Genomic DNA, 142,166 nt, shown 5'->3' with positions numbered 1-142,166 from the left:
AGAGTCAGATTTCTGCACTGATATTTTACCACCCATCCTTCTTTTGAACAGTTCAGCCCATGGGACGGTGGCATAGAATGGAACAAACACAACCCAGCTCTGGCAGTTGCATTTTCCTTCCTCCACCCCCTCAGATGTTGAAAAGCAAGTCAGACAATGCACCAGCAGATTAGTCTGCAGCACCCCACGCACCTCTGGTCTACAAACTAATCAAGGCAAAAAGCAGTGGAGACAAGGGCAGAGTTCATAGGGTGATATATTCATAGGGTGTTATCCCACAGTTTGCCTAGAGCCATCGCAGTGGAGCTAGGAATAGAAGCCAAGCATGCCGGCCTCTGTCCTGAATACTAGATAGGATCCCCCTTAGAGAGAAGAAGCTCAAGATTTTTTTATTTTTTTTTTTTAACCCTTACTCATTAGATGTATAGAAGAACAGAATCCATTTTTAAATGCTAGGGCTTGCCCCACTGCTGTGCAGCAGAAGCACAGCTGAGACTGGACTGATATTTGCAGTTAAGATCAGACTCTCATAATTCCTAGAAAATTCATTCACTTTTCATCTTGCAAGCTCAATGAACTCAGCTCATTGTCCATGTCTTCTCCCAGTGATTCACAAGCTGTGTTGTCTTCCCCGCTGGGTATATAGACATGGATCTCTGCTCTGGATTTTCTGATCGGGGGCAGCAAAGGTAGATCCCCCCAGGATGAGGTCAGGCAGGTGGCCCCACACTCCAGGACACTCTGCACCATAGCACCAGTAAAGTGTTTCAGTGGCGTTGGCTGCATATTCCTCTGGGGCACTGCTCTTGCTGGGAGTGTGTTCCCTTCAGGCCTCAACTTGCTGGGAGATATCTTGACAGCTGGTTGGATGGGGCTGGAGAAGTGCAGGTAGGCATGTCGAGGTGCTCCTAGCTTCTCCCTCAGGCTGGAAATGCTGCTGTCTTGGGCTCGGTTACCTGTGGGGTAGGTTAGCCCTGGAGGCGGCTGTCGGCAGGGCAAGTTGTTCTTTAGGAGGCCTTGCAGAGCAGAGCGTTTGCTTTTGGTAAGGAAAGTTTTGCACCTGCTTTGAAGACAAGAGCACAGTCAGCAGGGTGCAGCCGAGGGAGCAGACAAGACCAAAAGTTCAAGCCCCAAACCAGTGACCCGGTCCCACGCCCACTGGAGTCCTTTGAAAGACTCCATCAGGGCCAAGCAGCCGAGCCCTCCAGAAGACTGGGGCCCATTTTCCCTTCACCCTTTCCCTGCAAAGGCCGAAGCTGCAAACCCTTTGCCCTCTCTGCTGCTAGCACTCAATGAGCAGGTCAGGGATTGCTCCCACTGCCGGGCTGGCTGTGCTGGCACGTGCTTCCTGTCACGTCACCACCACATTTTAAATGCCAGGGTCATTGCATGAGCTGCCTTCAGCTGGGGCCAGGTTCCAGTAGCTGCTGTACCTCTCATATGCTCTGCCCAGCAATGGCAGCACAGGGTAGAAGTTGGATGCGGATATCCTGTTTCTGCCACACTAAGGCAGTTTACATCAGGTCCCGTTGGAGTCTTCATGGTGGGCCAAGTGCAGCCCTGAGGGGAGTTTATTGCTTACACCAGATTCAAATGCCTCCTTCCTGCTTTGAGAGTGGGGCTCAGCCAGCCATACCATGTACCACTAGCGGAGCATGGGCCAAAATCAGGCTGGCAGCACAAGAATTTGTTCGGACTACACGGATTTCAACCACGAAGGTGACATGCCAAGTACTCGTACAGCAGAGATGTGGGACACGAGATCCTAAAGTCTGAGAAGGGGGACGCAAAGCGGTGCTTCCATCCCACAAGCCCAGGCTATAATGCAGGGTCATTTGGGAAGCCCTCTAGTATAGAGAGAGGAGTCCTGCACCCTAGGGAGCACTGAGGCTGACAAGCCATTGCTTTGGAGAGCCTCCACAATCCACATGCCAGAGGAGCTGGGCAGTTTGCTACCAGTGAGCTGAGCTTTGTTACAAGCAGGTTAATCCATTCACCTGCATAAAAGGACTTTGGCATACAAAGAATTCATTCCATTAAAAGCTTCTGGGATGGGGAGGCAGGAGTGATATTTACAGAGTCACCAGTCTTCACTCCCTTTAAAGTACTTAAGGAAGCTGTAACCCATAGGGCTGGAGCGATTGGCCATGACTGTTGCTGATGCTATAGAATTTACAGCTTGCAGGGGCAGCGCTGTATTTGAACTCGACTATTTCTTACCTGCTCCCCTCTACCTCAACAGCTGCTCTTCTCTTCTAAGCACTGCCTAAGCCCCTAGGCTCCTTCTCTGCAGCTACTCAACTGTCCCCCTTTCCATCCAGCTGCACTCTTGCCCTCAGTACAACCCATACCTTTTCCCCACCCCACCGTATTCTCCCAGCATTACTTGCACTCTGGCTGTTTGAGCTGGTTTTTTGGTGCTCTTGGCAGTTCCACTTCCACCTCCCCCATTACACCCCCTCCTCCACACAATTTGTAGCCCCATTTCAGATCCCCCCCATACGTAAGAAAGGCCGCACTGGGTCAAACCAATGGTCCGTCTAGCCCAATAGCCTGTCTCCGACAGTGGTCAGTGCCAGGTGCTTCAGAGGGAATGAACAGAACAGGGCAATCATTGAGTGATCCATCCCATCATCCAGTCCCAACTTTTAGCATACAACCACATGCTCTGGGTATTCCTGACCATCTTGGCCAATAGCCACTGATGGACCTATTCTCCCCGAAGTCGTCAGTATTTCTGAACCCATTTATATTTTTGGCACTCAACAGCCCCTGGCAACGAATTCCACAGGTTGACTAATGCCTTGTGTGGCAACTAAAACCACATGCAGCATTCAAGGTGCCAGCATACCCAGGATTTATACAGTGGCATTATATTTTCTGTTTTATTATTAATCCCTTTTCTAATGGTTGGTAGAAGCCGCAACGCTAGTGACAAAGCTAAGACAAACCATTGTAGAACAGAGTACTTGGCAGGAGGAGAACCACACAATCCTGTATTAACCAATGAGACTGACAAGGCAAATCTGTTCTCCCCCTACCCCATCCCTAATTCCGATGATTTAATCAGGCACAGTAAAGGATTTAATAAGTCTCAAGTATTTAATAAAACATTGCACACCAACGAACACTGAAGGTAGTAGGGGACTCACCAGCTCTCAAAGGGCAACTTCCAACTGCACTGCTGCTGATGGCTAGGGCATTTCTTTAGTTGGGGCAACAAAGCCACACACTCAGCATCTGGAAGAGCAGGATTCATGCGGGAACAGTCTAGTGAGCAGGGGTGCCTCTCTTTGCTTACAAGTCCAGAACAAGTGGACTGCTCAGCCCCCAGGACATTTTCAGCACTGCTAAGTAACATTCTGCTGCATTCATTCATTCTGCAGCATAACTTCCCAAAGGCAGTGGTGAGAGCTTGTCCCAGCAGAGTGCTAACCTTCTTTCCCTGCGCTTCTGCCACTTTCCTCTTTAGCTAAGGTCTAAACGAAGATGAATAATTCAGTTGTTGAACTCTATGTAATATTCATGAGTGATGAGTAAAATGAGACCTAATTACCACTCAAACCTAAAGGGAAGTCATCTTGTCGAGTATGTAACATGAGGACTTGCCTACAATCTTGCCAGACAAATGGCTGCATTATCACACAATGAAAATGCAACATTAGACATCCCTCTGCATCTGAAGCCCTCATATTTTGAGCTTGCTTAAAAGAAACCAAGCAATGGCTTTTACCGGATGCCAGATGACTGACAAACCCTTTTTCCTGGACAGATTGTCCTGTATCTGAACAAACATTTACCTGATGGTCTGGATAACTAGAAATCAGCACAGTACAAGCTTGTTATAAGGCAGAACAAAAGCCTCCTGACATTACTACTTTGGGCCTGAGCTCCCCCTGCTGCTTTGCCTCAAAACTGGACCACAGCACATCCCCACCCTCCCCACCACTCCAGCTTTGGGCCTGTTTTGAGCAAATACTGCTAATCATCTGAAATAATGGTTGGTTAAGGATGACTGAGCCCACAAGAGACTGCAGCTCAAGGCCAGGTGACAGATACACTACTTACTGTTCCAACTGCTGGAGCAGTCAGTACTTGAGGGAGGTTAGGAAACAAAAAGCCAAACCAGAAGTCACTAGCATTATACTTCAAGCACCTGTAATGTATATGGGGTTGATGTTTGTTCACTTAGAAGTCTGGGTACACTCCCCACAATTATGTATACGCTCCAATCCAGTGCCACTCTCCCCTCAAGTAACACCCAAAGGAGCGACGAGAATTTTCCCAGGGCATCTAAGATGCTAAGTCCATTTTAAAAACTTGGACCTTTACTGGCCTGAAAGCAGGTTTCCTACTCAAATTTCCATGGCTTGTGAAGCTGCTACAGGGAGAGTTCAATTAGACCCATCCAGCAACAAAGCAAAGGCTGCTTTCTCCCACTCTTCAACTTTAACCCATTAATCAGGCTGTTTTTAAGAAACTTCTACAGGGCTGTAGAAACTTAAGGGTAACTATTTTCCTTTTGATCCTCTACTTGAAGGTTGGTTACACATATGGGAAAAAATTTAGCTGGTATTACGTTACTGTGGTATGCACAGCCAGTATCTATCCAACAGACTTCAGTTGCAGAATGGTGGTGTGGGTTTAGATATACAAGACTCATGTCTGCTTACAGTGGTTTCTCAAAACATACCTAATTATTTTTGCAATGTGCAATACCCACTCAAACATTTGCATTAGGACCAGGCAAGTCAAAAACTGAATTAATGTAATTACATTTGATTGCAGTAATCGGCAGTAATAAATCAGTTTACTCCCAAGCATTGGCTAACGAAGGAACATGCTACAATAATGGCTATTCATGGTTTCATCAGATGCTCCATATTAAGTGGCAGGAGCAGAGCAGAAATATGGATATTCAAAGCTGAACCCAGCAACCACTTCCATCAGCACTGGTTTGGTTTTGGCTGCTTTCTTGGTAGGGACATGTTAGAATGAAAGACCAGCAAATTTCAAAGTGTGTTCACCTAGGACTGCTGCTACACTCAGCAATGACATGGGCACCAAAAGCTTTGATGGCACAAAGGACTGCCAGTGATACACAAACTGAATACCCAGCCAAATCACCGTAAGGACCTAGTCAGATCAATCCAGGTGATGCTTCATCTGCAAGGAAGCCACATTGCTATGATTTGATGGTAAGAGCATAAATTTAGCTGCTGTCTTGACTTTGAGGAAAGTCAAGACATGATGGGCCGCCTTTGCTAGATTTAAAAATCCTTACTCACACTGAAGAAATAAAGCATTACATGTTCAATGGCTTATAACAGGATTGAACAGCTGCAGGATTCATGCGTGCTACACAACCATCCTCATTTTGCAGTAGGTTAATGACTAACTGCAGTTTTGAGATTTACTAGTGCTGGAGAAGCCACTGGTCTGACTAAGAAACTGATCTCTAAGGGAGCACTTTGGAATAAGACATTGTCTATTAAGAGCTTTCAGGATCAGGCTTCTATTTTATAAGCATGAAAGGCAAGCTCCCCCCTCAGCTCCTGCCGCTGCCTATTGCTGTCTATGCTTCATCAGGGTCCTGGGTTCACCTTGTTCAGTACAGATGCTCCGTACTAGAAGACACCAACCATGAAAATGCTTACACAAGCTTAAAAAGGAGTCTTCAGTACTCCCCACAATATGGTGTTTGGATGCTTAGGGGAGGTTCACAGACTATCTGATTATACTACATTTGAGTCTTCCCCCCACCCCCTCTTCATTTTTAGCAGTGATATCCAAGTACATAAATATGTTCAACTAAATGAACTTCTGGAGTAACAAACTTAAGAGAACCGAAATGTCATCTGTACAGAAAGAGTATTTTATTGAAACAAAAAGATTGCCGCTTAGTCCTTGGCTCCTCTATCCACTGGATTCTGGACTTCAAACACTGCTTCTTTCCTGTGAATGCAAAACAAAGTTAGCCCCAAAAATCTAGAGATGTTATCAGCCATCTTAATACATAAATCACTTTAAAACCAAAATACTGAATGATAAAGTAACACAAAACAATAATGCACCTGGCCACCAAACATGTTCTCTTGCAATGTATATAAGCTTTCAGGATACACCTGGGATTAAGTGAATAGTATCATTTTTACAACACAGAAAAGGGAACATAGCAGCAGTTCTAAATTGGACTAGTTCTCATTAGGAATCAACTCATCCGGATCCTTACATCACTGGTTTCAAAGTTTAAGTGTTCATTTCTTGAGACATCTGCCTAATGGATATACGACCATCAGTAGTGCATAAATTAAGAAAAGATTTAAGTTTCCCTCATACATGTGCTTTTAAATACTAGCTTAATATTCAAATGTTTTAGACTGAAGTCTGGTCAAATGGTGGGAGAAAAGAATTACTTTAATTTCAACTCTACAGATTCCTCCTTATGGTCCCTGCATCCTAGCTATTGTCTGCTTGCTTCCCCCACATGTAAAACAGGTATAATACTGATTCACCTACCTTGTTGGGTGCTCTGAAGTTCAACTGTTTGTAAAACGTTTTGAAGATGAAAAGTGGAACCAGTATTTTTGTATCAAGTTTATTTTAGTTGTTTTACTCAAATGTTAAGCTATCTGCCCTAAACCTCTCTCCTAATACACCACACATTTCTTATTGTGCTTAAAACTAACATGTTAGTTCCTTGTTTGTGTCTGAGTATCTGTAGAGTTCAGTGGGCAGGGTTTATTGATGCTGCAGAGCCGAAAAGCCTCAAACAATGCTTATCCTGGGTTCTACAAAAGAAAGATTAAAAGGTTTTATATAAAAACCATTAAAGAATGACTTCTGATCTTAAGACTGTAGATCAGGTCAAATTTTGAGAAGAAACTGCTAAGTACTTAGGGTCATTTTCTCTTTCAGATTCAATATCTGAAGATTAATCTGCTACTCACCCATTCACTTTGCAGTTTGGCTACTCCACATCACCTGACATCACATCACATTCTGGATTGTGCTCAGGCTCTACTGTGGGATCAGGAGAAAATACGTAGAGTTAACGTTTCCCATAAAATAACTGTATACCCCAAATATAAAAGACTATTATTTCATGACTTTCAGTTTGGCCATTCCCGGTATGAGGCACAGCATCCCTAGGCAAAGCAGAGGCCGTAGAATTAAAAGGAAGTTGCAATCTACTTTAAAGTAGAATATGGCCAATCAAAAATGACAACTTGCACAACCATAACTACTTAACATGCTCTTTACACCCCGATATTTTATAGTAGAGGTTCCCAAAAACATCCAGAGGGTGAACCATAGCAAGATTTTTATTTTATTTATTGAAAACCACTTACTCTCCCCTATTCACTATCACAATGGACTGCCTGTGGCAACTACAGCAGTTGTTTCCTGTAGCTACATTGCATTAAAAAGATCAGCTTACATTTCCATGTAAACAAGAACCACCACCAGCACTCCACAGTCCTTCCGACCAGAGTTTTTAAACTTTTTTTTAAAAGACTAACATATGCTTACTTCACATGGATGAGCACGCTAGTTTCACTCAGCTTGCACAGTCTTCACCTAAAGAAGAACAACTAAAGTTATTATAAAAATATACACAATAGAAAGTTTCTGAAAAACAAAAAGTTAACCAATTACAAAATTCTAACCTTTAAAGTAAAAATATACATGGACTGATTAGTTATGAGGGAATTTACAAATTATTCCAAAATACTAGGTGGAAGTAGTGTAAGGGGCAGAAGTAGGCTAGTCTAAACACTTGTAAGAAAGTAAAAGAATATGGAGATGACTGAGTGTGAAGAACTTCACCTAGTCTGAACACCAAGCCATAAACGGCTAGCTTCACCAGTCTGAGTACAATGAAGTTTGATTGCAGGCAGAGGTATACTATCCCTTATGTGAAGGTATGTAACAACTGTTAAACTATACTACTTTATTTTACCATAGTTTGGCATGTCTGTAGTAATAATCTACACTCCATATGGGTGAAGCAAAAAGTGTCCCTAATACTAGCTGCACCCAGCCCAAGAATCCTACAAATGCATTGCAAGCCAAAAGGAGAACACTAGAGTTTGTCATGAGCTTTTTATTGCCTTTGTTCTATGTCACAGCTTCTTTCCCCACAGCTACGTTGAGGGCAAACTGCAAGAGGCTGAAGGTCATCTACTCATCAGCAACTAGGGACAAGTCTGTACAAAGTTCTGCGCACTCCCTTAGTTGGAGGCAAAGCACACTGCCTTCGCAATGCTATTTAGCCAGCCAAGTGGATGAGAAACCCAAATTTAATCTCAAGCCCATCTCTTGGTACAGTGTTGACCCTGAATTATAAATTGACAATAGAAAAAATGTAATATGCACATTGTTTTCTATGCTGTAGCACGAGACACCCTGCATAAGGGATACTATATCTTTGTGCATCTGTTCAACACTCCAGATTATGCACTTGTAGCCACCCCTCTTTTCCCCAGTTAGCTCTTCAGTACTGGTGTTCAAAAGCAACATTCATAGATAGGGTATTCACAGCCCACTGAGTGATTGCACAATCAAAGTCCTAACTTGTCAATCATTATCTAGCAGCAATGACAGACATGGGAGAAGGCCAATCCTCCCATTTTTTTCTTTTCCCGTAGGCAGCTATTTAAAAACCCCACTAGCTGGTATGAAGAGAAATCAGAAGCTGATCAGCTGATTCCAGCCTTGCTAGTAGTGGAAGAAGCCCAGTAACAGTCCAAAACAGCACACTTTATGCAATTTCTCCAACATGCTTAGCCTCATTTACCATAACGTTACAAAGCACAGGCCTTCCTGATCATGTCACTGCAGCTGGCAATGATTAACAGAGACATGCAACCCCAATACCGCTCAAGTCCTAAAACTACTCACAGACCTCAATATTTATCTTAGTGTTTTGCTATTGGGGAAACTGCAAGCAATAGACACTTGGTATACTTAATGTTACAGTAAAAGCCCCCCATACGCTACATTGTGCTGTGCTCTCCCCCTGACAGCACCAGTATCTGATCTAACAGGTACGCATATGTATTCTGGCACCACACTTCTGAGCTTCAGATAAACTTTTGGGAAAAGTATAATTCACAGAGAAAAAGAGAAAACCAAGATGAAACACAATGCAAGCACTTCAGTGTATTATTTCTCATACCCACTTATTACAAGTTATTTGGTTAAAATAGACATGACTTTTTAAGACACCTATTGCACTAAGTTTCATTACTGCAGACAAATCAAAGCTAGTATGAAACCCATGCCTTAGTCACAAATTGCTTACTCCAAGAGTGTCAAAAACCTATTCGCATTCCAAGTATGCGGAACAAGGTAGATGTGTCCATATAACCCCTCTATATTCCTGAAGGCAAGTCATGTGTCTAGTAAATACTCAGCACACTGACAAAATTGAATAGACCTGGCCATTGGTTTAGAGATACCTACAAACATACTCCCATCCATTACTGAATTTTATTCACAGAAAGATTCAAAGCCATTGGCAACCGCCAAAAACTGGTTTAGTGACAAATGGGTGTCACAGATTGAATAGCTGAAGTTCAGCTACACATATTCAACGTAATTAAAGAGCTGTTACTGTCTGAGTTATGAAGTGCAGAAACTACTTTGATTTTTCAAAAGAACATGAATACGAACAGCAGAGGGCAAGCTTGTCTAGTTTATAGATAAATTGTTTATCAATGAGTAAGATTCTTTCCTGGAAGATACCATACAGAAGTACAATGCCCAAATTTGACAAAAACGTACACCAGAAACAGGTATGCAAAGTAAAACTTTGCATCTCAAGTAGAAAACCCTTACCACCACCTCTAGAAAAGGTTTCTTATGCATTGCCAAGAACCAGATCAGGGGATGAAATAAGGAAACGTATGATATTCAGACTCTGTAGTTACAGCTAACTAGCACAACAAAGCAAATAGGAGCTGACAGTCAACATTTTTGGAAGTTTAGAAACATTTAGGTATTTAACCTTTTGTAGCACTGTAGCTGGTCCTTCTAGCAGTGAAGAATTTAGAATAAGCACACCCTTTAAAGATATTTTGATGAAAATTAAGCTACTTTGATCAGTACATTCACTACCAAGATGATTATTTAAAGACAGGAATCCATGGATTCCCAGCATATTCAGTTGCCTTTAATTGAACGTGTCATGACCACTGTCACCTAGAAATTAACACAAATGTATCTGATAAACCCTGAAAACTATTAATGGAGATATTAATTTGAACACAATTTATGACCTGAGAAGTACTTATACCCAGTCTTAAAGCTCACTACAGTGAGCTTTACATTTTTATTGTCTAGTTCATTCAAGGCTAGAATGACTACCAGTATGTTTCCTAAATAGCCAAGACTCTACAAGGGGATGCACTGCAGATGGGTCATTTTGTTACTACAGAAAATAAATACAAATGAGTTTTGCTAGGTGCAAATAGCACCTACTTGACTAATCAAATGATTCTAAGATCACATTCCCTCTTCCCCACAGAGCTCACCCTAAGAATATCTTCATTACAACATACTTAAAATCCACACAAGGCAAGTCATATGTACAAAGGAATCGGGTCTGAGATACTTATCTAAGAACTGCAATAAGTTGCTTATTGCTGCTGAAAGATATAGCTTAAAACCGAAAGCCACGCAGCTTTGAACCAAGCTAAACATTATGCAAGTATGAAGAGTGCTGCACTGTAATTTCATAGTCAGAAGTGTGATGTCAGAATACCCACAGAATAAGGTTACACAGAAAGTCACCAAGTTATATTATATTGCTTGTTACCTACCTGTACGCAGTCGGCAATGAGAATCTCGAAGCAAGCAGGAATACTACATCCGGGTCCTAATGTCCATTGCCATTTGTGGTACTACGTTCCTCACAGTTATGCACTGCAGAAATGCTGGCTAAGTGCAGTTATGTAGCAGGCCACTACTTTTAAGTGTGTAAAATTGCAGTCTCAAAAACTCCAGCAAAAACTTGCTGCCACAGTAAGTGGTTGCCAAGGAGAAACCAAGAATTTTTCTACCATAAAAATACCACAAAATCTCACAAAAGCAGTTTCAATTTCTCATAAGCTGTATTTCTAGTAGGTGGTGTGAGGTGTCTACACAGTACTGTAGATATGCTCTGTATTCATTTTTAAGGAAGTGTGAAAACATGCAAAAGGATACCCATATCTATATGCTGCAGAACTTTGACATAGCTGATTAGAAGTTTAAATGGGCTCAATTTAATTAAAGCAGGCTAAATTGCAAAAGCCAGTATTTTCTCTAAACCCAAAAAAAAGGATGATGTACATGGTCTAGACCATCTGGAAATGGTCTGCTAAACCAAGGGCTTTTCTTAATGGATCTGAAACCCCTTTACTTCAGTTATGTAAATCACCTAACTTTGTGAAGACTCCAAAACCACAGCAGCATAGGGAAAGACCAAAGAAACATGACAACTTCCTTAATACCTCCCACCAACTTAACTGGGTATCAAATTTTAAAATTCTGACATTTGTCTGTCAGCTTTTAAGACTGTACCATTAAAAAGGTTTTGAAATCCAATCGGCCAGGAGTGACCGTATGCCTGTTTAACACATGCAACTCAAAGCAGGACTTGATTTTGTTTTAAAAATCTGCTTATGAAGCTACAACACTGGTTACACTGTTTAACAAAGCTATTTCAGATGTTGTAGAAACTGCTGAATCTTTCAGTATATTTGCTAAACACAGTTTAGCAAACAGTCTATTTTTAAGACTTCGCAACAGCTTACATACAAATAGGTGTACCAAAAAGAAAACCTCTGGAAGTTAAGGATTAGGACATCAGCAACCTTCACTCTTCAAAGTTACAGTACTACAAAAGAAAGCGTTTTAGGATATGTGCCAGCATCTCTTTAATAAAGAATGACATGTAATCTGAAAAATAAACTGAAAAAAATTAATTTAATGTTTATGTTCAGAGTTCCCAATCTCAGACACTTTCACACTCTGTGGGTGTCCACAAACACCCTTTTGAAAGTATTCGCATTGAATCCCTACTAAAAAAATTCATACAAGTTGTAACTGAACTGCTTCTTTTAAACTAAGAATCTTATACAAATGATCCTTGATCTCCAGTTTATGAACAGCTGGTTCAAGATTTCCTACATTTCAATTCAAGGTAGTAAAGTGTCATCTATCCTCTGTAAAAGTTCTAGGAAAATAGGAACAGACTTGCCAAACTGGCTGAGTCTCTATTTAGAGACTTAATATTTAGACAATGACAGCTGGTATTAACATTTCACAGCTTGCCAGTATTTTTACATTTAAAGTTTAACAGTCAGCATTTAAACCGTGCTCACTTCTGAAGAGGGACTGTTTTCATTCCAAGGTAATGAAATCCGAACACTAAAGTTTTATCCATAGACACAGAATTTATGATTAGCCAATGCTTAGCACCAACAGTGGAAAAACCTTGAAACAATTAAAAGCTATTTACAGAATGCTCAGTATTTTGGGAGTCAGGTAAAAATACAGCCAAACCACGTTTACCTACTTTGCACAAGCAGGTTGATGTATTCTGCCTTAACATGAAAGGCATTTTACACTGGGAAGCCATGCTCCCAGCTTGTCAGATACAGTTATGGTAATAAAGTAACTACATTAGTATCAGAGTCCAGAATACCTTGAATTCTTAAGGGGCTTAATGAATTTAGTTTGCTATCAACTTCATCAAACCCTCTCCTCTGTCAGAATCTTAAAGGGAGTTTATTTGTACTGTGCAGCATTAGCTATTGAACTCCAGGTTTAGTCCTACTCTTGCCTTCCAAACTCCAATATTAAGGTATGACAATTCTATAGTGCAGGGGTTCTCAACCAGGAGGCGCAGTGAGCTGAGCCAAACAGAGAGTGGTGCTGTGACCTGGTATATGGACAGTGGGGGATCCAAGTAAAAAGAAATGCTACAGTGGACATGATCCAAAAAAGGCGGAGAACCCCTGCTACAATGCAAGAAGCTATTTATCTGAATTTAACATGCTGCATTTTAAGATTTACACGCTACAAGGTCTATGAAAGACTACTTCGCTTTTAACAGATCCCTGAAATTTACACTAGTTGATTTCTGAGCTATAGAAGTTAGCCCACTCAATTAGGATAAGGACATAAGCAAATTACAGAGTACAAATTAAAAGTCTCCTTGTTTTACTCAATACTCCCTCGTCTTCTTGCCAAGTGATATCAATTACATATTAATACTGAACCAGGCCAAATCCTGCATTCTCAAGCAGACAGCTTACGTATAAAACAAACAGTCACATTAACAGTCTTTTAATGAGGAAGTCAGTCAATCCGAGCCATTCTGTGGATTTATTTTAAAGTGACTTTTTCAACTTTTCTGCTTAAAGTCTTTAAAAGATTTCAAGCAGTGGATGCCAAAGAGGTAAGTCTCTGCCACCATCCCACCAACCATACTCCACTGTTAAAATCTAAAATTCATTACATGACTGCATCATTTGCAGTTTAAGCTTCCACTACTGCATGATATAATACTTGCAAAATTTCCTTTTATTTCCTTATTGCAGTATAATGAATGCTCTGAAAATCTGTATCCATTGGAAGATCAAGCATTAGGCTACAACTATTTGATCCAAACAAAGCTAGAGGCATAATGGGAGGAGGCTCACCATTAGCTAGTTTTCCACATCCTGGACTAAACAGACCTCTACTCCAAGACTCATCTGTTTGATGTTGAAAGGTGTCGCATTTAGCCTCATATTTAGAACCATGAATGGCAAGTTTAAGATCAGAATAGTTACTACATTTAGTTTTCTATTTATTTGAAGCACAGTAAAAAAAAGTTGGTACACTGCCATCAAGTTAGGGATGTTATACATCAAAAACAGCTAAATTTTTTTGAAACACTGCATTACATAATTAAATTTTACTCGGCCAAACAGACCACTTACAAATATTAGGTCAATAGTTTCTAACATCCATAAAAATGTAGCTTTCTTACTAAAATGCAAGAATTAAAAAGTTGGTGTCTAAACAAGGCAGACAAAAACAAACTGGAATGAATCTCTACAAGTCACATCTAAAATCGGGGCTTTTTGTTTGGGCCTTCATATTCTTCTCTCCCTCTACCATATCCTGCTGGTGTTCCAGGCCCCATTCCTCTAGGACCCTGGCCACCCACAGGCCCCGCACCTCCCTGCCCAAAGCGTTCAGCACGCTATTGGAACAGTATTAACAGTTCATTATATGTAGTTGATGTCCATGTGTGTTAAGTATATATTTTTAGAAGGTTCCGTAGTCAAGGTTCGTCGATACAATCACCATTGAGCCGATCCACAGGTACCGGGAACATAGAAAGGAAAAAAGGGTAATTTAAAAATTAGTTTATTGTAATACATGCCTTGAGGTATGTTCCCAACTTGATGCATTCTCATACATCTGTTACAAAGAACAGATACTCCCTGCAGTGCTAGAAATGTAAGCATTAGTGCAGATGTGAATTAACCTTTTCCAAAATTAGCTCTAGCAATTTTCAACCAAGTTTACGCAAATAGTTTGCAAACTCTCACCTTTAGTTCAGTACAAGTTTCGTTTACATCAATAAGTTACTTCCAAATAAGCCTAGCCAGTAAAGGCAGATTCAGTTCACTGCAGTATGAGCTGACATTAATAAAATGTCATTGTAAAGAGGATGCCTACTCACCAGTTAATGGCATGTGCTGCATTAGAGACCATGTGCTTTTCAAGATGGGTTTAAGACTATATCTGCTGACTAAACTGCAGAGGCCTTAAGTAGTAAAAACAAACAACTGTAATACAGTGCTACTGGATTACAAGAATGAAAAATGTGAAAGGCTAATAACAAGTGATTTACCTAACCAACACAATTGCTTGATCAAAAGACCTTAATTTATTCTCAATTTCAGTTCTACTGCTGTATAACCAAATGTAAAAACATTCACAGAACTACATTTTAATCAGTGTTGCAAGTTTGCCCTTTGTGCATTTCACTAGGTGCACCCATTAAAGCCCCACACCCCAGCTTCACCACAAGCTCTTGGAAAGTCCACTAAGACTTTACAATTATTGAAAGACTTCATGGACCATCTCCCATAGAGTTGTAAACACTGAATTGGACTGCAATAAAGCAGAGACTCCAAATATCCTTACTAATACATCATTTAGCTGCACATGTTTCTACCGAGCTACCGGATAAGTAAGTAGACGTGGCTGGCAGCAGATCTCTAAAAGTTACATCAGTATTGTGAAGTCAAAGATAACTTTTATTTGAAATGGAAGTTGAAAGCTTTCTCCTACCCCATAAAAGAGCAATAGTAAATTCAATTTACTAAACTGAGTCTGTAAGTACAGAAATTCAGACTTTTCTCCAGTTATTGTTATAGAATTATTTGAAGGTTAGCTTCAGTCCTTCTGAGGAAGGAATTTTCAGAAAATAGGCGTTTCTAGCTTTTCCATAATTCATGTCTTCTTTACAAAGTTTATACACCAGCTAACATCTAATTGCAACTCTTGAGTTTAGTAACTGGGACAGCACTGTGTGGCATAGAGAGCCATGTTCTAGGGAACTTAAGTAGTTAAACCATCTTAACGTCAACATGTTTTGATGGTATCAACTTGTTCTAAAGTATTACATAAGTTCAACATGCACCTGTACCAAGACTTTTAGAATAAGGAGAAAAAGTGTACACAGCATTCACCACCAACTACCTAAATGTTCACTAGATGCTCATGAATTGCTTAAAAATGTTATCAGTAGATTATAGATGCATTAAGGCCACCAGCATCTTCTACTGAATCAATGCTTTGCAAAGTTAGAGTCCAGAGATATGGTTTCCATAGAAACAGAAGATACCTGGTATCTACTATGACAGCGCACCATATGAAGCCAGAGGCCTGAGTACAGTCTAACCTTAAACCCACCCAGAAAAATATTTTCTGCATTTTGTGCCACGGATGGTGTACACCCTCGATAGGGAGGGTGGAAGCACACTACTATCAACTACTTGACCCAGAACCGACTTCCATCCTAACTATTATAGCATTTCTGTAAGCTGTCAGCACTGTTCCAGTGGGATAGCACCAAGCAGACTCCAAGCCCATGCACACATTTAGTGTGCCAAAAAATAGTATTGTTTGGAAACATACCTCGAAACATAAGGTATGCAATAGTTTAAGAACCTGTATCTACAGTCATGTCCAACAAGTGGGAAAACAAGTTAGAACAGGCTATCATTATTCCTTTGTCAGATAGGAGGAACAAAATGACTAAGGTTGAGGAGTAATGGGAATATTTAAACATGCCTAAAGCTAACAACTGCATATCTGCTCTTCTCATGTTATGGCAAACATTAGCACACAGAATATGGTATACTGTTTGCCATTTGATTACTCACAAGTAGATAGTGAGGAGTAATCTGTTGCATAAACATACGGGAGTACAGATTTGCGTTTTGCAGTGTATCAATGCAAGGGTGCACTGATTTTGTAATTAGGCTTGGAAGGACCAGATTTTAATTGCACTTCAGAGAACAAGAGTAGAACCGTGTTGCACTTGTGAATGCTTGAGACAGTCACAAAAGTTAAGACAGAACTGACAAATTGCAAGCTTTCTTATCAATTTTTGAAAATTAATTATATATTGATAAATGAGCCTTAATTTTATTATAGCAAAAAACTGTTGGAAATCAATCCTGTATTCTGAAACAAAAAACTCATGAAAAAGTCCTTCCAAGCTTAACTATAATGCAGGAACTCAAAACCCAACCAGTAACAGGGATAACAGCAAATGTGCTTAATAGCACATTTGATTTAGTTTACAGACTTCCAACGGTCTAAACGACCATACATGAGAACAAAACTATTACTGTGCATACTGCCAGACTAGTCCTCAATATTGCTATTACATACACTGAAAGAAAAAAGCAGTCAGTAATTAAGAATGAGATTTAAACCATCTACCATTCAAATTTTGGCAGAGTTCAGAATTTCCTGCCTTCATTTCCCATGTACTAAAGTAAAGCCACCACAGGATACATTACCATGTCACTTCCCATCATAGAACCACTCATAGCTGGTTGGCCAACTCCAGGACTGGCTTCATAACCTATGCCGCCGCCACCACCACCACCACCACCCATAGGTGGGAATTTCTGGGCTGCTGCACCATAGGGATCTAAGAAAGAAAAAATACATCATCATATTCTGACAAGTTATATGTTCACTACATAAAGATATTTAGCAATTTTTTACCTCCCATGTTCATTGTGCTGGCACCACCCATTCTCATGTCTCTCTCTCTCTGCAAAGGCAAAAAATAGGACTTTAGAAAGAGTACGCAGTTCTTCCCCCCCCCCCTTTGAAGGTCTGCATATCATGAAGCAGATACACCACTTAACAGTATCCATTCACCTACCAAAAATATTTTAGCATTAGTTATTTTGAACTTTTTTTTAAACAAAAGACTATGGCCTGGTCTACACTAGAGAGTTTTGTCAACAAAACAGTGCTGGTGTACACACTACAGTCACCTCCCTGCCAACAAATCTGCCCTGTGTTTTTGACAAAATAAAGCCACCTCCACAAGAGGCGTAGGGCTTTTGTCAGAGCTAGGGCAACAGTGTCAATGTAGACACTGTCCCTGTACAGTAGTGGAGGGCCTCAGTTGTCAATTTCACTCCTCAGCTAGAACAGTGAAATTGAACAGTAAAGCACTGTGGGACAGCTGGGGGGGGAAGTGTGTGTGTGTTTGTGGTGGGGAGAGGCAGCAGCAAACCCACCAGCTCCTAGTGAGGATGCACTCCATTGATCTAAGGAAAGCAATGTGTACATCAGCCACTGCTGTAATTATAGTGGTGGCTGAAAGTCAACATTTTATGTCGACTTACTTTCCAAGTCAAGAGAAGGCCTAAGAAAATCCCAGTATCTTAGGAAATGAGTTTAATTATCTAAGCCACAAAAAAGTTTTTTTTAAAAGCTTACTGGATCCATGTAACCCATTCTACTATAATTCTCTTCCCTCTGTCTTCTCATCTGTTCTTCCATCTCACGCTGGCGAATCATCATTTCCTCTTCCCGTCTACGACGTTCTTCCTCCTGCCTGATAATTTAGATGTGTTATTAAACCTTGAAAAGCACAATTACTTACACCCTTATTATGTATATAATCAACATAAAGAGCAGCATCATAGTGTGTGTTGGTGATCGGTCAATTAAAGTGATAACCGATTCAACTTCCTTGAGAGCTATAGGATTAACCATGTGATGCTAGTCATCACTGAGAAAAATTACACAATTCAAAATTTTACTTGTATATCTTGTGAAATTATGATAGTATTTTTACAAAGATAAGCAAGCTTTAACATGCAAACCTCAACTTGAGAATTGTATCAGCATGTGTACAACTCATTTGCACACAGAAAAGGCTGCTGTGGTACAGTTAATTTTGTTTTTAGTGAAAAATCTTGTTTTATCAAACTCAGACCTACCTCAGCTGAATTTCCTTACGTTTCTGCATTTCTTGATTATGAAGTTCCTCCATACGCCTCAGTTCTTCCTGACGCCTCATAAGGTCTGTAAAAATAATTTGTCAATATCCTCTTTGTACCTCATACTCTTTCCTTTTAAGAAGTTTTTATTCACAACCTGCAAATCAGTGTTAACCTGATTTCAACCACCACTTATGCATTCTATATGGCACACAACTGACATTGACAAATCTCTGCTTTTGTGAGCAATTATAGTCATTGATAAACTATGACCTTTTTCAATTACAGCTGGCCAAATCGAATTTGAGCTACACTTACAAAAAACTGAACTTTTCCCAGGGAAACTTTCTCCTCACAGCATCCTACTGAGCAACCAAAGTTGTAGCTCTGTAAGACTGGGAACAACTATATAAATCCAGTACATACAAAGCCAATTTTATAGGCTCCCATATTTTTATGCAAAAAAATTTACAGGGAGCATAAAACGAGACTAATGTAAGTTGCAAACTACTTTTTAAAAACAATTCTCAAGGTCCACACCTGGCTGTTTACTACAGATCAGTTCATGAAAACTGAAGATGCAAACATTCATATATTATGGTGTGTGTAGATATAGCATACACAACCAGAAAACAAATGGCAACAGAATTAGTATCAATCACCTTGACGCAGGAGATTTGCCTGATGTTCATGATAGGCATCTTCCATTTCACTTTCAAGTTTGTCCTTGGCATCTTTCATGTTTTTCTCAACCTGATCTCTTTGCTGTTTTTCCATTTCATCTAAGGATTTCCACCTCTGGGAATATTCAAATTCAAAACTGCCATGCTGAGCAAAGCGGGGTGGAGTTTCTCTTTCCCTACAAATGGAATAGGAAATACTCACTAATAATGAATTTAAAACAAAGAAGAGTTGAGGAACATAGTCACTTTAATACTGCCCAAAAATCAATCAGCTAAGTAAGTTATAATTAAAGTCACAGCATCTTCAAGAAATACTCTTAATTATGTTTAATGATAAAATTTTAAAGACTTATAAAGCTTGGCTGCTGACACTACAACCATCTCAACGTTCTGCCACATGCCAGATGATCAGAACAAAGAATCTAGCGAATTCTAGCTGTAGTAGGAATCATTTCTTTCAGGAAATTAATGAACAAAGAGGACCACATTGTTAGCTGGGTCCAGAATATTCCTCATATTAGCAATTAAAAAAAATTACATCGGACAGCTGATGAACCAAGGCAACTGCCCGTGAGAAGTGACTGAGTAGCTTCACTGAAAATGGGTATTTACACCCACAACTCCTTGAAGTCAAACAACATCCACACCTTCACTGCAAGTCTCTGAAAGTTCATTTTTGTTTAAACTTCATTCTGAATATGTTGGTTTCAGATCATTAGTATTAAAACATTTCATTAAAGTGGCATCAACTTGAAATCTGGTCATTTAAAATTAACTTTCAGAAGTACCTCAGAAGTCCCATTTTCAATCCTCACTTGGGGACATCTGAACATTTTACCCAGCATCAAATGCTACAACTGCCCCTCCAGTGTTTTGTGCTTTACTATCATTCAATTTTCTCAATTTCTTTCTTCCTTGTTGCTGCGTGAAAACTGCTAAGTGCTGCTAAGTGCACAAAGCAAACAAACAAATTTTATTTTTTACTTATAAAAATAGTAGAATAAACCATTTTTATACAGAAGAGTGATTTTTAAGTTAACATCCTTTTAATGGATTGAAAGAAAAATAAGATCTATAAGAAAATAATTTAGAATTTTTCAGGGTACACCACCTATGAGAGACTGTCAAATTAAATGTTGATTTCACAGCAAATACTAAACTCTTATCACAGGGGTTTCCAAAAGGCAGTACGCGGGCCACCTCCCAATGGTGGGTGTCTAAGCTGCCTGACAGTTGCCAAGCTGTGTGCCAAGCGGAGTGTCAGCAGCAGCTTAACCCAAAGTTCTGCTGCCGACACTCCGCTTAACCTACCCGGTTAACCTACCACTTAACCTACTGGAACACCAGGCAGCTTAGTTCCTCTGCCAGTCGCTTTCCTCAACTTCCGACCACGTGACCAGAATTGGTGGTAGTACTACAGATGGTGGCATTTTATGTAGATGGTTCACAATGTGGTAGTTTGGGAACCACTGTATTGTAGATCTATCATGTATTGTAGATAGCATGTACTGTAATATATTTGAGATCAATATGCCTTAGCTTTATGTAACAAAAGACAAAGAATGCCCTTACTTCTGATACATTGGATTCTTCTGAGCAAGCTTTTCTGGAAGACCATCTTCATCATCCAGTTGTTCAAGTGGTTCTACAATAACTGGCCTAGGGGTACTAAACAAAAACAAAAGTCAGATTTTTACAGTTTGAATGCTGGTTTTAGCTTTTAGAAGAAAACTAATTTGTTTGTAACTATTACCACTTAATCTAGCTTGTGAGAAAATGACAATAAGAAACTAAAGATTACTCAGAACTGTCATGTTTAAATAATATATTTCTATACAGTCAAAGAGCTTACGTGGTCAACAAGAATACTCCTTCGGTGCACCGTTCAAATGCTTTTCTTGCAGCTGGCTTAGACGCAAATTCAACAATGCCTTTTCCTGTTGATCTGCCACGATCATCTACAATCACAACAGCTCTTTCAACGGGACCAAACTGAGAAAAAGCTTCTTCCAGTAACTCATTGGACACATAGGGTGAAAGATTACGCACAGAGAGAGCAGCAGCATGTGTAGCAAAACGAACTCTAAGCTGTCGGCCTCTCATAGGAATATCATCAAGTTCAGCCTTTGCAATTTCAGCCAGGGCTCTGGATTCCTGAGAAAGGTCAATAAAAGACTCAGTTTCAACAAAACAATAGTATTGTTTTAACTTAGCTGAATAATAACTGATTTAAATGGCATGAGAACCCACCAATTTAATGAATCCAAAACCTTTCCCCTTGTTGATAAAAACCTCTCCAGGCTCCCCATATTTAGCAAATAATCTTTTGAATTCTTCATCTGTAATATCAGCAGGCAAGTTCCCCACAAACAGACGGCAACGTTGGGTGTAAGTCTTCTCCCCAGGTCGCCTCAGAAGAGACAAATTTGCTTTAAAGCCCTAAAAAACAAAAAGACAGCCACGTTCAAAGATCCACTGCTTGTATAAGAGTTTCAAGCCATAAACCAACAATGCTCAAACAATAGTGCCACCCTCCTGACCATGCAACATCATGGTACATGCTCCGCCCACCAAAAATCACACATCACAGAGCCCCAGCGAGCCCCTACATCTGACTGCATGGAGTTAGTTACCAACGTGCACACTGTGCACACACCCACGCGGGGCTACATTCCCTATTGGGACCCGCCCCACAACCAGGCAAGGCACTCTGGGCAGGGACCATCTCTCACCTCTCCCCCCATGAGCCCCCCATTCACGCCCCTCCTCGCAGCGCCGCACCGTCAGGCCACGCCGACAGGCCCCTCAACACATCCCGTCCCTCCCCGCCCTGCAGGAAACCTCACCCCCCCCCCCGGCCCACTTCAAGATGGCGTCGGGCGCGCGGAGAGCCCCAGCGCAGCCGCCGCCATCTTGTAGCTATGGGGGAGGGGTGAGGACTCACCTCGTCCGTGGCCTTCTCGCCGCTGCCTCCGGCCGGACCCTGCTGCAAGGACGGACCCTGCACTTGGTGCTGCTGGCCGCGCCCGCGCTGCTCGCCGCCCGGGCCGCCGCGGTGCCCCGGCCCGCCTTTGGGGTGCTGCCCGCCGGGGCCCTGCTGGGGGCCACCCGGGCCCTTGGGCCCACCGCCACCCGGAGACTGGCCCTGCACTTTCTTAGGGCCACCGGCAGGGCTGGGGCTCGGCTTCGGCGGCTGCTGTTGCCCTTGTCCCCCGGGGCCGGACGCGGTGGAAGGAGGGGCGGCAGCGGCGGTCTGGGCCTGCGGCTGTTGCTGTCCCGAGGCCGGCGTAGGCCCCGCCGGAGCCCCGGAGCCGGCTTGGCTACCGGAGGGGCCCGAGGTAGTGGCAGTGGCGGAAGAGGATGAGGCGGGCGGCGTAGAGGTCGAGACGGGCGGCTTCGGGGGTTCGGGCTTAGGGCCCCCGCCCGGCGGGCCGCCCACGCCCGGTGGGCCACCCCCTAAGGGGCCGCGGTTCTGGCCAAGACCCATGCCGGGCGGTGGAGATCGGAAATCATGGTTGGGGCCTCCCCGGCCACCGCCGCCTCCACCGCGCCTGTGGAAACCGCCGCCGCCTCGGCTACGGAACCGATCCCGCGACATGGTGGTGCCGCCGCTGCTGCCTGCTTCTCCTCAGGCTCCGAGCCCTGCGCACAAAATGGCGGCCACGCCAAACGGCCTCGCCGCCGCCTTTGTCCACCTTTTATATACCTTCCCCGCCTCCGGAAATCACCCTCCAGCCCCGAGTAACCAATAGAGAGCCGAGCTTGCAAAGACTGATAGCACTCACAGCCAATAGTCCGCACCCATTTCGCCACATCTTTTCTCCCATTGGTTAGAAATTTGCTCCCCGCTGATTGGATCGTTTGATCTCCGATGGCCGGGCGGAACCAGCCGTTAAACGCTTGTGTGCTGATTGGACAATTTGACCGGCAGGCGGGTCGGACAATAACGAACGTGTATTGTGATTGGATGGCCGCTGAATCACTCATGCTGCCAAGGTACCAGCTCCGCAGGGAGGACGAGAGCCTGTCAGCGGTAACCCAGCCTGCTTCCGCTCTCCGCCATGATGCAGCCTCAGCAGCTGCGCCACGTGGTGCGCATAGCCGTGAGCGGAGCTGCTGCAGGCTCGCCCACCCTGCAGGGTCTGTCCGCTGCTCTGCGGCTGTGTCAGCGGGTCGCACCACGCAAAGAGACGGGCGGTCACTGATGGCTACCAGGGGTCCTGTGATAACAGCGGGAGCCTGTTCTTGTGGCGACAGGGCGCGGGTCTGGGACCCACAATGGCCGGCTTCTCTTTATTCTGGGACAGTCACTGCGACCATCGATAGCGACTTCGGAGCTGGGGTCTTCTGCTTTTTGGTTCCCAGCTGAGGCTGATTTTCAGAGGGGCTGTGTACCCCCCGCTCCACATGAAGCCAGTGGTGGTGGGGCACCCAGCAATCAGACCGCTGCTGAATATGTTAAACCGGATCACGGGCCCGTCTGTAAAATACTGTTTCAATGGGGAATTCTGATGTATGAAGCGCTCAGAAACTACAGTTACGGGTGAGGCAGAAGAGGCTATAAACAAACGAAAACAAATAAATGGTGAAATAATCTTAGGCAGGATATATTAAAAAAAATCAGAATTTAATCACATTTTAGTTAAAACAATGCGAGTCCTATAGCACTTGAAAGACTAACACATGTAATTTCTGCAGGCATAAGCTTTCGTGGGCTGTAACATCTGACAAAATGGGTTACAGCCCAGGAAAGCTTATGCCTGCAGAAATTACATGTGTTAGTCTTTAAAGTACTACAAGACTCTCCTTGTTTTTGCTGTATACAGACTAACACGGCTACCCCTCTGGAACTTTTCACATTTTAGTTAGACAGTTTTATGTACGTTGTAGTGCTATTGAAGGTGTCTGGTTTGGAAGTCCTTCATTTATCAACTGAACAGTTGATTGGGAAAAACATAGGTGTTTGCAATCATTAACATTTTTATGAAATTTAGCCTGATCTACAGCTCAGGGAAGCATCACAAGCAAAGCCAGGCAAATAACAGATTATTGGCTTCTTGGCAATTTTGAGATGTTGAAAAATCATTTCAGATTGGAAAATTTCCAGCAAATCAAAAAGTAAAATAATTCATTTTAGGTCAAATGAAATATTTCTTGTGACCATTTTAAAACATTTTAAAATTATTTTAAATAAAAGGAAAGGAAATGGTTTGTGGGCATCCAAAATCAGAAGTCACATTTGAACATGTTAGGCAAGATCTTTTTGTACTAAAATAGGTCCTTCTGTAACATACTTCATTATCTCAGTAGGGAAAACTGAAATGTTTCCTTTAAAAAATGAAACAAAATATTTTGATTTTTTTTTGGATTTTTGTTTTTGTTTTTTCCTAAATGACCTATTTGGCAAAATCAACACATATTCAAAAAACATTTTGGTGTCACCAAATCTGCATTTTTCACACCCCCCAAAAAAGTTTAGTGTGAAAAATTTCACCCAGTTTTAATCACAAGTTAAAATTTTCCAGTTAGAAAAATAAAACCATCTAATAAGCCCCTGCTATTACACAGAACAAGTCAATAAATTTAAGCTCTGGCCTTGAACTTCGTGGTAACATTTTATCCCATTGCTAAATTTTACTACCACCCCAAGATGAGTGCATAGTAAAAACTCATGTCAACTAGCTGGTGGAAAAAGCAGATTTGGAACCCAAAAAAAGTTGTTACAGGGGAGCCCCACTAGAGAACTACTCTTAAATGTAATTTTACACAATCAAAACACTACTCCATAATACTGCTGTCACAATATTCCACAGATCAATATAGATAGTAGGCCAAATATATCCCAGCACCATTGACTACAATGAAGTTACACCATGGACTCATTTAGTTTGCTATTATTAGAGCCATGTGACATTTAATAGTTTCAGTTTTCAGGGTTTCAGTCCATGCAGGTTTGCAACTTCTCCCCCCGTTTCACATTCAATTTTAGGTTGGAAGGAGACCCAAAACTCAAAGCAAAACTCAATCAAAACCAAACGTTTTGTTTGATTTCACACTGAAACCAAAACATTAATGTGGTTTTGGTGTGAAATTCTAAATCAGACCCAAGTTTTTTAAAATTATTTGTTAACGCTTTGGATGAGGATGATCCAAAGCAGAGCATGGAATATGCATATGAAACAAAGTTTCATGGTTTCCACTATAACTTCATGTTTTTTAAAGAAACATTTCTTACAACTCTAATTATTTTTCAAAACATTACATACATAAAGGGCATGATTTCTTAATCGACAATTGCAGCAGGATGGAACCCAAAATAATGTTTTAAAATGGATACTTTACTGAGATGTAAGTTCCAATTGCCAAGAGCAGTAAGTATGTCCACCGCTAGGTGTCTCAGTGGTTGTATTACAGGAGCAAGGATTTTTTTAACTCAGTCTAACCAAAATACAAATAACTGGCATTTTCTCCATCACACTGGGTTATTTCCATTCAGTAGGCAACGAAACCACAGAACATTATATACAGTCTATATTTCTGCCTTTGCTGTGTCCTAAATGAAAATGATTTGTAGTTTAGGAAGTTCCTATTTGACAACATTCTTTGGATTAGGATACAAGGAATGAAAGAAACAAATACGATCATTTGCTACAGACCCACAAACAGGAGGAGAGTAAAAACGAGGAGCAATTCTTGGGATCAACTCTCAATGTACTCTTAGTATCAGAATGCTATGTTCATGGAGGATGTAAACAAGATACCTGATGATTAACAAAGACAGCCAAATAGGCAACATCCAGGAGGTCCTTGAGTTTTATAAAAGACAATTTTATAACTCCAGAAAGCAGAGATTCCAATGCGGGGAAACTTCAACCAGGCTCTATTGGGAGGAAGTTCCTGGGAATACAAGAATAACTGGGAACACACACAGTACTTGTATTGAGCATAGTAAAGAATGAATTCATAGAATGCTGTAGTACAGAGCATTAGACTTCAAGAACATTCATTTTAGGCAATTACTAAATCTCTTCATTCTGAAAACTGACCATTTATTCCTACCTTTTGTTTCTTATCTTTTAACCAGTTATTGATCCAAGAGAGGATCCTCTTATCCCATGATAGCTTACTTCATTTAAAAGTCTTTGGTCAGGGACCTTGTCAAAGGCTGTCTGAAAATCTAAGTACACTACATCGACTGGATCACTCTTGTCCACATGCTTGTTGACACCCCCTTCCCCCTTCCCCCCCCCCAAAGAATTCTAGTAGATTGGTGAGTAGAGATAGGGAATTATACAAAGCACTGGTGAGACCTCATCTGAAACAGTGTGCGCAATTCGGGTCTCCCACATTTTAGAAAGATAAATTCAAACTGGAACAGATGCAGAGAAGGGCTACTAGTGTGATTAGAGGAATGGAATAGCTACCTTATGAGAGGAGACTTGTCTTGTTTAGCCTAACCAAACAAAGGGTGAGGGGAGATATGATTGCTCTCTATAAATACATCAGAGGGATAAATACCAGGGACTGGGAGGGAAAGGAGTTATTTAAGTTAAGCACCAGAGTTGACACAAGAACAAATGGATATAAACTGGCCATGAACAAGTTTAGGCTTGAAATTAAATGAAGGTTTCTAACCATCAGAAGAATGAAATTCTGTTCATTCCTTCTGAAGCACCTGGCATGGCCATTGTCAGAAGACACTATACAGAAGACACTGAGCTATATGGACCATTGGACTGACCCAGTGTGGCTGTTCTTATGTACTAGAACTACCTCGCCTAATGCATCCTATGATTACGTTACCCTTTTTTTTTACGGTCACATCATACTGGCGGCCCATGGTCATCCTGTGATTGACCAATACACCCAGGTCCTTTGCCTCCTCTGTCGCTTCCAATTGATATGTCCCCAGCTTATAGCAAAAATTCTTCTTGTTAGTCCCTAAGTACATGACCTTGCACTTTGCACTATTAAATTTAATCTAATTTCTATCACTCCAGTTTTCAAGGTCCTCCAGATCTTCTTTTATGATATTCCGCTCCTCCCTTGTATTGGCAATACCTCCCAATTTTGTGTCATCTGCAAATGTTATTAGCATTCTCCCACTTTTTGTCCCAAGGTCATGAATAAAAACATTAAATAAGATTGGTGCCAAGACCTATCCCTGAGGAACTCCACTAGTAACCTCCCTCCAGCCTGACAGTTCACCTTTCTGTATGACTTTAGTTCCTTATCCACCTTTCAATTCTCAGATTAATCCCCATCTTTTCCAATTTGACTAATAATTTCCGATGTGGAACTGTATCAAATGCCTTACTAAAATCCAGGTAGATTAGATCTACTGCTTTTCCTTTGTCTAAAAAATCAGTTATCTTCTCAAAGAAAGAGATCAGATTGGTCTGACACCATTTATCTTTTGTAAAACTATGTTGTATTTTATCCCAATTACCGTTTACCTCTATGCGTGGGAAGTTCAGAGAACAAGCCAAATTGAAGAAGTGGCCAACTAATTGTATGCAGATTTATCAAGAAATCTTTGCAGAGAATAGTGCTTAGGAAAATGCTCATGCATTTGGGGAGAAACAGAATGATTGTGTATAAGTGCAATGGTCCACATTTACCCTGGATGTAACTCCACTAAATTCACTGGAGTTACACCAGAAATTAATTTGATTCATTATGTTTCTTCTATATATTTGACGGTTTTCTTTTGGCAATAATTTGTGTAATCTTAGAAAGACTACCTAAAAGGGTTAAACACTTACATAAACAAGAAAAGCATCTGCAGTGACACTAGCATTGATGAATATTATAAAGCGCTCAGTTGCCATCTAGGTCAGGAAGAAACTCCTTCTTTCTTCTGGCACCTTTCCCCACTTCCTCACACACATGACATAGGACATCAGCCTTCAGAGACTTACACATGTGCTTAAGGTAAAGCATGTTTGTAAGTCTTGGCAGAACTGGGGCCATAGTGCATAGCACAAGTGGTCAGTGACACAAATTAATTCCATTCCAGCCTCAAGAACTCATGAGCCAATTACCACATTACAGTCAATTACCATGATTTTCCATGGAGTTAATTCTGCTCTCAGTTAGACCTATATAAACCTAGACTAACTTAATTGAAGTCTATGGAGTAACTTTGGATTCATGCAGATCTAACAGAGAGAAGGATATGACGAAATGTTTCATGACATTATAAATGCATTGTGAACATTTTTGAGGGGTATGAAATCAAAGAGACATTGGCATAGCAGTTGGGAATTTTTAAAAAATAGTCTCTCTTGACAATTGCCTCATTTTGTAACTATGCACAATAGGGTTTCCTGCTAAAACACAAAAACAACAAGAAAAAAACCTTGAGACATTCTCCAGGATTTAGTGTGTGTTCCTTTGTGAATAAACAGGTTCCTGGGAATGAAAATTCTTCAGGGAAGGATCAGCGATGGATTTGGAGCTGCTTTATAATAATGTATGAATACTGGATATTGACATGGTTACTGGGATGATTACTGTCTGAACAACTGTCTGAATATATTAGTTTAATTTAATAGGGGCTGTCAGGAAAAACAAGCAGGAATGAGAAAGAATGGCTCAAAATAAGCCACCTTTCAGCAAACCCTTAAGGTTTGTTAAGAGACATTGCCAGGACTATTAACTTTGAAGATTTTGCCTCTGCAGCCAACCTACAAAAGTGGTTTCAACCAGGACAGAAAGAGGTTGGCTAACACAAGAGATCAAATGAACTGTCACGGGTTTAAAAAGGAGCACTGTCAAGAGAGGAGGGTAATTGTTCCAGGTAACTAGGCTGAGACACAGTCATCCAGGGATGGTAAGCTTTTAGGTAAGATAGATGTGCATGTACATTGTTATTTTAAAATCCCTTTTCACTAAATGCTTTCTTCCGACTGGTAAAATAAACAATACTTTGGTTTTAAGAAGACTATTTTGTCACTATATACCACTGCTCAAAGACTCCTGAAGGGAAGAACCGCAGGTGTTCAAAGACAGTCAGCGCTGCTGAGTCACAGCGGTTGATGCAGAGGGTTCTGTAGCACACTGTCTGGTCTAGGAGTAGGAGAATAGCCTAATTCCATCCTGGGATAGGCACAGGCCTCAGATCTGAGGGGTGCACTCAGAGACCACAAAGCGCACAAAGATGCACCTAGTCCTGTGACTGTAACAGGGGCTCTATTTTTCTGTAGTTTACAGGCACAATACAGGCCAAATATTTAATAACTAAATAATCAATGGCATATTGAAAGGAGATGATGTATATGCAACCATGGGTTAACAATCCCATGCTTGGTCATTACCAATACCAGGCTGACCTGCAGTGCAGAATGGTTAAGTGGCTGCAGTCACAACGCCGACTGAAGTCAAGGGAAGCTGTGGACGCTCAGCAACTTTGAAAACCAGGCCACAGGAAACTAGAGTGGACCAATAGGGAGAGCCGAGCTATGAAAAACCTTGAAGGTGAGGGCAAGAAGCTTGCAGTTGCTGTGGTGTAGAGGAGGAATTGGCTACGAATTGGTTAGGTGATGCGCAGATGATACTGTTGATCAGAACTGAGGTGCATTCTGCAGGAACTAGTGCAGGGGGGCATGTCTGGAATAGCAGGGAAGCTGCAAATCAGGAGTGTACACAGGGAAGCTTGCATAATGTTTATTCATTATTACACCAGGGGTCAAGCCCAGTTTCATGAATACCAAACTGACCCTTTTATTAAATAAAAAGAATGAGTGAGGGGAAAAACCCATACAGCAATGTCCAGCACACAGAAAGAAGAGACAGCAGTGGCTAGTCACTGTTCTGGAGGCCCTTACGATCAACTCAACGGAGCTATCAGCAACTTTCCTAGGTCAAAAGTTCCAGAGGGGTAGCTGTGTTAGTCGGTATACAGCAAAAATGAGAGTCCTATAGCACCTTAAAGACTAACAGATTTCTGCAGGCATAAGCTTTCGTGGGCTGCAACCCACTTCGTCAGATGCATGAAGTGGAAATCACAGATAGGAGGTATATATATATATATATATATATGCATCCAAGGGTAAGAAACAACAATGGGGAGGGTAAGTGCTAACAAAGTCTATTTAGTTAGAGTAGATGAGGCCTATTCACAACTGTTGACGTGCACAAGCTGATATTGTAGACAAGCAACATCACTTGCCCCATAACCTCGGCTGTGCAGAATGCAATGCCATCCACAGCCTCAATAACAACTCTGACATTATAATCAAAGAGGCTGACAAAGGAGGTGCCATAGTCATCATGAATAGGTTGGATTACGAACAGGAGGCTACCAGACAACCCTCCAACACCACATTCTACAAGCCACTACTGTCCAATCCCACTGAGAAATACCAAAAGAAACTACAACATCTACTTAAGAAACTCCCTAAAGAAACACAGGAACAAATCTACACGGACACATCCCCTGAGCCCCGACCAGAGTTATTCTACCTGCTACCCAAGATCCACAAACCTGGGAATCCTGGACGTCCCATCATCTCAGGCATTGGCACTCTCACAGCGGGATTATCAGGCTATGTGGACTCTCTCCTCAGGCTCTATACCACCAGCACTCCTAGCTATCTTCGTGATACCACTGACTTCCTGAGAAAACTACAATCCATCGGTGATCTCCCAGAAAACATCATCCTAGCCACTATGGATGTAGAAGCTTTCTACACCAACATTCCACTCAAAGATGTACTACAAGCCCTCAGGAACATTTTGCCTGATGATGATATGACACACCTGGTAGCTGAACTTTGTGACTTTGTCCTGACCCACAACTACTTCAGATTTGGAGACAATCTATACCTTCAAGTCAGTGGCACAGCTATGGGCACCCGCTTGGCCCCACAGTATGCCAACATTTTTATGGCTGACCTAGAACATCGCTTCCTCGAAACTCATCCCCAAGCACCTCTTCTTTACCTACACTACACTGATGACATTTTCATCATCTGGGCCCATGGGAAAGAGTCCCTCGAAGAATTCCACTGGGATTTCAATAATTTCCACCCCACCATCAACTTCAGCCTGGACCAGTCCACACAAGAAATCCACTTCCTGGACACTACGATACAAATAAAGGATGGTCACATTAATACCACCCTATACCGAAAACCAACTGACCGCAATACATACCTTCATGCCTACAGCTTCCACCCTGGACACATTACACAATCCATTGTCTGCAGCCAAGCCTTAAGATACAACCGGATTTGCTCCAATCCCTCAGACAGAGACAAACACCTACAGGATCTCCATAAAACATTCTTAAAACTACAGTACCCACCTGGGGAGGTGAAGAAACAAATTGACAGAGCCAGACAGGTACCTAGAAGTCACCTACTACAGGACAGACCCAACAAAGAAAACAACAGAACACCACTGGCCATCACCTACAGCTCCCAGCTAAAATTTCTCCAACACATCATTAGGGATCTACAACCTATCCTAGAAGACGATCCCTCACTCACTCAAGCTGTGGGAGGCAGACCTATCCTTGCTTACAGACAGCCCCCCAACCTGAAGCAAATACTCACCAGCAACCATACACCATACAACAAGAACACTAACCCAAGAACCTATCCCTGCAACAAACCCCGTTGCCAACTCTGCCCACACATCGACACCATCACAGATCCTAACCACATCAGCCACACCATCAGGAGCTCATTCACCTGCACATCTACTAATGTGTTATATGCCATCATGTGCCAGCAATGCCCCTCTGCCATGTACATTGGCCAAACCGGACTGTCACTACGCAAAAGAATAAATGGACACAAATCAGACATAAAAAAGGATAACATCCATAAACCAGTCGGAGAGCACTTAAATCTCCCAGGACACTCTGTAGCTGACTTGAAAGTTGTCATACTTCAACAAAAAAATTTCAAAACCAGACTTCAGCGAGAAACTGCAGAGCTGGAACTCATATGCAAACTTGACATCAGACTGGGTCTGAATAGGGACTTGGAATGGTTATCTCATTACAAGAAGTAATTGTCACTGTTCACACATTCTCACCTTCTAATCAACGGTTGTGAATAGGCCTCATCTACTCTAACTAAATTGACTTTGTTAGCACTTGCCCTCCCCATTGTTTCTTACCCTTAGATGTATATATAACGAGAGTTGTGTAGCACTTTAAAGACTAACAAATTTAATTTCTGTAGGCATAAGCTTTCGTGGGCTGTAACCCACTTCGTCAGATGTAAGGAATAGAAATCACAAGGTACATATATACATATCCAAAGGAAGTAACAACAAAGGGGGAGGTGGATGAAAGCAAGGTCCATTGCTGTATACAGACTAACACAGCTACCCCTCTGGAACTTTTAGATGTATATATACATACTTCCTATCTGTGATTTCCACTTCATGCATCTGACGAAGTGGACTGCAGCGCACGAAAGCTTATGCCTGCAGAAATCTGTTAGTCTTTAAGGTGCTACAGGACTCTTCTTGTTTTTCCGAGGTCACTTGATAATGGAAGTCCTCCTTCCCCTCCTCCACTGTTTTCATTCCTGGCTTAAGCACTGATTAAATCTGCTCTCCAGTGGTATTTCCTGTGCACCATAACAAACATGCCTGCAGGCCAGTTGTTAACCCGGATGGGCGAGAAACCAAAGCAAGACCAGTTAGGTGACTGCAGTGACAAAAAGACAAAGACCAGGGGCCTGAGTCTCCGCTCACTAATACTGGTTTTGCTGTAACTCCATTGACTGCAATGGAGTTAGTCCTCATTTACACTGAGGTGAGATCAGAATCAGGCCCCACATTTTAGGAAAAAAGGAAAGAAAATCCTAGACTTGCAAGGGAAACTATTGTATGAGCATTGCTGTGACAGGACTGTAAATTCTGTTGGAGACTGGGCAGGGCAGGACAAGGTGAGTTAAGTACTTTCTTGTGTTTAATTTCTGTGCACAGGATGCTGCTTCCATTGAAGTCACTGATAGGTTTGCTGCAGCTGTCAGTGGCCCACAGTGAAAATTCAAAGCTGCCATAAAAGTGACTTAAAAAGGAGAAAATGTTGGGTTTGTGTAGGTTAAAGGTGTAGAGGGATGACTTTCACTTAGGGACATTACACCGGTGAGGAACTGGGCAGAATAGAACCTTGCCACCAGCACTCCCAGCAAAAATATGTTATTGGATGATGGATGAAAATATGGTTGCTTTTCTTCCCTAGTTATTTATTTACATAAATTCAATTTCTAGTTCCTGGGGTGTTTTGGGGTAATGTAGCATAAGCAAATCAAATCCACCACAGACCTAGAAGTGACTAGCCCAGGGGTTCTCAAACTTTTTTTTCTGGGACCTCCTTTGAAAATATTCCAGGCTGTGATGACCCCCTCCCCCCAAGTGACAACCCCCCCCCATGTTATGCCAGGCCACCCTTACTTCTGCGCTGCTGCTGGGGGCAGTGTTGCCTTCAGAGCACTCAGAGCCAGCAGCCGCTGCTCTCCAGCCACCCAGCTCTGAAGGGGCTGACAGCCGCAGCCATGCCATGTGTGGGGGCTGACAGCATGCGACCCCCTCCCCCCATAATAACTTCACCACAGTTTGAGAACCACTGGACTAGCCCATCCTGATACTCTCTGCTTGCAGAAGGTCCCTGTTGCAAGACCGTATTGACTAAAATGCAGAAGGACATCTGTTCATGGAGGGAGAGCTAGAATATTCTCTTTTGAGTTTGGTTTCCTCCTTTTGATCCACCTACCTACCATCAGACACTTCCTGGGCATCTCTCTAGCAGGGAGAGTGAAGCAGCTGCTTTTTTTTTTTTTTGCAGGGTTTGCTCCTTCACTAAACAGTGGAAGGTTGGGGGAAGGGGATGTTATCTCAGCAACAAATCCAGCCCTGCAAGTCGGGGAGGCCTGTGTGAGTGGGGAGTTGAACTGAAAGGTGAACTGCAAAGAAAATAATTATGACCCTGCCATCTCTCCTGTGTTAGTGGGTATATGACTGAGCCTGCTGAATGCATTTCTTATTAAACTGGGCATCTGTCTTTTCTCAGTCTTTGTTGTTTCAATGCTTGTCCTTGCTCCCCTTTGTTTTCAGAGCCTCAGGAGACCTTGCTTATTGTAGTAGGCCCCGTGATATCACTAGTGCCATGGAAATGCAAATCACCACACTGTAATCTGAACTCCTGCTGCTCCCACAGTCTGCCAGCTTCCTTCCCCCCAGCAACGGTGCCCTGTGCTGGAAGGGTTCTGAGACAAAGCAATGCTAACTGTGTAGAGGAAAAGAAAAACAAACCGAGGCTGCTCCCTTGGTTTAATTTCTTCCTCTCCATCCTGGGCTGCCAGGACACAAAGGTTATTTCTACACCACGTATTTTTCTGAACTGTTGCTCACCATTGCTACCACTGATGCACCCCCACTCATGAGAGTGGGCAGGGCTCCAGGGGACCACCAGCATTTTAAGCACCACGTCATCTAAAACTACTGTCTCAGAGCAAATCTACACAACGCTGTGGTAAGAAGACTGCCAGTACCTTGTCTACACTAGAGCTGCCACTGCAGCTACTCTGGGGGAACTACACAGGAGAAAAGACTACAAGATCAGTAGGCAGAATCTAAACTTCAGCTACTCGATTCCATAGGCTTCTGCTTAGAGAGAGACAGCCCTGAATCTTAGTTCCCCTTTCCCTGCTGCCATCCTCTTCAGAGCCCCTGAACACTGTCCTCTCCCCACATCCTACCAAAGGTAGGAAGGCCCAGCCTCTGGGTATTGCTGTCCCCTCCTCTCAAGTGATCCTGTCTTGAGACCCTACAGTGCCGTGCTGGCTCTCCTCCTCTGTTTCAAGTGTGAAATGACTGTGAATAGGTGCTTTCCCCTGCCAGGTGTCCCTCCCCACCAATCCTCTTAGTTCAGGTCTTCTCTAGAAACTTTTGCGATATAGTAATATCAGTTAGGGATATAATATTTTGGTGACATTTCTATACCAGCTAAAGTCCTAGTGCAGATACAGTTATACTGGCAAAAAAGTGCTTTTGCTGGCATAGCTTATTTCACTTGCCAAACTCGTATAAGCTAGCTAGACTGGCAAAAGCACTCTTTTGTTGGTATAAATGGTGTCGACACTAGGATGGTTTGCTTGTATAGCCATGCTGATATAGCTATACTACAAGGATATATATATATATATATACCACACTACAAAGATAAGTCAACCCATGGTAGGTGAACTTACAGCCACCACATTAATTACTGAGATGGCTGATGTCCACACTACCCTCCTTGGGTGGGTGGTGCGTATCCTCACCAGAAATGCTTCCACCAACCTAAGAGGGGCAGTGTGGGGAGCTGAGAGCTCAGTCTCTCTGCTCCATGGACTCCCGGGCTCTTGGTGGTCTGCCCCTGCCCCTGCCCCCACTTCCTATTCCCCAAAAGGACCTGGGGGAAGTCCCCTGAGGCTTCTCCTCTCCCTGTTCCCAGCCAGTAGCCATGAAACTGACAAGCTGTGAAATTGACAAGGCTACTCAGGCTCCCTGTGCGGAGCAGGTGGAGAAGCCACCCAGGCTTCTGGGGGCAGGGTTTAGTCTCCCAGGCTTCTCACCCCACTCCCATACTGGAACAGGGTCCAGCCACTCAGCTCTCCAGAGGAGCAGGTGGCACCTGGGCTCTAGCTGCTTGGCTTTCTTGTGAAATTGACAAGAATGACAGCCAACAGCCCATGTAAGGAACCCTCAGTGTCTACACTGACACTGCATCGCCCTTTCTACACCGACATAAGCCCTACACCTCTCGTTGAGGTGCTTTCACTATGTTGGCACAGCAGGGGAGTTACATTGGCTGGAGGAGCATTTCAATGTGTACACCTCCACTGTTTTGTTGACAAAAGCTGACTTGTAGACAAAACTCTGTAGTTTAGACCAGCCCTAATGCAGACCTGGTAGGTGGTAACTCATTCACCTCCAGCTCACTGGCAGAACAAACCTTAGCTCCTCCCCACACTCCCAACCCTCTACTGCAGGTTCATTTGCATTCCCACTGATAGTTAAAGATTTTCCTTAACCATTCGTCCACTCCCTCCTCCCCTGCTGTAATGCTGGAAGGAGAGGGGGAGCCAAAGACTCCAATCCCACAACCTGAGTGCTGCCTGAAGGGAGACAAAGCAGTCCCAGGCTAGCCCCCATATTCCTTACCCTGAGGTTCCCTGCTGTACTATGGAGTGATGGCGGTTATTGAAACAATTGGACACTGGCATGAATGGATCAAGTAAACTGACTGCTGGCTGGTAGTGGGAGGAGTAAAGGTAGGGGAAATGCAGTGCTGTGAATAAAGAGAAGGCCTTGAAGGGCGGCTTGAGGAGAAAGAAAGAGATTGCACAGCTGAGCTGTCTGTCCTGTGAGTGGGTTCAGAAAGCAAACCAAATACCTGGTCAGGATGGTGTATTGTGTGTTTCCCTTGTGTACTAATGGGCAGAGTAGTAGCAATTCCTTTTACCACTTCCCTTCCAAGTGGAAAATGAGAGCTGCATGGACTGAGACTTGCAGAAGGGAAATGAGCTGGAAGCCAAGTAAAAATAGCGTGGTCCGTGAAGAAATCTTTGATGAATGTGATTTCTTAACGATGGCCGACACGGCATGACACTGCGGATACAAAAGAAACCCTCTGAAGAAGAAAGCTGTCCCCAAACTGGGAATATGAACAACTGCAGAGCTGACAGCAGGTAGTAGACGTCTGAGATCCAATAGGAAGCATCTTTCTGTGGTAAGAGTGTATATTCAATGTGACAAGCCACGTGACAAAAAAGGTTTAGGAATGATTCTTAATTCAGGCTAGACTGCAATGTAACATTTCCATCTTGCACTTCCCAGCCACACCAGCCATCCACGAATGCAGAGGTGGCTCCAGCACTTGCTGATGAGAATGCTAGTCCAGGTGGTTCAGAACTTCTCAAGGCAGATGTCCGAACAGCAGAGAGTACAGCTGAGGGTCTCTCTCACTCAGGGGTTTCCATAAGATGGAAAATCAAAGCCACTATTTTTGCTATTAAAAACTATAGGGAAAAAACTGATATAAGCAAGCAAAATGGAGCTGAACCCCCATTAACACAATGCCTGAGGGACCATAACCAAACATGCTTTGCAGGTCACTCCAACATGAAGTCACTAAAGAAAACCCTTTACTGAGCAATTTTTCTGTCTAATCTAATCTGTCTAGACTTGTGTCTCAGGCTCATCACCACAGTATCTGAATGTCTTTGTATTATATGAACTTGTGGGGAAGAGGTTCTCTCAGCCACAGATTTCTCACTAGAGCTCAGCAAATAATTGAGTTTTTGGTTTGGTGGCTGAACCAAAAAAATCTGGGGGAAAAAAAGTGTTTAATTTGATCTGAAATGATATTTTTGCTTTGTTCATTACATTTTCAGAGGGTTATTTTTTACACTTTGAGTGGTTTCTTTAAACAAATGTAGCTAAATTTAGAAAGAAAACATGGTTTCAAACATGGAGTGGAAACGTTTCCTTGAGAAAATGTCAAAACTAACTGTTTAGACTTTTTACAAAAAAAAATCAATTTTTTATTTAGACAAAACTATTCACCAAATTCATGAATAGTTTCAGTGAATAAATTATTTGACCACAATTTTTCTCCCAGACATATTTCCCATGCCTTGAAAATTGGTCTGGTTCTTTGTTAATAAATGTGTTATTCTATAGGAGACATACAGTTTTGTTAACTCCAAACTCCCATTTTTTCAAATTACAGATGTTAATATATTGTCCTATTAAGGTGCCAATGTTTGAAAACTGAGCTCCTAACGTGGACACAGTGTGCTCCAGAACCATGCTAGCCATGTTTCTTCCAGGTAATCCCACAAAGTAAAGCAAAGATGCTTGCAGAATCTGCTTCCAAACTTGGAAGAAAACGTTATTATTGTTATTTATTTGTATTAGATCAAGATCATTTAACAATATTCCAAGTATCTGCAACTACAATTCTTTCAATGAAGTGGAGTTAAAATAGAGGAAGGAGTGATGCAATGCTGACAGGTTTATTTGGATGATCCACATTCAGCTATTCATGCCTGTGGGGATGTGAAATGATCATGCATTCAGTTCAGTGAACTGCAGCCTGCACGTGATTGGAGTTTCACAATCATTTTTTTTTTAAATGTCAACCATTTTAAAGACAAATGGTCTTAAAAAGAAATGTGCCATAGGCTATGGTTTTGGTTTCCCCCCTGTAAATTAAAACCAATTATAAATCAATATACAACTGAACCCTCTCATCTATCTAACTGTCTAATCTACCTGTCTACCTATGTTGTTTTTTTTTTCTATAGTGCCTGTCACCACATAATCTAAGTCCTGAAGTGGAGTGTTTATTTTCACACAGAAAAGTCACAGTTAAGTGGAGTTTTGCTATAACAGGAGAGAGCCTACCTGGTTATTGCTCCCACCTCCTCAGCCCAGGAACAATGGCGAGGGCTTTCTTCACCCTTTGCTTTTTCAGGGGACATTATCAGTTTTGTGTGTGGTTGCTACCAGTGGGACACAGCTGTGGCAAGAGTAATCCAGTTCCTTTTCATTCCACCCTAAGAGCAGATGCTCCAAGAGCGGGAGTCAGTGGATGCCATTTTACCCTTCTGCCATGGGATACTGTCTACTTCTCTTAACCCTCCTCTATCACCTAGGTCTGATCCAAATCCTATTTATATCCCAGAGGGTATGCCTACACTGCACACTTTCCAGGCTCTGACTCAGATTTGAGCCCAAACCCCACTTCCATCCACACACAAAATCAGCCTGACTTGGGTCAGCAAGCATTCAGGACCCGGGTCCTTGGATCGTCCTGCTATTGGGATGGGTCGGAGCTTGAATTCCTCTGTGTCTCAAGTCCAAGTCCTGTCATTTTGCAGTGTGGATGCACTCAAGCTGCAGACATGAGTCAGAAGGTCTGCTTACTGCAGTATGGATGCATCAGCATCGCTATGAGACTCGAGTTCAGCAACTGTAAACCCAGGTGTACAATGGAGTCTGGATGCTCAAGTGTGGGATTGGAAACACAGAGTCCACAAGCACAGGCCTCACAGACCTGGGCTTACAATGCAATAAAGACATGCCCAGTGACTGCATTGTGCTGATCAGGTCCCTAGGGTAGGGGAGTAGGAGGTGGTAGTCTCCTTGAAATGCATCTATCTGGTAGGTGGAAAATACTGCATACCAGGGGATTTAGCAGAGTGGCATCTGAGCACATTGCAGTGAAATATTACCATTAATGAGTGAAGTTTCATTATAAGAAGAATGAAAAACCACAGAAATTCTCTGATGTAATTTAGGACTTTCACTCCACTGGTAACAGTCTTACCTATATGCTGCTGCTCACAGTTAACTTAGGTTGTGATTTTAAATGGATTTAGTTAAACCAGTGCCAAAGGTTGCATGGAAACCCTTACTTTAGTTTAAACCGGGTTTATTTCAGTTTATCTTAAGTCAATTAAGAACAAGTCTAAGCTACATGAAATTAAGCCATTCTTAAACCAAAATAAGAGAGTCCACACAGGGGTTGGCAGTGGCACTGGTTTAATTAACTCAGTGCAAATTTGTGTAAAGATAAAGCTAGAGTTTTACTATATCTGAGCTGCAGCTCCTGCCGTATTTTTTTGAAGTACATTGTCTCATATGCTAATTTTAATACAAACATGGTTAATGTTAGGTTCAAGATTAAGCCAAGTTGTCCCATCAGTTCATTTATTCCACTCCTTATAGGGGCTAATGCAAGATTGTACTTTAGAATTGTACTATGCTCCAGGGCTCTGTCTGATCTAGTTTTAAACGTCACAGGTGACATGGTTTTCACTACTTCCAGTGGGAGATTATTCCACAAAATAATAGAACTCACTACCAGTAACACCGTATCAATACAAGAAAATCTTTTATCAGGCACACTTCTTGATAGCATATTGTCTTGTTACATTCAGTTTGAATGACAGGGCCTATTGCTAACAAAAAATATTACTCAGTGTTTTGTATGCATTTTCAGTTGTATATTGTCAGATCTGGGAGCTTATGCTCAGTTCCCCAGTTTATTTCTTTGATCAGAAAAACACAAGAAGAAAAAGCTTATTGTTCCTGTAGTTGTGCATGGAACAACTCATAAAAATATTACAGTAGTACAGCATTGTTCCAGACACAACAGTGCACAAATTCAGTGTTGCCCACACTTGTGATTTCATCATGAGTCTGATGATATTTCTTAAAGCTCAGGTCCTGGAGTCATGTGATTACATAAAAATCTCAGCTTTCACTTGAAAAAAAAAAGTTTTGAGCCCTCCAGATAGTGGAGCAAAGTTTGAAGATGTGATCCTAGTGCACCTTATATGCTCAGAAACCAGAAGTCAAAGAAAAAAAAACGTCACATTTAATTATTTTTGTGTAAATTAATAATTTTTAAGACAACTTCATCATATTTTAGGGTTTGACAATATTGTTACTCCATTGTTTTGGGCCATTAATAAATATTTATACTTTGCAATTCCATCCATCCAAGAATCTTAAAGCACTTTGTAAATATTATTTAAATCTCACAACAAACTTATTGCTTATTTTATATAGCACTTTTCACTGTGAAGGATCCCAAAATACTTTAAGATGTAACAAACTGATATATCAACTGTTAAATAGTTTATTCACTTAAGGATGAAAAATAAAGTATTATTAATAATTTATTATTAATTATTATTAGATACAGGAATTATTTCACCACCACTGGAAGGTAGCCACCTCTACAGAGAGACTTGACAGCATTTTAAAAATGAATTGCAGCAAGCTACAACAGTTTAGGGTAGGAAGTGCAGGTTACAGTTTATGTAGGGATCATTTCACCCATCACTGAAATGCAGCTATCGAAAGGGCAAAATATGGCTGCTGTTTAACAGCTGTTTAACAACAGTGCACATCAGATTAGGAAATGAAGCCACCTCTATTTAGTAAAACTTTTAATTAACAATTAGATTATTTAACTAGGAGACAACAGGTATTATGGTTGTTCATATTTATTATCTGTGGGTGCTGACAATGTGTTTGATGCTGTACTAGGTAAAAAAATGATGACAGTCTCTATCATGAAGGATTTACAGTCTTCGCTCTTTTTCTAAAGGCACATGTCCTGTTACTGGTGGGAGGTATCAAGGTGATGAATACCATTACAAAGCTTTAAAGATTTAAAACCTGATCCTGTACATACGTAAGTTTAAATTAAAATCAGTGGGACTATTCATGTACTTAAAAATGAGACCTTTCGTGCTTAAAATTAAACGTGTGCGAATCTCTGCAGGACTGGGGCCTTAGTTTCTGTAGAAACAGACCTTTGCTGAACTCATGACCAATAGAAATATTTCTGCAAAGTCAGGAAAACTCCAATGAAAACAAATAAAATATCCTCCACATATTTGCAATCCAGGTATTGGAGTTTTGCACTGGCAAAAAAGTGAAATTAACTAGAAACTTACTATTGATATTATTATTAGTGACTGACATAGCCTAAGCCCTATAAACAAAAGCAAAACTGACTAGTCTCGTTTCACTGGCCAATCCAAGTGAAGTGCACACAATAAATAGCTCCTCGGGGTACACACACTGTCTACTTTTGTCACAGTGCTGATCCCAGGGTGGGAGGGATGCACCTCAGGGCTCTGTTATAATATAAATATTAATAATAAAATAGATTGCCTCAATGCTAACAAACTCAGAAATCATTAGCAACATAGGGGAGGAAATTTGCTTTGTAAGAATTTTTTTTAACCTGCTAGCTTCCTTTCAAATAAACAAATACATACTGTTTCCAAGAGTAATGTCCTGATACCAAGAGGTCACTTCAGGCATGACTCTGATGGAGGCTTGCGAACAGCTTCGTCACCGTGACAAAGTTGCATTACCGCACGAGGCAATCCCACAGAGGGTGGCGACCCGCAGCCAGTCTTCGCTGAGGGCAGTTGGTCCCAGCCCAGGTACAAGAGAGGAAGGCACCAGGGCATGAGATGGGAATGTTGTGGTGTGTGATGGCGGCATGTACTATGAGGGGCAGGGGCATTGTGGTACCATGGCCTGGGTCGTGTGAGGCAGTAGTTCTCAATCTTTCCAGACTACTTCACCCCTTTCAGGAGTCTGATATGTCTTATGTACCCCAAGTTTCACCTCACTTAAAAACCACTTGGATATAAAATCAGACATGAAAATACAAAAAAGGGTCACAGCACGCTATTACTGAAAAATTGCTCACTTTCTTATTTTTACCACATAATTATAAAATAAATCGATTGGAATATAAATACTGTACTTACATTTCCGGGTGTAGTATATAGCGCAGCATAAACAAATGAATAGAAATTTTGGTTTGTACTGCCTTCCCTTGTGGTTTTTATGTAGCCTGTTTGAAAACTAGGCAAATATCTAGATGAGTTGATGCACCCCCTGGAAGACCGCTGCGTACCCCCAGGGGCACATGTACCCCTAGTTGAGAACCACTGGCGTGAGACATGAAGTGGGGGCGCGATGGTGTGAAGTGTGAGCGTCCTAGTGCAAGCCAGCCCCTCTGGCGTGAGGTGGGGGAGCTGTGGTGCCAAAGAGGAGGCGGGGGTGAGGGGGGTGCTGGGGCACCATGCTGTGAGGCGGGAGGTTGGGGTGCTGGGGCGTGCGGGAGGCCACTGAGGCACTGTGCTGAGGCGTCACAGCAAGGCACAGCCTCGTGGTCCCAGGGCAGACAGGCCATGGCGGAGGGCGCTGCTTGGTGTAGTGCAACCCCCAATATGATACCCAACCCATCCCCCTCCATTTAAAGCACAGAGGCCATGGGTCTCCACGGAGGCTGCAGCCCCTCCCTCCCCAGCTCAGCCTACAAATGGAAGTGGTGCCCTTTAAGAGAGAGCCAACCTGGACCTGAGGAAATTAGAGAGGGGGGCCAAAGGCGCATGCGCGGGGAGGGGGCGGGGGAAGCGGAGCCACCGCGCATGCGCCCGGCGCATGCGCACTCCCTCCTCCCCGCTGGGGCTTGTCGTTGCAGCTTTAAGAGGTTCGCGGCCTGGAGGGTCCGACCAGCCCCCCCCTCCCCCTCCGAGGGAGCAGCCTAGACACCCCCCCCCCCGCTCCCGGGGAGCCCGGTCGGAGCTTCCTCCCCCGCAGCAGGACTCGGGGCCGCCCCCCACCGCTCGGTGTCACCTCCGCCCCCAGGGGGCGAGAGGCAGAGACCCCCCCCCGGGGTGTGAGGGCTGCGGGGGCCCAACATGGCGGAGGCAAAGGAGGAGGGACCCGGAGCCCGTGCCAGGGTGAGTGGAGGGGGGGGCCTCGGGGGAGGTCAAAGGGGAAGGGTCAGGCGGGGGCCAGGGGGAGGGGGCTGGCGCCGGGCCGCGCTCGCGCAGGCAGCGAGGGGGCAGGTTCCTCCGCCAGCGGTGGGGGGAGGGGTCAGCTTTGGGGGGGGGGGAGGGGAAGTCTTCTGGAGGGGGCAGAGTCCCAGCTGCCCGTGCAGCTTTGTGCCCGTTAAAGGCGCCGTGCAGCCCTTCCCCCTCCAGCCTCCGGGCAGGGGGCGGCGGGGGCTGGGGACCCGGCCTGTGGATGAGGGGGTCTTAGAAGGATGGCTGGCTGGCTGGAAACCATCCTTCTTCTCCTTCCCCCCGCCCCCCATCGGCCCCCCTGCAGCCTAGGCACTAGTCCATGGCAGGAGGTCCTGACCTGGCTGCGAGGGGGATGCTCTAGTAAAGCACGCTGGAGTGGGGGTTGCTGGGGGCTGCAGTGACCCGACAGGCAGAGTCCCTGCTAACTAAGGGTGCGGAGGCCATCCTGCAGCTCACGGGGCATTTCAAATGCTTAACATGGTGCAGGTTTCCCTAAAATTGTCCCCAGCGAATCAAGGGAGTCATGTCACCTCTTTGATTTTTATATTTTAAATGCTTAAAATTTTTTGTATGGGAGTGTTTACAAATTATGTCAAGTGGTCCTCTGGGTGTCGTTCAAAAACACAATTCAAGTTTATTAGGTTTCATCATCGGTATTTAGTCGTCTGGCTGGTTTAAGCACACACTGTCGTTTTTTAAAAGTTATGTTAATTTTCCATGTCAAAACAAAGCCAGTTCTCAGCATGGCAGGCTCATCCAAATCATAGTTACTCAAATTGCAGCCACTGTATGAGTGAGTATGACTATTAGCCCAGCTAATACTGAGACATGGTCCTTCAGTTTCACAGAAGTAACAGTCATGTTATTTTACCCACAGTGATAAGGGATCTCAGAAATAGATTTCTTAATCCCTGTGTTCAGTTGTCTGAGGAACAGATGAGTACAATAAGTTTTAAAACATTTTTCTAAATAAATTTGCAGCAAGTCAGTGGCCCTTCACTGCACTTGTATAACTCCTATTGAAAACTGTAGTTAATAATAAGTGAGTCAATACTAACCTGGATTTGAGCTTCTGGTTGAGAAGTGAAAGTTCCATATCCCATTGCCATTCTTCTGAGCTGTCCAGGTCCCATTCTGTGAGAGATGCTGTTCATGATGAAGTCCTGTCAAGTTCTGGACTTTAGAGGCAATGAGTATTCTCTATTAAACTTTCTATTTCTACATATAAGAAAAGATTAATTTAATTAATTTGTTTAAAATAGGATGATCATTGTGATTGGTTAGTTGTTGCTAGGTAGAATATGTGAAGCTTCTGGATGTAATTGGAGACACTGTCTAAGTAGTTTTATATTGTTCAACTACCATAGGTTGATGGAGCAAAAAACATCATAAAAGTGTTGTCTTAGCCCTTAATCTTTCAAACACTTATACATTTGTTAGCTTTATACTCTGGAGCAGTCCCACTGAACTTGATGCAACTGTGCCCACAAGTGTAAAGTTTTATATATGTATGTATGTTAATTTGTGGGTCGATCAGGACCTCAGATATTAGCAAGGAGTTGGAAGGGGAGGGACCTGGTGAGACATAGACAAATTAGAAAATACAAAGCAAAACTTCATTTCCACTCAGTTCAGATGTTAGTAATATAGCCCTTCTGTGGACCTGATCTTTCTCTTAGGTACATTATGCAGTGTGTATGCCAAATGTTTTCCATCTATGAGAGGAGATATTTGGGATATGCAGTGTAATGTATTGTGAAAAGAGGAAAATCATGAATCCCTTTTGTTTCTGGATATCCTAGTTACCCTTAAACTTTCTGGTAGCCCGTTAAGTTATAATGCTTGCATATTCAGAAATTGTTCTGATCTGTGTTAAGAACCTCTTTCCTCCCTCTCTCCCCCCTAACATACCTTCTGCAACGACTGTCACTCCAAAGTGATAGTTCTGTACATGCTGAAATTGTCATCTTGCTAAATCGATTGGATGCAATCTTGCAACTTGATCCAGGGACATCTGCAAAGAATGAAGGAAAGATGAACTCTTTGCCATTGCAAAAAAACAAAAACAAAAAACTGGGCTTGTGTTTGCTTTTTAAAAGTATGTTGCAATTTTTAACATTAAAAAAATCACTATCAAGGGAGATTAGTGTTCTCTCCAAAGCAACCCTGATATATTTTATAAGGAATATAAATAAACCTACTTAAATTATTATAAAACTACTTTTAGCATTTATAAATACACAGGTTTTAAGTTGAAGGTTGTCCACTAATATATCTTCTACAAAGAAGTGAAATTATTTTTATACAGTGTCCCAAATGTGTATGGCACTTTCCTCTAAGTTATTTGTAATGTCCCAGTCTTGAACAGATTAAAATTCAAACAGGACATGTATTTATTTAAGTTCTTATTCTGTCACCCTTACTGAAGTCAGTGGTACTATTTGTGAAGTACTACTCAGTGAGAGTGAAGGTGGGCAGCCTTGGGGCTTTGGAAATTTAAATTGGTGCTGATAGACAAGCAGGCATCTTACATCATTAAAGCAGAGATCTTCAAACAGTTGTTAACTTCAGTATGATTCTTGTGCCATTGAAAATGGAAGGAAATATTCTTCATTTGAGAATTTTTATTGCTGAACCTTCTTCAGTGGTACAAACACATTACAAACAGCCTTTCATCTTGGGAGTGGGTTAGACTAGATGATCCTTATGGTCCCTTCTAACCCTATGATTCTGTGATTCTCAAAGTCCTGTGCAATTACTGTCACAATCCACCTCTCAAAGAACATGTTGCTACCATTATCCTTCCATACTTGGCTGCTATATGTGAACATAATGGGCCTGATTCTCTTATAAATTAAGGCCACTTTACAATGCCACAGCAGTGTAAAGGGGTCTTTAAGTGGAAGTAAAATATACTTACACACACTTTAAGGCCCTTCACACAACTAGAGCAATGTAAAGTGGCCTTGCTGTGAGAATCATGCCCAACATTCTTGAAATGGATCTGTTTCCATCTTCACCTAATGTCTCAATAATATTGTTGCTGATTCTATTTACTGAATTTTCCTGAAGGACTCCTGTCAATAGTGCCCTCTATCCAGATGGCTTGCATCTGTCCATTTTATAACAAGTTCCTAGCTGCATAGAAACAAAGCTATCATAGCCCAGTCCTGTCCTTGCTGATAACATCCGTGTTTTGTAATCATCTATCCTGTCAAAGTAAGACTTCTCCAGTAGAGGACTTTTCATCAAGCACTTGTCAATAGAGTGGCAGCTGCTCCTGTGTTCTAGTGTCTTAGCCTATTTTCTGCTTTCCGTTCCATAGTGAAAGCAACATTATGTCTCCACTGGGGAAAAAGGGAGACAGGCAGAGAACAGTAATAGAAGTGCATTTTTTAATGTCAGATGTCTAAAGGGAACAGAAAAAGAGGATGTGCAAGGGTCCATGTGGTGAATTACTTGGAGAAGAAATTGAGCTGTGCCACAGGGAAGATGAAATGGATTGTATCAGGAATGCAGTAGGAAGTCTGGCAAGTTGGCCCTTTGTGTGGAACTGGTTCCACCAGCAAGTAGTGTCTGCACTGCTAGCAGCGTAGCAAAGACCACGTGACAGGTGAGTGTGAGAAAGATTGGAGGTCTGCTACTCTGATTTGGTGTTTAGCCTTCTGGGGAAAGGAACACCCATGTAAGCCATGAGAAAGGTTATGGATTGGTGCTGACCTCATGACTTAGATAAAGAGATGACATTTATTTACCCTTTCCTTTCCCTTAGTGCTGTGTTTCTGCAAATGCTACTTTCCAGAAACTGCAAGAGAAACAAAAATAAGAAATCTTTAAAAACTAGTTATTTTTATCTGTAGCTTTAGGTTACAAAAAGTATTTATTCAACAAATGCATGCTACTTATTGGCTTTTTTTTTTTAAGACCAGTTGAGAACTGGTAATGTTGTGAAAAGCATGGCTGCTTTGTATTTTCCATACATTTTTGCTACATATTAGAATGCAATCTCCAATGTAATATTTGATTTATCAGTTAAAAACATTGCTTTTCTTTGGCTTTTGGAAAAAAATAAATTAGAAAAGTAAAATCACAGTTGGTCAGATATCAAAAATGTTTTTGGTTTTTCTTTGAATTCTTCCAGAGAGAACTAGCACTCAGATTCTAGCAACTCTTTGAGCTTTGTCAATAATATTGTCACTAACTCAGTAATGCTGCAATGAAATAGAATATTTAGAAACTATAAGTGGCCTTTCAAAAGCATATGCAAATTGGAACACATTTTTAAGTGTCAAAGTATGTGTGCGTAACTCTTAATTTTCGTTGAAAAATATATATGATGATCAAATATCATTGTAATTAAAACTTTCTTACCTGTGGTTTCAATTTTATGGAAATCATAGAATTGACCACGTACTTCAAAAACATAAAATTTGAGCTATCCATTGTAAATCTCTTATTTAGGACATGATTCACCAGGCTGAGATTGGCAAGGTATAATCATTTAGATAATTTTTCTGATTTGACTAATGTGGCACAAAGACAACTGCAAGTCCACAGTGCAAGTGCTGAAATAACCTTTTCATACTATATTATACTGCAGGATTTTAAACACAGGAGCATAAAACCAGAGACTTTGGGCTGGATTCTCATTTATAATAGAGCCACTTTACACCATTCTGGCAAAGGGATTTAAAATAAGAGTAAATAATATCTATACCCACTTTAAGTCTCATACTGCATGTGGTATGCAGAATATTGTGACAGGATGAGCTCAGCCAAACAAATATTTTCCTACAGCAGATGTGTCAGTGTCTTTGTTTAAATTTTTTATTGTAATTTGTTGTTGTTTTTTTCAATAATTTATATCAGTTCGCTCTTTTTTTCTTGAATATTTGCAAAATTCCAACAAGCTAAAAAGGAAGTGGAAATTCTTTGCTGCTTCATTCTGGTATGTACTGAAATATTTCAGCTCATGATGAAGTATTGTTTAATTGATACTGGTTGTTAACATGTATGTTTGTGAAATTTGATATTGCCCTGTAAACGTTGCCATTGTGCTTTATGAAAAGTGACACTTTTTCCATGACAAAATATAGTATTAGCTAGAAAATTATTTAGGGAAATCAGTAGTGTTTTACCAAAAAAAAAAACAAAAAATCTCTGTCTTTGGGAAGATTATATAATCAGCGTTTACTTCTGTTTTTAATATATTAATGTTCAAAAGACTCCCATCTAAAACTATTAATATTAAGCATGCAGTGAAATATAGGTGGGAGAAATAATGTAGACATATTCACTGTGTAAGTAAAAATAAACCAAGAAATGTTTGGGACTTAAATGGTAACAAAAAATAATTCCTGAAATTAGCATTTGAGATAGATGAAACATATACAGCGTTCATAAAATTCCCCCCTTAGAGCTGTATTCATAATTATTCATAAACCACCAAGAGTGGAATCTCCAGTCATGCTGCAGAGACAGTGGAGAATGGTCCAATTGAATACTGACAGTATTGCACAATGAAGTCTGGGATCTGAACCACTAACAGCCTCATTATCCCTCAGGCCAAAGTACAGCGCCTCTGTACTAAACACAGAGTAATAATAGAAAAATTAAAGCCCAGTCTCTCTAAGTTCAGAATCAAACAATACTTCTTAGAGCATCATTCAGAAAAAAGTTCCATTCAAACGATACTATAACTATAAAACAGCAAACCTATACTTTTTCAGTTTAGATGGAAAAGTTAAAAGAGAGCTCTACATATAAATTAAATTATGTAACTAGAAAGCACAGTAGTATCTCAAAGTTACGAACTGACTGGTCAACCACACACCTCATTTGGAACTAGAAGTTCATAATCAGGCAGCAGCAGAGACAAAAAAATTAAAGCAAATACAGTATAATACTGTGTTAAACATAAACTACTAAAATAGAGAAAGTTTAAAAAAAGAGATTTGAAAAGGTAAGGAAACTGTTTCTGTGCTTGTTTCATTTAAATTAAGATGGTTAAAAGGAGCATTTTTCATCTGCATAGTAAAGTTTCAAAGCTGTATTAAGTCAATGTTTAGTTGTAAACTTTTGAAAGAACCACCATAACATTTTGTTCAGAGTTACGAACATTTCAGAGTTACAAACAGCCTCCATTCTGAAGTGTTTGTAACTCTGAGGTTCTACTGTATAAAGTTCTGTTGAATTAAAAATATCTGAAATCATATATACAAATACTAAGGCTATTTATTAAAATTCATCAACAATGTTTATATTAAGTTTTTATGTGAACTTATTCTTCATCCAGTATGCACTGGCCCATTGGAGCCAGATGCTACAGAGAAACATTCTAATCTTTACCACTAGGATCCTCATCTTGGATAGTTGTTTCTGGCATGTTTCAGTTATGTTGGCTATTTTTACTGGTGCATCTTGTACAAACTGTCTTGGTTTTGTGCTCCCATTTATTTTTTGTGATGAAACAATTCAAAATTGTCCTATGGAGCACTTGCTGGTGGGCTGCTGAGAATTTTCAGGTCACATAGTGCTGCTATTACTGGTTTCCACCATTTTTGGGGGTATCCAGATTACATGTAACAGACATTGGAAACAAAGAGGAGTACCCAGTCTAGTTGCCTCTACTAAGAGCCATCATTTTGTAGGAGGAGAAGAGGAAAATAGGAGCTAAACTTGGGAACTAGAACCACAAGCTAGACTGGAAGTTTAGCCACCAGCAGGAGAAGAATGTCCATGATTATGAGAGATGGAGAAGGAGAGGACCAGGTGACAGGACAGCATATAAAGGGGAGAGGAGGAACAAGCAAAAGAAAGCATCAGCATGGAAGATGAATTAAAGAGCTAAAGTTGATGTCATGATTACGTTTTTTCAGTAACGGCTAAACATACTATAGTAGAGATATCTAAAAATAAATAAAGGCTTTCCTACTACCTTCTATGTAAGCAACTGTTGTAATTGTCATAGGACAGTTATGAGAAGGGAGGCAACTATATGTAAATACTACAGGACTGTTATCTGATCCACCAACCAATCTATTAATATAATGTCGACCAAATGGTGAAAAAGTTTGAGAATATGTTCGTAAGTCTAATAAAACAACCTATGCTCTGTTAGTAATATAATTGCTGACAAAGTAATTGTTAGTGTGGTTAACTCGTTAACCTCTTGGGACATATACTGAGCAAAGGAAAGTGTGACTCTTAGATTCTGGTATGCTGGTTCTCTGGCTCCAAACAGTATATTTGTAGTCATCATTGTCAGTTGGCTGTATTATTTGGACCCAAATAGTCTGTTTTTAAATGCATGGGTTTTTTAATTAATGTGATCGAAACCTCAATCATCTGAGATAGTGAGTGACCTCCTCAACTCACATTGAGTTGAATGGGAGTAGAGGACTCTCAGCACCTAGGATAGGATCCCCTAACTGAGGAAATGTTAATCTTTTGGAAGTTGCAGGCAAACTCTTCAAAGCATACATTTTCAATCTGGAAAATACAAGCGTTCTAATGGGTTAATAAAATATGTAATTAAATTGAAATACTTAATTTGGAATAGTTCAGCTAATGAATATCCCATCAGAAATATTTGTTTTTAAAATGTACAGGGCCTGATTTTGATTTCATCCTGGTTTTACACCATTGTAACTCTGACTTCAGTGGAGTTCCTCCTGATTTACACTGGTGTAAGTGAGAGTCCTAAAATTCAAAGAGAGTTTCGCCACAAATCCAGGAGGAGGAAGGATGTTCAGCATGTAACTGATGTAACCTCCCCAGCTTACTCCCCTTCCTTTTTCTTTAATTAAGTGTTTGTGGATTCCTTGTATCTAGACTTGCAGCTTCCACTCCATGTGCACTAGGCTGGTGATTTTGCAACTAGCACAAAACTGCTGCAAACCACAGCCTTCCTATAGGGAGCCACTGGGCCAGATAGGAAGGTTTCCCACCACTGTTGCATTTTTATTTTGTGTGTTGGAATCCCCCTCTGCTTGTATTGGGTACAAACTAAGAGTACCAAATCATTTGCAAAAACACGCAGTGAATTGTGTGTATGCATGTAGGGAAGCCATTTGCCTAATCTCCTATAGCTTTGTTCCTGTCTGCAGCTGAGATTTGTGAGTGAGTGAGTGTGATGCCACCCAGCAAAATGTAGGTATAGGCTTTATATATTGTAGGAGCCTAGATGTGTGGGTAACAATGCTAGCAACTCACTGTTAAACTATTAAGGATGTTTTGAGAATTCTTATTTTGGTGCTTCGATTGTCTAATATCCTTGGATAAAGTATAACTTTACATTTTATTTCTTGAACAAGAAGGTCAGAAGCAATATGAAACAGAAAATTGTCTTCCTGGGTATTTTTAACATGTATGTAGAGCTGTTAGGAATTGCCTTTGCCTTTTTTTTTTTTAAACAACGGTAATTGAAGGGACATTATCAAGGTTAGGCTAAAATTTGATTTAAAAAAAAAAATCAGAGGCCAATCCTAGGAATTGCTGAGTACATACAGTTCACATTGATTTTAAAGGATACACCTCAGAATATCAGGATCTTTGTGTCTGTAAAGCTCATGTACTTTTGAATTATTCTCTAAAATGCATGTTGTAATATAGTTTCTTTGACTTAAAAAGAAAATCTGCCAGTTCACCGACAAACCATATATATTCCCTCCCAACACATATGGAAAAATGATAGGGTCTTGATGTAGCAACTTGTTGATACTTCTCCATTGTTAAATTTAGATTTAGTAGTGTTTTTTCTGTTTCAAAATAGATTTGTATCTAAAAATGCTTGCAATGTAGTACAAATTAAAATCCCAGGGACATGTCATAGCAAAACTTTATTTCAACTATCTCCAGAAACAACACAGAAAATACATTACACACCCACTGCTACTGAAAGGCAGAAATCAGACACTCGCTCCAGGCAGCTGAAACTGCTGAAGCTGCTAGGGGGCTCTGTAGAATTAAATAGCAGTCTTTAATGCACAACTCTGTGGCTCTCTTATTCACAGATCTCTATGGCTGTTCTGACCTCTAGGGGTTCTCTTCCTGTTGAAGTGCTTCTTTTCCTGTAGCAGGTATTTGCAGCAGGCTGGCTCTTTGTTACCCTCTGCTCTCTTCACTCTCTAGGTGCTTTGAAGGTATGAATCAATTGGTCTCTCTATTATTCTGCAAAAGGAGCCCTAGAAAGAGCCCACTGCTCAATTTTAACTATTTGTGTTGTGCAGGTTTCAAATCTAGGAGGGGTAATGTGATTGGCTGCGTGCCTAACAACCCTGCAATGATGTCATGCGCCAAGGGTCAAGGAGCACTTCCTGACCTCATTACACCTGGGTTCAGGAATATAAGTTAAATTCTGAATGACTTTTTTGTTGTTGTTTTAATTCTGCCTTCTGTAAAAGTTTTCTATTTCCAAAGCAATGGTATAGGCTGTGATGTGTGTGCACAAGGGACACTGCATAGGAGGTAGGAAACTGTGGAATCTGATTTTAAAAAATATTGACCTAGCATCCCTGTTCATAATCAGCCCTAAAACCTATGTGGTGAAAAATTGTGAAGGGAAAAAATGTTTCAAGCTTCCAAGGGGCTGTTACAATGGAAGGGAATTTGATGGTTTCTTTTAAAAAAAAGTTATACTGACCTGTTTTGCATAAAAAATGAAATTGCCAGTCCCAAAGCAGCCTCATGCGTTGTTTTACACAAAAATAATCTATTAATTAAATGTTTGGTTTATGGAAGTTGTAACACTGTTGCGGTTTTGAACGCCATTGTAGTGATGAGCAAGTCTTTAATTATTACAGTTTAAAGTATGTAGTACTAAACTACAGTTAATGCCCTTCTGTCACCCAGGCCAGGCAAAAAAGGGGCTAGTGGAGAGCATTCTAATGTCTAATAAGTCTGCTGTGCCTTCTAACTTGAGTAAAATACATTTTACACAGCAGTGTGGTTGTTTAGATTCTTAGACTTAAAGGGAAGAATTAAACAAAAGCACAACGTATCGGATTTCCTTAAATGAATTTGACAGTTCTGCTAAATATTTTGGTGCCCAGTCTATCAAAAGCCTTATTTTCTTTAGACAAGCTAACATCTAACCTAGATTGTTGAGTGCACATCTGAAGAGTTTTTCTCTCTGCACCTTGGGTATGCAGAATACAAATTTATGTAATCTTCAAACTAGAGAAAATACATAAAACCCATATTCTTCTAAAACGTCTCCATTATGAAAAATAGCAGCACGTAACTTTTGCGAGTTTCTGAATTTTAATAGGCATCCCTTAAGTAATACCTTTCACACTAAGTGCACTTTATAAAATTGATGTGAAATGAATACATAGAAAATAAAACATCCTCACTTAGAAAAAAAGCTCTTTGGCTAACAAAGTGATGGAGTACTTCTACATTTTGCCTTAATTTATTAAGATCACTTTTGGGAATACACTTGAGATTTCAGGCACAGAATATTGGAGCATGGTGTATTCCATCCGCTTACAGTTCCTCATCATTGGCCCAGAACATGGTCTGTAATCTGGTGGCAGCTTCTCTTAGGTCCTTCTGGCTATAATGAATGTGCATCATAAAGAAGTGTAGGTGATCAATACAGTACATGGCATGGCGCTCTGTCCTGCAATGTGTGGGATACTTCATGTGATATGCAGAGTGCTCACAATTCCCACCGACTTGAATAAGGGTTCAAGATGTTGAGCAAGATCAGGCTTATAAGCAATAAGATCTGGTTTCCAAAATAATAGTTGCTACTTATATAGCAACTTGAATGTTTTAAATAGCTTTACATATACTAAGTGATCCTCGTAACATCTATGCAATGTATTGGTATCCTCATGGTAGCTTGGGAAACTGAGGTGCCGTGTTCAAAGTAACTTTCTGAAGGCAATGCAGTGGGTCAGCAGCTGAGCCACGATTAGAGTTCTCGGACTCCAGTCCCATACTTGGATCACTGAAACACATTGTTCTCCTGACATTGCTGGCAAACTTAGGGCAAAGTGAAAGCAGTTGTAAGAAGAAATTAAAGTGGTATGGACTAATGCAATTTTCTCATGTTGGCTGGAACTGTAGCTCTTACAGTAGAGCTACCATGAAGTATTGTAACAGGAGAGAGATCAGAACATTGCCTTAAATATCACAGCATTCCTCCCAGTATGTACATCATGTAAAGGAAAAAGACTACATGCAGAAGCATCCAATAAGGCCTGTGGTAACTAGTGTGAGAATATTGTAATCCACTGGTAAGTAGTGTGTCAGTTGTGTAGTCTGTAAAAACCTATCTGCAGTCAAGTCAGGACTACAAAGTGATGCATAATGTGACTAGCAAGAACACTCATTTATCTTATTTTACTAAGTTTTGCAGCCAGCTTCCTTAAAACTCTGCTTTGGGGCAGTGCAGGTCAGGCAGCTTTTTATGGGGAAAAACTTGCCTCCTGCCTTCTCCTGCTGCTTGTTAATTGCAGTAGTTGTGAGTCTACTTACAGTATCGCACCAGAACATCTGTATTAGTGTAATATGGTAATTTATAAAACCTTGCTATTTTAATTCACTATATTACTCAGCGCAATAACACTTTGTTTTTGGATATTGACTTTTCTGTTTCCTGTGAGATGGTTATGTTCTCATTATCCCACGTTGTAGTAGTTGTGGATGACTTCTTGTAATCAGTAGGCTACAGTGCTGTGAGCAAATTGCTCTATACAGTTATGTACTATTTTGTTTATGCAAATAATCTCAAACTCTGAAGCCAGCTCTTTGTCCCAGTTATTCACCTATAGGAATATATTATTCTTCTCCTAAAATTTTCTAGAAATCTTTTTCTAAAGGCTTGTGCATCACTCATCAGAGCTATGGCAGTGGTAGAGCAGACATTTGAAGGATGAGCTTTTTAAGATTGCACTGTAACAACCAAAACATCTGCCAATCTGCTGACTTATGTTTTTAGGATTTGATCATGTCTGGTGCTCAGTACCTTCAATCTGCAAGGACTGCTGTGGGAATTGAGGGTTCTCATCATGTCACAGGATTTTGCGCTTAGTGAGAATTAGGCAGTCTAGCCTTAACTTTGGAAGATCAGAGGAGTTTGGGGGGATGGTTTGTTTTGGCCCCCTACTCTCCCGCAGATAAAGCAATCTAGTGCTCAGAATGGCTGAAAAGGGAAAAAGGAGAATGCAGGTGCTGTGCTACTTGCTAGGTAGTTATTCAGTGCAGCAAAAATGGAGGAAGTTGTCTTTGTATACACATAGGATGAGTCAGGTACCTCTTTGGGAGATAAGCTGAGCACAGCTCAGTCCCTACCCCAAAAGGTCCTGGAAACTGTTCCTTCAGTGTAACAGTGTGATGGTAGAGAAGAGCAGGAGCAGTAGACTATATATAGACTAAGGGAGGTTGGATAGGTCAAGAACCAGGGCTATCCTCCAACATGCAGGGGCTAAGCCATTACTAGGGTTTCCTTGGGAGTTTAGTGAAAAATTCTGTTCAGTATGCAGCAGTGATTTTTATTTTTTAAAGTAAACAATACTGGGATGCATAAGGAAAGGGATGGAAAAAATGTGTAGTATCATTGTATAAGTCAGATATATATCCACACTTGGAATACTTGGTTCATTTCTGGGCACCTTGGTGAAGGATAGATAGAGCAGAATAAATAGATGGCATTTAGAGATAGGTGGCGTTTGCTTGAGGCATGGAAAGACTTCCATGTGAAGAAATATTGGGACTTGTTCGAGAGAGAGCATGATAAAGTACACCAGCTAACGAAAGTATAGAGAAGGTCAGTTGGGCATTCTTATTGACCCTTTCTCATAATACAAGAATGGTGGGGGGGGGCACCCAAAGAAATTGAAAGCAACACATTTAAAACTGGTAACAGAATGTATAAACATGTGGAACTTACTTCCATGAGATAACATGGAGACATAGAGCTTAATAGGATTCAGAAATGGATTAGAAATGTATGTGAGTAGTGAGAAACATCCACAGTTACATTAGTTGGCGGGGAGGGGGGAACGGATATAAACCCTTGTGCTTTAGTGCATAATTGAACCACTGATTGATAGGGGAAGTTTTCCCCAGCCCCAATAGGCTGGTCATTCAGTTGGCCATTTTGAGGATCCTTGCACCTTCCTCTGCAGGTTTTGATGCTGGCCACCATCTGAAACTGGACAGGGGACTAGATGGAGTGATCCGGTATTCTAGTTCCTATGTTTGAAGCTCTGTAGTGGGCCTGGTTAGTAAAGGGCAGAGAAGCTCTTCGTCACATCTAAAATTGGTACCTCTGTTCCCAGTTCTTGCTTCTGCATTGACCAGTTATACTCCAGTATGTCTTTCCCAGGGCAATTACTCCTTGTTCCTGCCATGGTTGAAGGCTCCTCAAGTCTGCTAAGGGTCCCAAGAAAGGAACCTATCAAGAAGATTATTTAATTCTAAGGTGGACTGTGATATATTAAAAAAAAACTAGGGCCTTCAGTGATTGCCAGTAGAAATAAAACATTCATGTTTTCATGTATGCCTTGAACCTTGTAAAAAGAATAAATCCAAAAGGATCTAAAAACACCCAAGGCAAACATACATATCAACTCTCATTCTGACTGTTTCATAGAAGAAAGAGACAAAAAATCCAAAACAGGTTTTTCCTTGCAGTACAATATGATGGTTGAAAATGTGGTAAACACTTTAAAGAGCCATTCTAAACTGTGTGACTTGCAAATATTTTTCAATCTGTTCAGAAAAAGAACTTGTTGTTGTATGTTGGCACCTAAGATCCTATTGTGCTAGGTGCTGTACAAACACTTATTGTTTACAATCTAAGTTGAATGAAACAGTTAGTTTATTGAGGGGGCAAAACCTACAGGTGGCAATTCACAGGGTCTCCCAGCTTCTACAAAATGCCGAAGATTGTACGGTAAGTACTATGTCGAGGTGCCCAAGTTTGAGAGGTCCTCTGTAGGATAAATGTCTCTTTAACAGGGATTTCTTTTCAAAAGATGTCAGTGATGGAAAAACTGATGTGTTCTTGACATGCAACTTTCCAGCTTCAACATCCTCCAGGTAGACTCCATTATCTGTGTTCCTTGTCAGATTGGTCATGGCAAGGTTTTGAATTCCATAAAGGACACATCCTGCAAATCTGCCATAAAGCAAATATCTCTCTGGCCTCTTCTTCATCTCTAACACTTTATTGTTCTGAATCTCCATCCACCATGGAGCAGAAGGTATTAGGATTCTAACACTCCAGCCTCTAGTAACTACAGGATTTCAGCATACTGCCAGCAGATGTGGGTCCTGAAGAGGAGGAAGAATAGCTAGATTCTGAACACGTGTAAATTGGCTACCAAAGGTTGTGGTGGATCCTAAAAATTGGTTCCGAGAGATACTCAAGAGCTCTCAAATGAGCCCAAGAATCACTTAAGATCTTGATGCAACCTAAGAAGCAGAACAAGTTTGATCTAACTCCTCACCTCCACTGGAAACTTAAAATGTACCACCAGCAAGTTCTCTCTGGTATGTTCTTTGTCCTCATGAAGAAAAGTGAAGATAGTGCTACTGGACCTGAATCGAGAACTGAACCTTGGTCCTCTTGTAACTCCAGGAGACTTCAAATATGGATACATACCTGAACACCCTGGAGAAATGGCAGCAGGTGCCTGCTGAGATTCTGCTACCAGGGATACTTCCAGTACTGCATCCTTCTCTCTTGAGTTCTCAACATCTAGGCACCAGCACCAGGAAGAGTACCGGATTTATGTAGCCTGATTTTATTTTCACACTGATTTTACACTAATGTAATTCAATTGACTTCAGTGGAATTACTCCTGATTTACATTAGTGTAATTGAGAAGAGAATTACACCCATAGACCAGCATGAGATTTGCATCTCACCAGACACTGCCAAATTCATTGCGGCAGTAAGAAAGCTCAAGCCTTCTAGGAGCTACACATTACATACAAGGGATGTCATCTGTCTAATCTTACCTTGTGCTCCATATGAGGAATGCATAGATTACTCTAGCTTCGATGAGAAGTTTAATTTTTTTCTATTCTTAAAGTTGCTTTGCTAACCTCAATCTCCTCCATTCACAAAAACTTGGAATTTTCTTGGCACTCACAGAAACTTGGCTTTTTCATTGGAAGAGCAATACTGAATACTCCACAAAGGCACAGTGGTGCTCAGGACCTCACCAGAATTAATCTCCATAGATGCCAAATGAAGTTGAAGGAGCTCAGTCTGCCTTCATTCTGTCTTGTTATGGCTTGTTGTAGTTAAAAAAAAAATAAATCTGATGGCGACATGAGTCATCAAAAGATACTGTGTCATTCTGTTCTATGGATTGCCTGCGAAGATTAACAGTTCTGCAGTAATCTTGTAGAAGCCCTATCCATGTTGTAAATAAACTAGTTTGAATGTTCCATGGAATTTGAGATTATCCCTTTGCTATCAAACCCTGTTATTTCCTTAACAGGTATTAAACACTGAAGTATGGATGGGACCTTATGGAAAGATCACATAAAATTGGAGACATGGCAAAGAACAAAAGTTTCAGAACTTAAAAAAGCAGATATGACTTAAAAAGGAAGCGTTACCATTTCCACTGAAAGGAAAGATATGTCAGCAGAAGAAATAATAATAATTCTGTTGGACATTCTGGTTCTCCTTGGCACAAATTCTTGCTTTGAAAAGTATCAAAGGATGCTATCCATGTTAACATGTATCAGGGAATGTGTAATGAAAACATATGTTCAGCGCAGTATATTAAAAAAAAAAGCAGTTTCCCGTTCTGTGCCTTACAACATGCAACGTCAAAACTCTTATTAAATAAGGTGTTACTTTAAGTGTGTGTTATAGAAACGGGAAGAATCCCTGGCCAAATGGCTAGAGTAGCCTTTTTGGTTATGCAGTCCATAAGATCAATGGAGTTTTGATATGTTGATGTCTCTATATTCATAGTGCGCCGGTCACCATGGTATTTTGGTATGACAAAGGCTAATTTGGACAACATTAGGCCTTAGTTTCCCTGGGGTGGAATCCCTGATCTTTACTTGTTTTTTGTTGTTTTTTGTTTGAGGTTGGAAACTAAGTTTTCTTAAGTGAGGCAATATTAATTCTAAACCTTGATGCCTTGCTTTTCTGTACACTACTAAATCAGCTACAATAAATGTCACTTTGCAAGTTCTAGTGTAGTTATGTTGCAGTATAAAGTAATCCTAATTAACAACATCTTGTATTGACAATTTTGATGGTGGTGGGTTGTGATTTTTGTTGTAGGGTAAGTTACACCACAGTAACTAACAGTTGCCATGGATAATGATGTAATGCTTTCCTTCTTACAGTTTGAAGACAAATCTAATGCAGTTTTTGACATTACAGAGAAATGTAAGTGCTTCTTTAATTTATGTATGTATTTCTGAGTAAGCTAAAGTTTAATGTGTGCATATTCTTTGTTAAACCCAAACATGGTGGTTTTTGAAGACCTGGACTCTTTTTCCTTTTTCATAGGTGGTGATATTCTGGATGCAGAGATGTCTGAAGACACGGATCACAATTTAATACCTGCCCTTGAAAGCATTTCCTATGAAATGCAGAATCGAACAGGATCTGAAAATTCACTTCTGGATGAAGATGATTATTTTCTGAACTCTGGGGATCTTGCAGGGATTCCAGTTGTTGGGAGTGACAATGAGGATGATCAAAATTTTACTCCAAAAGACAGTCTCCCTTCTACGATTCACACTGGAGATAGCCTGGAGGATGGAAAGAGAGTTACAGAACACGAGTTGGACAGTGAAAAAGAATTACAAATACAAAATGCAATCCAAAAGGACATCACTTCATCATGTGATCAGGGCCCTATATTTAAACCCATTCGGAAGGATTTTAGCATAGCAAGAGATAATGGCAAAGAGACTTTTTCTACAAAAGAGAAAAACAGAGAAGGACCTTTCCAAGAACGTGAAAAACGTTTGGAAAAAATTCCTAAAGAGTTGGATTCCAGATTGAAAAGCAGTTTCCTTGATAAAGCAGGTAACAGTTTAAGCCATAGAAATAACCGCTCAGGCGAGGGGAAAAAGAGAACTAGATCTAGACCAGTTGTAGAGTTAGTTATGTTACCCATTATCTGGGAGAAGATAATGTGTCCACCTGAATGCAGGGAAAGCATTTTACATTGAGCCCTATAATATGACAAATGCATATTTAGGCTCTTCTGAAAATTCTAGCTTTTCAGCATTGAGTGATTGACTCACATAGGCTTCTTTGAATATCTCAACCTAAACCTTGTTATCATAGCTTTATTAAGTGAGCTCAGTGTCCCTGTAAGCTTTCTTACTGTGGTTTTGATCATGTTCTTCGCGGTCTCTTGTTCAGTAGCTCTTTATGCTTCCATTCTTCTCTTCCATGATTTTTGTCTTTAAAGGTTTATCAGTAGTGTACTGATGCCTCTGTGAAGTGCATGTTGTTAATGTGTGTGCCTTTCAAGGAATGTGCCTTTCATAGTGGCGTTGGGGGAAGGTTTACTAGAGCTACTCTTGTGCTTCCAAGAAGTCAGCTAGAGAGCAGCTTTGAGACCCACTCTCTACTGGGACAAGGAATTTGCTGCTTGGACCCTCTCTTCAGCCAGTATGGAGAGGGCCAAAGGGATGCCTGGGGAGCCTCTTCTCAGTCGGGGGAACCTGAAAGTGGCCTGATGGTCCTGCTACTCATGCACATATTTCAGACTTCCCAGGCTCTGGAAGCCTCAGTATAATGTGGGATGCAAAGCTTGAGAGTAACAAGGCAAACTGAATTGATACATGATCTAGTCATGTTCAGTAATCTCGGAGGATGGGGAGAGAGGAGATTGTGAGACTGGCCCTGGAACAAGAGGTTTCTGATTGCTGCCTTTTAGCATTCTGTACAACTTACAACATAGGTATTTACTGCTGTGCATACCCAGTCCTGCATTTTCAAATGTTTGTAACTCTACTAGTATTTTAAAATCAATGTCTTACAATCTCAGCATATGTTTGAGGATAAAGGGAACAGTAAAAGGGCAATTTTTTAAAGTGGATGGGATTTTTTTTCCCAAACCACCTCACCGTTAGGTAGAGACTAAGCACAAAATATTTCTGCCCCAATATTTTAGAAAATTATGATGAACTTAAAGCTGAAACTGTCAGAAACTGTTTTTGCGACCTTGAATACAGTGGCCACTAACCGTGACAACTATAATAAATGTTCACAAATTTGCTAGATTTATGTAACAAGTGCATTATTTTAAAATATTTTAAGAAGAGCATGCTCTGAATAAATCTCCTCTCCAATGTATTAAGTTTCTAGTATCTATGGAGTGAGGGGGAGGCAGAGGGGCAGAAAAGCAAGAAATAGATGTCTTTTTTGCTTCCTTGTTTTGAAAAATCAATAGCCAGATATAAAGGTAAATGCAGAAACATGGCAGGATCCTCAGAGTTCATTTGAATGCAGATAACCCACAGGGAGGGGTATCTGTTTCAGAATTTTATAACCATTTCACTGATGTGGGGAAATTAATTATCTAATGGATTAACAAAAATGTTAATTCTGTTTGAGCATTATATTTTTGACCTGCTTTGGGAAGGAAGAGAAGGAGAAATTTGATTATAATACATTGGAGGTACTCAGGTAACATTGATTATTATATATTGGTGATGGACATCAATATAAGATCCAAGACAGATTCGAAGCAGTTTTCTTTAAGAACTGTATTCACTTTTATTTATATGTTTTCCCCAGTTACTAATCAAGTAGAAGAAACGTTACGGACACAGTTAGCACCACAGATTCCGGAAACTAACTTCAGGGTAAGTTACAGATCACTCTTTTTTTGGTATAGAAAATGTGTTTGTTTTAGGTATTTCAAAATAACTGTTTTATGTGTGGGAGTGTAACTTTGAAATTGAATTTTGAAAAAATATCTGCCGTTTTGTCTCCGTATATATTTTTACTACTTTAAAAGATCAAATGCAGATTATTTTAATTTTGGCCACCCTTTTTGAATGGGGGTATCCCTTGGTGGTAAAGTTGTTCTACATCATTGAGAGACCAACCACTAGACAAGTGGTTGCTTTTTGGTGAGCTCTTCGGTGGGAGAAACTACTTAATAATTGAAATTTTGACCATACTGAAGTCCATGGGAATTTTACCATTGACTTCAGTGGGGCCATGATTTTGTGCTATATTTGTAGAGTCTACCATTTTTAAGTGGCTGTTGCTTTGTTAAAAGAGCAAAGCATCTGAAGAGGGAAGGGAAATAGTTACAGACATATAGGAAATGATCATCTAATCATTGGATATTTTGTAATTCTTTTTCATATTATTGTGCTTCAGGAGTCTAGCTACCTGTTTGCTAGTAAGGAATCCATTAGTCAGGAGCTGGGGAATTCCTTTGCACCAAATATTAGAATTAAGGAAGAGCCTTTGGATGATGAATATGATAAAGCTATGGCACCACAGGGACTGTTAGACAAAATTAAAGATGAACCTGATAACTCTGAGGTAAGTCTGCCATTACTTTTCATATTCTGGTTTCCTACATCCAGTCCCATAAACTGGATATGGATTAAATCTTGCACTTGGTTACTGATTTGAAGCTTAATCCTGGCTTAATCCATGGCTTAATCCATGTCTGGCCCAGATCAGCTGACTCGGGCTCATGGGACATACGCTCTAGGACTGAAAAATCACGGTGTAGACAGTTGGGCTGGAATCCAAGCTCTGGAACCCGCTTACATGGACCCTACACGGTGATTTTTTTTCAGCCCCAGAGCCTGACCCCCATTAGCCCAAGTCAGCTGCTTTGGTCCAGCTGTGGCCATTCCACGGGTGTTTTATCCCTGTGTAGCCATACCCATAGAGGCCTTGATTCACAAAAGCAATTAACCACATGTATAGTTCCCATTGACTCCAGTTATAGGAACACCTAAGTGTGTGCTTAAATGCTTTCTTGAATTCTTGAGCTTTATAGAAATTTTTGTGACCATACAGAAAAAGCTATAATGATTCTAAGGTTGAGAACTATTGGTCTAATGCAGAGATGCCCAGCTGACAGCCTGGGGGCTGTATGCGGCCCACCAAAGCATTTCCTAAGGCCCACACCCTGCTTCAACACAGTATAGTAACGGCCAGTTCATTAACGTTCTGTCGTCTTGTTTGCATCATTTTAGTTTATACAAGTGTGAAAATAGACAATACTGTGTATAGAGACAATCAATCTAAATACATACAAAACAAGATGAACTTAAAATATAAATCACTACAGGTGGCTTTAAATCTGTTTAAAATATGTAGAATCTCTTTGGCTCACACAAAGTTGTGCTTAGGTTTGTGCAGCCCTTCTGTTTAATAAGGTTGGGCACGTGTAAATATATTGTGTGTTTTGAAAATTGTGTAAACTTTTATATAGTTCCAGGAAACAATTTTTTGAACTTTAGAATCTGCATATAGAATATGCCTTGCTTCTGGGTGGTGGCTGCTGCTTGGTTTAAATGTCTGGAGAAAGCAAGCAGGGGAGCATGGTTTTAATAGAAAACAGGAACACCTTGTTCTAGTTCTGACACCTACTCCCTTTATGGCTATGGGAAAGTCACTTAATCTCTGTTTTCTCATATGTAAATAGAGGATTATGCTTGCCGACCTTACAAGACAAAAATAAGAACAATAAGTTGCAATGTGCTTTGTAGATGAAAAGCTCTATATAATTGCTAATTATTTGTGTAGAAGCAAGGATTTGTTTTAAGGCTTGGCCATCAAAGTATCTTGAAAACATAACTGAGGAAGGGAACATGTAATTCTTGCTATGAAATCTCCACACACCACTTACACAATTTGCATACACCACTGTGAGCTTTGTGAAAGCAGTGCAAACATGCATGATTTTCATGTGCAACTTGTGCTACAATGTCTGGTAACTCTGGCCCTTGATTTTTGACATCGAAGTTTATGAAGAGTCTTTATTTTTCGGTTTCTTGGACCTTGTACTCAGTGGCACAATATGAAGGAAGTGATGTTATTTAATTTGTTTTAATGTCATTTTGTTAGGTTTGTTTACTTGTTCGTCTTTTCCCTTTGTTTCAGGAGTATGGCCAGCCGCCAAAAACTCAGGAAGGAGAGCTGAAGATCAGTGCTGTATTTTCAGTCAGTGGCAGTCCTCTCGGTAAGGAATAGGAAAGACCAAATTTAATTAAATCTTCCACATGTTTCTACTTCAAGAAAATGACCCTATGGGTTAGCACGTTTTTCATTTGCTATCTAACTACAGCAGAAATGAAGTCTGGTTCAGCTTATAGACACTCTGGACACTCTTCAGTTGGAGACCTACAAATCGCTTGTATTTCAGAACCCAAGAGAGAATTAAATCTGAAAGGGTTGTAAAAGTACGTATTTAATATTAACAATGGGTGAAATTTGCTCCTGTGCAGAAGGCCAGCACAAGGCATATGCATATATATATGTATATGTGTGTGAGTGTGTGTGTATATATATGCCCAAAGCTTCTGCACCACTGAAGTCCCAGTTAATCTCTCAAATGCAGAGGCTGGCCCTCTGCACAGGGCGAATTTCACCCAGTGCATATTAGCTGTTAACATATATTTCCTCTTGTTTTTATAGCCCCACAGTTAACATCAGGTTTCCAGCCTGCTGTGGCATCCTCTGGCATGAGTAAAATGCTGCCTTCAGTTCCAACCACAGCCATTCGGGTTTCCTGTTCTGGCTGTAAAAAAATCCTCCAGAAGGGGCAAACGGCATACCAGAGGAAAGGCTCTACTCAGCTCTTCTGCTCCACACTGTGCCTCACTGGATACACTGTTCCTGCTTCTCGTCCACCAGCTTCTACCAAGAAGATATGCTCAAGCTGCTCAAAGTAAAGCAGTGTTCTAGCTTGTTCTAGTAATAACTAAAATTCAAATGAATAACAAAAGGCTTTGTTTGTGAAGAAGAGTCAGCTTGTTAGGGATTGTTATTTTACATCATCCCCCCCAGTGCCCACTTCTACCACCAGTCTTGCCCTTCAGAAATATGTTCCATTCTCTGCCTCTTCTGATTGGGCTGTCTGCAGATAGTAGTGTGAGCTTGGTTTTCTGTCACTGCAAATGGGTTGTTGTATGCAAATACATATGTTTTTAAAATGCTAACCCTGAAATGCACACCTTTTTTTTCAGTTAAGATCAACTGGAAATAAAAGTTTGCTGCTCAAAAGATACTGGGTTCCCTTACCGATTCTTAAAATAATCATATGCAAAATTAGGCTTAGTCTTAGATTTAAATATATTTTGAGGATATGTTTAACAGATGCTATTCATTTTAAAACAATTAAATTAATAAAGCCAATGTAATAAAATAAAGTTTTAGTAGTTGAATGTAATTGATAGATTATATTTCATGAGATTCCCTACAAATTCTAGCTCACCAAACTACTTATAAAATTAGCAGTAGGGGTAGTTTCTCCACTTTGCAAGATTAGGTTTGTCCATTAAATTTTTGACCAAGGAAATCATCTGAGAGCACACTATTGGCACTTTATTATGTGATATCTAACCTTTGTTGAGCTGAAAAGATTAAATTATTGAGTATGAAATAACTTTCTGGTTTAGGGGGTTATCAGGACCTAAATCAGATGCTCACAACTGCTGTTAGGTATGGAAAAAGAAACTTTGCCCTTTATAGACATAATTGAAAAACTTGTTCTGAATAAGAAAGTAGCATTCTATTTTACGTTCCTATTCCAAATTTGAACCAGGATTTGTCGTCTTCTGTTCCAGAAGCAGTTTTAATTCCTGTAAACCATATCTTCTTTTGTGTCTTTATCTCCACACTAAACCAACATAAACTTTGGGTGTAGCTGTTCAAGCTGCCATCAATATCAAATATATGCCATCATTTGAGGCAAATGAATAGCCTCTGAGCTATAAGTGTGCAGGATCTGATTATCAAGAATTATTCAGATGTGGTATTTTTAGTTATGAAAGTCACTTTGCAAAGTGAATGCCACTTTGTTTATTTATCACTGAGACTTCCTCAACAACAGATTTGTTACCTTCAGATTTACAAGATCAGCTCAGTTTAAACATAAAACTGCAATTTGTTATTTTTGTTTGTTTAATGCATCACTGTGAAAAATCCCATAACACTGTTCAGCTGTCTCCAGTTCATATTTGTGCAGAGAAGTAGTTCTCATCTGCTATAAGTGCAGTGTTATTTTAAACTTGATAGTTACTGTCAAAAGCGTTCCATCAAGAGCACTGGCGTGGAAGATTTGCTCTTTAATAAAAATTTTAAAACATTTTAGCCAAAAGAGTTGCAATAATTAAGATGGAAGTGCAGGAAATGAGAGGAAAAACTAACTTGTCTCTGTCAATTTCAACAATTAAGAATCAGAGTAGCAGAAAAGGCGAAAAGAGGAAGGTTTGGAACAGCACTGGTCAAGCCATCTTGGGATGGGCTTCACAGTGATCAGGAGTTGTATTTTTTTGTTGTTGGTTTCCCCTCTGATCAGTATTTTCCTTGTTAAAGGAACTCTTCTGAATTTAATGTTTGTATCCTGTTTTCTGAAGTTTTTGACAAATATTTCTCTTGCAGAATCTACATCATCTTATTTTCCATACTACATTTAAAAGCAAAGTTACTTAGAGAGACATCTAAGCACACCAGATTTTCTACGTTAATGTGTAAAGCAGTCACAACAGCAAAAACATAACACACACACACACACACTCCCCCCCCCCCCGAGAGTAAGATTTTTAAACTAAGACGTTTGTCTCAGTGTATTCTGCTGGGCTTATAGTTGAGGAAGGCTGCTGTATTGAAATAAAGCCCATGGGAGTGAGAGATTGTCATGCTCTCTTATTACTGCACTTTTACTATTCCAGAGAATGTCTTTGGTCTGCCATGGGCAATGGGTCTGGCAAGCTGATACGAAACTGAAGTTTATTCTTTTTTTTTTTTTTAAATAGAGACATTCTAAATCCAAAGGATGTGATCACTGCACAGTTTGACAATACAAACTCCAGCAAGGATTTCTGCAGCCAGTCATGTCTTTCTACATATGAATTGAAAAGGAAACCTGTTGTTACTATTCATACTAACAGCATTTCAACCAAGTGCAGCATGTGCCAGAAGAATGCAGTGGTAATTTATATGTAGCTTCTACCTTTTAGTTTGAATTTCCTGCGGGTCAGAGCAGTTTAACATCTCAGACACCTACTATTGTACTTTTTGTTCTTTTAGATTAGACACGAAGTGAATTATCAGAATGTTGTACACAAACTCTGCAGTGATGCCTGCTTCTCGAAGTTCCGTTCTGCTAATAACTTGACTATGAACTGCTGTGAGAACTGTGGGGGCTACTGCTATAGTGGCTCTGGCCAATGCCATGTGCTTCAAATAGAGGGACAGTCAAAGAAGTTCTGCAGTTCAACGTGTGTTACTGGATACAAACAGGTACTTAACTTCATACTTCTGAAACTTCATGTGTGCCACTGATTGAGAAGTGTGGACTTGAGAATAGACCATTTAAGACAGGGTTAGTGAATAGGCGGACCGTAGGCCGAAACTTGATGCTTTTGAATGGACTGTGAAATCTTTATTTACTTATTGTCATTATTGTTATTTTTTTATTATTATTTTCTCTGGAATTTGGACCTTGACAAAAAACAATTGACTACCCCGATTTAAGGAATAGACCTGGTCTATTAATAGATGGCTTCAGTTCTTATTAACTCTTCCCTGAATCTCTCTCTGCCCTCTGGTTTCTTAAGCTTAACTCAAACATGTCACTTTGTCTCCATACCTTTTTTTCATGCCACTTTGTATGCCTTGAATGGCATACCAGCATATGCTAAGCTCCCTCTAACTCCACCTCTGATAAACTAGAAATAGACCTGAACCAAAGTCTCCTGTCCGGACACCACCAACTTTGGAGACATTCAAATTGACATCCAAACTATATCTCAAGCGTGTCTCTAAGAAAACCCTATGTTGAACATTCAAGCTGTAATGACCTTCCCTTCTTCTGTTGTCTTTATGTTATAAATCCTTAAGTATAGGGACCTTGGACAACTACCTACCACTGTATGGTATAGCACTGTATAGAAGATAAATAATAAGGCCCTGATATTTTAGATGTAACCTCCATTTTTACATTGTCCATTCAGGTATCACCATTAAGATGTCAAGATACTTGACACTGCCTACAAATCAGGTACTTGGCAGATTAAATGATGGCATTTGTATCTGCAGTTAATTGATCTGCAGATGTAAAAATGTACCTTCAGAAACAGTGGCCATTGCTGAAAATTGTAGCCTGAACCTGGATCAAAGAGCAAGGAACAGATTTTAGATGGAAAGGAATGGGGGAAAGAGAGATAAAATGTCTCTATGTAGTAGAAATCTAGGAAAGAATAATTTTAAACTTAAGTTTTATATTGTATATCATTGGAGAAATCCATTTTTACTGCATAAATGAGTTATGAACGTGTATCACAAACATTTTTATATGACGAGTTGAGGGGCCTTATTTCCGCTCTTCCCAGCCCCGCTTGATTCACTAACCTTTCTGATCCCTTTACCTTTTAAAAAAAAAAAAAAATAATAATAATAATAGCGAGCGAATTGTTGCTTTCCAATGTGAATAGTGAATGTTCTATAGCTCTGCAGCTAAAAGCCATTAGCTGGATGAAATAATGGTTGCAGTATCACTGATATGTATTTTGTTTATTCATCCCCAGTGAAAAATCTTCTTTAATCTGGAGTTAAGTTTGTAGAGTATATATCAATAATTGAAGGATACAAAATTACAAGAATGTTTTTATCCCCAAAAATGAATGTGACTCCAAAAAATTAGAGTTAAGGCTAAACTTAAGAAATTAAACACTTTAAAGAAATGTATAGTCAAGGCACCCAAACAACTGTAACTGTGTTCTGTACTTATATCAGCCTCCAGCCTTCCTTTCTTTATTTTTTTCTTTCTTAGGTTCTGTTCCTGCAAACAATGCAAATAATTCTAACACACCCTTCCCTCAAGGGCTTTAAGAAATTCACTGTATGGCTCAGTATATTTTACATTTTGGCCACTTGCATCCTCTCTTTTTTTATTTTTTCATGGTTTTTTTTTTCTCTCTCTCTCTTTAGAAGAAATTTTTAAGACACTGTAGTTATACAGCTTGTACAATTGCAGATCAGTAGTGGGACTTAAATGTCCCACCACGCCCTCACATCTCTTGCAATCCCACATCCTCACTCTCCTTTTCTGGTCCCTCAACTCCAGAAAACTGTTGTGGAGCCAGTTGGGTGAAGAGGAATGTGGGAGGGGCCAATGGTAGGGTCATCCATATCTCCCTATCCATTCATCTTTACCTCTGATGTTACAGTGGTGCCTCTTGAAGACATGAGCTGTTGATTTATCATTAAAACAAAAATGTTATGACAAATAGCATCTAAAAAATGTAATTATTTTAAGAAAAATTTCCTTAGGCAGTAGATCGCGTAAGCATGCAGTTTTGTCACTTGAAGAGCCTGTAGTTCCCTTATTCAGATTACTTGAGTCAAAAAAGGGGATGAATTTCACAACGATGATTTTTTGGTAGTGTTTATTCTGGAAAAGTAGGAGCATTTCATCCCGGAAATGACTTACAAAATTAAATTGTTTTCTGAAGAGCTGTTTCTAAATTTGTCCCAACCAAATTAATTAAACAGTAAAAAAAAAAAAGGGGGATTTTAGTTCTGCTTGTGCAAATCTCAGCATAACCTTAACTACGGCACCATCAAAATATTTACAAAGCTTATAAAAAAGAAAATGAAAAGTTAATACATCTTTTATTGCATTTATGACTTATGCCCAATATATACTAATCTCAACTGATAAACCAACTGCTTGCCTGTTCTATTTTAAATCCTTAAATTGTATCTAGTCTATCTTGCCCTTGTATCCTTCCACAAAATTCTGATATTACCTGATTACAGAACAACATGCATTTTTAAGGATAGGAGATAGGAGTTGACTCTCTTCTCAGCTCTGCCACTGACTCTGTGTCCCTAGGCAAGTAACTTCACCTGTCTCTGTCTTTCCATCTGCAGAAATGGCGATGTTGCGTACCTACCTCACTAGTGTATTGAAAGTTAATGTTAGCTACTAGAGGCATGGATTGTTTGTGTTGCAGCAGTAGCTAGAGGCCTCAGACCCATTATGCTAGGCACTATTTAAACACCTAAAAAGATGGGCTTACAATCTAGATATAAAGACGAGGAGTACAAACAAACATGAGGGAGCATAAGGTTACAGTGAAGGCATATATTATAAGTAATAAACACTGCAATAACTTCGTAAGAAATCAAACTTCACCTATACTGACTGGCTCTCATATTTTATGCATGTTTTATGTGCCAGAGTGGTTAATTTGCAGGTCTGATGCAAATTTTAAGCTCCAAACGACTGACCTATTTTTTTCTTTCCACAGAAGTCAGCAAAAATTACACCCTGTGCACTGTGCAAGTCTTTGAGATCTTCAGCTGAGATGATAGAGAGCACAAATAATTTAGGAAAGACCGAACTCTTTTGCTCTGTTAACTGCTTGTCAGCTTACAGAGTTAAAATGGTTACATCTGCAGGTAACTTTGTTCCTTTTTTGTTTGTTTGTTTGTTTTACATCTATAGTTCTATCTAGTTTAATCAAACTTAGTTCATCTTGGAAAAAAAAAGTTTAAAAAATAATTTGAGTAATAGGCTGAAATAAGAGCTATGTTTTTTCCTGTTGTATACACAACAAGTATTAACTTTGCAGCGCTTCCAGTTTAAATATTATCTTATTTTGCCAGGAAAAAAGAATAAGAAGCTAAAGTTTTATCAACTTTTGGTTTACTACCTCTTTATCTTTTTGTGCTTTGGGTGCAAACTTACTTGCATGTTTTCAATGCTGATAGCCCTAGAAGTGGATCTATCTGCTGTATTGATATCTAATACACATCCTGTTCCCTATCTGCTAGAGTAACAACCTGTGCAGAATTTCCTATGACTTCAGAGAGCAGGAAGATACCTGTAAATCTTAATGTACTTCCTCTTCACAAGCATGAAACAGACAGGTGTGGTGTGAATGGAAGGGACCACTGTGTCATGGGCATGCCTACAATTTCAATGAAATTGTGCATAATGATGGTTCTGAGGTGATAACCAGTGCATGGTTTGTTGGTCTGTTTGCTGGCCTTTGTAAAACACTCCAGTTCTTTGCAGGCCAAGTTCTTTCTCAGCCAATTAACCATGAGATTTTACCAAGGAACTTGCATTCTTTCACATTCTATGTACACTGTGTTCCAGTATTGCAAGGATAACTAAAAAGTTACAGCATTTCATTGGCCAAAAGCACTGGACAGACTTTAATCACTCTAGTACTCTGCTTCCTGTATCTTGTTCATCGTGTCTCTGCCAAACCCTTAAATGTGTTATTGTTTAAACAGCAGCTTTGTGTTGTTGTTTTTTGTTTAAAAGAGGGGTTGGGATTTTGTACATGTCACAAATGACGAGAATGGGCCCGGGAACATTTTATATTTTAATATTCTGATTGACATTCATTCCCCCATTGGCCTTAGCTTCTGTCCCTCAGATGCTTTTCTTGTACAATGGGCAAATGCTTACTGACCTGCCAGCAATACTGTGAGCATTAGTTAAAGTACTATGTGGGTACCAAGTACCATTATTACAGTGCTCATGTCAACATATCATAAAGTGCTTGATCTATTCTGGCTGCTGCTTCTTATTCTACAGGAAGTTGGTCATGCTCTTTATTATATATATCTAACTTTGTCATTCCAAATCTTTTGTGTTTTTTGTACGCACAGTACCAAGCCACTTGCAATGCTTTTGTTTGTTTTTATTCACTGGGTTTTATTTTTTCATTGTTTTTCCATAAGGTGTCCAAGTTCAGTGTAACAGCTGTAAAACTTCAGCAATCCCTCAGTATCACCTGGCTATGTCAGATGGGAGCATACGCAATTTTTGCAGTTACAGCTGCGTCGTAGCTTTTCAGGTATCATGTCTAGACTTCCTTTCAAAGTTCAATTAATGGAATGGTGGACTGTGGGTATAACCTCCAAGAGATGGGTTTCCTTTTGCCAAACCTACCATCCTTATTTGCTTCCCAACAGAACTTGTTCAACAAGCCTGCAGGAATGAACTCCTCCGTGGTGCCCCTGTCGCAGGGTCAAGTCATTGTAAGCATTCCCTCGGGGACAACGGTGTCAGCCTCAGGGAGCACGACCTCAACTGTCACTCCCAGCTCCATGAGTAGCTCAGCTGCGGCTGGTCTCCAGAGGCTCGCTGCTCAGTCCCAGCAAGTCACTTTTGCCCGCACCGTTGTGAAACTCAAGTGTCAGCACTGTAACCGACTGTTTGCAACCAAACCGGAACTGCTTGACTACAAGGTAATAAAGATCAGGACTTTGTATGTAGATCTTTCTGAATCAGAAACATACACAAAACCGTAACTGGGGACAAGAATCTGGCACTAGTTCCTGGTGTCTTGTTATGGCCAGCTGTCCTGGGATTTGGGTAGCAGGCTCGATGCGACAAAACTACCATTAAAATTGGCATTGCTTTGCGTGCTTTTGAATTGCCTCCGAAGAAAGGCAAAGAATTAAGAGACTGTGTGGGCAGTGTTCCTTCTTGCCCCTAGAGAATGATCCTTCGGTCAGGAGTGAAGCACATTCATGGGCCCATTTGTGGGAACTTTGTGGAGCTATGATCTGTGCCACATCTGTTCTGAGGACTTCATTCTCCAGTACCATCAATTGGTGACTTTCACCAGCACTAGAAATCCATTACATGTTTGTTGGATTTTGGTTTTGTTGTTTTGTTTTTTTTTAACAATTTAACCTGCTTTTTGGGGAAAACAAGTTTTGGTGTAATTGAATTATTCTTACTTAACTGCAGGGTAAAATGTTTCAGTTTTGTGGGAAGACCTGCTGTGATGAATATAAGAAGAGAAGCAGTGTAATGGCAATGTGTGCATATTGCAAAATTGAAAAGATTATCAAGGAGACAGTGCGATTCTCAGGCATAGACAAATCGTTCTGTAGTGAAGGTAAGAAAAGGCAGGCCTGTGTGTCAGGTAAATCGTATCAGAAAACATCTTGTCATAAAATTAGAGCAAAAAAATGAGAAATCTCATCTATTAACCTAACTAAGGCTTTGTCCATACTTTACACTTTTATGATCAATTTTAATAAATTATCGTAAAATCACAATTAACTGCCAGAATTAGATAAGCACCTTAATTTAATATAAAATAAATGTAATTTTTTTGGGTCTTCCTTTGATGTCTTTTAGGTTGTAAACTGCTCTATAAACACGACTTGGCTAAACGCTGGGGAAACCACTGTAAAATGTGCAGTTACTGTTTACAGGCTTCCCCCAAACTGGTCCAGAATCACTTTGGTGGGAAGATGGAGGAGTTCTGCTCAGAAGAATGCATGTCTAAATTTACAGTTTTGTTTTATCAGGTAAGTAGCTTTCACATGTCACTTTCTGAAATTTAAAAGTCATAACAAAAGAACCTCTGAAGCGCAAGAGCTGTGTGAAACTGTCTACAGTGGACCTCTGCTTCCTTTAAAGACCTTGCGTATCGGTGGAAGCTAAATGAAAAAGAAGTCTTCACTCTTCAGTGATTTTCATTTACTGTCAGAATTAGTCAGGTTAGTTGGGTCTTCAGCCCTGCTTGTTCTCCAGCTCACTCTGAGGTGCACATAGTTCACCACTCTGAGCCTCTATAATTATAAAATCCTGTTTATTGGCTTTGGTGCTGTTCCTAGGCTTTGCAAGGGGGAGATAGCCAAAGGCAGAAAGGGAAGTTAGGTGCCTAGGTCCCCTTCGTGCCTTTGAAGGTGTCCCCCCACAAGTTCTGAATACCAGTTCTGCATGTAAAGGAGCCTCACAGGAGAACACAATCTGAGGCCCTCATTTCTTTGGCTGTTTTGTGGCAGTGCCAATAAATGATGCAGCTATTATAAAAGTACCAGTGTGTAAGCTGAAATCTCTTTTTGGAGCTAAGTGGGAATGCATTCATTGTTATCCTGGCATTTGAATGTTAAATTTTTTTTCCTGTGCTTTTTTTATTTTTAGATGGCAAAGTGTGATGGTTGTAAGAGACAAGGTAAACTCAGTGAGTCCATGAAATGGCAAGGGGAGATCAAACATTTTTGCAACCTGCTTTGTATTTTGATGTTCTGTAATCAGCAAACTGTATCTGAACCCCCAACTCAGAACAACACAGGTAAAATAGGATGTGAATTCGAACATAAGAGTAGAACAATTCCTTTGGATAATGCAATATGACCATTTCAGAGAAAACTCAGTTCAGTGGACCGTTTTATAAAAAATATAACATAAACCTCCCTACTGAGGGAGTAGTCATTGGATGGACTCATTATATCCTGCATCTTGGCCAGGGGTTAGACTAGATGTCCCTTGCGGTCCCTTCTTACCCTATGATTCTGTGATATAGAGCAGTGTTTCTTAACCTTTTTGTGCTGGTAGCTCCCTTTTGGACTTAAAAGTTATGACCATCCCTCCCCCCCCACTAAGCCAAGCCTGAGCCTCACCACCTGAGGCTGAAGCATGTAACTTAGCTGTGCGGGGCCCCCTGTGGTATGGGGCCCTGGGCAATTGCCCTGCTTGCCACCCCCTAATGCCAGTCCTGTACTAATGTGACTCCCCCACCCCAAGCCTGTCCCATGACCCCTCCCCCCCACAGGTTGAGAAACACTAATATAGGGCTCTTCTGCCTCTGATTACGTTAAACCTCTGTAGCGGAGAAACAAGATTTCTCTGCATGTTAAGTACACCCAACTGCTCAATGTAGAGAACATGAGACAAATTTGAAATTACTTTTGAATGTCACTCTTCAGAGATGTCTGACACCTGGCTTTCTTGAAGCGGCCCACATGGCAGAATCATGTTTGGCAGAATCTAAGCATTCATTAAAAATGTAGACTAGCACAGTTGACCCTTAGGCATTTATGTAATAAAACATAATAATACAAATAGAAAGCCCCTTTTCATGCTGTGATGAACTTCTGAGATGTCCCATTGACAGGGCAACGCGGATTGCATGTGGAATCTAAAGAAACCAGATTTTTTTTAATCTAAATTGAAAACCTGCAGTTCACACATACATGCACCTTTACTATGAGAGTATTTGTATTGGAGTGGAGAGTAGGTCTTGCATAATGTTAGACCAGTGATGAACACACCCTGTTCTCAATAGTATTAATGCTTACACTATATTTTCCTCTGTTCATTCTAAACAGCAAACCTTTCCATGGCACCAGCTTCTTCATCAGGTCCTCCTTCTGTCAGGAAGGATTCAACTCCTGTTATAGCAAATGTGGTATCTCTAGCAAGTGCCCCTGCTGCCCAGCCCACGGTTAACTCCAACAACGTCTTACAAGGTAGGATTACTCGATATGCTATTTCAGAGTCATTACATCTCTTTTCTTGGGCTTGTATTTTGGTTGCTCATAGATCTGAGGTGCAGCATTAGCTTCTGCTCCCGTTAAAGACAACAGGCCCAGTTCTTCATTTCCCTGCACTTTGTGCCTTCACTTACACCACTGCAGGGTGAACGTAAAATGCTACCAAATTAGAATGGCCAGGGTTTCGCATTCACTTTGCATGGGTGTAAATAACTGTGTAACGTTAATGAAATTCAACAGATAATTGAGCCCAGTGGGAATTAATACTTGACATCAATAGGATGGGGTCCTTGCTGTTAGGCAATACAGAAATTAACTTTACATTGTTCCAATTAACAGGTGCAGTTCCTACTGTGACAGCAAAGATCATTGGAGATGTAAGTTTTGCAAAAGAACCTTTCTGCCCCCCGCTTTGCTCAGACACACTGATTTGTTACTGATATTATCAAAACATTGAATATCTCTGTTCCACATGTAATGTTGCAGCAGTTATTTGAACTGAATTTTTTTTCTGATAGTGACTGATTCAAAATACATCCAACTTGCTAATATCTTCATATATAGCTAGAATTTTTTACTGCACAGAAGGCTTTTGTCTGGTGTGCACTGGTAGACTGATAATTTGATGTTCTAAGCTACAATGTACTTTATGCACATTAATGCAAATGTGTTTCCCCCAATGGAGTTTCTGTTGTAATCTGATCATGCTATTAAAATAGGAGATGACTGAGAGAAAAGATTCACCACTAAACTAATCAGTCTGCTTACAGTCAAAAAAGTGATCGTAAAATTGACAGACTAGGTGTGTTCTACTTTTATATTTTCCCCCCTCAATGACTTCACATCAGTTTGCTTTGTTTACGGAATATTTCTAATTGCATTCCCCACATGGCATCTGAAAACTAAGCTGTGTTCTTTCTGGTTCTTGAATTTTTTTAAAAAATAGTTAAGGTTTCAAAATCAGAAATTAGCCAGCATTATTTCTTGTCTAAAGCCAGACACACACTTGCAGGTTTGTTCTCAGCAGTGTTGAGAACAATAAACAAAAACACCTTTCTTCACTGATAGAAATAAGAGAGAGATGTGAAGACACATGACAAGCAAATAAGCCATTTTTGCAATTTTTTTTTTAAACTATTAGTGTGTCACATACCAAATGCTCCATTTTAAATTCCTTCTGTATTACATTGCAAGAGGCTTGCATCTCTTATTGTAACAAAATACCATAGCCAGTGATAACAGATACTGACCTTAACATACTGTCTTTTTGTATTTTAAACCAGGCAAGTACTCAGACAGATGCCCTGAAATTACCACCATCACAACCTCCAAGGCTTTTAAAAAATAAAGCATTATTGTGCAAGCCGATCACCCAGACCAAGGCCACATCTTGCAAACCTCATACACAGAACAAGGAATGCCAGACAGGTATGTGTCGGATTGCTTTCATTTTTTAAAAAAGGCCTGTACTGCAGGTGAATGAGTAACAATGTATGACAATGATTTTTAATATTTAAAAAAAAAAACAATATTTTGCTTGACTGCATAATGCTTTTAAGCATCATGTTGCATTATAACTATATAAGACTTGATCTCCATCTGCATTCTTTGAAGTCTGTGGAAGCTGCATGTGGAATGCATCTTGGAATCAGCTTTAACTTCCACAAGGGCGCCATCATCTTATTACAGATATGGAAAGTGAGGTAGAGGGAGGTCAAGTGACACGCTGAAGGCTACAGAGGGATCTTTTGTCACACTAGGATTAGAATTAAGGAGTTTCTGACTCCCAGTTTGACAACACACAAGATCACAACAGTCTAGTATTCATTGCAGTCATCCTTCTGATCTACAGAGCGATGTATGAAATACCTCTTTCTGCCTCATTGTTCATGTATATGAGTCACAATATTTTTTACATCTAAATTGTACACCTAACAGTTTCTAATAACAGCACTAAAGTTAAATGTCACTACCAAATCCCCTGCATCTCCTTTGGTAGAGTAAGTCCATAAAAAGAGGGGAGTGTCGCACTTAAACCCAGCATAGGCGAATTAAGTAGTTAGATATGGAACAATCCACTTGGCATATGCAGGTGCAATTTTTAACTAAACATGCTGGCTTTTATGGATGCAGACAGGCACACATTTGGCTCTCTCTGAATAGTTGGCCTGACGCTTTTAGGGCTATATTCCAGTTCAGGTTAAATCAATTGCAAAACTCCTGTTTTGACCTTTTGGGACCAGGATTTAGCCCTTGCCCTACAGAGGGGTGGGAGCTAGTCCAGTGAAGAGTGGTCTAAGTCACACTCCTTTACTTTCTATGATCAATGTATGCATCTATCTTGACAGGAATCCTGTCCTGTTTCAGGTAAATCTGTCTTATTACCTGGCATGTAATCCTCTGTTAAGAGCTAGGGGCAGGAGGTGTGCACACAGCTATGTAGATGTGTCAATCACTGGGATGAACATACAAGTTTGTGCATGGGGAGTTACAAGCAGAAGTCACTGTTAATGGAACTATTAATAGTAATTCTCCATGGACCACTCTGAAATGTTCCTGAGTTGTCATAAGCTCACTTGCCTCTGGGAACCAAACCACTTTTTTTTTTTTTTTAAATATGACAGAGGAAGATGAAGTTCGACCCCAAATCCTTGTGATGCCTGTTCCTGTGCCAGTGTTTGTGCCCGTGCCCCTTCACCTCTACACCCAGTATACTCCTGTTCCACTTGGGATCCCGGTACCTGTAAGTTCCCTTCAGCTCATCTGACAACTGATGGATTATGGTCTGTGGCCTGCAGTTTAAAGATTGGTCTTGCTAGAACAAAGAACAGTGGAGGTTATACTTGTTCTTACTCTGTCTACATACGTCCCAATAGGCAATATTCTGGGGGGAAATGGTTGCATTTATAGTCACATCACATTGCCTTAGAGAGCCCTAAAAATGTAATACCCATCTAATACGCCTCTAATGCCGTACTTTAAATTGTAACCCAGGGGTTTCATCATCAAAAGATTTGAATTAGAGAGAGATTTCCTAATATCTTCACAATCTTATCTATAATCGATTATCTGATTATGTAGTTTTTCTACTGCTCTCTACAGCCTTTTAGGAAAAAATCAGCACAGGCTAATCAAACGTGAGAATCTTGGGTTCAGATTCAGATCCTGGTTTCTAGGTCCAAGAGGCTGGAAGTGCCAGGAAGACAGTGTGTCCAGCCACTGAGCTCTTCTGGCACTCAACTCTCTGGTCAGTTATGGAACTCTTGAAGAGGTTTGGAGGGAATCCCATCCAGTCCTCTTCTGCTTAATTGATTTTGGTCATTATTCGGGGTCATAAAAATTGGAGGGTTATAAAGCTGGAGTGGGGGGAGTAAGAGGAATCTTTCAGCTTATTGCAGAGCTACAGCAAGCTGTCTAATCTGGAGATTGTCTGTGTTGCCTCTTTAGTCTGAGCCAGGGGGAAGAAAAATAGCTGGATACTCTTCTTTAATGTATTTGGTACACAAAAAACTACTTCATTTGCTACAAAACAAGTCACTGCTCAGAAATCTAAACTTTCCTGTGTGTATCTAGGTACCAGTTCCCATGCTTATCCCAACTACACTGGACAATGCCGATAAGATCATAGAGACTATTCAGGACATCAAGGAGAAGATTCCCACCAATCCATTTGAAGCTGATCTCCTTCAAATGGCAGAAATGATTGCAGAAGATGAAGAGAAGGAAAAAACACACTCTCATGGAGGTATGTGATTATGTTATAAAGGATACTAAAGGAAATAAGATGGAGACATTAACATTCCTGTGAAAGGTAGGTAAATGTCAGCTTTGCCTTCATTGGGCCAGATGTCCCTGCATAATGATGTGATAAGCCTTCCTTTAGCCCCATCAGCCAGCTGCTATTTTATTTTCCCAGGAACACATGCAGTGAAAATGGTCTTATTCCATAAGTTACAGGGATTTTGATTACCTGACTCTTAAAGCCAGGATGCCTTCTTGAATACTTATGCACCCAGTCCATTTAGAAATAATTTTGCTTCCATATCTTATCACCTGTATTTTCATTGTTTATTTTGAGGACATGTTTTTTTTTTCTTTAAAGTTCATTACTGTTGCTGCTTGGTTCCCATTTCAGGTCCTGATCCCCCACCACTCACAAGTAGACACTTGCGATTTTTACAGGGGTTTATGGGCTAGAACCTTGGGTTTGGTTGAGCTGGACTTGTCACAGGACCAGAGATGGTATGTGGGGCCAAAGGTGGCAACTTGCCATTTTTGCACTTCCCTGATCCTGGGGGAAGCTAGGAGCTGGTCTAATTTGCATTGGCCATACCAGACCCCAATGGGTGCTGAACTGTTGCCCCAGAACTTTGTGTATTGTCAGGCAGCGTGCACCAGGAGCAGTAGCATAGAGCTGATTATGCCACCCAAGAGTTTCCCAGCTGACTGTGAGCCATATTTTTGATTGGGATGGAGCAGAGGCTTGGGGAGAAGGGGGAATCCCTCCTGGTGAAAGGTGGGGGGGGGCACCCTGAAAAAGAACAAAACAAAGATCCTGTTTGTCTGCAAATCACCACAGTAAATAGTAAGGTGAGGAAGAAAATTAAGAAATTGGTGTATGAATAATGAGGGGTTTGGGTTTATTTTTTCATGAGATGTCTGGGGCCCAGGTTACGGTGTATTAGCAGAGCTATGGGGGGAGGACAGAATCTGCACAGCACCTGCCTGCACTATTTTTAGCCCAAGATCGACCTGTTAGTCTACTGACTTTTTGGATCAATTGTATGAGCTAAGAAATTCTGCATTTAAGCTGCTGTTTTAAATAAAGTAAAATACTTAATGTCCATAAGAACTCTAGTTGTAGATTTTTTTTTCTTTTAAGGATCCCAAACATCTGAGCATGAGCTGTTCCTGGATCCTAAGATATTTGAGAAAGGTTGGTGTTTCATTTGTAAAGAGGACTTTCGTCCTCCTGTACATCTCTTTTTCCTTTGGTGCATTTTGTACATGGGTCCTCTTAATTACAGATCAGGGTAGCACTTACAGTGGAGATCTAGAATCAGAAGCAGTGTCAACCCCACACAGCTGGGAGGATGAGCTGAATCACTATGCCTTACGATCAAATGCCATGCAGGATCCAGACCCAGAGCTGAGGCAGTTCTCCAAAGGGGACATGGAACAGGACCTGGAGGCAGACTTTCCCTCAGGTTTGTGTAACATGTCGAAAAATGCACGGTCACATATAAAAGTAAACATAGTTTAGATCATTTGATAGGGAATAGTGGTTACTTTCCTTAACTCCTTGTGAATTTGTCACATCTCTATACCTGGATGGGTGGGGTTGGAGTGGGAGTCTTGGTTTTCATGAGTACAAAGGATATCAGTTTTTTATGTACAGAAGCACATCAGTGTTTTGGGGCTTCTTCCTCGCCTCCCCCCCCCCCAAAAAATTACATGTTCCTTACAAGGGAGTCCTCCATCTCAGCACTTCCTTCTAGCCAACAACATGGAGAGAGCTGCTTTTACAGCTTGTTAACACCACTGCTTATTTATCCAGTAGTAATGCAATAGGTATATCCAGATGTGATACCTCTAATTTGCTGAGACTTAGTAATGTCTCAAACTCTGATTTCTAATCATGTAATTAATTTAACTTGTGCTGATGTTGTTTTGACTTTAGACTCATTTGACCCGCTCAGTAAAGGACTGGGTCTCCACTCACGTTCGCGAGCAAGGCGGAGACATAGAGATGGGTTCCCACAGCCGAAAAGACGGGTAAGAAAGCATCATTACATTATATAAACTCGGTGTAGCTAAGGTGCGAATCTTATGTAAATATTTACTTCTCATGAGTTTGAACAAACATCAAAATAAGGAAACAAAGATCAGGATTGGAAATATTTTATCTACATGTTATGTTTATTCTATAAAACTATGTTTGGGGGAATCAGTGTTCTTTTTGTGGGGTAGCATTTAAAGTGTGTGTAGCATTTAAAAGCAACTCTTTTGGACCCTGTATTTTTAGTAGTATATTAATGCACAGAAAATTATCCAGCTTTACTCATTAATGTATTTTAATCATGGGGTGTGGCACTGTTGTCCAGTGATTAGGGCAGGGCACTAGAAGCAAGGAGACCTGTGTTTTTTGTTTTGTCTCTGTGGTTGACTTTTGTGTTCAGAACCTCCAAGTGCCTTTGTTGTCCCTTCTTTAAAATGAGCTTAATATCTATCCATTCTTTGTGAAGTCTTCGGATACTCTGTTATGAGAGGAGCTTCATGAGTGTAAGCTTTTACTAGTTGGTGAAAGTGTAATGCCCTTCTCCTGTGAGATCAGGTTAAAGAGTGTCCATGATTGAACACCTTATATGAGTTTTTTGGATTTCCTGCAGGGAAGGAAGAAGTCAATAGTTTCTGTGGAGCCCCGGAATCTTATGCAGGGTTCATACCCAGGCTGCTCTGTTTCTGGGATGACCCTGAAGTACATGTATGGGGTAAATGCCTGGAGGAATTGGGTCCAGTGGAAGAATGCACAGGAGGACCAAGGGGAACTAAAATTTGGAGGTAAACTTGTTTCTGCTGAAGCAACTTGCTACTTGGAGGGCATCTGTTGTGTTGTCGCTTACCAGATGGAATTTGAGGCGTGCCATTGATACTGAGGCCCATGTCCCTATGAGCTGAGTAAGGATTCTAGGAAACAGGTCTCAAGTTTCATGGCTACTGATTCATTTAAAAAAATGAATCTTGTTTATCTGTTGTGTTTAATCGATTATGTCACCTATTGACGTAGGACTCAGACTGAAATTTGGGAGTTGAACAGTATAAATGTTGCAATCTCTAATGTCCCTATAAGGGTTCGTTTGTGCACAGTGGTACTTGATTTGAAGCACAGGTGTGTTTATGAAGGTGCAGGGTTCTGATTGAGCTGATATGGGGCAGGACTCTGTATTGATCTTTCTGTGTTGTCCCCATCTGTTTCTCCAGAATTTAAGCATTCACATGCCAGTTTATAACTCCTCACAGGTTTTACAGTGAATAATGAAATGGAGAATCAAGCCCTTCATTTCTTGCCCTTATAGTTGCCCAGAATATCTCCCGAATCTGTCCCCATGCTGTGCTACAGCCAACCTGAAACTAGCTCAGAACGGCATGAACCCTTCCTTTCATGCCACTGGTATATTGACTCTAGAGCCTAATAACGGTAGCTGAAATGTCAACCTTGTTCATATTTTCACTGGTGATGACTTTTAGCAGAAGCATCCAGTAATTCTGGCAGTCTGTGTCGAGTGCTACTGTTTCCCTTTCCTCTAGTCTGACCTAGGAGTAGACCAAGAGTTTTGTGGGCATGCTTTCAGAGGCCAGGTGAAAATTTGGCCCTTAATTTAGAAATAATAGTTGGGAATTGTGGAGGGGTATGGTTGCAGAGAAGAGAGTAAATTAATAGATTTTAAAATACTTTTGGGGAAAGAAACTTTTTAAAAAAAATTTGAAATAGAATGTCAGGTGTTTGTATAAGAAAGATGTAAGAGGAAAATCTTATTAGGAAGAGAACTCTTCCTCCATGCCCTTTAGAATTTTCTTGTTATATGAGAGCAGCCCCAAAGAAATGCAGTCCATTGAGTTTTTGTCTATCCTATTTTTTGTGGATAAGAGAACTCCACTCATCTTCCTGCATACTCCCAGGAGCACTCTCCGTACTGCACATAGGCTTTCTGTCTATTCTGAATGAGCAGCTTGCATCTAGGATGGAGAGGGGCAGGCCCATTGCATTCAGTCAGAGTTCTCTGACCATTTCTTCTGGAACCAACTCTTACATTTGCTCTCATCCCCTGACCTTTTAAACTCTTAAGTCCTTCCTCCCTTTTAAGGAATCAAACACGATGCACCCAATTTATGTCTGGAGCCATTAGGGAAATACTCAGGATCATTCTCCCACTCAAGATTCCCCTGAGTCCAACCCTAGAGGTGAAACTGATTTATGAAACCTACATTGCCAGCCTAAAGTATTAATCACTATTCCTTGGATTCAGAGATCAGACTACTGTACAACCTCATTTAGTTTTAAGTATCCACTTTCTTATTGCTCAGTTAAAATTTGTGGTGTTTATGTATGCTGACAGTTAAGGTTTTGTTACTAAATATTCTGAAAACAGTAACTGTGCATCATAATTGTTAACTAACAAATGGGAAGGTGATGCACTGTTATTTTAGGCATGAGATGGGGTTGTGTGTCAGAGGTAGATGTTGTAACGGCTCTGCTCATGTGATGTACAGGACCAGGACATACAGAAGGATTGACCTGTAGAATGGAGTCTTATGTCTCCTGTACTTCTATTTCCCACAGTTCGGCCTGTGAAACTCAAAGAGGATATTCTCTCCTGCACTTTTGCTGAGCTGAGTTTTGGCTTGTGCCAGTTTATCCAAGAGGTGCGGAGACCAAACGGTGAAAAATATGATCCCGACAGCATCTTATACTTGTGCCTTGGCATTCAGCAGGTAACTCATTGAACTACTGCAGTGCCAAGTGTGAAAAAGAGGTTTTTTAGTGAAGTATCTATAGTAATGAGTAGCCGGTGGGATTTGGTTTTATTTTGGAGACAAGGGCCATTTGATTTCCCCATTTTATGGCTTATTCTTACACTCTCACACACATCTCTCAAACCTGTGTCTGGCAGCAAGAGTAGACCTTCTCATGAGTGGTTAAGGAAAGCCCTTCTAAAATGCCAGCATTGCTGGGAAAAGTCATCACAGAGATGCCACTTACAGAAATAATACCCTGGGAACAATAAATTAGAGTTAACCAATAGGAACAAAAAATGTAACGAGTTATCATGGCCTGTTTGCCTACCATAAGCTGAAACAATGACAGTAAAAATCCAAAACCTTATATCTAGCTCTTTAAAACTCATACTGACTCAATTCAGCATGGTGCCAGTTTTTCCTTGGGTAGCGTATTTGTTCATTCTCTCCAGTGACCATTCAGAGATTTGGAATCAAATGCTTTCCTTGGCATTAAACCTCATTTGGTTGGTTGTTGATTTGTCACCTTAAGGTTTTTTCACCAGACATGCTTGACAAAAATGGAAAAAGAGCTATACATTTGATTTGCCTATTACCAGCATCCAGGAAGATCCAAAATTTCTTTGCATTGCATTTTTTTTTTTTTTTTTCAAACTAACTTTTTTTTTCCAGGCTGCTATAGCATCTTTTTATCCTAGTTCATTAGCCATTAAAGGACTATATATTAATGATGAAGGTTGAACTTTTTCCCTGGGTGTACTGAGAGCAAGCCTGCCTATGGCATAATAAGTCTGTGGTTTTGACCTTTCATCTTAGGCACTGTCTGTAGTGTCAAGAGATGCTGTATTATTAACATGTACAGTTCATTAGAGAAGTGCTAATATAATTACACTGGCTTCTGTAGACAGAGCCCTATTTGGGGATGTATTTTGTTGTGTTCAAGGATGGTGAATTTTCAGAACACTGCTCTAGCGCTGAACATTAATAATAATTCTTGCCTGCATCACCCATTAAATAAAAAAGGCCCCAGCCCTTGTGTTTAACATTGTATCTTGGATGCCAGTAAAATGCGTTGGAGCATAACACACTTGGAAATGCACATTCATTTTGGGCATAATGGTAAAAGGAAGGCAAAGAGAAATAGGAGAGAACCAAAGTAAATCTGACACCCTGTAACCTGTCAGCACTCTTCTACGTAACTATGAATTGTATGTCTTCCTTTCTTTTCTCTTGTAGTACCTGTTTGAGAATGGTAGAATAGATAACATTTTTACCGAGCCCTATTCCAGGTTTATGATTGAACTTACAAAACTATTGAAAATCTGGGAACCTACAATACTTCCAAATGGTAGGAGAACTATTTTTCATATTGTGTTTGTTTTTATATACATGTATGACAGTGAAACCCATCTTTATAAATGAATGTGTTCAGGGTGCTCCTAACAGTACATCCGCTCAAGAGCGCTACAGGTGAAAGAACAGCAAAATTGAACTACTCCATTAAATCTACCATGACTCATACTGTGAGGTCCTATCCTCCCTCTCTTCAACATGTAGTAATTTGGGGTGAACTGGACTCCTGGATTCCCTGTTCAACTCTGCCACTTACTCACTGTGGGACCTTTGGCAAGACACACTTAAACATCTCCCTGCCTGAGGTTACTCCTCTGTGAAATGGGTACAACACTTCCCTTAATCATATGTCATGAGCTTCATGAATTAATGCTTTAAGTGCTCTTCATCTAGCATCTTTCATCAGAGGTTTCCAAAAGTATTGTTATAAATTTTCCCTCTGTTTCCTGCAGAGTTGGCTGGTTGGTATACTTGGGATGGGCACTGGATGAGACAAATTTTATAAATACAACTAAGATGGCTGAATGCTTTTATTGTAATTTGGATAGATTAGATGTGTTTCCGGATACCAAAGAACCGTTAGTGATTGTGGTACCTGTGTGCCTGGATCCATGACCATCTTTCTTTGTTTTTCCTTTAATAAAAAACAAAAAAGAGCCCCTATTCATTTACATGGTGCTACATCCACCAAGGCCTCTGGTTACCTAACACAGCTGTGATTAACCTCCATAACTCCTTCTTTACCTGTTTTCAGGTTCACTGTCACAGCAATTTATCTCCACGCAGAGATACCAAATAATTATCCATGCTCTACACCCAAGGAAGTGTAATGTTTGAGCAGTCGATTGAGCTATATAACATGAAGCTGTGCTGAGGGCTTATTGAGATAAATAATGGCTGCTTTAGACCTTTCTTTCCATTAGCTTTGAAAAGTCTCACTGATTAATAGCTTGATTCTTTCTCATGCTTGATGGGACACTTATCCCTCGTGCAAGTGTATGCAGTTCTGTTGATTTCAGTCAAGTTAAATCTGCTTACAGTAGGTCTGAATTTGACCTGATGTACAATTCATTCATGCATCAGGTTGTCTAGGAGGATTTCATTTATATTATAATTTGTGTGGCAGGACCTGCCTTTTAATGTAACTCTCCCCTCCCCCCTAACAGGGGTTTATTGCTTTCCTCAGGCCTCTGAAAATGTTCAGGGGTCACATTGTGCCCTCAGGTCACGGGAAGGTGATTACTCATATCTGAGGGTAGAGTTGCCCTTACAATGAGATGGTTTGTTAGTAAAGAGCTGATTTTTACTTTTCCTTTACCCATTATCCTCAGGTTATATGTTCTCGAGAATTGAAGAGGAACATTTATGGGAATGTAAACAGCTCGGTGCATATTCCCCTATAGTTTTATTGAACACGCTTCTGTTCTTCAATACCAAATACTTCCAACTAAAGAACGTCAGTGAGCATCTGAAGCTGTCCTTTGCCCACGTTATGAGACGCACCCGGACTCTGAAATACAACACCAAGATGACGTACTTGCGGTTTTTCCCACCTTTTCAAAAACAAGAGGTAGAATCAGGTGTGTTGCTGCTTTCTCACTACCTGAGTGTTTTTAATTTGGATTGACATAGCCCTAGCAGCATTGCCAATGCTTTGTTTTAAAATGAGGGGGAAATGTTGTGCATTTTGCACATTCACTAATATCTGTTGATATTTTTACTCCTCTTTCCCCCATTCTTTTTGACTTCTAGCTGGGTTTAAACCAGAATTCTGTACGAGCCCAGACAGCTAATAGAAACTTATGGATGAAATGTTGAAAGATTATCACGCTCGTGTTAGAGCATCATAAGCATGTCCAGCAATTCAAACACCGAATAAGACTCATTTTCTTCCTGAAGAGCTTATTGCCTGAAGGACCTGGGTCCTTATGGTGCTGAGTGCTGTTAACCCCCCTGGAAGTCAGTGGCAGGTGAAGTTAGTCTGCTTAGTTAGGGTCTGCTTTGTAGCGTGCACACCCTGCCACACTGGATCAGGCTCTAAGATAGACAAGACAGACCAGCCACAGGACAATAGTTCAGATAAAGCCAAGGCAACCTGAGCTGTTGACACACATGAAATTTAGGAGGAGGGAGAGGAAACTGCTTTTGCAGGCCCCAGAGGTAGAGAGAGAATGCAGCTTTCCTTTGCTGCTGCAGTGCTGCAGCAGCTCCGTGGTAAACTGGGAAATGCTACAGCTAAATCTGATGCTGTGGAGGGTGGCTGTGAGCCTTTGAGTCACACTGTGTTGCAAGTCAGTGCAGAATTGGGCCATTATGTTTTAGTTTTGAAATGTGTCCTGGCAAAGGTCACTTGCATAAGCAAGTTATTGTACTGTGTGATAGAGTTTGATTTAATTTGTATATAGCGGCTATTAAAAATGGGGGTGGCGGTCACATAGTAAAAAGCAGTTGGAGTATGTGCTCTGAAGGTGAAGCAGGAGATGGGAGGAGAAAAGGATAGTGGGCGGTAAGTGGATCTGTCTCTGAAAGGATGTACACACACTGGAGAAGATGCGGAACAGAGGCAGACTGAGGATGACCATGCACTGGGACTATGGTGTTCTAGCACTTGAGCTGTGGGAGGAGGCGAGGGGTCTTACCACTCCCCGTAAACCAGCATTAACAAGGTGAAATTAAATGTTGTGTAAGCAGTTACATTTTTTCTGATCCAGCATTTAAATATGTGGAAACAGATCCTGTCTGCTAGGTTGGGTGCCTTCTTAACTATCAGTGACACAAATGATGACATTCATTTGATAAAATTGTTTCCAGTGTTTGACTTGGTAATGCCCGTTTGCGTGAAAAGTGATAATCTCAAATAGCATTTAGTTTATGCACTGCACAAAGCCCCATCAGTACGCAGAACTGAACCAAATAGCTTCAGCTTACTCTCGAAGAGGAAGACTGTTCTCTACTATGCTTATGTGGTGTCATTTTCCTCTATCCAGATAAGTTATCTGTAGGAAAAAGGAAACGGAGTGAAGACGAAGAGGTTCCAACAGCAGTGGAAATGGCTGAAAACACAGATAACCCTCTGAGATGTCCAGTCCGACTCTATGAGTTTTACTTGTCAAAATGGTGAGTGATTGGCACAACTAATTTTGGATTATTCTTGGACCAGATTGTGCCCTCCTGAAAGAGCACCTGTGGGGTGGGGCAGCTCTGAGGCTCCTCTGGGGGAGTTTTCTCCAAACACCCCCTCAGGGCAGGGGTTCTCACACACACATTTGCCCTGCAAAGAAGCAAGGAAGTTATTGAATCCCTCAGGACCAGGATCACTCAGCCCTTGCTTCTGCACAGGCTCTGAGGCTCCCTATTTCTCCTCCCCAGCATCACAGCTCCAATGGAGCCAGGCACCAGCAGGTTCCCCTGAGGTCCAACAGGTGATGGAGAAATGCTGTCAGATGATAATACTGTTTTGGTTTGCATTAACTTTGCCAAGAGGTCCCCATGTTGGGAGAGGGAGAGGAAGATGCAGTAACCCCTGCCATTCCTTTGCCCTCATGATCACAGATCCTGGACCCTGCACAATGACTTAATCTGTCCCCTTGCTCCGAGAAGCAGAGCCAAACTCTAAAATGCAGTAAGCCGTTGCTCAAGATAAGTAATCTCAGTAGCACTTTCCTTGTAAACAGGGCGGGAAAGTATGACTTAGAGGTAACAAGTAGAGATGCTGACTTTTCCTTACTGGAAAGTGAGATTAACTTTACTCCAAGAGTCACAAAGGAAGCTGCAGAACAAGGATGCACATAAAAATCTGTTAGTCTCCCTCCCTCTCCGCTTAAGATCATTGAGCAATGGAGTTCAATGTTCTTCTCTCAAAAGAGCACACCTGCATGAGAGCCAACATATCATTACTGCCAGCTAATAGCCCTATGAATCATTATCTGAAACATACACTACCAAATTAGTGCAAAATAGCCCTTCTCCGGTGAAGTCTCATCCAACAACCCTCTTCACTCCCTGTTCCTTTCACACATTCCTTGTGTTCATTCGCATACGGTCAGAAGAGGTTATCCTGAGCTTGCACACATTTGCTGCACCATTGCATATGACATCGCAGTCCAGCCTCTGTAGTAGTGACAGTTCAAAGTCCCTTTCACATTCTGGATTTTAATGTGACAATTCTCAAGCCCAGCAGGGAGAGGAATCCTTTCTGCTGAGGGCTTTACTTCTTGCTAGCAAGACTGCAAGGCGCTCTCTCAGATGCTCAAGGTCAATCTTTCAAATGGATGGGGTCTCCGTTTTGTCATCACTACCAGGCTAGGCTACAGTTTTGTAGATCACTGGCTCTTGTATCCTCCGTATCCCAAAGAACACTTCCAAAGCTATCACGTGTCCTGAGAAATACCAGTAATACGGTTACTCTGCATATACTTAGCAGGAGCGCTCATGCTGCATAGGACACCAGACCCAGTTTTATTCTGAGTTTGAACGCCAGTTGTGTTAAGTCAATGATACCATGTAATGAGATGATACTGCTATTGAAGAACCACCTCTAGAAGGAGACACAGCTATTCTGTTTGGTTCTATAAGCAACTAATGCTCTTTGAGCTGAGATAGCTTGGCTGCTCACTGCAGTAGAGGGGGGCGAATGTTTAAATTGTAGTGATTTAGTCTTAAGGTAACATCAGGTAGGTCTAGGCTACTTTCTCTTCTCTCTCTTAAACTGTGTTGTAAACAGGACTGCTAATGCTGCCTTCTGATACAGTCTTCCTTTCTTTACACTAACAGTTCTGAAAGCGTGAAGCAGAGAAGTGATGTATTTTACCTTCAACCTGAGCGTTCTTGTGTACCTAATAGCCCTATGTGGTACTCCACATTGCCAATAGACCCCGGGACCTTGGACATCATGTTAACACGTATTCTTATGGTGAGGGAGGTACACGAAGAACTTGCCAAAGGCAGATCAGAGGACTCTGATATTGAATTGTCAGACTAACTGAAGTGGGGTATTTTCTTTTCAATACACGTTGCAAGTACCAAACTGTGAACACATCCAGCCTTCAGAAAATGTTGTGTATCAAATAAGCCAAGTTAACATCACTAAACAGGCATATTTTGAACCACAATGGATGTGCAAACTGGAATCCGAAGGAAGCAAACTACTTTAAGCTGCAAGAAACGCCCAGTGTCCAGTGCAGTGATAAATCCTCTAAGCAAACTCAAGATGAATTAACCTGTTGAAGCGGTGCATAAATCCTTCATTTGTTTGGGATTAAAACAAAATTGTGAAATATTTTTAAGGAAAACTGTTGTATAAATTCTACCATAGTAACCATGGGCTTAGAGAACTAGACTGTGGCTCACATGACTTTGCCGCCCTATGGCTGGCAGCCATTGCTGCCAAAGAGCCTGTGGAGATCTTAGAGATCTTCATGTGGACAGGAGACAAAGCGCAGTGAGGTCTAGACAAATAGACACCTTCCGTTATGTATACACACACTTTTTTAGTTTGTTTTTTTGGTTTTTTTTTTTACTGGGATCAAAGGTTAAGAATCAAGCCAGAAGTCCATGGCACATCTGCCAGATTACGACCCTCGTGAACAGTTACCTGGACTGCGTTTCAACAGTCACATGACCCCAGAGTCTAGCTCTTAGTCCATACTAGGAACTATGACTCTGTTGGATCTCTGATGGGGGTGAGATGCTATAAGTCAAGCAGCAGAGCAATCTTGTTATGGGACAGAAATCTCTGGAGTACGTATAGGAGAGCAAGCGTCCAGGGCTATGTGCAGCCAATCCTCTGAATAGCCTCTGCAGTCTGTTGATGTAATCCAGCAAATGATGTGGTGCACAGAAATGGTTTTTGTTTTGTCTTAAGGCAGCTTTCCTTCCCTTCTTCTCTCACTCCCACATAATTCTTTGTTTTTATACAGTGAAAGTCTGGAGGGCCTTGTCATTTCAAAGTGAAGATACTCTTTCCTCCTTTGCAACGCGTGCAGTGTTGTATAAAGGATGCAGTATTACTTTTGACAACAGAACTGTGGTAGAAAAGTACCTTGTGTGTTTTTTTACCCTACTCCACCCAAAGAAATTTAGTGATAGTGTTGGAAATTGAAAGAATTTTTTCAATGGCTTGGCTGTTACTGTATCTTTTTAAAAGGGGAAATCTCCCATACTGTATCCAGAGGACAGGACACTGGTTAAATAACATCTGTGTCTCTATTTTCTCAAGCTTAAGATGCTCGTTTCTGAGGGCAATGGGTCAGAAATACATTGGAAACACAAAGCTATTTTTAAAGAGAATTGTACTTTTTTTTTAAATCAGTAGTTGCAGCCAGTTGCCCAACTTCTGTAGCAGGGGTTTTGATATCTGACCCTGTCACTGCAGTTTCAAGAATTGAAAATCAACAGCCTTGAATTAAATTTGTTTGGTTTTTTCATTTTCTTTTCTTTTAGCAGTAACAAAGGTAATTTAAACAATAAAATTGGAAAGTAGTCTATTGACGTTGTGTACTCGGTAGTCCTGTCCCTGCCTGTACCGGATTTCACGGATGTATTTTTGAATACAGAAACCTGTGTGAAAAGTAAACCTGCCCTTGATTCTGTATGATCCAAGTCCATCTGTGTCTGTCACTTCTCATCGGAGACTGTTTATTTCACATCCTGTCCTAAAGCTGTGGGGGGGAAATACCACGGCCATCATATATTACCCTACCAATAAACTGTCCCGAGGCTTGGAGCCTTAATGATCTCAACTACATTAATTTTACCGTGTATAAATACTAACCTTCTCCCTGTAGTAATATGAAAAGTAGTTAGATAGCAAGCGCGCTGTTCTGTGTAAGGACAGCTGATGTGTTTCAAGAAGAAAAAAATCCCTATGCCTTTCACTGACAACAGATACTGTATGGTTGTAAAAAACAAAAACAAAAACAAAAAAAAAACACCCACTAACTGCCCTTACCCCACCTCCCCCAAAAAAACAGAAAAGAAAAACAAAAACCAAAACAAGCCGTGTCTCAGTTGCATGCAGGTCTTCCCAGAATCTCAATATTAACACATCACAGGAAATATCCATGGATTATTGTAATTCTTGGACATTCCTCATGAGTGCAGCTATTATGTCTTTGTCAGGTTGTTTTTTTTTTCCTTTCTATTAGAGAGTTGTGTGACATTTTTTCAAGGAATAAGCAAGGGAAACAATCAAGAAATCCTGTTAGGTTTGTTTTTAAACAAAAATTTCTGGTTTTCCCTTGATAGAAGTTACAGAAATATTCCCGTAGAATAAAATAGTATATTTGTATATGATGGTGACTTATTCTTTTTTTTTTTCCCCCCCCTGTCTCCGGAGAACCTCACTCTTTGCTGTCTATGGAACTACAGAATGTCAGTTTGTTCTGGGTACTTGGAATGAAAAATAATTACCCCTCTTTCCCTCTTAGCAGACAAATCTATACCACTTTAGCCTGACTGATTGAAATCAAAGTTGATGAATGTTGTATTTGTTTGTCTTCTTATTTAATTTTTATATTATAACAGTTAATTGCAGTTTCGGTTTTTTTGTCACATTAACAGGACAATAGTTCAGTTTTTTCCCGTGTGATAACTTCTGTTTTGTGGCTCTTTGTAAGAGAATCTGCATTTCCTGGGTATTCCAGTGCTGGCTCAGCCTCTAAGATCTGTGGTCATTTTGATTAAACTCAACACTAAGGCAAGATCTGTTGCCTCGAAGATTTAAATGTATATTAATTACACACAGTTTCAAAGTTACTGGGTATCCTAAAACACTTACTTTTATTTTTATTATAAATAGTTCTATCACTTGCTGCCCATGCAATACTGTTCATAACTTGAAATGTTCTATTTAAGGAGAAAATAAATCACTTTTTAGTCTGAACATGGCAAAGAAATGACAAAGCTGAGTGCAAGCAGGACAAATTAAAGGTACTGCTTCCTGCTAATAGGGTTTCTTTGCTTATATTTATGCCTCTAACCCCTTGACATGATTTTCAAGTGTTTATGTTTCTGGGCACAGATAGGACTGTGTAGCTGTTAAAATTGTTTAGCTTGAGGGCCTGGAAGCCAGGCTGCCCTGTTATATATTACAGGGTATATTACTGTAGTGAATTACAGCAATAGCCAGTAATTTGAGACTGTACATTTTGCAAAGATTTTAAAAATGCCTTTTGGGGATGTGGCTGTCCTCTGCGCCGTTCTGACATTTTCAAGTAGGATTTATCCTGAAATATGCTGAGCGTGCTATATGCACTGAACTCCATCAGCTTCTGATGACTTCAGAGGGGGATAGAACATGCTTGGAACTTCAGAATCAGGCACAAAGGAAAGATGCATGTTTCATTAATTATTCCATTAACCTCATTCACCACCAATCTAAAAAACAAATCTGCATTCAGCTGGCAGTCTCCAGTTCAGTAATGTCTCCTCACAAGCTTAAAATAAAATGGTAGCAGTGGTACCTGTTTCCTATTTCCTAAGGGTACAGGAATATAATGGCCAAGCAGTACTGATGATGCTTTAGTGCCAGGGTTATGAAATTAACTCTGATTGTGCAATGAAGTCTTTGTTTTTGTAACCATCTTAGTAACTCAGGCCGGTCCCCTGACCAATAGCTTCTCTGTGGCCTTACAAAACAGCTACTGGATATAAAACCTTGTATATGGTGCTCCTCTTTTCATCTTCAGTTTCCATGCATAAAATAAGGTTTGTTGTTTTGCTGGCCTCAACAAAGCACGGTTGCATTCTTTTGTTGCCGTTTGTGTTATCCTATTTAACGTTCCTGATCGTTCCAGTGGCATCAGAATCGGGATTTGCTTTCCTCCCGTGTAGCTACTGATCTACAGTACGTTCCAAGCAGAAGGGAACATCTTTGCAGGCCTGAAAGAAGCAGCTAGTTTTGAGCAGCCAACTAAGCAGACAACTTGCAGAAGGCTGATAGCTAGGTTGATAGAAGAATTCTTCAGTCAACATATTGCTGTCTACGCTGGGGGTGAGATCAGCATAGTTTTGTCACTCAGAGGGGTGGATTTTGCATACCCCTGAGAGAGAGTTCTGCCAATGTAAGTTCCCAGTGTAGACTAGCCCCACTATAAATCTTTTTTGTAGTGGCAAAACCTTTTAATTCCCAGGACAAATCCTTACAAACAGTTGAAGCCTATCAAATTCTTATCTAGATGTAAATTGCATCAGTTGTCCAGACAGCAACATGAATGAGGCCTTTCTCACTTCTTATGCAAGAGAAATTGGGCCGCCAATTTCGAGGCAAGGCAATTTCATATTGGATTATGGACTTTACACCTGGGTGAGAAGTGGCAGACCACCTGCTGGTTTCTTATTTCATGTGCTCTGGATAATAGTTTTATCTTTCTTTGGCAGTAGTAAAGCTGGATCATGGAGTCCATTTTTCCCCTTAAGAGTTGCAACTTTAGTGCCAAACCCTGCTTGCATTACACGAGTATGACCACTGAAGTAAAATTTGTACGAGTCAGGGCTGGTCTACACTGGGAAGTTACACTGACATAACTACGTCTTTCTCAGGGGTGTGAAAAATCCATGCCCTTGAGAGAGGTCGTTAGTCAACCTCAACCCTGCTGTAGATAGCGCTAGGTTAATGGAAGACTTTTTCCGTCAACCAAGCTACTGCATCTCAGAGAGGTGGATTACCTATACAGATGACACAGGTAATGTCTGTGCTGAAGCACTGTGGCTCTGCCGCTGTAGCTGTTTTAAATGTAGGCATTCCCAAAGATGAACAGTATTGCCATTTTATGTCTCAGTTATAGATTCCTTGAAAAATGACAGAGCAGGATAAGATTCTACATAATTTTAGTCCCTCATGCTATTATGGTCAGTAACTTGAGACCCATCTGTACCTCAGTAAAGCGTGTCCAGGAATTAGCCCTAGCCATACATATACCAGAAATATTCTGTTTTTGCTCGAGAGAAAATTGACCTGGAAAACTGAGGGTGCACATGTTTTGTGCACAGTATGATTGAATTTGACTGTTTTGACTCAGTTTGCTTTTTAAAGCTGGGATTTCCAGCTGTAAGTCTAAGAGATGAGAGTCTAAAAGGGACCGTTATGATCATCTAGTCTGACCTCTTGCTTTAACACAGCCCATAAAATTTCACTCAGCAATTCCTCATCCCACAATGTCTGGTTGAGCTTGTGTAAAATCTTGTGTTTTATTTTCAATCTTTATTTGTCTCCATCTCCAAAAAGTCTCTTGATGCGTTTGTTTTTTCCTTTGTTTTGCCTTAGAAGGAAGTTATTTTGCACTTGCCAGGGGAGTAATGGAATAATTAAATAAAAGTGGAGAATCTACAGCTGCTGCACCGTATTCCCAAGAGCTCTGTGTTGCAGAAGCTTTATCATGTTTGGTTTTTGGGTCAGTTTATGCAGACAAGTGATTTTTGTATAGCTGGTAAATAATGTTAGATAGACTTAAGGTGTATGGGTTCCATCATTCTGCATGCAGTGTTTCTTATTCGAAAAAGATCCAACATAATCAACAACATGATGTGCATAGCAGAGATGGGACAAGTTTACGGAAGCCCTAATTTAGAAACTTAGAAGTTCATGCGTCTAGAATTCCAAACTCTGTCTCAAGAATTTTTAATAACTAATTTTTTGGGGGTTGCTATTTAGAGTTGAGGAAGAGGGTTATGACTGTGTTCTGGCCAGTAATTTTATTTTAAATATGTATAAAAGTTAAGAGGCCACATCTGTTGAAATCAACGGGACTCTGCTTATGCTTATTTATATGAGCTCTAGTTCTGGCCCCACATGTGTTGCAAAACTCTGGAATGGTTTTAAAAGTTTTAGTGGTTTCATAAAATCCGGACACCTTAGATTCGCCCAGCCCTACCTCTTAAATATTGATACTAGGGTAACATTCAGCTGAAGATTTTCAGTGCTAATTGGTGGAGGTTTGTGTTCAACAACTGGAATTTCCCAACCTCATTCTTGATTGGAGGGTAAAAAATAAAATGCAGAGGGCAGCGTGTGAAAAGTGGGCATTGAAAAAAATATTAAAATCAGATCATCATAAAGGTACAGTCCATTTCATAGACCCAAATCCAGTCTGCATCCTTGGTGTTCAGGCTAAGCATGTACAAGCAGCTGGATTGGGCAGGGCATGGATGGCTTTCATAGCTTATCCACAAATGAACAGGATATCTGGGATCAAACTGCTTCACTTTTTAGTATTTCCTATGTGTGTTTATAACCCGAACCACCACAATACACACGACTGAGTTCTGTCTGTTGGGCAGCTTGTGTCCTTAACAAAATTCGATAAGTGTTAGACAAAAGGACTGATACAGGGCTTCTAGGTTCTATTCCCAATGCTGCAACTGATTCATCATGCAGCCCTACATCTAGCATGCACTATAAAAACTGCTCTTGTAGTGTGGATGAAATCCTTATTTGAGTCACTTCCCCTCTGTCTCAGTTTCCCCATCTGTAAATTGGATATACTTTCCTACCTCGGAGACATTATCAGACTAAATTCTGTAAAGTGCTTTGCAGTCCTCTGATAAAAGGTGCTATGCAACTGCAAAGCATTACTTTGAAAGGCCTAAACGGGTAGCTAGTGAATTATAAAAAATCAGCTTTTTAAAAAGTGGTCATTTTGTGTAGTTAAATGTGTTGCACTAAAAGGCAGATTATTTACCCTCCAGATGGGCTGGCCAAGTAAGAGATGCTCTTTGTTTATGAGCCATATCTGTGTTCTGGAAAAATGACTGAACATTTTTCAACCTGCCTGCAAGGTTAAATCCTTGTTTCACAAATTATGTCAGGATTCCAGTTTAAAACTTGCATCTTGTAACCTGTTTTTAAAAAATCCAACACAAAATGTAAGCCCTTCAGGGCAAGGATCATGTCTTCCTATGTGTTTTGTACAGCACCTAGCACATTGGGACCCAATCCTGTTTGAGGTCTGAGTGCTACCGGAATTATAGCAAGAAACTTCAAAAGTTGTGGCACACACCAGCAAAACCTGAGGGGAAAAATCACTTTGTCCCCCTATTCTTCTCTACCAGCTGCAGCTCAGCCCAACTCCTAGTTTCCTTTTCTATTTCCCTGCTTTACCAAAGCATTTTCATAGGCATCCTATTATAATAATTTTTACCTTCTGTTCCTGAAGGCTTTGGGGATCTTAACGCCGCTTATGCGGACAGAATTGCAAAAAACAAGGCAACCTGCCATAGTAATAAGCTATCAGCCACTTTGCTGGATGGTAACTGTAAAAACAAAATTGCGGATGACTTCAGTGAAGCCGTTGTACGTGAGCACAATGGGCATTGGCCCCTCTCTTGCTATGAATGACATCTAATCATTCTTAATGGCGAGCTAGATTCCTTGGCACAGGACAACTTCATTTAGCTGTCATGCCTGAAAATCCAGTTACTTAGCAACTCATCTTACCAGTTAGGTAATATTGCTTTAGCTGGGGGGAAAAAAATCCAAAATGTGGTTTATGCCCTCTGATGTGTGCAGCGAAATTCTCCTGTTTTTCTAATTAGACCCTCCCTCCCCCCATTCCTCCTTTGTAGCTAGATACACTGGGGGTGGGGGGTTAGTGAGGGTGTTTTAAGGCCTTCATTCTGCAAAAGTTTACATGTACTTAACCTGAAACACAAGAGTGGTCCCACTGACTTTATAGTGGGTGTACCCACATGAGTAAGCGTAAGCATGTGTATAAGTGGTTGCAGGACTGGGACCTAAATGATATATTTGCAGCCTGCTTAGCAACCCTTAATGGTTCACAGGAAGCATCGTAAAGTCAAATGGAAACATTTGAATGCCTGTTCCATTCAAACTTGCTGACTACGACTAACCGCCCCAATAGGTAAGAGAAAGGATATGCCAGTGGTCACACTTCTGTTTAAATAAAGATAAAAATGTATAATAGTGCAGTTAAAATTTGCTACACCAAGTAACTGTCCCAATAAAGTGTGTGTAGTGTTTATATAAACACACCCCTTTTTTAGCACTAAATATCGCACTAACACTGTTTAGTGGCAAACTACTGAACCACAGGATTTCCCTCTAGGGTAATCCAAAGAATGACCAGATATTTTAGACCAGCTTCCAGAATTGGAGCCTGGGTTCTTATGAAGCCAAATCTACCAAGACAAGTTATGGAAGCTCTGTATGATTTTTTTTTAGTTAAAGGTTGTTTTAATATGTGATACTGTACATCTGGTATCCTTGTACTGTCATTTTAAGAGAGCCAGACATTAGCATTCACAGCGGGGTGTTTGCTTAAGGAGACAGAAGAAGTTAAACCAAAATACTCTTGTTAAGAATAAAGGTATGTGGTTTGAAAAGATAGTAGCAAAGCGATGGGACTGAACCATTGTTCAGCACATTTGGTCTAGGTAGTTTATTGTAGAAGTTCTGGTAACTGAAATACAAACATTTGCAATAGAAAGCATTGTACACTAATGTATTGTAAGTGTAGAACACTGGGTAAATCTCCCCTTCATAAATACAAAAAAAGTGGAGATTTTTAAAGTGTTTTTCTTCCTTGAAATCCTGTGCTCGCTACACCTAGGAATTAGGGAAGGCATCAGTATTGATGTGAAGGCACAGAAATACATCCCTGACCTCTGAGGCAGAACTACTCTGAAATATATTTCAAAGGGAACACAAGTGATGTTTTTCTGCTCCAGGGAAAAGTTGCACATTAATATAAAAATAACTAAAGCTGTATTAGCAAATCCATTCTATGTAGTAACATTTTATTATTGCTCTTGCAATGACATTTTTCTTTTCCCCAGGATTTAGGCTCAAATCCCCCAGATATGCACAGACTTGACTTTAAATTTGTGAATAGAACCCGAGCCGTGAACGGGACGATTCGTGTGCTTAAAGTTGAGCATGTGCATAAGTTTTTACAGGATCAGGGTCTTAAGTATATAAAAATATGATTTGAACGGTAATCTATTTTCTTTTTAACAGAGTGTTCAGGCAATTAACAAATGATAAACCAATACAAGTTCTTGGGCTGGTCCATATTATTGCAGTGACTTAATTTTTTTTTTTTTAAATAACCAATAGTTGTATGTCTGGTCCTTGCTATCCGTGTGTGTGTGTGTAGTAACTATATTTGAAGAATCGCTGTGGCAGTGGGGTGGGACAATTATGGAGGAAGTGGCAGGTTTAAGGGTGTAAGCACCTACTGCATTTTTTTTTTTTTTTTTAATACTGTTCAGCTAAAAAGTTCTCATTTCACATATCAGTCCAGTCTGTCATCTGTCACCATGTACAATTTGAATTAAACACGGTTTGTAATAAAACTCCCTACATCTTTGTCAGTGTCCCATCTGTGTGTGTGTGTGGAAAGTTTTAAAAGGAAACAAGGGCTGGTCAGATTCTGCTCTTGAGAAATTCAGGATTTACACTGATGTAACTAAGAGCATAACCTGGCCCCAAGTATTCTTCCATTTACCCAGCGTGTTTATCATGTGTCCAGCCTACCATCTCGCCCTAGCCATTCCTCCACCAAAGCTGCATCTGACCAAATCACGCAAACCACTCCTGAATTAATGTCTAGAGGTTGCATAGAGCAGTGGTTCTCAGCCAGGGGTATGTGTACTTCTGGGAGTACGCAGAGATCTTCCAAGGGGTACATCAACTCATCTAGATATTTGCCTAGTTTTACAACAAGCTACATAAAAAGCATTCACGAAGTCAGTACAAACTAAAATTACATACAGAGAATGAATTGTTTTATACTGCTCAATCTGCTGAAATGTAAGTACAATATTTATATTCCAATCTTATTTATTTTATAGTTGTATGGTAAAAATCAGAAAGTCAGCGACTTATCAGTGATAGCGTGCTGTGACACTTTGATATTTTTAGGTCTCGTTTTGTAAGCAAGTAGTTTTTTAGTGAGGTGAAACTTGGGGTACGCAAGACAGCTCAGACTCCTGAAAGGGGCACAGTCGTCTGGAATGGTTGAGAAACACTAGCATAGAGAGTGATCTGTACAAGTCAACATTCATTTGTAATCAGCTCTATGCTGACTTGGTCTGGTTAGGAAAAGGGGAAAGAGCCTTTTCTTAAGCCCACCTGAAAGGAGTTTGCCTCTATTTGGTGCTTAGCTATTTTTTACTTTGCCACCAGGTACCTTATATTAGAGGGTGAGCTTTGGGGGTGGACAGAGAAGGTTTTAAGGGGGAGGCCAGCCATGTTTATGAACAGTGACAAAGGGAGAACTTTATTTTCTACAGCCTGTAAAACTTTGCTGCTTGGTAAAGGTGACCTTTGGCAATATGAAGGTCTAGCTGGCAGAAACACTGGGGAGACGCTGCTGCCAGAGTGATAAGCTGGAACGGCAGTGTGCACAGCCCATGGGCGCTGTCTGAGCTGGAGTGAACGTGGAGAGGTAGGACGGTCCTGCTCGGAGATTCTTTACAGCAGGTGTCATGTAAACGTGCTTAACTGTGCAGCCAGGTTCACCAGGGACCCATGTGCTCTCTACTGCTGGGGTGAAAACCAAGTGGGTAATACAAACAAGGCACATCCCGCGCCTGCACGCACGCGCACGCACGCACGCACACACACACACACACACACCCCCAGGCAGGGGATTGGAGCCTGGGGTCAGCGGACAGGAACCTCAGGTCCTTTCAGCCCCCATGGAGGCTGGAAGCAAACATGTTTTTTCTCTGCATCAGTGTATCGTGCTACCATTGATCACCATATTGGTCTATGAGACGTTATCTCACGGTTGACAGGCTTCCCCCAGACACTTAACATTGGAATCTGGTCCCAGACCAGTTTGCTGCTGGAACAGAGATGGCCTGCAAGGGCTGAGACTTGTGCTTTTATTGGGAAGGGCTGCTGAGTGTGCCCGCACGGCTTGGTTAACAGCACAAGGCTGTTGGACATGCCGTCTTTTTAAGAATTAAACAAAAGGGAAAGATTTGGTGTGGGTGATGAAATCAGATGAAAATTTGAAGCCACACTGAATGCACACCCACCCACCCCACTTGTTTGTAGAACACAAACGCTTCCCCTTCATGTGTTTCCATCTCAGACCTGTCTCCCTCCCAGGGAATCAGACAATAAATAAGGTAATGAGCTGACATGCATGCTTGTTCATGGGGTGTGAAATCAGGCACTGCAGATTTACTAAGCCCAGTTGCCCTCTTGGATTTTCTTCCTTGCTGCAGTGGGCCCTGGTACCCATTTAGCATGAGTGGCTGGGAATGCCCCAAAATAGGTCCCCAGCTACCCTGCATGAAATTAATGCTTTAAATTTGGCAACCACCATAATGCAGGCGCCTGGTTCGGTGACACTCTCCCTGCTCTGACATGATCCTTGGGTGGAGAGGGGAGTGGAGGAGTCCCACAGAATAATTCTTGCCTGGTTTTAAGATAGCTCCAGTTACCTGGGGGGGGTGACAGGCTTCACGACTCTATGAAAGTCAGTTTAAAACTTTTTAAAAATGAATTGGTCACACACTGAAGTGAGGGATGAATGGCCGGTGGGGGCGGTGTTGTGCCACTGAGGGGCTTGGCTGGGTAATTTGCTTATTTGTAAACCTTCGGCCCAAGCAGACGGTGAATGACGCAGACCAAATGAGGGACCCAGGAAATGCATTCATGCAGGAAACTAAAAATGCTGCAGGGATTCCTTCCTTTATAGGACGAGCTATTTCCACAACAAGTGACATCCCTTAAAATGAGAGAAAGTTGAGGGGTGTGTCTGAGCCGCCGTTTTTATTCTCACAGCCAGAACAGGCGTCTTGCTTTCTGCTCTCACCACTCCTTCGAATCAGCCAGAGGGAAGTGCTGCTAGCGGAAGGCAGGCCTGCGTCTCCAGAGAGTGTGCTGGGATGACCTTGGTGTACTCTGCTAGAATTCATCAGCGAACTAGCCTGAGTCAGCAGGTTTCCATACTTAGGGCACAAAATGCAACCGAGACTTATGCAAATATTAGAAAGTGTGCATGGGACGGAATCTCTCCCTGGTAACGAACCGTCTTGAAGAGCGTGCAGACGGCTGTAACGCTTCTCCCTCAGCTACAAAGTGTTACAGTGCAGGATTGCCCCATCACTGCAAGGCTCTGCCATGAAATAGCAGTGGTTAACATATATGCATTTAAAAAAATCCCTCTCCCCAACCCCCCCACCATAAGCTACTTGTCCTTGCTTTCAAAGCCTTTGGCAGCCTAGCCCTCACCTCACCAGTCATCAGCTACTGAGATATCAACTCCCCCTCTGGCCCATGATTCCAGCCTCCATCATCCACTGGTTAGCTTTTTCAGCCAAGCACCTTTGTGCTTCCCCCATGCTGCCCCTCATGCGTGGAGTTGCTCCCCCTTAACATCAACAATGCTACCTCATTGCCTTCCTTTAACCCCTCCCTTAAAACGCTCCTTTTCTTGGCTGCCTATGAAAAAACCTTGAATTAGACCCCCGGTGTGCTGAGACCACTGCTTATCATGCAGCCCAATATTGTATCCTCATGCGCCCCCTCTGTCTGTATCCATCTCTTGTCCTCTACTTAGAGCCACCTCTTTGGGGCAGGGACCCTCACTTGGTTGTGTTGTGTTTGTACAGCACCTAGCACAATGGAGTTCTGTGTGCAGTAATACAAGTAAGAAGTGGTGTGTGCCAAAATAGCAGCCCATGCTTTGCTCAGTGCAGGTTCCCAGGTGGCACCATTGTCTATAAAAGCTCAAGAAATGAAGTGGCTGGGGCCAGCTCCATAGCAGGTGTAGACCAGGGCACTGTCAGTCACTTCTGATTACACCCGCAGAGGATCTGGCCCCCAGCTGGTAGGTTGGTGCATTCCCTGGAGAACCAGGCTCCGGCACCTTTAGAAGTGGAGCAGTGACAGGTGACGGATTGTTTCATGGTGCTGCAGGCAGTTCCCTTGGGAGGGGCAGCTGACCGTTCGCTGACCCGCATTTTGGGAGGGTGCTTACGAGAGAGCCTCGCTAGAGAAGGGGGCTGCCCTGAAGTGAAGCCCCTGCTCGATCTCGAGGAGAAGCTAGAGGATGGGAGGCGGGGATCTACTCTTGAGCGGGGCTCCCAGCAGAGCAGCTGGCTTGCTCACGGTTTGAAATGCATCTTTAATGAAAGTCACGGCATGGAATGCTAGTTACAGAAGAGACAGCAGCCCCACAGTGAGCAGCAAGAGCCATTTCTCCACAGCTTAACCAGGGGCAACAGGAAAACGCTTTTCTTTCATACAAGCAAAAGGGGATTTCCAGTGTGGTGTTAATCTGCAAAAGGGGCCTTTTGGGGTCCCAGGAACTCAGTCTCCCAGACTCCGAGATAAAATGCAGCCAGTCTGCAAGTTAAAGAGATGCTTCTTCTAACTTCCAGCCCACGAGCTCCCCCTGGGATCAGAGTGGAGCTGGGTGCTTTCCTTACCTACTTTCACCTGCAAGAGGTTTTACAGGCCACATTCAACCCACAGGGACACCTGTGCAGGCAGGTTCCTTTGGCTCACGCAGGCTTGGACCCTGGTACACAATTCTACCAGAAGGAGCTGAATCCTGCTCCTTCAACCACAACGGGGCTGGGGAGACGGAGCTCCAAGAAAAAGCCATGAGAAGGCACTTGAGCAAGCAAACGCACACAGGGAGCGAACATGGGGGCAGGGAGCCAGATTCGCGTAAAACTGCAGGTACAAGAGTGACTCACCGGCCAGCACGTCTCCCGGGAGCTGCTCACGGGATAGCAGGCTCTGCTTCTGCACCCTTTGCCGACAGCCACTGGGGCCCTGGTCCGCTGCTTCTTGCGACTCGGCCCCCTGGCTGGGTCACATATCATCCCACTCCATCCATGGTCCAACAAGTAGTCTGCCAAGCTCGCAATGAGCCTCACTAGCCCTTACACAGGGCAGCAGGAGAGTGCAAGAGTCCTCATCCCTTGTCAAGGGGTTTCTGCTCCACGTTCCTCAGTGGGCTGGCAGGGGAAGCCAGGCCCCCCTGGGCTCTGGTCCAGCAGGGACCCTTGAATCAGCAGACAAGGCCTGACTACACAGACGCCTTACTGCCTCCGTGGACCACTTCCTACATTGCTGCGTCTTGGGCCTTTCCCACAGTTTTGTCCCAGGCTCTTGGTGGATCAGGTCCACGCCCTGCAGAGCTTCTTAGCCCTTCCTGCCAGCCAGCTGGTTCTGCAGGAGGGGATTTTCTCTCCCTGGAAGGGCAGTCTCGGAGCCAGCAGGGAACCCTGGGCAGACTCATTCCTTGCCCCTTTCCCTGCCAGCTGCTGTGGGCTCCCTGTTGCAGGGCTAACTTCCTTCAGGGGGACTTTGGCTGCCAGCAGAGCAGAGCAGAGCAGACCATCTCCGCTCCCTGGTTCTGGCCAGGCTTCCCCAGCTGCCCCAGGTTCTGCCCTTTAACACCTACTGCAGGTGTAGCAGGGCGGGGTTGACTGAGCCCACAGGCTCTCATTAACCCCTTCTGGCCCACGGTGGGGTTGGTACACCCCATCACACTCCACTTGAACTTGCCTCTTGCAGAAAAACAGCAGTCACCCTTCCTTTTCCTGTGCACATTAGGGCCGGGTGTACGAGCGTCTCTGCTGGAGTCTAACGCTTACCATATTAGCTTAGATTAATCTCACTCTGGGGAAGCGAGTAGAGCGTATTTTGATGTGGCTGTGGAAATACTTTTTGCCTTTGACTCAGACCTGGTGTGCGGCACAGCTGCTCCTTAGCACCTTTGGCATTTGCTGAGCCAATGATCACTCAGTGTAACGGATACTCGGGAAGCTGTTTTGTATCAGCATTAAGCCCTCAGACTGTCTGATCTGATCTGATCATGCTCTACACAGAGTGGCTGTATCAGCATTTCAGCGAGGGGGCTTTACGGCAGGCGGAGTCTGCCACGACAAGTGAAAGCACAAGAGATAGACAACAAGAAGTGTCGATCGGATTCAGGTTTGTTCCCGCGGGCGGGGGTGGGGTGGGTGACTAGTGATCAGGATGTGAAATGGTTTCCGTGCCACTGGGCTAGCTTGAGACACCATCACCTTGGTCTGGAAGCAGGGGGCCATTTGTGACCTCCACTCCACAGGGGCCTTAGTGGCAGGCGCTACTTCCCGCATTGGTGCTTTGTATGTCGGTGGACTGCACCTGGAAAAAGAGCGCTATGCAGAACCCCGGGAGCAAGGGAAGAGACACGCGCTGTGCGCTCCAGCAACCTGCTACTGAATTAGGCTGTGCTGAATGGACATGAGCTGAAAGTCCAACTGCCCTGCAACACCCTCGTCTAGGAAGGTGCCGGGCAGGCACAGACGCTAAACGCGGTGTTTACACTCAGTCTGTCTGCCATTTAGCGAGTGTGGTGTGCGTGTGTGCGCGCGGGTGACGTGTACACAAACTCAATGGTTACCTTCCATTCTGCCGCACAATCAACAATTGCCAGCTACATAACAACTGGATGCATTTAAATCAGCAAAAAGCTTTTTATTTCTCACATTTCAGCCAGCAGGAATGATTCAGCCACAATCCACCGCGATTTTCAGGGCTCTTTGTTGAGAAGGCAGAACAAGAGACAGGCAGGTCGCAGAGGCTGTTTCTGCAGAAGGAAGAGCGGTCGTAGCTTTCACTTTGAACGGAAGAAAGCAAGTGCTGCCCCCACGGCTGTGATCGCACCTTTCGTAGCAATAGAAAGTCCTGCAGCACCTGAGAGGAAACAGAAGAAACTTTATTCCATTCACTAGCTCTCCCAGCAGGCCATTGGTGCATCCCTTTCCAGCCAAGCTCCTGCCAGCACAGTCTGCCTGGTGGCACAACAAAACAAATAGCCCTGCGTCGTTTTTGACATGGATGGAGTGGATTACGTTCTTAAATTGGCTTGGCTTCACCAAGGACAAGCATGACAGCTGTGTGCTTTGTTCACTTGTCTCGACAGAACATAGCGGAATCCGAGCGCCTCTCTCCTGGGTCACTTGTGTCTAAGGTAGAATAGTGCGCCCTGTCCAATGCAGGAGTGGATTCAATCACGCCCGGCTTCCTTTGCCATAGCCTTTAAGGCCTTCTGTGGATGTATGTGAGTAACAGTCGTTACTTTCTCATCCCTTCCCCTTCATCTCCCTCCCTACTCCTTAAAAAACCAAAACACGGTCAAGCAGCTGCTTGTGTGTGTTCCTCTGCACTGTAGTGACAGCCCAGTGTATTGCACGTACACCCACTACTGTGCGGGGTATGGCTAGCATCCCGGTCTCCTTCTCCCTCCTGGAGAGCTGAGTTTGAGGAATTCCACCTCTTGCCTGGTAGCATTTGCAGCTAGAGAGCCCTGCCTCTAAAACCATCCTTAGCAAGCAAGAGGATCCTGAACAGGATCCTAGTTTTGCAGGGAGCCCTGGTCCCCCTAGACAAGCATAACAGTTTACATGCATCTGAGACCAAATGAGACCAAATGGGGAAATACTGAGATCATCTTTCATTGCAGAATTGTTTGCCAGTCACAAGATCAGACACGGATGCACATGAATGAAGCTCAGCGACTAACGCCCGCTAGACTTACCAATGGATTGCAGCACTGCCACCGTACTTCCAGCCGCTACCCCTCCTCCATTGGCTATGGCAGCTGCAGACATCATCTGGGAAGCCAGTGAGCCAGCTGCAATTCCTGCTCCAGTAAAGCCTGCTGCCCCGACTGCTGCTGGGATAGCAACAGTGGCAACTGCTGCATGACCAAAAACGCAGCAATGTTAATTACACAACAGGACCCCAGAGCACTGCATCTCCAGCTTCGGTCCCCAGAACCTCCCCCCGCCTGACTCCCTTACTGCTTCAATCTCTCATGCTTTCAACCACCACCAAAGGCTCCATTTTTGCAGTGGCAAAATTCAGTTCCGGGGCTTGTTCATTTTCAGGCAGACTTTCTGCAAGCAAGAGGCCAAAGGGCTTGTCTCCAGCCCTTTCCCTGCTCCCGTGAGCCCCTGCAGCTGTGCAGGTCTTGAGGAAGAAGTCCAACAGCCCAGGGCAGCATTCTGCTCCACACAGGTCAAAGGAACCAACATGTCTGGCTCCGATGAGTTCATCTTCATTATGCGAGACCCCCTGTTGCTTCAGGGGAACAGATGAGGCAGGTAAACCCTCACCGTAAATAAACCTCAGTTAAAAAGTCCAGTGTTGTGCAATATCAATTCATGCATTCATTTCATCGATACGCTTGCCACTTACCTAGTCCAACCGTTGATCCAACAACAATGGGGATAAATCCTAGGAAAGGAGATGTTTAGAGTAATGAGCCATCAAAGACTTTAGCAGGTGGTCTGCAGATAAGAATAGAAAGGGGCAGAGGCCTGTGCCACTGGGTAGCGTTAATGACCTGGATTGGGTTTGAACGGTCTCTGCCTCTAAACAGGCTGGGTTCCACTTTGCCATCATTTTTGAGCACTCCGAGTTGAAAATGCCACTCGATAACAAGCCGTTTACTCAGTGCCCCACTCTCTGAGAGGCTCTTTCATTCTCTTAATTTAAGAAGAGCATTGACCAGCCCCAGGCCAGCAAAGCTGGGAAGATGGCTGCTGGGGTTCTCAGTACCGTGGCGGCGCAGCAGTGAAAGGGGAAATCAAGTTTCAGCTGCTCCAGAAGGGCTATTTAAAAGGCTCAGATAAAGGCGATTCAAGGGAGCAGTGAGGTCATGGGAATGACTCCTGATTTACGCCGCTGCACCTCACCAGAAACTGGCCCCATCTCAGGCTTTCCAGGCGAATGCTCGTCACATTAAGCCTCTCTCTGCCTTTGTTCAATGGCAAATTGATCCTCACGCAAGCTGCCCTGTCTGAACGTGCCACTGGGCTGCGTTAGAAGAGCAGCTTTCCTGGGCCATGTACATGGGCATCGCCAGACTGGAGCAGACCCGAGGTCCATCTCGATCCAGTATCCTGGCTCTGACAGGGGACGCAGCCAGAGGCTTGAGAGGGACGTGCAAGGACCCCCGTTCTGGGTGTGGAGGGGTTACTGGCTGCGTGCACAACACACCGGCGCATTAGCGGGGCGTGTGACAGATGCAGTTCCTGGTCAAAGCTCAGTCAGGGAGAGAGAAGGACCTTACCGACCATGGCTGAGACTCTTGCCCCCACACGCCCTGATCACCGGGATATCGGCTCTGCTGCGTCAGCCCTGTGCAAAAAGCCAGACATGCACTTAGCCCTGGTGCCTTGGGGCCAGTGCCAGGGGCCGGGGCGATGGGTGTCAGCACGAGGCAGCTGCCTCCTCGCAAACACGTCCCAGAGCCTGGCACAGCAGAGCGCACCAGGACAGGCCCTTTCCCTTGTGACGGCTGAGCTACAACCGGGGTAACCCACCGGCACCCCATCCTCCCCCTACAGAGCTGGTCCCTGCTTTGACGGTGGGAGGGGGGGGCCGTTTCACTGACACATAAACGCCTCGCTGCCAGGCGTCCTTCCCCGGGCACGCGTGGGGAGCGCAGCCTAGCCGGGGAGAAGCACAAGTGTACACAAAATTCTAGGGTAACAACACCATCCCAGCCCCTCTCTCTGCGCTTCCCCAGCAGGGGCAGCCCTAGGGGAAGAGTCGCCTTCACCCCCTTCTCCTTACCTCACCCCCCCTTGGCTTGAGCCAATTCCTCCCCTGAGTAGCAGCTGCGGTGTGAAGGGGGGACGGAGCTTTTATGAGCCCACTGGGGTGAAAACCCTCCCGGTCCCTGTGCGGGTGAAGCCAGACACCCACCGGGCTTGCGAATGGATTCACACGGGCAGCGGGTAACAGACAAGCACCCCAGCACCGGGGGGTGGCCACACCTCACAAAACGCTCCCTCGGGGTCTGACTGCTCCGTCCTCGTCCTCCAAGGGAACCGGCCAGACCGGCCTGGGAGCTTCAATTCAGCCCCTGGCTAGACACTAGACATCATTAGCGGGCTTCGTAACAAGACGGGCCGGCTGGTGCCTGCCAGCTCCCCACAGCCCATCGCCACCCGTCTCCTGTGCCTGCAGGGGCGTTTAATGAGCTGCAGCGCCGGGCACGGCCCTTAGCCCGGGTGTTACACAGCGGCTCCACCGCGCAGTTAGCGGGGACACGCTGCGGCCAGCCGGCCCCAGCCCCGACGGCGGGCGCGGTGTAGCGCAGAGGTTCCCCGAACCGTGGGGCAGGGCCCCCCTGGGGGGCGCGGAGGAATGTTTAGGGGGGACGCTTTGCTCCGGCCCCCCGTCCCCTCCCCGGCCTCTGGCTCTGAGCCTGGATCCCCCCGAGCCGGGCGTGGCACCTTGGCGACCGGCCACAATCCTGGCACCCGCTGCCTGCCGCAGCCCAGTCGCCCAGTGGCCAGCCCCATATTGCGGTTTGGGGCCCACGGATGCTCGTCTCTGGCTCACCCTCGCACGCTGGTCCAATACGCGCTATGACCGCCCCCAGCTGGTCTCCCCCGACGGCCTGCGGGCGACAGCGGCTGCAGCTGCTTGTGCCGGGCGGCTGACGCCTGGCTGCGGTCTCTGCACCAGCTGCAGCCCCGGAGTCTGCTATTGCAAGCGGGGGGGTGCAGAGAGAACTAAGCAGCCCCTTCCCCCCCCCGCACCACCAATACCTGGGACGGCACAGTCACCCCCCCCCCTTTAACCCCCATCCGCCGGCCACACCGCCTCTGGGAGCTTCGCATGTGAACACTCGTGCAAATAGCGAACGCCCGTGCAGGGCTCCCCTCGTGCTCCCGCCCCAGATGGTACAGTCTGGCCATGCAAAGCCAGGACACCCCATCCTTGCCACGGCCGAGCCCTGCAGAGATGAACCAGCCGGCTCCCTGCCCCAGAACCATCGTGGTCCATGGACCCACAGACGTAAGCAGCAAAACCACCCCGGCACCGGGGCTCTGCCCTCCTGCCGGCTGCTGGAGCGGGGCTGGACGGCACCGCTGAGGTTGGCAATTCTGCTCGGGCGCTTTTTTGTTTGTTACGTTAACCTAAAAGTTTCCATGTCCAAGGAGAACTAGTGACATGGCGACCTCAGGAAGGGCTGAAAGGTGAGCCCGGGGGGGATTTTAGTCACTTGGTCCAAAACTTACCCCTAATGCCTGGACTAGACCATGACGGGTTTCATACCAGTTTGAGACTGCCCCACTAATGGGGGAACTGGAAGACCAGCTGCAGAAATCCACACCCCGAGGGTTGCTCTGCTCAGTTCCCCTCTCACGGCATCGCATGTATGAGGAAAGTCAGCGCAGGTGGCATCACGCAGCCTAGCCCCCTGCCACTGGGTTAGGAATAGCTCACCCCATTGAAGGGACACAGGATTAAACCCAGGCTGATGGCAAGGCTGTCTCAGAGGATGCTGGAAGGATTGACCCCTGTCAGATGCCTAGGGATTCAAGCTCTTTTTCCCCCACTTTGACAACACTTGGCTTGTCCTGGCACTAGCGTGGGGAGGGCACACTTTTGCTGAGCTATTTTTCTCTGACACACAATCAACGGTTTTCAACTAGAACAACTTCGGGCATTGAAATTTACAAAACTTTATTGATTTTTCACATTTCAGCCAACAGCAATAATTCAGCCACAATCCAAACAGAACCTGATGTTCCTTGCTGGGAAGATAGAACAAGCAAGAGATGTGCCGGCAGGAGCCATTTCTACATGCAACTAACTTTTGCATTCAACTGCGAAGCCATTTCTCTAACTTGCTATTGGTTGCTTTAGCCTGATATTGAAGAACTACCAGCTGATGCATCAATGTGTCTTCCAAAGCATAAAGGAGCAGTCGTAGCTTTCAAAATAAGGCACCGAGTGCTGCCCCAGCAGCTACTATTGCCGTTTTTGCGGCTCCAGAGAGGCCTGCAGCACCTGAGAGGAAACAGAAGATCAGCTGGTCAGTATCCCGATGACATGGCACTAGCAGGCCAGTGATCCGTGTCCCATGTCCTGGCGCTATAGAACTCATGATGCTTCATGCTTTCTGTACGGTAACCCTGGTCGAGTCCCTTTTACCAGAGCCCAGAGGCCACTTCTGTTCTTTGCTGACCTGCCTTGATCCTTGAATGGGATTTTCAAACACGCAGGGCGCTGGCCCAAATCTACCCCCCTTGAAGTCAGTGAGGCATATCGCCCGTGACATCAGCGAGAAACGAATGAGGTGAGCACGGAGCGCTTCTGAAGATCCCACCTGTTCCCCTACAACAATGCAAGTGAGCCATGGTACTGAGCGAGCACCTGGCCAGAGGGATAGGGAAGGGAGAAGCTCCAGCAGGGGTTCTCAAACTGGGGGTCGGGACCCCCCCCCAAGGCGTCACGAGGTTATTATGGAGGGGGGGGTTGTGAGCTGTCAGCCCCCGCACATGGCGTGGCTACGGCTGTCAGCCCACTGCATGGCTGACAGCCAGAGCCCTTCAGAGCTGGGTGGCCGGAGAGCAGCGGCTGCTGGCCGGGTGCTCTAAGGCAGTGCTGCCTCCAGCAGCAGCGCAGAAGTAAGGGTGGCCTGGCCTGGAGGGTGGCATGACCTGGGGGGTGGCATGGCCTGGGGGGTTGTCACAGCCTGAAATATTTTCAAAGGGGGTCTGAGAAAAAAAAAAGTTTGAGAACCCCTGAGCTCCGGCGTGTCCCCTCTACGTACTTAGCAGTTCAGTAGCAGGGGCTGTGGGGAGCCGGGTGGCGAGTGAGGGGAGAGACTTACTCCTCATTACATGCAAGAGGAATAAGCTCCAGGGTGGAAATGCCAGGCTCTTTCCATGCAGAATTGTTCATCGGGCAGGAGAGCACCAGCCCCTCAGCATGTGAATGGAAGTTGGGCTCTCCGTTACTTACCAACTGACTGCAGTATTGCCACCGCGCTTCCCGTGAGCACCCCTCCTCCATTGGCTAAGGCAGCTAGCGACATCAACTTGGCAGCAACGGACCCCGCTGCGATGCCCGCTGCTGTAAAGCCTAGTGCCCCGAGGGCTGCTGGGATCCCGACGACGGCCAGGCCTGCAGGCGGGACGCAGCGATATTAAACATGGTCCTGGCTTTTACCGCCGTTGCTTCCGCCGCACAGCCAGCTCCACAGACCTGCGCCCATCCACCCACCCAGAGCATCTTCTGGGTGGCCCAGTGGATCATGCTTTTAGCTGCCAGGAAGGTGAACCACTCCCTCAGCGGAACTGTTCGCTAACAGGCAAAGCAAGCCTTCGCGGGGTACGCGAGCGGCACCTCAGAAGCAGCATCCTGCCTTCCCGGCTCTGCCCAGCAGCGGGCATTGATGCTCTGGTGCTTTACTGCATCCCTCCAGCTCCTGGCACCGCCTGGACTGACAGCCCCAGGCCAATGACTGGGGAGAGGTCTGGAGGACATGGGTATTACACAGGGAAGGCCTAGGCCCAGAATAGCCCATGTGGGTTCAGGCTCTCCATTTTTTGCACTAGCAAAACGAAACGTGAGCTTGCAGGTTTTCAAAAGGGAGCATCTGTCTCCAGCCTCTTTCCCCGCTGCCACGGTGACCCTGCGGCCTCCCGTGGGTGGGAAAGAAGTCGGGCCGATGGAGGCGGAGTTCTTGCTTCCCACAGGTCAGCACGGTCGGATGCTTGACTCTCCTGAGGTTCGGTCACGCTAGGCGGGGTCCCTGCACTACAGGGGCAGCTGGGAAGCCAGGAGATTCCCTGGTCAAGTGTTGGGAAACAACCGTCCAGTGCCATGGACTAGCCCCTTACCTGCTCCTACTCCTGCTCCAGCTACTGCTCCAACGCAAGCAGCAAGGTTGCCTAGGGGATGAGAATCTGATGTTAGTGACTCAGCAAAGACATTCTCGTGCGATAAACGGGAAGCCGTGCAAAGCCTGGGGACTCTGTGCTACTCCTAACCCCCAGGATTTGTTTGTCACTAGAACCCCTGCATGTAAAGCTGCCACTGGGCCTATGTCCACTGTGCAGGGCTTGCTAAGGACAGAGGCGCTTACTCAGTGTGGGGAATTACCTGCTGGGTTCCCTTACCCTTTACAGCAGCACCTCACTGGCCAGGAGGCTGCTGCTGAGGCCAGGGAAGCCGTGCAGCGCCTCGGTACAAGGTACCCGAGTGTCAGAACAGCAGAGAAAGAGGAAGGAATTTTGGGCTGCTCCAGGCTGTTGGAAAAGGAACATTTAAAAAAATCCAGGTGGCTCTGAATTCTCCACCCCATCCTGCCCCCGTCCCCTGCCCCCGGCCGAGCAGGGCCATGAAGGAGGCTCGTTGCCGCATGGTGACGAGTCCACAGCAGCGTTGTCTCAGTCCTGCCAGCTCGGAGTGGAAGGAGCCCGGCTAGTCCTGAACTGGTCCTTGCTGCTGCAGACAGACAGTTCCTCACACACGCTGCCATGGGGGGGGGGGCTGCACTGGGAGTTTACAGGGCCTTCCCCTGCTCTGGGTTTCGAGGGGCTGCCAGCGCAGCGTGGCGACGTGGGAGGGGGGGGCCGGGGCGGGGTGCAGTTCTTGTTCAAGGCTCAGGTAAATAAAACGATCTCACCAAGCATGTCTGCGGCGTGTGGGTCTGAGGCTGTCCCCTGAGTAGCGCTGGCCCTGAACGGAAAGTCAGAGATGCAGTGAGTTCAGGTCTAAGCGCCCGCCCAAATCCAGCCCCTTCCTAGCACCCGGATAAACATCTGGTCTTGGTACGTGCCCAGGGCCACCAGCTAGACTTCAGCTCCTTCCCCACCCACAGCCTGAGCGAGTGCCCGGGGGTGACCCCCTCCCACAGCTGATCCCGCCACCCCTAGCCAGCCCCACCCCTCGGCTCTCATGAGCACGCAGCACCGCCAGCCCGGTGCAGACCCCTTCCACTGCACGTGGGGGAGCAAAGCTCTGTGCGAACACACATCCAGTCTCGCTCGCTGCTCTTCTCTTCCTTCTACCAGGGCTGTCCCCACCCCCGCAAGGCCTTCAGGCTCCCTGTCTCAGCAGGGGCAGTCCTGCTGAGGGGTTTGCTGCTCACCCCTTTCATTCTTGGACATGCTTTACTTTAAATTCTTGCTGAACGTTTCACCTGGCAATACGGTAGGGCGGAGGCACACGGGCGCTTGTGCTTTACCCTGTGTAAGCCCTGCCCGTACCCACGCGGCAGCGCTAGAAAAAAGGCTACACGCGAGGAGGGCTTGTGAGGAGCATAGGCCTGATTTCGCTGCCATTGCAGTCCGTGTGCAAGATTCAGTCCTCTGCAGCTCCAGATGCTCATTTAGAGGACTCACTTTAGGTGCCCCAGCCTGAAAACTGTTCTGCATTTTCCACCCGCGTGCCAGATGTGAATGGGAAGGGCTGGTTGGCAAACTGCCCAGCAAACCCGGCTTGTTGAGGAAAAATTGGGGGTTTTGGCAACCTGAAATTTTTCACCCAAAGCGTCTGCTTTCTGCAAAAAAGAATCACATTTTCAACTAAAACTCTTTGGCTGAAGAAAATTTGACTTTTTCCATGGAAAACGTGTCCAAAAATGAACGTTTGTTTTCAGCAGAATTTCCAGGGAGGGAATATTTTCCGACCAGCTCCAGCTAATAGCATTGTAAGAGACAGCAACCAGAGCATAGGAAACAGAGCGAGTATTTGACAACACACGGGGAAAAGGTGAGTAAAGCCAGGTAACCGAATGGGAACAGCTAGTTGCTCTAACAGCAGAACTAGAGGGAGACAAAGCCCTGTGGGGAGATGAGAGAGAGACTCAGTGACAGGCAGTTCCAGAGGGGTAGCCCTGTTAGTCTGTAGACAGCTACACCCTCACTTCCCTGCCATATCATTGTCCTATCCTCCTCTATCCCTGCTCTCCTGCCATTGTGCATTAAAAGGAAACCGCTTGCACATCAGTCTGCCTCGAACCCTTCCAGAATATTTTTAAAAAGTGTTCCTTGCTCCCACGCCATCCTAGAAGCTGGTCTAAGACAGACTCAAATGCAACCCCTAAGAATTTTCAAAGCTCTCTGCAGAAACGTTCGACTTGGGAGGCTCTTCAATGGGTTCTCAATTCAAGTTTGGCCCAAAATTAAAAAAAACACCCTTCCCCCCCCCAAAAAAAACAAACAAAAAACAAAAACACCAGATCAAGATCATTAGAGACATTTGCACCATCACTGAAACCAGGCAAGTGAAAGATAATTCCTAGGTTTTGATTTCCCAGCCCAAGCGGGAAGAAACGAAACCGAAAACAAACTTGGACTTTAATCTGATATCTTTCCCCTTAGTCACTCACTGCACTTCTAATTATGAAACCTGGTATTTTTAAAGAGGATCCTTCCAATGGGGAGGTTCCTTTGTGGGAAGCCCGCTTTCCACAGCTGTTGTGAATACTGTCTGCTCCAGGGAGAGACGCGCTCAGAGATAGGGTTGGCAGGATTAATTTAAAATCAATTGACAGATAATGTTGGGTTTTTTTTAAATGTATCTATTTAAAATTTTCACAGTTGTGCAGAATTATGGGTTTTAAGCATTTTTACAGATTTAAATTTTCACAGTTGCAGGAAATTATTGGGGCAGGTCAGCCAATGGGTGGGGGTCAGACAATCATTTCATGGAAGATGTTGATATTAAAAAACTTAAAGCCTTGTAACCATTAAGACAAATAGTCAATGTCACGAATCAAAATATACAAAGTAAATATCCTTAACTCAAACACGGTTAAGTTCTCAAGCAGCTTTGTCTTACTTTGCCTACCTTTAAATTTCGATTCTTGGAAAAACTTTTTGTGGGCGCGTGGATGATGAAATCCACATTTACTGATAAAAACCTAATCCTGCCAAGCCTATTTAGATGGCACCTGAACCCCAGGCAGAGTTAAAACTGTTACTTATGTTATGGGGGAGAAGACTACAATGTAAAGAGCTGCACGTTCCTGTAATTTTTAATTTTTTTTTTTTTTTTTTTAAAAGCAGATGCTACCTCCCATAATTGCAGGGTCAGATTCTCTTATCAACAGAGCAGCAACTTACCTTCAAGCCCCGGGACGGCGAATGATCTGTGGTCTAATGGCCCCAGCTATATACAGGAGGTGCTGGACACAGCAATATACAGGGAACCAGCTTTTGAGTGGGTGTCTAGACAGCTGGACATGCAGCACACCCCACAGGCAGGGAAAATGCCAGGGTCCCCTCACTCCCTTTTAAACACAGGTTTAGGGAGGATTTATGTGCGAGCATTCAAAGTGTGCTCAAAAACAACCCCACCACCCCTAAATCCCAGCCCCTGCGATTCAGAGCCAGATGGTACAGGCTGTATTCTTTCAGACAAGGTGAGCATTTCCTCCCCTTCGCTTTGACGACACTTCAGCCCTGGAGGGTGTGACTAATTCTTGTCCGTCCCGTGTACAGCAGGAGGGGAGCTTGTTTTAGTGGCGGGGTGGGTTTTTCTGAAATAGGAATACACCTGCCGCCGAGGGCTGGCCAGAAAACACCACTTCCACGTTAGAATTAGCATCAGCTCCTTGGAAAGCAGGCGTGTGCGCCCAGAACACCCCCGTGGCCAGGCAGCTCACCTGTTTGTCTGCTTTGAAGGAGGCATAGCAGGGCTTGAATCCAGGCCGCCCGCATCCCAGGGGAGGTCTCCACACACGGGCTAGTGTCGCTTCCAGGAGCTCCCGCTCTTCCTCAGCTGAGAGACTCCCCCCCCCCCACACGCACTGAGGAACCTTCCCCAGAGAAGATTTGTTTTTGACAAAATTGGCATTTTTGAATGAAAAATATTTTGTTGAAAAATTCCTGGCCTGCTCTACCGCTCCTGGCTCTGCCTGGCTGACGGCTCCCGAAGGAGACCCAGAACAAACGCACCACTCGGCCTTCTGCCTATTTATTCGGTTTTGCTGCTTCCCGCTGGACCAAAACCCTTTTTAAAGATTACTTTATGGGCTGTTGTCATGCCTCTTCCCCTGCCTCCCGGGGACGGGTTTGGGGAGGTTTCCTTCCTGGGTTTGCAAGTTGACGGGTGATGCTCAAGAGGAAAGTAGCAGAATTAAAACAAACTTCCCTCAGTTGCACTAAACAGTCCCTCCTCGCTCCAGTTCTCTTCCCCGACAGGAAAAGGGGCCTTTGTGAAGAGGCAGATTAGTGGCTTTGCAGCCCTGGAGAGCAGAGACTCCTGGTGCGCCCCAGTTTGTCCTCACATAGCTTCCCCTCTGCCACCGTGCCCAGGCTGGAGGGAGACAGAAGTTCAGGCTGAGGTCTGTTCCGGCCTTTGTTTCTCTGCTGCAACTCCCCGCGATGGTGGAGATAAGAGCACGTTAAATGGAGTTGTGGGATGTAGGGGCCTGCCCGGTGCTTGCTGAATTGAAATTAAACTCGCTGTAAATTGGGCACTAAAGCCAAGCCAGGGCAATGCACTAGCAGCGAGCGTCTGGGGCTGGTTCTTCCTCCACACCCACTACGTAACAGCATTGGCTCCAGAGCCACTGCATCTCACTTGCTTTGGAGGGGGTCCCTTGGGCATCATCACCAGCAGCTGCTGCCACCGACGGCGCTCTGCCCGCTGTGGCACCTCTGCAGCTTCTGTCTGCAGCGGGGATTCTAGAGGCAACAGTGAGCAACTCTCCGCACAATGCCCACAGCAGAAATGGAGCCTCGCTCCTTCTCCCAGTGCTGTGCTGGGCCGTCGGACTAGTGGGAATAAAGTCAAACTATGTCGCTAAAGCAAGCTGCTAGGGCTGAATGCTCACACTAGCTCCCAGGCGTCAGGATCCATTTCCACATCCTTCGGTCGGCCACTGGAACCAGCTGCATGAACTGATCCAGTTTGTGCTTCAGAGGAAGGTTTCTCCCAGCAGCCTAGATAAAGACATCTGACACAGCCTGTTTACAGCCCAGAAATAACCTCTACCGTAGAATCAGATCTTCTCCATGGAGCTACTGTTTCTTTGTCCTCTCATGCCAGTGCTAAAGAAGTTAGCGAGACTGCTGGCTCAGCCAATCTCACAGGGGCTGGGAACTGTTCTTTGGTGTTTTCTTTACTCCTTCAGGCCCTTGGACTGATTTAATCTTAGCAGGCTCCTGATAAGAGCCGTGGTATCAGCATTAAGAAGGTTAAGTAGCTGACTCAAGAGTAAAACAGATAGCAAGTCTTACTCCTAGGAGGGCGACCGAAGACCTGGCTGAGAGTGCGGTAAAGGGCTAGCTGGAGATGGTGTTGTCACATGAGCCTGGGCAGAGGAGATTGGGAGCAGACAGTGCATCTCACGTGACATTTCTCTACTCAGCTTATTGTGTCTTCTCAAAAACCCCAGAGAGGACAGACGTACGTGTGCACAGGGGAAAAGAACAGGGAGAATCAGCCAATATAGCAACCTGCCACGCAAGTAGGATTAGACACAGGATTCACTCCAAAGCTCTCTCTTAAGGAGATGCTTATAACAACCTCGGACCCTCCCTAGGGCTTTGGCTCCAGCCACGTCTTACAGCCACATCAATTTCAAACCGAACAAGTTTGTCAATTTAAAAACTAGCTTTATTGTTTTCACTGCCCCACCATCATCAGAGCAGCTCAACTGCCATTAAAGGGAAGGCAAAACAAGCGTCAGGTCTGCAATAGCTTTTCCCATATAACCATGAAGTAATTTTCACACCCCTCATCCCATAGCTTGCTGCTGTGGTCCAACGCTGCAGTCGAAGGGTTCCCAGGACTAGTCAGCTTGTGTCACTTGGATTACTTGCTGGAGAAGAAGCTGCCAATGGCTGCACCCACTGACCCTAGTGCAGTACTTAGCCCAGCTTGAACACTTACTGAGAGTCCTACAGCACCTGTAAAGAACCGAAGGCACAACTAGTCAGTATCACGCTATTGCATTAATCTGTGGACTCTCCTAGGAGAGTGAAGTCTGCTCTTAGTCATATTAAAAAAAAAAAAAAAAAAAATCCACCCGCCGAGATCAGGGGAGTCACTCTGGATTTGCACTAGCATAACTGAGAATAGAATCTAGCCCAGCGCCTACCACTAACCCCTGTCACTAATCCTGATCAGCAGAGACCAGACTGCCTGTGAAACCTGAGAATTGATGCTTTCTGCACGGACGATGGACTCTGCTCTTTTAAGGCTGCTGGGTACAGTCTTCTTTCTTACCCAGAGCTGTGAGATGCTTGTGGTTTGATCACCTGTATTTGTTGATCTGTGCACCTCTACCGTGGTTCATTTGCATCATCCATTACTGGATGAGTCTCTGAGCAGAGGTACAGTGAACCGAGTACTGCCAGGGTTTTAGAAGTTGTGCCAGCTCTCCCATCTCTTTCCCTCTCAACTGCTACTTAGCGGCATAAAATAAATCCTTTGAGCGTTTAAACCTAAACCCGTGGATTAGGTCTAGTTCCTGCAGCACCCCAATGCAATAGCTCCTTGCATACAGCTGTGTTGGGATATGTACAGCATCCTTTCCTTCATTTCTGATTGCTTGAGCTGTGGGTTCAAGAAAGCGCCTCCCTCCCTGCTCACCCCCCTGGTAATCTGGGCTTCTTCTTTTACGTGCAAGTGCTGGAAGGCATGGAGCACCAGAGCCTGGCCTGACAGTTTTAGAGAAGTTAAAAAGTGATACTTGTGTGTGTTCTGTGTTTTACCAGCGGGATCAATGCTGCTTATTTCAATGAGGCCAGGCCCATGCCAACCAGATCACCACCAGCACCCGCGTGTTACAGAACATGGGGCCCTCACCCTGCAGGTCACGTATTAGCAAGGTTGATTAGCAACAGCTTTGGTCAAATAGAGACTGGGCTCTTCCTTGGACAGGAAAATAAGAGCCTGTGTGGAAGCGGCAAGACCACTTCCCGTAGTGAGCTGTATGCCAGGCATGCGAGCGCCAGGAGCACGACTGAAGGAGACGTCAGCTCCTGCCGTCCCGTAGGTTTACCAGCCGATTGCAGTCCGGCCACAAGGCTCCCAGCCGCCACTCCTCCTCCGTTGGCTATGGCAGCTGCGGACATCATCTTGGCAGCAATCGACCCAGCTGCAATTCCTGCCCCGGTAAATCCTGCCGCCCAGATTACTACTGGGGCACCAATGACTGCAACTCCTGCATTAGACACGGCTGTGTTAAACACAGGATGGGCTGCAAGGCCAGGTCTACACCCCACACTTACAACCGGTATGACGACACTGTACAGGGGCATTGTAGCAATCAGCCAGGTGTCCAAGCCACTCCCCATTCTCCTGACAGCTGCTTTTAGCCATTGTCAGGCCTTTGCAGGAACCTAGCATAAGTAGGCAGCCGGGAGGAGGAGGGTTAGACGTCTACACGTGGAGTGGGCCTGACACTCTGCTCTCTCTGAACATGCTGGGGCAGATGTCTGTGAAAAATAGGAAGTCCGGATAGATTTTAGAACTGCAGTTCCAGGGAATCTAGCTATTAGAACAACAATTTTTTCTTTTAGTGACACATCTGCCCAGTGCTTTAGTGCTTCTGCCCGGTGATTGATTTCGTTTGGTCAGCAGTGTAACCTTTTCTTGGTAGACGTGTCTCTGTAATTTTGGGGAGGTAGGGAGTCTGAGTCAGCGGATCGCTTCGTGGACACATCAAAAGATCTCCAGGCACAGATGGAAGGACCGGCCATCCAGAAATCTGTGACCAAATCACCCAAAGATGGCCTCAGACTTGTAGGGGTAACTATCAAGGGCCCTGACTTCTGGGGCGCTCTAATCACCTGTTGTATTGTGTTGCTTAAGGCTGATACGTGGCGACAGTGATGAAGGTAATTTCGAGGGGGATTGCCGGGCGCCAGAAGTAAAGCTTTTTTTTAAGTCATAAGCATTTGGTTCTGAGCTGTCTTTTGCTAGCCATGTAACAGGAGGATGGACTGTGTTTCCTGGTGTATGGCCTGATACCAGCTTGCAGAGACTAAAACTTACTGGGTTAAGGAACCCTGGGTAACAACATTGCCCAGGGTTGTGCAAATCCACCCCCCTGAGCAATGTAGTTACTTTGACCGAACCGCGGTGTAGACAGCCAGAGCCAGCGCTAGACTTGCTGGGGCCCAGGGCAGAAACTAAGGAGTTGAAGCCCTGGCGCACGGGGCTAAGTCGAAACCCGACCAGTAACTCGAAACTTAGCTTTACGAGGTCCCCTGGGATGTGGGAGCCTGAGGAATTGCCCAGCTTGCTACTCCGTAATGCTGGCCCTGTAGACATCACTACATCGAGAGGAGAGCTTCTCCCGTCGACAGCACTACTGCCTCTCGCGGAGGTGGATTAACTACACCGATGAGAGAAGTTCTTCCGGCGGCATACCAGCATCTTCACTAAAGCCCTCCAGGGGCCCAGCTGCACTGGTGCTGCTGCAGCGCTCTACGCATAGACAAGCCCTTAGACAGGCTTCAGCCAGAAGAACGTCCATGAATCAGCTCCCACCCACCAGAGCTGCACGTCCTAGACTCCCAGAAAGGGCTACAGGGACCACTGGAGAGTCAGACCAGGCAAGGCAGATCACCTGCACAGCCATGGCTAGGACACCCCATGAGTGGAGGGCCTTCAAGAGAAGAGACGTTCTGCAAAATAGGCTCAGCCCCACATGGGCGCACAGGCGGCATTTCAGCAGTGCCAAGTTCACATGCAGATTTCCGCTCGCAGGTCAATGACTCCACTCTTCCTCCGGAGCCCCTGCAGGCTCACCGGGACAGAGTCAAGCAGCCATTGAGGGGTCCCTGCTCCCTACAGGCCGGCACGTGTGGTCACCTGGACTCTCTTTGCCACTGCTCAGCGGGACACCTGCACTGCCGGGGGAGAAGCAGTGCCACAACAATCTCTGGATGAATAAGTGCTTTGAATTAGCCCCTCACCTACTCCGATCGCTGCTCCAATCGCTGCTCCTTTTCCTTTGGCACCAGACTCTAGAGAAGGAGAGGATTTGCTTCACTACAATGAAATTAGCAAATGTTAAACACATACACACAGTGCAGCTACCTCCATGGTCCAGGCTGGTTTCTAAGTCTCTGGCTACATGGCTGGATTTTACTCCGCTACAGTTATCAGCAAGTCCTTCCCTTCCATACCAAACAGGACACATTTACCCAACAGATCCACTTTCTGAAGGGTTCCTTTGTACTCCTTGTTGAGGAAGGCCTCTGACCTGCCCAAAGGAGGAGACTGGAGCCAACGAGAGCAGGAAGATTGTACAGGCTTTCCAGGAACTGTGGACCGGGTAAGAGCAGCAGAAGAAAAAGGCAGAGAGTTTCAGATGCTGCAGAAAATGCATAAAAAAGCAGCAGTGGATTCTAACCCATTCTGAGCACGCCCTCCTTGAACACCGCTCAGGAGGCATTCAAAGCAGATTTGCCTCAGCATTGTCTGCTCGGAGTGGTGACAGACGAGCACAGAATGGTTTTCCTTACAGCTCTCCCAACAAATTCACCCACCACTGGTGTCTGCTGCAGAAGCGTGTCTACACCACAGAGCTGCCTTGCTTGGCCCATCTCAGTGAACACCTCCCGATTCAGGCCAGCCTGCAGCACGCAGTTGTCGGCTGTGACTCCCTGTGTCCCCACTAGTATGCATCCAGTTGGGTTAGATGCAAAGGCTTCTGGGGACGCATCCCATGGCTCACAGCATCATTAAGAACTGCACCATTCTCCCTAGGCATCGTGGGAGAACTTCTCTCAGGTCCCCCCAGGAGGGGAGCAGACTGCAGAGATCTAAAACCAGGAAACTCCCATAATCCACCTGGCTCCAGAAAGCCAGCAGGAGGATGGCATGGATCCTGCCCAGAGCACCACCACCACCATGCTGGCGGCAAGCAGCCATTTTTATAGAGCTACTGACATCTGAGAGAGGCAGAAGAAGCAGGTCCAGCAGAAGGCAGCAGCAGGGCACCCCAGCAGCAGCATTGCCCAGAGAATGGCCAGGGGTGATGTTGACAGGAGAACGCGTCAGCTACAGGCAGAGCTTCAGGAGGCAACTAAGAAGATATGGAGAATGGTTAGACTGGAGCAGGTTCAAGAATCTGAATCTTTACAGGCAACCTTCTGCTAGGCATCTAGAGCCTGGCACGTCCTGTACTCACCCGCTTGCTTTGTGTGGTGGATATAAGAGCAGTTTATAGATGCAGTGGCAAACTGCTCAGTTTTGGTGCATCTCATGGATAAATCAGCGTAAGGAAGGTCATTAACTGAATAAATGCAAGAGGCAAATTTTTTTTTCTAATGTTAGATCATCCCAGAGAGGGATATTTCAACACCCGTTCTAATGAAGGGCTAGCAGTTGGCTTGTCATTATCTGTACATAACAGAACGTGAAAACGCCACGTAGTGCAGCATCACCAGATTAAAGGAAAGGAGCCGTTTGCCCACAGACAGCACCAAAGTGAATGCTCTACCGGAGTTCTGCAACCCAAGTCAAGCCAAAGAGACCCTGGTGTTCTAACGACAGGTGGCAGAAGTGTCAGAGATTCTGGGGGAGGGAGGGACAAAAACAAAAACACAGATTTGGCAAGGCTAAAAACGTACACATTTGTATGGCTTTCACAGAATTGTTTGTCAACACTTCAAGAGTCAAAGAAGTTTTGATTTTGTGGTTCCACACCATTTTGTTTGGAAATTTCCTTCAAAATTTATTTTTTAAAAACAAACAACCCTCAGTCCGAACAAAGGGTCTCATTCAACACACAAAAAAAGTTCCAGAGGGGTAGCCGTGTTAGTCTGTAGACAGCAAAAACAATGAGAGGCTTGTAGCACCTTAAAGACTAACAAATTTCTGCCGGCATAAGTTTTCGTGGGCTGCAACCCACTTTGTCAGATGCATGAAGTGGAAATCACAGATAGGAGGCAGGCAGGCACGCACACACACACACTTCAGAAATGTGTTAGTCTTTAAGGTGCTACAGGACTCTTTTCTTTTCTTTTTTTTTTTTTTTTTTTTGGGGGGGAGGGGGGGGGGTAAAATCTTTCATCTTTTCAATTCACAGATATTTTAAAACAAAACCAAAACCCCACAAAGCACACACCACCTGGATTTTGGTTCAACCCCACCCCGGAAAGGGAAAAAAAAAAAAAAAGTTTTGGGGATTGCCAGCAAACTGAGAAATCCATTACCCACAGGGCTCTACACACCTAGTGGCATGGAGCATATGGTTTAGTCAGACACAGGTAGTGAGATTACACAGCAGAGTCAGTTCTCTCTTTTCCTCCCCTGCACTGGGCTTGCATGTGTGCCATGCTGCTGCTGTGACATTAGGAGCAATAAACTGCCTTCCTCCTTCCCCAAGCTTCTCGTTACAGGGAGGGGACATCCTAGGAGCAGGCAAAACGTGCTGTGCACCAGTGCCGTGTTATCGCATTCCTGACCTTTGGGCAGGCTTTCTTCTGCTGCCTTTGTGGCTACCCTTGGACGCTCACTGGGACACGTTCCTGGTTTATGATCAGAGATTCAATAACTTGCTGTGCATTGGTGATCATGCAAAAATCCCGCCTGGCTTTGCTTTCTGTGCTAGAGAGAGACAGGCCTCCTGTGCCTTGCTTCTGAGATGTGCTTATTTCACAAGACACTGTGGCTAAACCAGAGCTCCCGTGCTGTCTGCAGTCTGACTTTTAATGGTCTCCCACCCTCCTTCAAATCGGTTTGGGGATGTGCGTTCCAGAGTGGGAGAGGGGAAAGCTGGAAGCTGTATCCGTCATTAGTCATTACGTCCACCTCTTTGATCAGAGTGCAACCCCCATAACATGCAATGGCCGTGCGCATCACCCATAAGCATAGTCAGTGAGGGCACTTACTAGCCTCACTGGGTTCTGGTTCTTCCTCATCGTCGTCATCTGTCTCAGCCGGTTCCTCTTGGTCCGGCAGCTCTTGATCCAGCAGCTCTGGGACAGGATCTCCGGCTGGAGGCGAGTCCATCTCATTCCAAGGAAGGTCCAAAGCAGCAGGTACCAGTTCAGCACATGGTGATTTATCCACCTTGTCATCCATCTCCGGAGCAGAAACCAGAACTGGCCACTGATGGAGGACCTGCATTGCCAACATGACCTGGGTGTGGAGTTCAGGGCAGGCTCATCGCTTACAAATGGGGAGTCAGTGGAGGCCGGGGGGAGGGGGGGTGTTTCCAGGGGGATTGTGGGAAGGCTTGGGAGGACTCCTTTGCATCAACAGTCAAGTCATGGTGTTTCCATTTGGCAACACACTCTCCACTGAGCAGCGATCAATTCAGCCTAACTAAATCAACTGTAGGGGGCCAGCTGGGGTAGCTCCCAGAGGCACACAATTTGGGGGTATTTTGTGTCTGGATGGGGGACAAAGGAGAAGGAGGAGAGACTTTTGACTTCGAGGTGGATCTCTAGGGCAGACAGAGACGGAGAGGGGAAGCCCAACTCACTCGACTGCCGCCCACCCGGTCCCAGGCACTCTTGCCAACGTGTAGCCTATGGAACTAGCCTGCTTGCTTGCATTATTTCAATTGAAAAATAGTAATATTATTGCTGAACATAATAATCCATGGGGATTAATGAGTCAGGTTTTTAATGAGGAAGTGGAACAAAAGAAAAAAAAAAGTTAAAAAGGTGAAAGGAATTGCGGTAGACTGTTTGTTAACAGCTTGTAGTGCACTCGGGCAAAAAATAAATCAAAAAATAAAGTTACTTAAAAAAGCTCAGAAAGCTCTGGAAGAAAAAGAAAAAGCTAACCAAGAGTTGACCACTCGGCTAAGTGCGGTCCGATTAGCAATGTATAAACAAACACAGGAAGTGGAAAAATTAAAGCAGGGTTGGTGTCAAATGAAGGAACAAGCAGTTGCTAGTAAAAAAGCACTAAAGGAATATAAATTAGAGCGTGGTAAGCTGGTAGATCAAATCAGTAAGTTGAAAGGTTTATTAACTGGTCATGAATCAACGCAGAGGTTGTTATCAGATCAAATCAGTGAATTGGAAAAGAAAAAGGAAATAAATCAGCCCGCAGCTAAGAGCTTTTTGGTAGAAAAGGTGAGCATAGAAGTGGCACAAAGATTAAAGATGGAGGATATGGTTCCTATCCCTATTGGTATGGTAGACCCGCTGGATAAAAATCAATGTGCAGGACCAATTACTAGGAGTAAGGCGAGAAAATTAAGTCAATCTAACACAGTACCTGTAGAACCAAACCTGATTGCGTCTCAGGAACTGCAAAACAGTTGTAAGCAGTCTGTTAGAAGAAAAGGGAAGTCAAAGAGTGGTACAGCAAGAGGAGAAGTTAGACGTCATCTCAAAGGCGTTGACTGGTATATCGGATAACAAAAATAAAGCAAAAAAGGAGGAGATATCTTCTCTTCCGTCAACATCTGCTATTGGTACGGAAGTGAATGTACCTCTTGAATCTGTGATTATTCAGGGCTTGGAAACTGCTGTTTTTCAAGTGACTCAAGCAGCTAGTGCTTGTGATATAGTAATTTCTAGATTACAACAAGAAGCAATACAACAGCGCAGGGATGTTATCTCTGTATCCCCACCTAATGTTACTTGGGCACCATATGATTCTAAAGTTTTAGCCCCTTTAGGTAGACGTTTGGTATCATTTAAACGATCACAAACACTGCCTAAATCCCTTAAATTTCGTAAACCAAAAACACCCCCTTGGTATATGTTGGTATGTCCTAGTATACCTGTAAAGCATTCAACTACATCTCTTCAGAAGCTAGGAAATGTTCTACGCCAGTATGGGGAAACTTTAAATGGGAAACGTAAAAATTTAATGGAAAGCTATTCTAATCCATTAACTACCCTAGAAAAATATTCAGCAGAAAGCTCTAATGGTTCTAATGAAGAACATACAAATCAAAATAGAAGAAAAACTTCATCTCCCAAATTGGGAAATCAAACCCCAAAAATTATCAAATCAAATTCAGATTCAGATTGTCCTGTGGCAGTAGTTACAGATATTAAAACCCTTAATTTGGTGGCTAAGCAAATAGGAATAATGGAGGACAGTTCTGTTGCAGTACATGCACAACATGTACAGGAAAAGGCAAAAGTGTTTGAATTACCAAAAAAAACTGGGTTAAACTCCTACAGCTCCTACAGCTTGAGAAATTAGACATCTCTTTCAACCAAGTCCAGGAAGGGTGTGAGTATACTAGTTTAAAGCATATCATAGATATATCTATCAAATAAGTCTTTACCTTTAAGATTGTATTAATCCATTATCAATTTGATTATTCATTTTATTTTCTCTATATTAATCATTTGTTTATTATTTTTGTTATTTTAATAAATTTATAAAATTATACAAATCCAGGTTATCACTGGAATTCTTCCTGTGTTGTACCCGGTGTCCTTATAAACTTACCTGAAGCCTGATTTAGGACACGAACCTCATGATCCTTTAATTAGAGCAATTGGCAAACTTATTACCCTATTCAATAAATTAATAACTATAAAATCAGGCTACAAACGTGACGGCTCAGATCAAGTGACCTCATTCTGTTCGGTACCGAGGGGGGTGGGTCAGGCTAGTCGTTATCTCATCGGGGCCTCCAAGTGCCTGAGCCCGGGGGCAGCTGCCTCCAGGGATGTCCCTCGGGGGCGGGAGATGAGGTGGCATGCCAGACGGGGGGTTTACAAGCCAGGAGTCCCTGGCTCCCAGGCCTGCATTCAGACCACACCTCCGCGCAGGGAACTCTGGCATGGTTGGTATCTGGAACAGGTGCTTATTGCTAGAGAGACACAAAACCAGCAGAAGGCCATTGACTGCAGTGGAATAACACCCAACTCACACTGTTGCATCAGGAGCCCACATTTCTATTGCTTAAATTAACCCCATACCAGCCACAGGCACAGATGTTTCCTCACAGCAGCCCCACTGGGCAGCACTGGACTGGCAGGTTTCCTGGGCTCCACCCAGGCCACGGGCGTCCTGGCTGCCTTCTAACTACGAAAACGTCACCGATTGTCTGGGAGGGTCACAGTCCCTGTTGGACGCTCCTGTTAGCCGAAGGGGCGCAGAGATCGTGACCACTCATGGAGAGGGGGCCTGGATCCGCAGCCAGCCCCAGCCCCGGCTTGGTCAGCCTTGAGCCGGGAGCTGGGCATGCAGTTAGTGGGCGCCTCAGGACGTAGCTCCCTCAGTCCCCACTGAGCGAGTCCATGAGCGCCCACGCACACCAGCGCTGTCCTCACAGCAGGGCATCGGCGGGGCTTACCGGCCTACTCAGGCCACAGGTTGCTAGGGGTAACTCACCTGCACCCCACACAGCGCTCCCTGTGCCACTCCCTGGCCCCCAACTCACTGCAATCCTGGTCCGGCCACTGGGTTACTAACGCGCAAGGAACCACAGATCTATTGGAGGGGGGCTCGGGTGACACCCCCCCCCCAACCCCTCCTTTCTGCTCTTTTCTTCCCCCCCCCAGCTAGGCATAGAAAGACATGTTGGGACGAAGCGACACCTTGCGATTTGCTGCCTCAGCGGGCAGGAACAGGAGGCAGGAAAGACGCGGCTCCCCATCCACGGGCGGCTCTTACAAGGGTCTCGTCCTCTGTAGCAGCAGATGCACCAAGGGGGCACGTGGCTTTTCTGAAGCCGCTTGCGACGTCTCACCTGTGCAAGCAGGGCAGGGCAGCCCGGGCCCACGACTCAGGACACTCACACCCCCTGCAAAGCTGGGGCAAGGAGCTTTAAGCTGGCAGCAGAAGCGATATTTAAAATTTAAAAAAAAAAAAAAAAAAAAAAAGTTGCCCAGGTTTGAATTCTGCTGCTCGAGGCCGAGGGGAGAGGAGAGCGCTCAGCCCCTCCTTGGGGCGAGGACATTTAGGCATCCCAAGATTAAAAGCTTTGGCTGGAGGTCCAGGGAGGTGGTACCAGCTTCTAACACGTTAAAGGGACAGCAACCTGTTTATAGGCCACTGGAGTGCGTGAGTGTGACAACAAATGCTAGCGTGGTGAAAAGCCCACCCCGAAGCTGTGCCTTTAAGCTGAAGTTTGTGAACTGTCTGCAATCCACGTGGCTAAAAATAAGCCTACAGAACCCAGAGGCAGCACAGGGAAGAGATTTAGCTTTATCAGGGCAACTGAAACATGGACAACCAGTCCACACTGAAAGCCAGAGGAGGGTGTAGGAGACAGACAGGCTGTGACAGACAGAGCTAGTATTCCTAGATCTTATCCTCCCCACCCACCTCCACCAACTCCCAGTTGGCAAATCATGCAAACATCTTGCACCAGCCTCTTCTATTGCATCTTGCACCAGCTCCTTCAGACACGCAGCAGGAGCAAGGGAAAGAAAACAGCTTTCATGTCAGCCCACCTTGCAACTGCCCACCCCACCGAGCAATCCGACTGCCCCACAAGTTCCTGCAGACAGATTCAAATACACAGCGAGAATGTCTAGCACTGCCAATACCTCTGCCCTGCAATTCAGCACAAGGACCCTTCGGAAGAGTCCCAACTCACCTGCCTAGATTGTTTGCTCTCAAACAAACACCACAGCCTGCTACACACCCCGTTAAAGATGCTTGCACAAACCCTTCAGCCCTGATAACAAGGCTGACTGCAATGATTCCCGCTTCCCAGCCCAGCCCAGCTCAGCTCAGGGGAAACGTGTGGTAAATGGCACCACCTGTGCAAGACAGAACTGGATTTGAAAAGCTGTGTCAGGTTTAGTCATTGAAGGCAGTATTAGTAACGGGATAAGGAGCTCGCTCTGCTTACAGTAGGATCCCTTCACGCAGGACAGCTAGTTCGCCTCCCATTTCTGTTTAAACTAGTCTCCCTTCCAAGCAGACTGGCTCAGAAGAGTCCCTAGCCCCAGCCAGCATTAGCAAAGTGCTCAGCCATTGCACGTGTCACTTACCCTTAGAGCCAGCAAGTGCCCAAAAGGAGAGAACACGCCAGCTATTCTAGAGAGCCCAGGAGTGAGCGCCAGGGAGTTGGCTTTTATGTGGCTATCTCGGGCTAGAGGAACGCACAACCTATCCCAAAGGCAAAGTAATCATTAGGGAATGCCTCCTCCCTTTAACCTCCCCCATGCTTGACACAGAATGAGCAGGACTTCTTTATCATTAATGGCCTTTGCACACAACCCCCCCCCCCTTCTTGAGTCTCTCCCCCTGTGACCAGGTGGTATAGTCCATATACTTTCTGATTAGGTGTTTAATTCCACTAGGCCAAGGCTGGGCAGTACGGTGAATGATTAAGGCAGTAGCTGTCTGCCCAGTAAACACGGTGCGAAGGTGACCTGGAAAGCGAAAAGGAACATGGGGCTTTGCTTTCATTCTTTATGGCGGATAAAAAGGGCTAAAAGAATGACAGATTTTGCTGGGGGTTTGGTTGTTTTACATTAGAAATTAAGGTCTTGTTTAGCCTACATGCAACTAGAGAATGAGTGAAATGGTGACCACACAAGAGGGCAAACATTTAGCAAGCAAAAGAGGAAAAGATTTGGAGTCAGACTGCTTACGGCTTTGATGTTAATTCTCTATTTAATTCTATTGCCCAATAAACACTTCGGAGAAAGGACGTCTTTAAAGACTCAGCACCCCCACCTCTTCGGTTAAATGTAGGCTCCGATCCAGGGTCCACCTCGGCCAGTGTCCTGGCCTCCATTGAATTTGACTGGGCTCCTGGCCCCAAAAACCTCCTGTGGCAGTGAGTTCCACAGTCCAATTACGTGTTGAACAAAAGACACAAGGAAGCTCCCAGCATAACGCTCTGAAAGCCCCCGGGAGTCCTCCAGCATTACCATCACAGCCCGTCTTCACATGGCTGACATTTCTAACGTTAGAAACAAAACGCGGGCAGAGGGAGTGGGGGAGAACCCTTTCAGGCCATCTCTATCCACTGGACAGAATCGAAAAAGGGACAGAGACCGAACGGCCAAACTCCCCTTGCCGGTCACAATTAAATAACTGTACAGCTTTGCCTGCTTGAGACCTGGGTAAACCAAGCTCCCAGGTCGAAGGCTGAAGCTGGCTACTACACACACCCCTCGACATAGCTTTTGTAAGGAATCCCAGAGGAGGGGTCCCTTGGCAAAGGGAGAGATCTTGCCCCAAACCACTGTCCTCCCATGACTCTTGGAGCTCCTGTCTTCCTGCCCCAGGGGACGGGGAAGGAGCTGGATCCTATGAAAACACCCTGGTGCCTCCAAGCTGCCCTGTTCTCCCATGTCTCGTTCTTCCCAGGCACAGCCGGCACATGACACACGTACACAGCACGCCGCACACGCGTGATGTCCATCGCCTGGGGACGGGGGGAGATGAGGATGGCGTGTGCGCCACTACAGCTGGTTGAAGGGGACCAAATCCAGTTCCAAATTGATCTGGTTCCTTTTTACCAGCCCCAGGGGCACACTCTCTCCAGGGCCCTGTCCCACGCCGGGTCTTCCTCCAGTGGAAGCCAGTGCCCACGGGACGTGAGGGTCCCAGCCCAGAGATACATACTTCTTAACATTCCATAACGCCAGCTGACTCCCTATGGGCATATGAAGAAGTATGTAGGGTTGGGAGGGAGGGGCTGCTCCTCCAGGCCATGCACCCGGCAGCCCCCATTGGCGCTCGGTTTGCTGCCGTCACCCCCTGGTCTGGGCGAGTCGTGCCTCTAGCTGTGCGGGCAGGATGGGGGTGTGTGCGCAAATCATCTTCTGGGCCCTTGCTGGGATGCTGGGGGGCAAGTCCCCCAATGTACCGGCTCCCTGCAACATGCACAGGGCTCGCCAGTCAGGATCAGCACCTACCACCATCTCCAGGCTGCCTTCCAGTGAGCCTCCTGGACTGGAAAGATCCCGTCTCCTAGAGACTCCAAGGCAGCTGCCCCCAGTTCCCCTCTGCTCCAGCATCTGCCACGGGAGGCCCATTCTGGACCCTGAAAAGAGAACGTAATGAAAGAGCAGCACTTTAGAGCCTGGGGAGAGCTCTGTCCCCTTGCCCTGTTGTGTGAGCATCACGTGGGCAGGAGGGTGCCGGGGGCTCCTCATGGCCGGGACACCCACCACTCTGCAATAGCGAGTGTCCTTGGGGAATTCAGCCGTGGTGCGTGCTGGGGGTGGGGGGATTTGGGGCTGTCGTGTCTCCCTCCGGATCACAAAGTTCCCCAAAGCCACATGGAAGACTGGGCGGCAAACCCAGGGCTTGTGTCTCTCTGATCCGGCTCTTGCATGTCTGTCCGCAGGCTGATCATGCTCCAGCCTGCGGTACTGACTTACTCTGTGAGCCTGCCCGCCTCAGGGCTGCACTAGGGATGGTGGGGGAGCAGCAGCTGCAGCTGCTCCAGCTCTATGAAGCTGTGCCAATGACCAAGGGGATCTGCCCTGGAGATCCTGCTCCAACTCCTCCAAAAGCACCTGGGGTTAGGAAGCCTCAATTTTGCCCATTCCCTCCTTCCCATTCTCCATCCCACGTGCCTTTCTGTCTGCCCATCGAGGGTCACAGTTTTCTATCTGTCCCAAGGGGCTTCATTCAATGTTTGCAAAGCACTATGGGCCCCTCTGTGGCAGGTGCTTTAGAAAGGCAACGTAGGGGCTACAAACCCGGCTGCTGCAGTGCGTGTGCGCGTGTGTTTCTATGCATGCACACGTGTGCATGGGCAGGTATAAAATGGGCACCGCTGCCCTCTACTGAAGAGAATCAGACTGCTAGAGCGTGTGTCATTGTCCCTATAGTGCTAACACTTACAGAAGATGTTTTTCCTCTTCAAGGCAGGGGGGCCTGTGCTTTCAGAGCAAGAAGATGGAGGTCTCTTCCTGATGCTGAGAGCGGCTGCGGTGCATAGGACGGTGTCAAAGGTCCCGGACCAGTCAATGATTCATTGCACCATTTATTATCTCCCCCACCCATCTCCATTAAAAGTCACCTCCCAAAAGTAACCCAGCAACATTAAAACCCTTGTCCAAACCAGCCTAATTTTTCATGGGCTGACGCCATGTTTTTACCAGCCAGGCAGCAAGCCCCACGTCCCACCATCTCTGCTCCGCTCCGGGACATTATTAATTGTGCAGCTCTAAATGCTATTGATCCCTTCCCTGGGGTGGGGTGGGCGGGCAGGCGCGTCTGGCTGTAAAAGCTGAGCAAGAGGAAACGTCTCCTGAGTAACCTCGTGGTGCTGCCAGAGCTCCGCTGACTGTCCCTGGAGTCGGGGCTACTTCCAGGCGATGCTGTTACCCACAAGGGGACGAGGGATGGGTGTCGGGATGGGCCTGGGGGGGGGACTTGCTTGCAGTCTGACACTTGCCTGTGGGAGAGGCCAGGGGGTGGCGCCTTGTCCTTTATCGCAGTGCTTGGGCAGGGGGAATGGCTGGCTACAGAGACGCTCGAGGTCATGAGTTCAAATGCAGCAGGGGGCTGCCGCTTGGACTCTAATAGAGAACATCGTAGCACTCCAGGGGGCATGAAAAACGCGGTGCTTTGGGGGTGGAAGGGAACCCTCCTAGCTGGGCGCCGGTCAGTCGGGCAGGTGTCTTGTGCTAGCGTTACAAAAGTGCTCTGTGTCTGCACAGCTGTCCACACACACGGCGCCAGCAGACGGCATGCTGGAAAAATGCAGCCTGGTGCTGGGCTTTGGGAGCCGCTCAGACATGCTCTGGGGTCTGTTAGGCGCTGATATGAGGAGCTAACGGACACCAGGTTACTATAAGGATGGTCTCGCCTGGCTGTTTCGCTATCATTCAGGCTGATGCTCTGCCTTTTTCGGGGGGAGCAGCTCTAAGCATTTTGCCCGTGTCATTAACTAATTCGGTTTTGCAGCACACCTGCCAGGGAGGCGTAGGCCTCACCCAGCACTGCAGTGCGGCCACCTCTGGAGCAGAACACAGCAGCCGCTCGGCAATACATGGCATCCCCCACTCAGTGGTTTAAAACAGGGGGTAAAGAAATGGACTTTCTGGGAAGCCGGGAGCTGTCTGTCTGTCTGTCTGACTGCAATGGCTCTGCCGGGGCCGCTGTGAGATGAGCTGGCGGTGCGGAACCCACTTCGTAGTGGCCATCAAAGCCCATCCCAGCTGCTGGCTGCCGCAGCAGAGAGGCTGTGAATTTACTGAGCCGGAGACTGGACTTCCCACCTGGACAGGAAGGGGCTGCCTCCTGGCCCAGGGGAGGCAAGTGACCTGCACCGTCACTGCCACGGCTGCACCTGCGGCGCCATCGGGCCGGCACTGCTCACCACCATGAAAAGTGAACCTCAACCATTTCTGCCCAGCCGCCAGGGGTGGCCGAGGGGCCCTGGCTGTGTTCAAATGGTGGCCAAACGGCCTGGCCAGCCAGAGAGAGACCCCTCGCCTTGCAGCTCCCCTGAGAGCAAGCCTGGGGGCTGCCGGGTTGCTGTTGGGCTGGCTGAGGGTCAAAGCAAACTGACACCAGAGCGGGGTCAGTTATGAAAGCAAAAAAAGTTGCTTGAGCCCCAGCCCCTCTCTGCTTACAAATGAAGCCCTGCCTAGGCAATATTACCGGGCTGCAGGGAACAAGCCAATGCCCCCACCCCCCCGCATTGTCTAATCCCCCGATGAGACCTCCTCTCCCTGAAGCAAAGGAGAACAGGATGGAAATGTCGACTCGGCAGAAATGCTCCCTCATTTCCCTAATGCACAGAGCAAGCGAAATCCTAGCCTGTGCCCAGCCCCCAGCTGAGCGCCCTGGAGCACGGCTCGGGCCGCAGAAAGGCCTGGCAAGCTCTAAACTTCAGAGAAACCAGCTCCGGTTCAGCCAGGAGTGACCTGGGTCACGCAGGAGGGGGTCTTTTCCTGGACTCCAGGACTGAGCCGATTCACACCTGTTTGACTGGATCCCAAAGAGTCTCTGAGCCCAGCTCGGAGCTGCCAAGCTCACCCTGGTGCCCCTCGAGGCCCCGGACCCTCTGTACGACGTAGCATTCGTGTCGCGCCAGTCCTGGGCCAGGAACCTTTGGCCGAAGCAGATCTGAGTCTAGGACACGTAGCGACAGGCGGCAGAGCCACTGGGATGCGCCTTTCACTCCGCATTCGTCCAGGCTCACATCTGCTTTGCCATAAAGGGGAAGGCCGGACTAGTGCTTAAAAGACAGAGCTGGGTGCTGGCGCCGGGGTGCTGTTTCCTGGCTCGGGGAAGGAGGGAGATTTCACAGCTGGAGCAGGGGACGGGGTTCTGTGGTGTGGCTCAGCCAGTCTCCGTCATGTTGAGCCCCACAGAGTTACCCTATTTGTAAACTAAGTTCCTCCGAACCAAACCACTCCATGACTCCTCTGCCTTCATGCCATGCTGGCCTTCCTCACCGTGCTGCACCCCGAGGCTGGGCTGACCATCGGACAATCTCACACACCAGCCCGGGGGGACGTCCAAGCCAGCAAATCCCTCCCCTCCAGGATCCAGCCTCAGTCTTACCCGACACTGGTCAGACACGACACGACAATGATGCAAACATGATACAGGAGACTCCTTGTGGACTCTGTGCGGATGTGACGTTATAGACGGATTCATGGGCGGGATCCTCAGCGGGTGTAAATCAGCCGAGTTCCCTCCCGGCCGGCGGAGCTCCACCGCTTTCCGTTAGCCAAGCGACTCTTCCTTTGGCCTGAGTCCCCCAGCAGCCAGACGCTCCCATCATGTCAGATTTTCACAAGGGCCCCACGCCCAGCGGGCACCCGGTGTGCAGGGCTCTTTGGGAAATCTGGCCCACGTGCTAATGTGATGGTTAGGGCTAGTATTCCACTGAACAAGGACCCCACGGGGTCATGGGGTGGGACGGCAGCACACCCGCACTAGCGTAATCTAACTAGATCAGGGCCCGGGGAGTTGGGGGGGGGGGGGGGCTGTGCAAACCCACTCAGAACCCTGGCTAATAACTCGGGGGCTGGGGCTGCTCCGGTACCTGGGCTGCTGTCTATACACACCCTAAGATTTACTGCGTGGGCTATGACTAGCGTGCTCCTGGTATGTTGCATACCAGAAGGCTTCTGTGCAAACTGAAATTTGCACCTCCTTATAAGGTTGTTACAGATGCATGTATCATATTGAAAAGGAACCGCAGAGCAGGGTAAACGGGTGGAGGAATGGGAGACCCAATGCAACCTGCTAGAAATCACTGGGGGAAAGATCTGTTCCTGGGCTCCAATTCTCTTCCCCTGCAGGAGTAACTCTGTTGGAGCCAATGAGGTTGCACTGGGCGAGGGGAGATTCGGGCCGGTTGGGCTAGCAACGTTTGGACCCAGGGAACGGATCGCTGAGACGAAGCCCCGGCTCCCACCCCCTGCATATAAACCCCTGGCTTCGAGGCGTGGCGGGTGACGTTAGCGCCCACGCAGAAGCTGAGGTGCCCCCAGCCAGTCCCCCCTGGCCTGTGCGGAGCAAAGAGCATGAAGGACTCTGGAGCAAGGAAAAGTCAGAGCAGACTGCACGTGCCTCTGCAGAGCTGTGTGTGTGTCGCTGCGTGTGTGTGCATGTGTGTTGCTCTGTGTGTGTGTGTCTCTCTCTCTCCCGCTCGCTGTAGCTGGGCCCACTGCCGCCCGATCCCGCCTGCACACAGTGGGTGCGAAGGGCTCCTGGCTCCACGGTCCCCATACAGGGCCGCGCTTGGCCCTGCTTCCCTGATTGGCGCCAGGCTGTGCAGCGGGGCACACCATCCCTGCAAGACCCCCACATTCCCGCACAGGCCGTTCAGGGACAGGGGAGGGACTGCTGGGGCAGTCTTGCCCCTCCGTTATGCCCCACAGGCCAGGATCAGGGGCTGGATGAGACCCCGGCCGTAGGAGATACAAAGACCCCCAGCTGGTCCCTGTGCTGGTGCAGGGGGAGTTTGCCCGGCCGATCGCCGGCCCTACCTGCCCAGCAGAGCCCTTAGCCCTGGCTCAGGCACGCTGGGGACAGGGACGCTGGAAGGGCCCAGCTTAGCAGAGAAGCTAGGAGGGCAGCAGAGGGAAACCTGCTCCCCTCTCCTCCCGCCCGCCCGTTCCTGCTCCCGGCTGCGCAGCACATTAGCTGAGCGGAAGCTGGCGCCTTGCAGTGGCTGGGCAGGGGGGGAGCCTCTGGCAATACCAGCTGCTGGGCCAGGAGCCTGTCTGCAAGGGGGCAGGTCACCCGAGGGCCCCTCTTTGGCCCTTGTCATTGTATCTCCCCAGGATGTGAATGACTTGCCCAAGGGCACATAGCCAATTGGTGCCAGCGCTGGGACGAGAACCCAGGAGTCCTGAGGCCCAGTCCCACCCCCAACCACTGCATCCCACTCCCTTGCAGCGCTGGGACGAGAACCCAGGAGTCCTGACTCCTAGCCCCTGCCCTGGGAGGGGAGGCGCTGGGTTCTCCGGCTGCTGCTGGGAAGGTGGAAGCCTGGGGAGCGTCCGAGCCCCAGCCTGAAGGGGCTGAGCCAGGCCTGTGGGTCGGGGTGAGGCTGGAGATCAGGGTTCCGGGTCAAGGCAGAATTGGGGGGTGGGGATTGATTCAGGGGCCCCACAGCGGGGGAGATAGAACAGACACCGGGAGCGCTAGGTCCCAGTTGGGGGCTGGAGTGCGGCTTGGGGGGCAGGAACACAACCCCTCTTACTGCCCCCCACGAAGAGGCCTAGCCAGGCCCTGGTTCTCAAGTGGCCCCTGAGGAGCCGCAGTGGCTCTGGCTGAGGAAGCTGGAGAGATCCCACCCCTGGGGCCCAGAGCCGGCGCCGGGACCCGCAGGGACCCACCAGGCTGCGGGGCTGGGGCAGGCTTGGCCCAGGAGGCCATTTGCTCCCTGTGGCAAGGGCCCTGCAGCAGGCAGGGGGGCCTCGGGCAAGCAGTGACTCAGCACCTGGCAGACACGGACCACACGGGGCTGCATCTCTCTGCAAGGAGCTGCCGGGTGCCCCGTGTCCATTTACTGTGCGGCTGACCCGGCTTCCGGGCGCTGCAGAATGGAGCCGGGGATCCTGTTCTGGGCGGCACCGGTGATGTTCTCGCCGCTGGTGAATTGAGGCTAGTGGCACAGGTGGGCGTGCACGGGAGACCCGGCTGTGCACGGCTAGGTCCGTCTACCGCGGGAGGGGGGTCTCTGGTACATGTCATGGCTGCTAAAAAGCCCCTGCTCACGCCAGTGCCCCGACAAAATGCTCTGAACCGGCCCCGCAGGCGGACGAAAGGGCCCTGGCAGCACCCGTAGCGGGGAGCTCTGTCACCGTGCCATCACCCCTGTTTTGCTCAAGGGGGGAGCTGCGCCCTGGGGAGTCTTTGCCACGTCCCTGCCCCTCGCAGGCTCTGGCCGGAGGGGCAGCAGGTGGCCAGTGGCCCTGGGACACCCCAGGCAGGGGGCCTGGCTACGGAGCTCAGGGAGGAACAAGGGCCCCGTGGCTCAGGGCTGAGCCGGGACTGGGGAGCGCTGGATTCAGTTGCCAGTTGGGGTCCAGGCCCGGCTCCGTCAGGGGGCTGGACCTTGCTCCCCTCGGCCTCGCCAGGCCACAGGGATGGAGGAGCCTAGGGGTCGCTGCCAGGCAGTGGGGCTGAACTCTGCCCCCCACCCAGCCCGACTGGTTACGTGGGGCGCGAGCAGAGCGGGGGGAGCCAGGCCCGCTCTGGGTGGGCCGTCCTGAGCTTCCTCCAGGCCGCTGTGGCAGCACCCCTCCCATCTGTCCCAAGGACAGCAGGGGCCTCCCCCCACGGCCCTGCTGTCGCCCCTCACTCCTGCCCCGCAGCCCCCTGCTACCGCCCCCCACCTCACACCCCAGCTTTGCCGCTGCCCCTCGGCGCCCGGGGCCTGCCCTGCTCTGCCCTGGGCTGCGCTGGTGCAGGCTGAGACCTGCTGTGCCACGTGACCTTGCAGGGGACAGGAGCCCGGGTCCCGCCCGCCTGAGCTGAGCAGCTTCAGAGAGCCGGGCTGGGAACCCAGCACCGCCGCGGAGCCGCCTGGGCTCCCCGCTTCCTTCCCGGGATGTGGTGCCCTTTGCAGCCCCAGCGCAGCACTGGCCCAGCCCCTCGCCTCTCTGGCCAGAGCCCCCAGGGGGTGGCGTGGCCCCTGTTCCCCTGCCCCGCTCCCCCTCCCAGCCTCACAGGCTGCAGCGGGCCCCGGGCAGAGCTGGCAGGCTGAGCCGGCTCCTGGTTCGGGTCCCTGCGGTTGCCCTTCAACTCGTCCAAATAATAACTGTGCCCAGGCCCCAGATTCCTCCCGGGCTGGAGCCGCCCGTGACGGTGCAGACGAGCATCTGAGCCAACAGCTGCTCCGCTCTGCGCAGCGCCGGGGGCTGCAGCTGGAGACTTGCTCCAATAAACAAGGGGCTGGAGCCAGGCCCCCGGCACCCAAGTGCCTTATTTGGCCCTCTGAACATAAACGGCCCCGCGCACTAGGGGGACGCTGGCACATCGGGGTGCCCAGCCTGCACGTCTGGGCTGGGGGCACCCTTCCAGATGAACCCTGCTGCTGAGTCACCCCCCCGCCCCCCAACCTCCTGTCTGCCCCGAGAGCTACACTCACTGCCCCAGGTAGAAGCCGGGCCCTGGGGATTTCTGAGGGTCCAAGTGCCCAGAGAGCATCGCACATGGAGAGCAGCAGGAAGGCAGAGTAACGGCGGGCCCGGGCAGGCTGCTAAAAGCAGCTCCGCTGTGGGGATTCGCACCCAGCCACCCTCCCCTCAACACACACACACACACAGACACACACACACACACAGACACACACGCTTCCCGCCCGGCCCCAGCCTGTCTATAAAAGGAAGCGTCTTTTTCCTGCTATCTCCCCAGTGCCGCTGGCCTGGCCGTGCTTTGCTAACAGAGACGTTTCCAAGTTGTACTATTCATTGCTCTGCCTCCATCGATCCGTTGTAAACCCACTGCATTAGCCACTTCATCAGAGGGACGGACGGGAAAAGAGAGAGACAAGCAGGCAGGGAGCTGGGCGCAGGGTGGGAGGGCTGGCTCCGTCCAGTGTGCGCACCCCCCTTCCCCGCCAGCTTCACAGCCCTCAGCCCCCCCAGCCCCCTCCTCCAAGAAAGCAGCTAGGCTAGGAAATTGCAAACCCCTCCTCCCCCTGCTTCAAACCAGCGCGACAATGCAACGCTGGGGCCTGCTGGATCGCTAGCGTGGCCGAGCCCCATCCGGCCCGATGGTCTTCCACCGGCATGTGCAGAACATGGCGCTCAGGAGCCCAGAAGTTAGAGCTGGGGGTCCCTTCACTCTCCCCCACGCCCACTAATGCAGGGGATGCTCCCCTGTGGCCCCTAAAGCATTTGCCTGGGGACGGGGGGTTCTGCACCCCAGTAGTGGGGAGCCCCTGCCATGCTGCTGACTTCAGACCGGTTATTTACGACTCAGGCTCCCTCCCCCACAAAGCTATTTAGAGACCTGCGCCCTAACCCTGGACCCTGCCGGGGGGGGGGGGGGGGGCCACACACACAGCGGCGCCCACCCAGCGCGCGCACCCAGTGCCAGGGTAGCGCGGAGCCCCCTGTGCTGCCCTGCAGCCCCCCACTCCGGTGCAGAGTTCGCCCAGGTCCCTGCTCCTCAGGGATGCCAACCCTGGGGCGCCTCCGCCGAGCCCACGCCAAGGAGGGGGTGGGCTAGCAGGAGGACTGCAGCCCCCTTAGCCCTGCAGGACATGTGCAGAGACAAGCCCCTTCTCCTGCCATGCATGGCTGAGAATGAGCCCCCTCCTCCCCCCCCACACACCCCCCCCCCCCACTCTGCAAAGCTGCTGCAAGGAACCAAAGCCCGAGTAAAATGAAGATTACGGTTCTGAGCATCAGTGTCTAGCGCAGAGGCTGCATCTCCGGTGCCGGAGCCGGGAGCCCAGGCACCAGCCTTGTACTAGTGAAGGTTAAACAGGCTCACCGCAGGGAAAAACCCGACTCCCCGCCCTGCAGTCCCCAGCACCCGGATTTCTGGCCCCCTCCCCAGCACAGAGCCACTTACCGTCCTGAAGGTGATTCTGCTTCTGTCTGGGGCCGGAGCGCAGGCATCCGGGAGCCGTGGTGTCGCTTGCTCATCTTGACTTTGCCACAGAACTCCTTCAGCTCGTCTGCATTCTGTTCCCGCGGAGCATGCAGCACCCTCGCAGTTCAGCTGGAGAAGTTCCTTGCGAGGGAGGGGAGGGGAGAGATTTAAAGGCAGACCCTGCCTGGCTTGCAGACACCTTCAGGGGGCATGCAGGTGGAAAGGCTCCCCTCTTCTTTATCCAGGATCCGCGTTCATCGACGGGGCGCCCCCCCCTCCCCTGCCACTGCAGGCAGAATTCACCTCCCCGGCTCAAGATCAGTCCCAGCCCTTGCACACAGGCGTGCCCAGCTGCCAGGCAGAAGGTGAGGGAGCTGCACAGACCTACGCTAATGAGATCCTCCGGCCTCGCTACCGACCAGTAACTAGCACCACGGGCACACAAATCGCAGCAGGCCCCTGGCTCTCCCCTTTCGCCAGCAAACGCGAAGTCGGGACATTTCTGAGCCACCTGCAGCCCTGTCGGGGCTGCTGGGGCAGGGACTGTGCCCCCCTCCCACGCCCACGGGAAGCCGTAAAGTGGCAGAAGTGGCTCCGGCAGCAGCCCTAGGAGCC

At 44.7% G+C, this 142,166-nt stretch overlaps 5 protein-coding genes across 16 annotated transcripts; 1 reads left to right on the top strand and 4 right to left on the bottom strand.

Moving 5' to 3' along the window:
- Positions 1 to 5,854: 5,854 nt before the first annotated feature.
- On the bottom strand, positions 5,855 to 22,895 carry SFPQ (splicing factor proline and glutamine rich). Of its 7 annotated transcripts, none has more exons than XR_010917260.1 (14): positions 22,158 to 22,892; positions 21,464 to 21,652; positions 21,066 to 21,367; positions 20,786 to 20,881; positions 19,193 to 19,389; positions 18,531 to 18,615; positions 18,025 to 18,142; positions 17,296 to 17,344; positions 17,085 to 17,218; positions 10,827 to 14,242; positions 7,534 to 7,581; positions 6,951 to 7,023; positions 6,520 to 6,791; positions 5,855 to 5,955 (listed from the first exon to the last, which is right to left on the bottom strand). XR_010917260.1 is itself a non-coding variant. In XM_067533797.1 (11 exons), the coding sequence occupies exons 1-10, from the start codon at positions 22,809 to 22,811 to the stop codon at positions 7,558 to 7,560; spliced, it is 1,848 nt and encodes a 615-aa protein (XP_067389898.1). In that variant the 5' UTR covers positions 22,812 to 22,895; the 3' UTR covers positions 5,855 to 7,023; positions 7,534 to 7,557. The 7 variants fall into 7 exon arrangements, 1 of the variants encoding a protein (XP_067389898.1); XR_010917261.1 differs by having other exon boundaries at positions 6,690 to 6,791; XR_010917259.1 differs by having other exon boundaries at positions 5,855 to 6,791.
- Positions 22,896 to 43,370: 20,475 nt separating this feature from the next.
- On the top strand, positions 43,371 to 93,209 carry LOC137143902 (zinc finger MYM-type protein 4). Of its 2 annotated transcripts, none has more exons than XM_067533949.1 (29): positions 43,371 to 43,512; positions 59,914 to 59,956; positions 60,080 to 60,604; positions 62,330 to 62,397; positions 62,924 to 63,091; positions 64,670 to 64,748; positions 65,204 to 65,456; positions 67,546 to 67,720; positions 67,820 to 68,032; positions 71,047 to 71,197; positions 72,494 to 72,609; positions 72,728 to 73,003; positions 73,512 to 73,662; positions 73,908 to 74,080; positions 74,700 to 74,850; positions 75,887 to 76,027; positions 76,391 to 76,428; positions 77,335 to 77,479; positions 78,676 to 78,794; positions 79,625 to 79,796; positions 80,934 to 80,987; positions 81,079 to 81,258; positions 81,732 to 81,826; positions 82,441 to 82,612; positions 84,393 to 84,544; positions 85,805 to 85,916; positions 87,253 to 87,501; positions 88,909 to 89,038; positions 90,695 to 93,209. In XM_067533949.1, exons 1-29 carry the CDS (start codon positions 43,471 to 43,473, stop codon positions 90,900 to 90,902), a joined length of 4,551 nt encoding a protein of 1,516 aa, XP_067390050.1. In that variant the 5' UTR covers positions 43,371 to 43,470; the 3' UTR covers positions 90,903 to 93,209. The 2 variants fall into 2 exon arrangements, with proteins under 2 accessions (XP_067390050.1, XP_067390051.1); XM_067533950.1 differs by lacking the exon at positions 43,371 to 43,512 and adding an exon at positions 48,502 to 48,526.
- A 13,149-nt stretch (positions 93,210 to 106,358) lies between these two features.
- LOC137143873 (interferon alpha-inducible protein 27-like protein 2A) lies at positions 106,359 to 110,418 on the bottom strand. Of its 2 annotated transcripts, none has more exons than XM_067533902.1 (5): positions 110,256 to 110,418; positions 108,976 to 109,043; positions 108,099 to 108,137; positions 107,437 to 107,598; positions 106,359 to 106,485 (listed from the first exon to the last, which is right to left on the bottom strand). In XM_067533902.1, the coding sequence occupies exons 2-5, from the start codon at positions 108,980 to 108,982 to the stop codon at positions 106,406 to 106,408; spliced, it is 288 nt and encodes a 95-aa protein (XP_067390003.1). In that variant the 5' UTR covers positions 108,983 to 109,043; positions 110,256 to 110,418; the 3' UTR covers positions 106,359 to 106,405. The 2 variants fall into 2 exon arrangements, with proteins under 2 accessions (XP_067390003.1, XP_067390002.1); XM_067533901.1 differs by having other exon boundaries at positions 106,359 to 106,592; positions 110,256 to 110,405.
- A 959-nt stretch (positions 110,419 to 111,377) lies between these two features.
- Positions 111,378 to 117,434, bottom strand: LOC137143872 (interferon alpha-inducible protein 27-like protein 2A). The gene is made up of 4 exons (XM_067533900.1): positions 114,340 to 117,434; positions 113,552 to 113,602; positions 112,671 to 112,832; positions 111,378 to 111,713 (listed from the first exon to the last, which is right to left on the bottom strand). Exons 1-4 carry the CDS (start codon positions 114,344 to 114,346, stop codon positions 111,640 to 111,642), a joined length of 294 nt encoding a protein of 97 aa, XP_067390001.1. The 5' UTR covers positions 114,347 to 117,434; the 3' UTR covers positions 111,378 to 111,639.
- A 42-nt stretch (positions 117,435 to 117,476) lies between these two features.
- Positions 117,477 to 141,752, bottom strand: LOC137143869 (interferon alpha-inducible protein 27-like protein 1). Of its 4 annotated transcripts, XM_067533899.1 has the most exons (7): positions 141,531 to 141,752; positions 126,861 to 126,914; positions 125,519 to 125,750; positions 125,093 to 125,155; positions 122,594 to 122,644; positions 120,673 to 120,834; positions 117,477 to 119,575 (listed from the first exon to the last, which is right to left on the bottom strand). In XM_067533899.1, the coding sequence occupies exons 3-7, from the start codon at positions 125,709 to 125,711 to the stop codon at positions 119,481 to 119,483; spliced, it is 564 nt and encodes a 187-aa protein (XP_067390000.1). In that variant the 5' UTR covers positions 125,712 to 125,750; positions 126,861 to 126,914; positions 141,531 to 141,752; the 3' UTR covers positions 117,477 to 119,480. The 4 variants fall into 4 exon arrangements, with proteins under 4 accessions (XP_067390000.1, XP_067389997.1, XP_067389999.1 ...); XM_067533896.1 differs by lacking the exons at positions 126,861 to 126,914; positions 141,531 to 141,752 and having other exon boundaries at positions 125,519 to 126,851; XM_067533898.1 differs by lacking the exons at positions 120,673 to 120,834; positions 126,861 to 126,914; positions 141,531 to 141,752 and having other exon boundaries at positions 125,519 to 126,851.
- Between the last annotated feature and the right edge of the window lie 414 nt (positions 141,753 to 142,166).

Source organism: Emydura macquarii, unplaced genomic scaffold, assembly GCF_026122565.2.
Source record: "Emydura macquarii macquarii isolate MOO-44397 ecotype Brisbane River unplaced genomic scaffold, CSIRO-AGI_Emac_v2 contig_3348, whole genome shotgun sequence".
NCBI classification, from domain to species: Eukaryota; Metazoa; Chordata; order Testudines; family Chelidae; genus Emydura; species Emydura macquarii.
Note: the sequence above shows the minus strand (reverse complement) of the source record. Positions and strands in the feature narration are given on the sequence as shown.

What these genes read in the sequence shown, in the direction of transcription:
- SFPQ (XM_067533797.1), bottom strand. Translation starts at nt 22,811, where the DNA reads ATGTCGCGGGATCGGTTCCGTAGCCGAGGCGGCGGCGGTTTCCACAGG. An exon ending in GTTTTGGATTCATTAAATTG is followed by an intron (nt 21,368 to 21,463) that starts GTGGGTTCTCAT and finishes GACCTTTCTCAG; the next exon opens with GAATCCAGAGCCCTGGCTGA. An exon ending in CAGCACAATGAACATGGGAG is followed by an intron (nt 17,219 to 17,295) that starts GTAAAAAATTGC and finishes TTTCTTTCTTAG; the next exon opens with ATCCCTATGGTGCAGCAGCC.
- LOC137143902 (XM_067533949.1), top strand. Translation starts at nt 43,471, where the DNA reads ATGGCGGAGGCAAAGGAGGAGGGACCCGGAGCCCGTGCCAGG. An exon ending in AAAAACACACTCTCATGGAG is followed by an intron (nt 79,797 to 80,933) that starts GTATGTGATTAT and finishes TTTTCTTTTAAG; the next exon opens with GATCCCAAACATCTGAGCAT. An exon ending in AGGGGAACTAAAATTTGGAG is followed by an intron (nt 82,613 to 84,392) that starts GTAAACTTGTTT and finishes TATTTCCCACAG; the next exon opens with TTCGGCCTGTGAAACTCAAA.
- LOC137143873 (XM_067533902.1), bottom strand. An exon ending in TGGATCAACGGTTGGACTAG is followed by an intron (nt 107,599 to 108,098) that starts GTAAGTGGCAAG and finishes TTGGTCATGCAG; the next exon opens with CAGTTGCCACTGTTGCTATC. An exon ending in GGCAGTGCTGCAATCCATTG is followed by an intron (nt 106,486 to 107,436) that starts GTAAGTCTAGCG and finishes TTCCTTCTGCAG; the next exon opens with AAACAGCCTCTGCGACCTGC.
- LOC137143872 (XM_067533900.1), bottom strand. An exon ending in TGGAGCAGGAGTAGGAGCAG is followed by an intron (nt 112,833 to 113,551) that starts GTAAGGGGCTAG and finishes TCCCGCCTGCAG; the next exon opens with GCCTGGCCGTCGTCGGGATC. An exon ending in GGCAATACTGCAGTCAGTTG is followed by an intron (nt 111,714 to 112,670) that starts GTAAGTAACGGA and finishes GTTTCCTCTCAG; the next exon opens with GTGCTGCAGGCCTCTCTGGA.
- LOC137143869 (XM_067533896.1), bottom strand. Translation starts at nt 125,765, where the DNA reads ATGTTGGCAATGCAGGTCCTCCATCAGTGGCCAGTTCTGGTTTCTGCT. An exon ending in ACCAGAACCCAGTGAGGCTA is followed by an intron (nt 125,156 to 125,518) that starts GTAAGTGCCCTC and finishes ATCATAAACCAG; the next exon opens with GAACGTGTCCCAGTGAGCGT. An exon ending in TGGAGCAGCGATCGGAGTAG is followed by an intron (nt 120,835 to 122,593) that starts GTGAGGGGCTAA and finishes TGTCTAATGCAG; the next exon opens with GAGTTGCAGTCATTGGTGCC.